The sequence below is a fragment of the Colossoma macropomum genome, unplaced genomic scaffold (genome assembly GCF_904425465.1).
Source record: "Colossoma macropomum unplaced genomic scaffold, Colossoma_macropomum, whole genome shotgun sequence".
Taxonomy (NCBI): Eukaryota; Metazoa; Chordata; class Actinopteri; order Characiformes; family Serrasalmidae; genus Colossoma; species Colossoma macropomum.
In genome coordinates, this window is record NW_023494785.1 from 33496943 (window position 1) to 33637131 (window position 140189).

General features: G+C 39.3%; 3 protein-coding genes across 4 annotated transcripts; all 3 read right to left on the minus strand.

Moving 5' to 3' along the window:
* Positions 1–7162: 7162 nt before the first annotated feature.
* On the minus strand, positions 7163–95981 carry zgc:114120 (uncharacterized protein LOC619267 homolog). Its single transcript, XM_036591579.1, has 19 exons — positions 95821–95981; positions 69902–70155; positions 57654–57677; positions 32016–32211; positions 28041–28357; positions 25173–25927; positions 24954–25037; positions 23625–23665; positions 23445–23468; positions 19003–19163; positions 17529–17704; positions 16830–16960; positions 16575–16722; positions 15431–15663; positions 14870–15105; positions 14325–14613; positions 12572–12714; positions 11465–11650; positions 7163–9291 (listed from the first exon to the last, which is right to left on the minus strand). The coding sequence occupies exons 2-19, from the start codon at positions 70088–70090 to the stop codon at positions 9133–9135; spliced, it is 3492 nt and encodes a 1163-aa protein (XP_036447472.1). The 5' UTR covers positions 70091–70155; positions 95821–95981; the 3' UTR covers positions 7163–9132.
* A 12147-nt stretch (positions 95982–108128) lies between these two features.
* On the minus strand, positions 108129–129095 carry grb7 (growth factor receptor bound protein 7). Its single transcript, XM_036591644.1, has 15 exons — positions 128850–129095; positions 124300–124470; positions 122998–123133; positions 119299–119455; positions 118305–118426; positions 116842–116916; positions 116577–116714; positions 115212–115322; positions 114332–114430; positions 113377–113457; positions 112950–113069; positions 111342–111399; positions 111122–111209; positions 109997–110090; positions 108129–109111 (listed from the first exon to the last, which is right to left on the minus strand). The coding sequence occupies exons 2-15, from the start codon at positions 124455–124457 to the stop codon at positions 108965–108967; spliced, it is 1584 nt and encodes a 527-aa protein (XP_036447537.1). The 5' UTR covers positions 124458–124470; positions 128850–129095; the 3' UTR covers positions 108129–108964.
* A 3291-nt stretch (positions 129096–132386) lies between these two features.
* On the minus strand, positions 132387–137774 carry arf2b (ADP-ribosylation factor 2b). 2 transcript variants are annotated; one of them, XM_036591732.1, is made up of 5 exons: positions 137677–137774; positions 136747–136904; positions 136184–136294; positions 133817–133941; positions 132387–133422 (listed from the first exon to the last, which is right to left on the minus strand). In XM_036591732.1, exons 2-5 carry the CDS (start codon positions 136892–136894, stop codon positions 133261–133263), a joined length of 546 nt encoding a protein of 181 aa, XP_036447625.1. In that variant the 5' UTR covers positions 136895–136904; positions 137677–137774; the 3' UTR covers positions 132387–133260. The 2 variants fall into 2 exon arrangements, with proteins under 2 accessions (XP_036447625.1, XP_036447633.1); XM_036591740.1 differs by having other exon boundaries at positions 136747–136899; positions 137677–137756.
* Positions 137775–140189: the final 2415 nt, after the last annotated feature.

Here is a 140189-nt window from a genome sequence, read left to right on the forward strand (position 1 = left end):
GCACAGTCTATGTACAGTTAAACCTTTTTTTCCCACACTTTAGTGTGTTAGTAGTTTTTTTTCCTCCCATCTTTCACACTTTCATTCAGAGGCCTCTATGTGTGCATTATCAATTGTATATCAACACAGATTAGAATATTTGCTTATTTGTAGAGATCTATGCCGAGAGAACTGTGCTTCAGCGATGTGCTTCTATTGTCTTTGCTGGGCAGCACCAACAAAGCAAAACATTGTTTTCAAAGTGCAATAGTAAAAAGAAGTTTTTTTATTCCAGAAACCACCACTGATAACTTTTTATGGGCAAGCAGAACTGGCTCAGTGGTCATTTACCGTTTTTACTGTTCAATGCACCCATTAAATTGAACCAGTCTGAGTTGGCCAGGGCTACATGTTCTAAAATCCACTTCAGAAAGACTAACCGTAATGACTGAAGTGCTGCACGGTAAATGTCACTTAGCAAATCGCATGTAGTATGTACAACATCTTTACGATTGTCTTAGGACACAATATTGACACACAACTCTGTGTCTACCTTTGTATGTTTACTCCATTGTCTACCTTTGTATGTTTAGCTGAACAGAAATATAATGTCAGCTGAACAGAGTGATGTACACAGTCAACATACAAACTGCAACAAAAGAACTTCTCAGTAACACAATGAATGAAAAAATAATTCTGGGGAAACAGCATCAAATAGCCACAATATGATTGACTTTTACTGTTGATAATTAGTAACAAACTACTGACGTTAATTAAAAAATAGTGTTTAGCATATATTTTATGTAACCAAACAAACGTTATTAGAGAAACCACTTAGATTCTCGCACAATTGGACCCCGTTTAAACCTGGTTGCTTCATCTGACTTGTATCTGGATTTAGGGGTTTCATTGCAAGACACATTATAGACCATTTTCAAAAATGTTCTTCATCCTGATAGATGTTGTTAGAAGTTGGCATATTACATACAAGAAATATCAATGCTATATTATGATTAATACCAACTTTATTAGAGACATCAAAATGTATCTTCCTTTAACATTGGTTGTTGTTCTATATAGAACGCTTTATATCCAAAATTGTTACAAATGGATACACAGAATTTAGGAATGACATTGTTTGATTGTAACCTGACCTTTATTTTCATTAGCTTGGGCTACTTAGTTAAACTCAGAGGAGCTAAACTGAAAGTGCAGAGATGCCTCTGTTTAGTGGTGGTAGTGCAAAGGCTGTTTTTCTCCATGTGCAGAACAGAGGGAGGCAGCGTCACAGTATTAAGAGGGATTTTGGTTGTCGAATGTAGAATTTTAGAGATGGATGCATTTATACTTGTATACCGTCTGGCTAAAATGTATCTCAGACCACCTTATAAAGTGGTTTGAGCGATCCAATTTTAATACATCTTGGGAGCATTTACACCTGCAATTTTAAGTGGATACAATCAATATTCAAGACGCGTGAAACAACAAAGTATAAACGGGGTCTTAGTTTTCAAATTTCAAACACAGTAATCAAATGCACATCTCACTTGGCAGGTGAATGGACTTTTCCAAATGTTTCAGTTTCTCAGACCTTGTCAGTACAATCCTCTCATTCAAAAGTATAAAAATACAAAAGACTCTTAACTGTAGGAAATACTATATTCCATAAACACCTTTTGGTATTAAATAACTATCACAATTGGTCACGGTTACTTTTTATTTTTTTTTATATGGTGCTATGGATCTATATAGCAGAATATAGTGAAGTCTCTTAATAAGTGCTTTACGATTATTACTTTTTCTGCTTTTTTTTTTAAGATTCAACTCATCCATATGACATATGGTTTGGCCACTCTCCACATGAATAACCTTTGTTTACTTTACTGGGAATCAGTACCTGCATATAATTACAGCATTAATGTACCGTATGATGTTATTTTATTGTACATATATTGATACTTACATTGTTACATTTAGCAAAAATCTGACCTTATTTAAACGTACCCTAATGTACTACACATATTGTAAGACATGCAAGCTTGACGTTCAGTATCTTACTCAGGGTCCACTGTGTCCATCATCCTCATGGACTTCTGTCACCTTCAGCCTGGTATAATCACCTAAGATAGGATCAGATCTCAGGGGAGGAGAGAGCGAAGGACAGTGATTGGCTATAAATGATGCCAGCCAACATGCCAGAGGGAGAGAAAGAGAGAGAGACAAAGAGAGGGAGAGGCTGTGACTGGCCACAGAGAGGTAATGGGGCAAAAGGGATATGGAAGTTGGTTGTATTTGTAAAGAGGGTCATGCCTTATCTATTAGACATGTACAGAGTGTGTCAGAATGCAGTGGTCAGCCGTTACTGCCCCAAGTAGGGCAGGCCTGAGGAATGCAAGAACAAGAAGACCCAGCATGATGAAGTCATTTAAGTTCAACTACCTCAGAAAAAGAGCACAACTTGATCTGGACCTTTTCCGTTCTACGGTGCATGTAGAAATATATTCAGAGGTTTCTAATGCATGCCTAAAGGGTCTATAGAGTTTTTTTCCTGACACACTGCCCAAAGAATATGCAACGTAACCCTCTTAGCATTCTGAGGGAAGTATAAAAATGAGCTACGCTGGTGCTGAGCCGTATTTCTGCCTGATGGGTAGTTAAAAACAAACACGTTGTCCTAGTTTGGCCTTTGAATATCAGTCAGGCAAATGGAAGAATGAGGATTAATCAGGAAAAAGTGCAAGCATGAAGCAAGCAAGTCAGGAGAGGCGAGTGAGGAAAAAAAGAAGAAAGAAGCAGAATGTTAATTGGACTTTACTTTAAAGACTGATTTCTCTGATGTGCAATCAGAAACACTTAGAAATGCATTGGGTCAGAGGTTTTCAGCCTAGTCCACACTTTGTTCTAGCTCCCAAACACACCTGAGCCTGGTAATCAAGATGACAGGCTGGAATCATAACCCCTGGAGATAAGGGGTCTATACAGTATGTATAGTACTATGCAAAGGTCTTAGGCACCTAAACACATTTGAACCATTTATTTTGTCAATATGTATGCTTTTGTTTGTAAAAAATTCTTATTTTGACTAGTTGATGTCTTGTGAGCTAGCCTGAAGAACAACGTCTCCTGGATGCTCCTAGCCATCGCACTGATTTGTTAAATTCCTTCACCAGCACACTTTCTTTAACAAAATAAAGCACTGATTATTGGATGATAATTACACGTAATACTGGGCTTCCTTGAGCAGAGGCTTGCAAATGGTTCAAACAGCACAATGACATACATAAAATCACTACTTAGTGTATTAATGTTATTTGCCTTCATTCTAAAATGAGTGTTATTCTGAGTAAATGCTTACTGCACAAATAAATACCTTTTTCATTCTTATTTTGTCAGGTGCCTAAAACTTTTACACAGTACTGAATGTTACAACCCACCCACCCCCCCCCTTTATTTTTACTAATGCATTATAGTAATCACAGATCATGTGGCAGCCCTTCAGTATTTCAGCCAGATCAGCTGTGCTTTTAAGAAGGAAACTTGTGAGTTTATTTTTTTTTTTTGCAACTCGCCCTGTCGTAAAAGCAAACATTAGTTCCTCAGAAGTACCATGACGCTAAGTAAGCATGAGTGAGGCTCTAAACTCCACTATCTGGCATCAGATCAAACTACGGTTTCACCTGTAAAGATCTCATGCTAGCCTGCCCCAGAAACTGTCTAGAGAGAAATTTCTCTGACAGCAACACTCAAAACTGGGTTCACTTGAGGCAAACACTAAGAACAGTCATTTCTCAAGGGAATTTAGGCATCTGCTTTTGGAAATGTCTTGCAAAAAAGCTGCTAAATTCAACACCCAACACTTCTTACATATTCTTTTGATCACTTTTGATATGAAACATTTTTTTTCTACTTTATTCATGTCCACTTCTCCCTCTTTTCTTTTCTTGGCTTATCCACTGAGGAAACTTTTTTAAACTGCTAATCAGTGAAGTGACTTTCCTTCAGACTTAGAATACTTTCTCTTTAACACTATCTGTCTCAGTCTGTCATATCTGCCATAGTTTATGTGAAGATCATAGTGGCAGAATTAAGAGGTAAAGGTGTTTATACAGCCATGTAATCATGAATGCACATATTAGGCAGTATGCTGCAGATAAAAAAAAAAAGAAAAATCAATTTGCAAAGGCCAAAATCCCCATTGCAGGCACATACAGACACTAATCGAGCCCTTCCTGGTGTTTGGGAATTACAAACCATTTGACCTTTCATGAATAAAACATCTCTTTAGCCATTTTATCTCCACAGGCATCTGTTTAACTGCCACAGAGGTTTACACATCAGGCTACTTTCTAAGCCAAAACTGCAGACAGACAGAATGGTCGCCAGACAGCGATCTCGAATTTACTGCAAGGAGTCCTATTGAGCAGCAAGACCAGATAAAGATGCTTTGCTGGGAAGGGGCGGTGCACGGGGCATCCTAGTTTGCCAAATTAGCCTGACCTTTGGCTGAACACAAAGCAGAAGCTGTCTGGTTCTAACAGCTGTCTGACAGATGGGTGGCAACTCTGCCCTGCTGTGGGTCAGTCCATGGTGGTCACAGAACACAGCATAGTGACCAGACTGAATGGCTGGCTGGGTCACTGAGAACTGCCATTCCAAATTAGACAGGGGAAATCTAGATGACAGTTAGCTTCATGCTTGCATGAGGAAATCAGGGCCTTAGTTAGCAATAATAACACCTGTATATTTTTCCAAGCACAGTTTAAGATGGTTGTCACCAATTTGTTTCTCGTGAATGTTAATAATACATCTAATTATTAATGGAGCCCAGAGGAGAGTCAATTAGTCAGTTAAATTAAATTAGTCATTTTGCGTAGCAGGTACATATTTTGACATTAAAGTACGCTGGTATGATTTGTCACTCTAAACTATGCAAAATCTAACAGCAAGATGCAGCAGTGTATAGTCTTCCGAATAACAAAAGAAGAAGAGTTCGACCAATCATAGCGCTGGCTTTACCCCCCGCCACATATCAAACACGGATGACAAATGCTTGATGTCAGTCATTTCAAGAAACTGCAAATCAGCAGCAACATGAACTAGATTTTACCCGTCTCGTTCCCCCTCCTCACTCTGTCTGGCTGGGAGGATGGTGCTTTTAACTCCTTTGCAATGCTGGGGTGGATATGGAAAGTTGAAATTGTGAATAGAGTTAACTTAATGCAGAACTGCCAACGTTGGGTAAATATTTAACGTTACTTAATTTGCAAGCTAGCTTGCTTGTTTGCATATAAGTTAGCAAAGTATCGTTAAGTTATATTGTCCATGTGTCGCAGACTTTTCACAGTACTGCATTCACAATAATTATTGCAGCCAAAGCACAATGAGAGGAGCAGATCATGGCAAGGTAAAAAAAAAGTGAGTGCACATGTCGCAGAAATAACTTTACCTATTAAGTTACTGGGGTGTGTGTGTGTGTGTGTGTGTGTGTGTGTGTGTGTGTGTGTGTGTGCACGTGTGTGCACGTGCATGCCTTATGGAGGCGTTGCGGTAGATGGACAACAACAAATCAGATATTCTATTCTTGTCAATATAACCTCCTGCGGTCTGCTGAACTCTCCATCAAGAGTTCATTTTTCCCAAACTTTTTTTTTTCAATTTTCTGTTGACCGCTGCAGTGGAATAAACAGAACGGGTGCCACACATCTCAAACTCAGTATTATACAACAGTAATAAAAGAGTACAAAGAGCCCTCCTACCTTTTTCCACCTCAAATAAATAAATAATCTAAACTGCTAAAGCTCTCCTCTGATAACCACCCATTCCCATTTTTGCTGGTAATGCTGTCATCATGGCAGTGTTACCGCCATGATGTGTGGAATGGTGTGAATGTGAATGCAGCATTGCAGTTAAAGTAAACATGACATCAGAAGAGGAGGACACAAACAGGGAAAGAGAGAGAGCAGCAGCTGAATAACTGAACTTGATGATATGGCAGTGAGCAGGAAAATGACCATGTGCTAAGCGACGCAGAAGCATGTGAACTACGCATTCTTTTTGTTACACTATTGTGATATGCAAAATATTTACTTTACTAGGGTCAACTTTACTATGTATGTAACTAGTTTGCACAGCTCAGCTAATTCTTACAATCTTCAAAAACTGTGGTGCAGGGTAATGCTGTGTGTACATGCTGGAGTTTACACTGTGTTTACACCATACCTCTTTGCAGAACCAGTGTAAAGCCATGATGGTATGTGACCAATAGTGGCCTGCAGCCATTGTCATGGTGATAACGGCTGCCAAATGTAGAGCTTTGGCGGTCACTTTTATTGATGTTCCTGCTTAAGGTGGAAAAGGTCACGAGGATGCAAGAAATCACTGCCTTTGGGTTCATCCTGTATTATAAGACCACAAGATGAATGATATTTCATTGGCGTCAAAGGACGTTTTTTGGAGCAGTTGGCTACAAATAATCTGCCTCCTTAACTATGCCCCTGCCCTGAACTCTCCAAAAAGAATTCTTAAAAGGTTCTTTTATGGGAGATCTTGTATTCTGAAGAGAACCATTCTATGATAACAATAAGATGTGAAGATTTGTGGAAGACTTGGTAAGACTTGGCAGCGGTGCAGCAGGAAAGCACCATCATTACATCTATCATGGTCCTTGCACTAAGACCCAGAGAATCACTAAGATCCCTAAAAGGTGTGTAACACAATACATTGTGTTTAATGTATTACATGACTTTATATTTTAGGTGATTTTCCAGTGCAGCAAAGATCAGAGCAAGTAAAACGTCCCAGGCGACCTGCTTTTTATAAACTTTAAGAAGTATTTGACTGAAACCAGCCAAATTGGAGAATGGCAGAGAATGCAGTGTGGGCAAGTGCAAACTCTGTCTAGTGACGGATTGTTAATTCACTTCATTTGTTCACTTAAGCTATTGGAAACACTTTTTTGCGACAAATATCTGTGACAAAAGCACTTTGACTTCCCTAATCTAACTGCTAAGCAGAAAGTGATTGGCAGGAGGAGCTCTCTCTTTTGACTTTCCTGTCTGTTTCCAATCAAAGGAGACCACCTAAACAAGCAAATTCACTTCTGCAAGTACAACACATACACATTCAAGATATTTGACATGGGCTTTGCAATTTGGTATTGGATCATATCAACTTGTCTTTTTAGTTATATTCCATAGTGCCTAGCTCCATTCACAGTGCTATCATCCGAACAGAAAACGATTTGGGTGCCTTCATCACATCGCTAATTGAGAGACCCATTCCTGTTCATTCTGAGTGTCAGTTTGTCCTTGGATCAGTTATGGGGGAATAACCAGGCCCTGCGGACTGCAGTGAGCCGGCTAGCTGTGCAGCTCACAGCTAGCTAATGGCCTAAAGATTATTCCTGCAGGAAGGAGAGAAAGAGAGGCCGGCGCAAATGTTAACTGGAGAGAAATGAAACCTCACTGTCTTATCTCTCTCTTCCTCCTTTTCATGTTTTCATTCTCTTACTCCTTCCCTCAGGGCTTCCATGCACCCTCCTACTCTCTCTCTCACTCTCACTCCCCCGTTTCTTTGGGCTGGATTGAGGGAAGAGCCGTGACTCTGCAAAGCTGCCCTCATAGATAAGAGTCACCCAAGAGACTCTGGAGTGCTTCCTCGTTCTGTTTCCCTCTCTAGAGTGCTTTGCCCTTTCATCTCCCCAAGGTCTTCTGCTGTGGTTCTTTAACCAGCCTTGCTTTTTTTCTTTAAATCGAAGCATTTCTTGTGTTCTTTAGTAAGTACCACTTTTTATCGTTTGATCTTTTGATAATTTAATCTCAACAGTGCTTACGTTTTACAGTACAGACTTCATTTTTTGCCTTTTTGTTTTTCTGTCTTAAGGTCTTAAAGACTATCAAAGGTAGCTTTAGGTAAAACACTGCTAGTACTGGGTTGCATGGATTTGTTATTCTTATTTGCCAAAAAACATGGTGCTTTCCCTCTGGTCCTGCTCACCCTCGTCTGCATGCTCAAGGCCCCGAAGGGTGTGACAAATAAGATATGGTCATGGAGCATCTAGGCCTGATGATGCACCTGCAATGAGGACTGAGTGGGTGCAGAGTCACTTTGAGTCATATCCATCCAGCAAAGATATGGGTGAATAGAAGAGTACTGCATTTCTTGTAGAACCAATACAAATCTTAGTTTTGTCTCTATTGCTGCAATAACGCCTTACAGATTTCAGAGCACAATGGAAAGAGCTGTGTGTTTGCAGGAGCCAGAATGGAAGGTGGAACGCAAACAGGGCTTTTTTAGCTGTAGTAACAACAGCAAGATGCCAAACAAGCTTTTGGGGTAATGCACATGTAAATGTCAAGCTGCCGTACTGGACCCAGCCTTGCTGGACTGCAATCAGAGTTAAGCGCAGAAAACGACAAAGAGGCAGTGCATTAAGTGAAGAATGTGGCGCTACCCTCCGCCTTTGAGGAACTGGCAGATATAAGCAGATATGAAGAAGTCTGAGAGCAGCTCCCATGAACTGTGACCATGTGATTACATTAGCATGCAATGCTTCTGTTTTGGAAGAATATGGAGGAAGGAAGAAATTAAATTCCACACTACAAGAGGCAAGACAGCAAACATGAGGCAGGATAGACAGATGGGGCATGTTGAAACCCCCTGCAGAGAGGTAGACATCGCAATGTTGCACGCACCAATGCAGCACACACTCGTGTGTCGCAGCATCTGTGGAGCAGCTGCGATGGTCGCTGGCAGGTTGCTGACTCGAGACGGGTTAGCAACAGGGTCCATACGCAGCAGCTAACAGAACCACTGGTGCACGACTGCTACTAGGACAGGTAATATTTAGCTTCTGGCTTCACAGGTGACACTTATCTGCTACTGAAATAATTACTGCTTAGCTGTCAAACAGACTTAGCTGCTAGCAAACCAGATAGCTAGCTTTATGAGCAATGCTCAGCTGCTGCTGAAATTCAGCCATGAGCTTCACAGGTAATAGTCATCAGCTAGAGCAGCAGTTCTCGCTACGCTGGTAGCGCAGCAGTTAGCGCCAGGCGCCGCTCAGTTCTGGCTCAGGACTGGAGGTTCAGGTCAAGTGGTGATGGACAACGATGGCTAACTGCGGTGGAGGGCAGGGAAGGGGCGCAGCCACTGTTAGAAGTGGAATACCTGCTGCTGGCCCTGCTGGAGTTTGGGGAAGTCCTCACGCTGCTTCCTGTTCTTCCGCTCCAGGCTGCTCTGCTGCAGGTGCTTCAGGCGGGATGCTGCTGACGACGATGCCAGTTTGGCGGACCCAGGAGGGGTACCAGCAGACTGCACAGCGAGAGGGGGCAGAACAAGAGAAGGGTTGGCATTAACAAAATATCATTAAAAAGAGCTGTGTCCTATTTGCCTTGCTGAAAGACAAAGAGCAAAGGTAGCTAGTGGGAAAAACAAAGAGAATCATTAGAAGACGTAAGGTAAGAAAGAGAGAGTATAGGGAAGAGCATGTCGTGTAGATTGACACCCAGCGTGTGTTAAAACTGACACTTGATTCTTTCCCCCCTCTCTCTTCATACATGCTCTTCTGTTATGACAGACACACCGGGGGAGTTCACCATAGCATATTACTGCTTTCTGTGAACAATAGAAAGCACACACTTCATGCGCTGCACGCCCACTCGCAAGCTGTCTAAACAGTTACGCTGGCATTCCTGTAAATTACCCCAGCCAACAAGAAAGCGACGAAAACACTCTTAAACGAACCGCCCAAGCTAAATTAATCCAGACGAGCAATTAAGCAGCAATTTAGCAAACGTTACAGGGCCAATTTCCCAGACCCAGATTAAACCTAAGCCTGGGCTAAAAGGGATTGTTAAAAAAATTGATATTGATAAAAATAAGCCAAGAACTTGCACAAAACTGGCTTTAAAAGTTTAAATCCATGGTCTGAAAAGGACAGCGACACAGGCATTGTGGGACCCACATTATGTGCTAAACAAAAACAATGGAACCTAAAACACGCCCCTTTATAAACGGAGAACTTCGAAGCTGAAGCTTTAGTATTAACAAGAAAACACTCGCTCTGTTAGTTTAGTTAGTTACAGCAGCCTTTACCCACAGTTAATAGTGCTAAGTAAAAGCAATATGCCAGTAGTTCAACAACAAGAGAGAAGTTCTGTTTTGTGCTATAAACAGTCAGTAACAGTTAAAAGTAGCTAATATAAGCTTATGAACATGAGGAATGTAGGCTCATAAATGCAGCAATCACTGTTTTTTTCTGGAAACGAATGGCAAATACTTGTGGCCAACCAGTACAAACATTCAAAATGTAATTTTAGATAAAACTATGAAATTATAGGCTCTTAAAAACAAATCAATTCATGATAAAAAGCCCTTCGCTCTCCAGAAAAAGGAAAAGGGTTAGGTTGTACCCGTTAGAATATTAAAACGTTGTTCGGACCGCTGGTGTAGGTGGCACAAGGGTGTAGCATTGCTGGAACTCCCTCATACCATAAAAATGACATGTTCACCATAAAAAAACAACATAAATAATAGCTGTGTTGTAAAGAGGACACTGAGTCGATGCAGAAAGCAGCAGCAGCCTTGCAATGCTGGTGTTTTGTGTTGGCTAACAGGAGAAGCTCCTGTTCTAAAGACACTGTGCTCATCTGAATCGATTCACTGGCACTGTTTTTGTCGACTTAGTGCCACAGATACAGCTCAGCTACAATAGACTGCCTCATTACAAAGTGTAACTGCACACCAACGAGAGATGGAGAGAAAGTGAGAGAGGAAAACAGGAAGAGTGCAAGATTACAGCTTGAGTTGTAAGAACAGAGCACCAGTTCTCATAGGAATGGAGAAGGAATGGGTGTGGACCCCAGAGTAAGAGAGGCTTGGAGGGTCTAGCTAATGTTACCTCTCTCCACAGAGAGCTGATGGTCCACTGACCCAAACTGGGAGAACTGCTGGTTTGACCAGAGGGTCGTGGGAGAGTGCTGGGCTTGGCAGTGACGGTCACCTTTACTGGTGCACGCTGGAAGTTCTGCCACAAGAGTGTGTATGGATGCGTATGTGGAGAAATTGACATGATTAGTTTGTCTTCTGCTTTGCCACATGTTCTACTGGCATGTCCATTCGGACTAAGTACATGCTGTGAACAAAAGCACTCAAAGTTTCAGCTCCTGCATGAGGCAGTAAAACTCTTAGCACTTTGTCATGCAAAACCAATCACTGCACAGCACTTACATTTTCATGTTGTTCATCTGCAAAGGCCCTTTGGCTCTTTTAGTACTAGCCAAACAGTTTAAAACTTATATATATACACAGTTTATATAATACACAGTAATATATAAAAGTACAGTACTTCATTACAGCATACTTCATAGTATGTTTTCACTGTTATAGCAAATAGTAAAGGTAAGGAAAACCCTTTCTATGACAAAGTGTTTTGACTGGTACTGCTGGTCACATTTACATTCTGCACATTTTCTCCACATTTTACCTCGAGCTCTGCCATGATTTTCTCTTCCTCATCTTCATCCTCTTTCATCCCAGAGGCTGCGATAACTGGTGGCGTGGAGGAGGGGCGGGGCCCATCCGAAGTGGAAGGTCTTCTGAGTTTGATGGGCGGCGTCTGAGACTGTGTCTGTGTGTCTGGTTCCTCACAGTTTTCACTTTTCTCCAGTTTCTGCAGGGAGAGCGCAGGTGTGCGAGTTAGGGGTGAGTGTGTGTGAGGGTTTGTGTAAATGAGTATGTCTGTGAGCATGTTTGTGCATGTGTATTACACTTGTGAAAAAAGAGTGTGAAATAAGCATGTATTTGCTCCTCAGAGGCATATTGGACTGGGCAGGTGTAGCTGCAGATTTTCACTTCAGTAAGGCAAAAGCACACCTGATTCCACTTGTTTAATCAGTTGGTCTCAGTTTTCAAGTTAGCCCTTCATCAGTTGCCAAGTTCTGTATCACTCTTGGTTGTTTTTTTATTTTAGTGGACCACTCTCAAACAATGGAATGTGTAAAAAACCCAGCAACACTGCTGATACACTCATACCAGCACCACACCAAACCAGTACCATACCACTACCATGTCAGTGTCACTGCGGTGTTGACAGTGGTCCACCATTTAAATAATATCTGTTCAACAAGGGTCCAGTGGTCAAATACTGACCAGTGATGAGGCGCCTGAATGGGCGCCCTCTACCCCCAGGTCTCAAAAAAAGTTAATTCGTGCCCTTGCCCTCCTAGCTTGGTAGTACCATGGGAAGACCTAGCTAGCAACAAAATGTGAAAAAAAAAAACCAAAATGTTAATGCTAATGCTAATTTGTGCAGCTACGATCTGTAACCGTACACCTTTATAGTGGACATCTAGCTCATTAAGTGGACACTCAGCAGAAATACAAGGTAGGAGTTTCTAATAAAGTGGACATTTTGAGCATCTTTAGAGTTACACTAACAGTAATATTCAAATAATAAGCAAAGTTCTCATAAAAATACTTAAGTGCCATTCTATATTTTTTGCTAAACAAATAATGGAATAGAAATAAAGGTCTATTTTGAATTATACTTAAACCGTGGGCTCAAATAAAATATACAGACAGTGTTGCTCACTTTCACATTCTTGTTTACGATGATAACTTCTCCGCTGCTGTTGGTTGTGAGTCCGTGGCCTGAAGGGAAACTGCGCCGTGGCGGTGGAGGGGGTGGAGACTTGGACGGCTTCTCCGTTCGATACCGTGGCACTGTCAACTCCCCTGTCATCAGTCAGTCAATCAGACACACGTGCAAAAATAGGCATGCATGCACACACGAGCACACAAAGCTCTCAGCTGGAGTCCATTCAAATCTGCCCACACTCAAACAGAATTGCAGTCTATCACAAAAGGCAGTGCCGCACACAATACAGCAAAATCAATAACACAATCAATGTGAAAGAAGCAATGTGGAGTGCAGGGGCAATTATAAATAGAGCATTTTAAATTGAACTCCATGTGTACTAGATGTTTTTGAGGAGAAAAGTTCAAAGCCCCAAGCATGAGTTACCTAAACAGAACCATGAGACTAGCTCTGAGCATGTTCTGAAGGCCTTTGTTATTCGAGAACCACAATTCTAAGTCGACCCAAGTCAGATCTTTAAATCTTTGAACTGGGAGTCTTGCAAACTTGTCATGAAAACAGTTCTATTCAGTTCAGTATTATTTGTATGGTGCTTTTTACAACACATATTATTCAATTGCTCCTTTCCAGACATGCAGGTTCAGACATCAATAAGAGTCGGTGAGGGAGACTCAGGACTCCCTAAGAGCATAAAGAAGAAACATTGAAAGGAACCAAGACTCAAAAGCTGCGTTCCTAAGTCTAGACTGCAGCTGAGGTAGGCTGCATTTCTCGGCCACTACGTCATAGAAGGCTGTTCCAAAGTAAAGCACTCTTCAAATACAGCCTAGAAACGCATGCTACGTTCTAAGTGATTTCAAGGACGCAACTGATGTATCCTTCCCAGCTTTCGGTTACCCACAGTTCTCTGCATCCGAACAACACAAAGAAAAAAAAAAATAGCATCATGAAAATGACAGAAAACGAAGCCGCTGGGGCAGAGCTTGTTTAAAAACGTTAAAAAAGTTGTTCACATCCTTGAAATTGTCTTCATGACTTTATAAAGTGTAAATCAATTGATTAATTAAAGCATTCGTCCATATATAACGTATTTTAATCAGACGTATTTGTATATATGTAGTTTATCATACTACATAAGCTTGTTGGCATATTAGCTACCATAGCATCAAACACAATGCAACAGGCTCCATTTTCTCTCACCAGTTCCCTCACAAGTTTCACTGTGCAATTGCAAGAGGTGGGACCTTTCTGGTGACGTCACCACACAGCCCCGTTAGGACTGTTCCATTTGTGTAACCAATAGGCTACTAAGCAGGAGGCTTCATAGGACAGTCTTACCAAGGACCCGCCCTACCTCAGCTGCAGCCTAGGCTTTGGAATGCAGCTATAAGGAGAACTCATCTTCCTGTGAGCTGAACCAAATAGCGGGGTTTTCATACAAGCTTAACAATGAAGATTTCTGACCTACATTAAGGCGTTTTTTTTCTTGCATTCTCAGGTCATTTTGGCCTTGTAGTTCATGTGTAAAACTACAGAAGCAAATGTCAGACATCAAACATGTCTTGGCTGATTGACTATATATATAATTTTTTACTAAACTATTCCTTTAAGCAGATCAGATCATCAGATGTATTTAGCTCAATGACATGAATACACTAGAACATGGAAAACCCTCTAATAGCTTATGACTTAAACAGAACTTGCGTGCTCTGTTACTTGTATTGGTTCTGCTGAAGTCTAGTCTTACCTGATTCCCTGCGTGGGGTAGTGTCCTTACTGGCTGGTTTGGGTGGGGTTTTTCCAGGTTGGTGTTCAGGGGTGGAGGAGGGTGTGGAGGATGGCGTGACTGGTTTGGGCAGAGAGGAGAGCTGGGGTTTCGGGGGCACGGCCGGCTTGGTGATCTGCTTGGCAGCGAAGTCCAGATCAGGAATGGCCTTCATTAGCTCCGCCTGGGTCTCCTCCAAGAGACGATTAATGTCCTGGGCACTGAACTGGGTCAAGCTAGCCCGCTTTTCTTCCCAGTCCCGCTCTGCTGCCTAGACACACACAGATAAAGACAGGGTTAATATCCTAAGCTCTCTACAACTCCAAGGTAATATATCTCTGGGTACTTCTGCTTGCACTCTAATTCTCATTTCTGTTCAGACACAGTCCTTAGTCTCAACACCAACCCATTATTAAATCCAAACACAAACATGCATACACACATTTCCCACGCTTGAACACAGAACAAACATTTCCAGAGTGAGCACACATACAGAGCAATAACTAGATAAAAGAGGAATTTGTTACCAGGCGGACTTCTACAGATACTCCTTTGTCCGGTTCTCTGCGTGTGGGCATGTCCTCCAGGCCGCGGCCCTTTGCTGCACTAGCTGAGGTGTTGTCCTGTTCCGGCATGCTGCTGTCCATCGCCGCTGTGCTGGCCAGCCAGCTCCCCAGCGTGGTGGTGCCTACTAAACCGGCAGTGCCACCTAGAGTTGACCCAAGACTGGTGCCCAGAGCACTGGACAGACTAGCAGTGGCCCCTGGAATTAATAAATTTAATTAATGAATCAGTTGAGTCAGTTAATGAATCAGTCTGTCCACACAGCTGCATCCCTTGCAGCTTGTAATCTCTGCTCATTGTGTATCTCTGTATCTAGGCAGCAGCACTGACTCCTGTTTCTGTCAGTGTCTTAGCTTGACGGTATCATTAGACTCTTGCCTGTTTGCACTAGCTTAAGCATAAACCCTTTGGTCACCCTAGATAAGTGTCTCTGCTAAATGCCATATATGTAAATGTAAATGCTTCACTCCATGCATTGTGACCAGCCATTAAAGGGACAGCCCACTGTTGTGCTAGACTTGTACCTATGCTGGCAGTGTTGGTGAGGCTGGGACTAGTCCCCAGGTTGGCACTGGTCGCCAAGGAGGCCGAGAGACTGCCCGTGCCTGATAAAGTGGCTGCTAGGTCAGGCAGGCTGCTGAGAGAGGGACTGGTCAGGATGTCCAAATCGCAGCTCTTCGCAAAGTCAGCATCACTGGAGCTGGACATGGAGCTACTAAAGTCCTCTGGAGTCTTCCACATGCCTTCTGATACCTGCCTGCATGAGTACACATGCAAAGACATACAGATTGGTTTTATTTAAAGGTGTAGTTGTAGGTGTTGGGACAAGTGTATCAGCGATGTTTCTACAGTGTATCGACCAGTGGAGAACCCTCAGGGCTTCAAGACCTTGAGAGAAGAGGCCTAATGATTTCTGGGAGCTAAAAAATGTGTCTGTAAATTTTTAGTTAATTTTCTTAATAGTTTTGGGAGCACTAAAAGCCCATGGATTCACATATTTTATTCACTTTCCTTTCCTGTGATAAATTATATTTTTGAAAAAAGAAAAATATAAAAGGATATCTGTTTGGGACATCTCAAAAGAATCATTATGTAGGGTAAACCACACTTTGTTTTCTCAAGATAATGGTATAATCTTAGTAATATTATTGTACTATCTAAGGAAAACAACGTTTGTTATGACAATGATACTAACAAACAACTTGAGATCTTCAATTTAAATCATAAATACAGAACACATAAAATCAGAAATTAGAATAGAAATCCCAGCTAGCAGAAATTAGCATGATCATAGAGAGTTTTTCCCATTTATAGTCGATCTAAAGGCTTGGCTCAAATTGTCATGGTTCACCACAGGTATTAGCTATGGGCCTGTGTATGTAAGTGTTTTAGAGCTCACAAAATGTGTCTAAATCCAATAAGACACCTGAATATTTTATCATATTATTTTATTTGTTATCTAGGATTTAAATAGAGTCTACTATTTTTACTATTTTTTCATTGAGCTTAAGTTGGTTTCAGCCTCAAAACTTAATGATGTGGTTTGGCTTGGGTTTGGTTCGGACTGAAATCTAGAAATTTCTCCATATTCATGTTCATACCAAAATTTCAGGACTGACTACAGCTGTAGTGTGTGTGTGTGTGTGTGTGTGTGTGTGTGTGCATTACCTTCTCAGCAGTGCAAGTGTATCTGTGATGTTCCTGCAGCGTTTCAGCAGTGCATCCAGCCTCAGAGGCTCCTCCTTCAGAAACTTCACTGCCTCCACTTCCACCCTCAATACCACACGCATCTTACTCTGGAGTGTTGGGAATTGATCTACACACATACACACACACACACACACACAGTATACAGTCAGAAGACTTGACAGTCCTTTCATTTCTGTGTTATGACTGGCTGTGCTCATTACTCTGGTCACTCACTTTTGAGGTCAGTCAGAGTCTCTCCCAGTCTCCTGAGCTCCTGACTCTTCTGTTCTACTTCTTGTTCAGTTACCAGGCGATGATTCAGCCCTGCCCCAGTCTTCATTTCCTCCACTGAACGTTCCAGATCACTGTAATCATGATGAAACACACACGCATGCACATGATAAGCATACCAGTGTCCAGTGGTGTAAGTAGGATTTTATGTACCCCAGTGCAAAAAAAAAATATGCTCCCCCACATAAAAATTCTTTCAATGAATACAAATGATGACAAAGTATCAAACGTGTCTCAAACAAGTTAATGCTTTCAAGACATGCCACTCCACCCACTAACATCTAAAGTTAAACCGTTTTACAAGCACTTCCTCACTTGCACAAGGAAGAGAGGAATCAAAGGAAAATGAGTGGAAAAAACAGGAGTTTTTTTAATAAATTACTAAAAGAAACAGGGTAAGTATTTCTGTTCATGCTTTCAGTATGAGAAGACAACTCAAAGCTGAGAGAGTCTGAAAGGATACGTAGCTGTAAAGAAGCTGAGAAAACGAAATACACAAAAAGAAGTAAATTTTCTTAGAACAATGGAGTCCAGACCTCAACATCACTGAATTTGTTTGGGATTATTTGGTTTGTAACAAGCAGGAAACACATCCAGTGTCTGGCTTTAAATAAAGTGAACTGAGTGTCAATATTAACTCACTGCAGTTGCTGTATAATCAGTTCCTCCTCATTGAGATAGCGCAGTCTCTCCTCCTCCACTAGGAGGCGCTGGCGTTGAAGGGGGTCCTCTTGCGTCCGGGATGCTTCAATTAAGCAAAGACCTAAATCTGCCTCTGTCTGTCTCAGCAACGCATGCACTGAATCCTGATTCTGTAACTGCAAATACATACACACACACACACACACACACACACACACACACACACACACAGGTTTTATTACCATGATTCTGTGCATGAGCTGCAGTATCAGACAGAAGTTTGCTATTCATATAAGGGTTTTTCTTATGTTTATTGCTTCCCTCATTTAAGAATAAAAGTGAAGACATTAAAACTATGAGATAACAACAGAATTTCTACAATCAAAATTTTGGGCTTTTATCAATATTTACACTCACACTACCTCACAACAGCTTACTTGCTTAGCTTAATAAGGATAGATATTCCACAAATCAACTTTAATTGAGGTATAAACAGTAGTTAGGATAGCATAATGATTGTAGTTCAACGTCTACATTAGGCATCAACATGAACTATTTTTATTTATTTATTTATTTTGTATTAGAAACAAGTTTCAAGACATTGTGTCAGATTCTGTATTTTGTGCTATGTTCAAAGGAAATTTTAAAATGTCTGCATTAAGATGTGAACAAAGACTTTCAGAGTGGTCTGATGTACATTGGTACTGGTTGATTTTTGTGCTTATAAGAACCAGGGGTTGTTCTGTCTACACTGTAAATATAACCAAGTAACCAAAATGACCAGTTTTATTTGCAATGAAAGATAACTCACCTTAAACTCCCCTAAAAATCTTCCCCAAAAAAATCGCCCTATAATGTATATCTCCGGATTTTAACAATATATACTTTAAGCAAAAATCTTATCTTAAAACTATAGTAAGTGTCTCAGACTTCAGGTAACATAGTCACAACCATTTCATCTAATCTAGAACTATTATCTAGAACTGAACGTTTCACATCAAACCACTCTGAATGACTTTGTTTAATGATTTAGTTATGCAAAAATTCTGAAAATATCAGTGGAATTCCCCTTTTAAATTCTGTAATTTGTGCTTATATTATTTGCGCTCAGGATGTAGTCTGAGTGAATGTCAGGCTGTCTACTCGATCGTAATTCCAATAGCCTTAGCCACCATTTGTCAGAATGGGACAGTTCACAGCCTCTGTATAAAGACTGCAAACGTTCAGTCAGCAGAGTACAGTGCTGCAGTTTTTGCCCTGCATGTAGTGCTGTCTCTTCATTGGCCAGTCGCATCTGTCAATAAACTACATATTTATCAGACTGTGAGCTGTGTTTTTAAGAAGCTGAGATTATAAATCTTTAGAAATGTCTTTAAGATTATAAAAACAGGCATTTAATCATGAGTCCAAACTTTTGACCACTACAGTAAGTCACACACACTCACCTACTACTGGCGTTTTCTCTCATACATACCTGCAGTTTACGTAACTGCGTCAGCTGCCTCCTCAGCTCGGCTGTGCTGTGCTGCAGTTCACTCAGGTGAAGCTGCATTTGGGAGCGGGACATGTTGATCGGCTGGGACGCTCCAGTGGGAGGAGGTGGCATCAGGGCCAGAGGGGCTGAGGGAGTCGTAGCTGGCAATCAGAGACAAGAATCCAGGTCACATGATGGCAAGGATGAATTCATGCAACTCCAATGTTTTTCCCCTGTCTTTCTATCCAGAGCTATTCCAACACGTCTTATGAAGGGCCATTCAAAACACACACATGACACAGTCATGTGCAAAGGTTTGAACAACTCTAGTCAAATTACATGTTTTGTTGAAAAAATAAGTTAAAACAAGTTTACATTATCCTCTGCAGGGAACTTATTTATGAATTTAATATTTTAGTGTTAAATGTCTATTTATTTACTAAATTTAACAAAAATTGTGTTCTCTGTAGAGGATGTGTACTTTCACACAAGAAAATCAACAAAACAAGTAATTTGACCAGGGACTGCCCAAACTTTTGTCTACTACTGTAAGCAATAATTGGGCATTTTGCTCTGTTGGCATCAAATGCCATAAAATGCTGCTGTCTCTTTCAGTACCAAACTGACTGAAATTACACAGCAGTTAACCGACATCATAACACTATTCTGTAGGGCAGTGTCCATAAGGCAACAAGTGTCACGCTGCTTTCAAGTGCAAGCGGGGTGGTAATTTTCTCAGAAGACTAACCTGTTCACCTCACATGCACATTTGTGTGTGACAAACAGAACGCTGAGGTTGTGAAGTAGGTGTTTTAGTTCATTATTGAGCTGGCATCTATCGGTTTAGCCTATTTTACTGGTGTTTTGAACTCATACGAACTGTGGGTTAACTGCACATGATTAACATTTACTTTACTATCACCATTTAAAATATTTATACAGTTTGTCTGATTGTTTTCCATTGTTTGACGTTCTACTTCTGTCCTCCAACATGATGCAAGCAGCACTAACATCAACTCAGCCTATTCATGCTGCATCAAAAATTTTGTACCGACTTCCTCATCTTCAAATTAAAGGTTTTTTTTATTAGTCATGACAGTTTTTTGGGTGAAATGACATAGCATGTTATAACAACTGACTTCACAGCTTAGTTGTAACACAGTGACATAATGCTGATGATGTGAGAGCTTAAATCTTATAAATGCTAAAATGAAACTCAAACAGAGGTCAGTAGAGTAGCCTAAGTCAATACTCAAACATATTGATGCTTGCATAAAATAATTACACAGGTAAAAGTACCTTCCAAAAACATCTTGAGTACAAAAACAAAAGTAGCAGGTTGAAAAATCTCAAGTACTGAGTAATTTGTAGAACTGCAGTGGCACCTCTTAGTACATCCAGCATTTGTCAGTATAGTATCTGAAGACTGTACAGCTCTATGCTTCTTCAATTTTGGGATTTTGGTCTAAAAAACAATGCTAAAGCTCCAGTTGGAGATGTGACCAATCACAAAGCAGCAGAGATCACCATCTCACCATCAAAAATGACATAAAACACAAAAAAGAATTAGTAACTAAATATGAACGGCTGAAATATAACTGAGTAAAAAGTAGATTCCTTTACTCCTCCAATATACTTGAGTAGAAGTAAAAATATTATGATTTGAAAATACTATGGAGAATAGAAATCCATCAGTATTTCACTTATGTACATGTACTTGAGTAAATGTAACTAGTTACTACCCATGTCTGAACTCAGAAAATGCTCACATTTGTTCTACCAGCCTCACTTGGCTGTTATGTCATATTATCTGCATTATGTCGCTGTGACACACGCTGAACTACAACGTCTATATCATTTCACCCCAGAAAGTGTCATAACAAAAGCTCATGTCAGGAAAAAAACTGACTTGACAGTGATGATAGGAAAACTTAACATCATAGTTAGAATATGCAGCCTTTATGATGAATGACGCCTACTGGAATAAATGTTTATAAATGTTTATGCAGGTCTATGCCAGTTTTCATGAAGGGATTATGTAGGTGTCATGCATTCTTATAAGTAATCACTTACAGTAAAGTGTTATCGCCGACATTGTATCACTTAATGACAACTGACGCCATCTGGTGTACTAATGTGTGGAGACAGCTAACACTAGTATGTCAGTGTTAGGCAGTATAACTAATCACTATTTGTACTAGCATGTAAAACCAGTCCACTAGTCCACTACACAGGTGTACAATCACAGAATGTAACCCACAGTTTAACAACCACACTCTTCCCCATTCATCACTGGTTTCTGACTTGACCAGGATCGGACACACTATAAATCCAAATGTTTGTAGACACCTGCTCACCCAAGTCAAGTCAAGTGGTCTTTATTGTCATTCCACAATATAAATTATATACACTGGAACGAAATGACATTCAATTTTCCTCTGAAATCAAGTGTATAAATGGGAAGTTTGCCTTCCTTTGCTGCAGTAACAGCCTCTTCTGGGAAGGCTTAACATGTGATGCTGGAACATTGCTGTGAGAATTTGAAAACATTTAGTCACAAGCGCATTAGTCAGGTCAGGTAATGATGTTGAATGATTAGTTCTGCATCACCAACTCTCCACTCCAGCTCATCCCAAAGGTATTAGATGGTGCTCCATTACTCCACAGCTCAGGGCTGGGGGTTTTATACCCGAAACCCCAATGCCGATGCTTGCCATTGACCAGAGCATTGGCATATTGGTAGTCTATTGCCAATGCTTTCTATGGCATGGTTCTATCGTATTGCCATGGTAGTGTGTGTGGAGCTGGTATGTAAGTGTATCAGGCTGGTATGAGTGGTCAGAAACTGGAATAGAGGATGGAATAGAGGATGTCTCACACAAATTGTGTATCAGCAGATATAGTCTATTAATGCCTGCATTACACACAAAGCGTATCATGCCTGTTCTATGAGTAGTCCTTCATAAGAAGTACTCTTTTTGTTTGGTGTTATTTCTTGTAAGTTGCCATTTTCAAGATGTCAAGGCCTATACTCGACCCCCCATTTACATCCACATACTTTGGTATTCACCACATCCTCCACACAAAAAAAAAGTGATGCACTTAATTTACTTAATTCAAATGTGTACATCATTTCCACACAAAGAAAAATCACTTGCTTTCAGTTTTCAAAGATACCTCCAAAGTGCAGTCTTAGAAGGTGGTTGCATTTTCTGCTTCTCACAATCCATGTAATCCTCCACATCTCAGATGCCCAGTTTTGGTGTTCTAGAGCAATTATCTTCATATTTTCTATTTTCTTTTCTCAGTAACAGCTTCTTGACAGCTACATATCCATTCAGACTCAGTGTTGAGATGTTTCCTCACAGTGGAAAACACCTGAGGATTGTTTCAGATCTAAAGCAAGAGTAAAGTTAAATTTTCCTATTTCACAAAGATGAAAGCTATAAGTACTGTTTTTCTTACAGTTCTGGTAGTCCACATTATAAATGTGGTAGTATCATTTTTGTTACATTTTTGTGAATTACTTGTGCTTAACGGCCATTTTGACTGAATTATATAAAGGGTGGTACTTTTGCGGTTTACCTACTGTTGTTACATGACATCATATGTCTACTGATGTTATAGCTTACTTTACCTTGCTTTATGGCACTGCAAGTAATTTTGTGCTATTTCAGGCTAGATTTGTGACAGAATCTGATCAGTTTAATTAAATCTTTTCCTCCGATATCCAATCCAGCATTTGCTGTTGATATTGACTCGATCAATACCACAGTATTAGGTTGGGGCCATCTCTACTTGTTTTATAACATTTTATTCATGTGGAAATGATGTTTGATGACATTTGAACCAAGTAAACTGAATACATTGCTTTCTTCAAAGCACTCGTCATCCTCCAGGTAAAAACAGCAACATGGAACTCTACTGTATAAGTTCAATACACAACTTCTACACATGCAACACACATCCAGGTTATCCAAAAGAATCAACTCAACCTGTTAAACACGCTCAGTAATATTTCAAAAAGCTAATATTTAAAACACACAGCTTGCAACGGAGCAATATCCACTGTCGTTATTGCTCTCTTCAGGGAAAAAAGGGCCACAGAACATGCCGCAGAGTCAAACCGCTTTCTAGGGTTCATTCCAGGAATGCAGAGGGGTTACCATGGATACAACAGATACATTCCAGGGTCAGACACACACACGCACACTCAACCCGACACTCTTGCACACACACATACACACAGAAGGATCTTCCAAACTCAGGGATCCATGTTTTTCCCCCCCAAATATCACCAGCATCCACATAGTTTTCAGGGTGGAGGAATCCCTGAAATCATTCCACACGCTGATGAAAGACAGAAGAGATTGGACAACACCTTCACTGGGGAACACCGAAGAGAGAGAGAGACAGAACAACAGAGAGACACGCAGAAATACCTTTTCTTTTTCTAAACCTGCCAGCTGAAACACAAAACATGTCAGTGGTTAAGCGTCCCCATCGTAGGCCAGCGTGTCTCCTTTCAATGAATGCAGGTGATGTGAGGCAGAATGTGAGAGAAGTGTCTCACATACACACACACGCACACACATACACACACACATACGCAGTTTACTCACTCTCAGGAGCTGAGCAGTCGCTCGCTGTTTCAGCCTTGTCACTGTAAAAGAAAGACAGCTTTCTCACACTACAGCCCAGTCTGCGTTTGTTAAAGAAATAGTTCAGTAAAAAAGATAACGTACACTATTTCCCCCCTTTTTATCTCAAATGAAGTTAATCAGTCAAAATATATTTAATATCTGAAATGATTTCATGATTTCTGGGAACTAAAAAAATCCAGGGTCAGAAACTTCATACCTCTTTGTCTTAAAAGGGACCTATTTTCAATGTTTATAATTTTATTTTGGGGGTCTACTAGAATAGATTTACATGCTTCAGTGTGTCAAAAATGTATTTTCGCATATTAGTGCATCTATATTCACCCTCTATCTAAAACGCTAGTAGAGCTCCTATGTCCTAAGCTCCCCATCCTGATGAGCTCAGTGTGCTCGGATTGGTCAGCTTGCCCATTTTGTTCTGATTGGTCAAGGCCCAGAGTGGCTTACTGCTACAAATTCTGCACCTACACCACTGTGGCTATTCTTACAATACATTTGTCCATTTTTCAGTTGACAGTAGCCTATCATATAGTGTCAGAAATCACATAGGCAAGTCTATTTAAGGAGAACTAGAAGAAACCTGATGATTTAGGCATGCAGCTCACACTAATGATAATTACTCGAGTATAAACTTACAATACTCGTTTCTTTCATTGCTTGTAGCTACATTAGCCATGTAGGTTTAGGGCAAAACTAAAAAAAACAAACTTTGGACAACAACATGACTTGGCTGATAAAGGTAAAGGGAGAATGGTGTAAAGTAGATTTTTTTCCTTTAGGTATCTAAGGAACAATGCTGATTGCCTGTGCACGAAATGCTTTTCTTCAACTCTAAATTTTATTATTTAATTCATGCAGAGGCAACTCCACTAATTTCAAGCATTTACGCCTAAGCCTTCAGATCAAAATGTCTTTAAGACAATGTTTAAGTGTGAAAAATGATAAACTTTTGACTGGCACTATATTCATCCATCTTCTTTTTTTTTGCAGAGTCAGAAGCCTGGTGTCACAGCTTTACCAGTGTAAGTCCTAAATGCAAAAATACATGCAGAATATGAAATATTTATATGTACACTGGTGTAGTCCAGGTTTTGCTTACATCTTGCATGTGGCTGGAGTCTTAGAAAGGCTTTTTTATATAATATTTTTATGAGAATGAGGAACTATGCTTTATGGACTGTCATTCCTCTTACATGCCGTTGGGGTCTTAGCAAACTTTATGTGTTAAAAGCATTTAGTAGTGCTTGTATTATTGAATACTTTTCATGAGAAAGTAAAAACGTGGCTTACGGACTGTCAGGGGCCCTGGTTAGAACGCTCTGGACCAGACCGGTCAGGCTGGCTATCTGCTTCTCCATTGCCTCCATTCGCTCCCTGCAAAACAGAGAATACTATAATAATAACAACTATAACAACAATAAAAATAAAAACCTTTTATACATAGAAATCTCACTACACACAAAAAGTATGTCATTTGCCTGTAAAAGTCAAAGCAGAATAACCCCTTACCTGGTCTCCGTTTCATTGCCAGGTAATGGCGTAGTGTATCCTGGCAACCCCACACCTTCAGCTCCAGGTCCTCCTATTACACACATTTGGTCCAGCGGTGGCCCCCCACCCCGGGATTTGGGGCTCTCTACGAACACCGTCCCATCCTTTCTGAATGCCTGCCTGCCTGGCGACCCCCGGCCCGGCTGCGGTCCGTACGGGTCTCTTGCATCCAGCAGCTTCTGTGGCGAGGCCGGGGGCAGCGTGCGGAAGCCAGCAGCAGCATAAGGGTCAGCGTAGAGGGGACCTCCAGGCCTGTAGAGGGCACCCTCCAACTCGCAGTGCAGCGCAGCAGCGGGGTAGGGCCCCAGAGAGCGAGCAGAGCCGCGGCGGTAGGCAAGGGCCTGAGGTGAGTGGACCAACGCATATGGGTCAGCATAGATGGCCTCGTTCTTCAGCAGCACCACACTCTTAGATGACGACGTCAGCTCCTCATCTGGCTTCACATCTCGACGCTCCAGGATGGCACTAGGCGAGGGGCAGAACACGGGCTGCCCGTGAACAGCCTGCCCAGGGACATGGTGCTGGTGCTGGTGCTGGTAGGGGTGAGGCTGGGGGGAAGGCGGAGGGCCTCCAGCGTAGGATGAGGGCCGCCCCCCAGCGTAGGAGAGGCGGGAGTGCGAGCGGGACGGCGAGCCCGAAGGGGATGAGGAGGAAGGGAGGGTGTTCAGACGGCGAGTAGGAGATGACTCCCTCGAGGCATATACCAGCTCTCTCTGGTGTTGGGGGGGGGTTGAAGGAGGGCAGCAGGTTATATGAGTGTAAAAAGGAGGAGAATGAGCGTGAGAGAAACGTGTGGCATTTTAAAATTCTTTCAGTGACTGACACTACATACTGCATAGCCAAGTTAAAGTGTCACAGCGATGTCACACAGCAGGAAATGTGTCAAGAGTTTTCACCCAGGTAGACACCGCGACATTCACACAGAGGAGTAGCAGTAAGTCTTTCTCTCATTCTTTCACTCCTTCTCACTCACTGTCTAGGTGTACATCAGGGGTGCCAAACTTCAGTATGGTGGGTCACAATATGTCAGAATGCAGACTTTAGCATTCTGCCTTATTTAACACCTGAGTCAGCTCATTGGCTAAAGGTGGGTATACACCATATGACTTTAAATATCCTAACAGGTTTAGAAAAAAGTGTCTCTTTGTCTGGACTTGATTGTGCTTTTATGTACACAAGAAGCGTAGTGAAAACACACACTGGGGATGAATATGTAGTTGAGAAATGCAGATATCAGAGTGAGAGCAGGAAAAACAAGTACTATGAACTGACAGCTGTATTGAAATAGTAAAGAGAGTTATTCTTTGCCTGTGTTCAACTAGAAAGTCCTCTCTGTTTGCACTCCCTGAACACATACACTCTGCATTTTTTCTCTCTCTCACTGGCTGTTGCCTGAATCAATCGTTCAGTTTCATCGCTGACCACTCACATTACCCGACTCGTGAACGCTTAGAAACATAAAAACGTTTGAAAATATCAGAAGCCCTCTGATCACTCCAGAGCTCAATCAGAAGGCTAAAGATAATGTTTCCTCTCACACTACCATCCGCACCGTCAATCACTTCCAATCAAGCTCCTGACCAGAAAAAATCGTTCCGGATTGTGAATGTTTTCATTGGAAGGGTTTAATTGGGTTTCAAGTCAGGCTTAGTTAGTAACATGATATTCATGCCTACATTCACCATCCACTTCATCAAAAACACCTACCTTGCAGTTCCACTTACTGGTCACTTTATGAGCTTCACCTACACTACCGTTTAGTATTTATCTACACTAAGAACACATCGTAGTGTACACGATGTGGATTTAATTTAGGGATGCACAATGATCTCAGAATCACATCGGCAGATAATTGCTTCTCAATGATCTGTATCAAACAGATCAATATTCAAAACAGAACCAATATTTATTGCACCTCAGAAGAGCAGAACATTCAGGTGATGCTGGGCTACTGCGCCAAAATGCAAACTGTTTGCCAAAAGGTATTTTAAAATGTTTTACTCAATATTTCAAGCATTCTGTGAACAGAGAAGTTTTTAGATGAGTAATTATCTATTTACATTAATTGTTTGGTTAAGTTTGATTTTCCTGCCTTGAGATTTGAACTCAATTCATTTGAAACTTTCAATTCTAATTGACATGATGAATTCTGGATAGTAATTTTGTTCTGACATTATTCTGGATGTTATACAGCTTTGTCAGTCATTTTAGAAACTTCTAAGGCTCTGTTCATTATTCTGGGCACATTTAACATTTCTTATTTTAATTTACAGCTTCCTAGTGTCCTACTAATGCTTTGACCTGTAAAACTGCACACGTTAGAATCATTTTACACACTTGCCTGCAACCAAATTGCTTTTGTAATATAAAAAACACTGATTCCAAACTTTTAAACAGATACTGTACTTTATAGGTTCACTATATACAGTACTGTGTACAGGTGTGTTTACGGTACTGTGTTTTAGGCACTTAAATTATATTTAAAATGCTATTTTCATGACAGTGTGTTTTTTTGCTCAAAAAACACAAATTTAAGAATAAATACAAAAAACATAAATATAGAAAGTATTAGTTTTATGTATGTCAGTGTGTTCGTTTAACCATTTCCATACCTTTCTCTCCTTGAGGAAGCCCAGTATTAACTGTAGTTATCATATCACAGCACCTGCTTTGGCTAATCAGTACTTCATTAAATTAAATTTACATTAAATGTACTGGTGGTGGAATTGAAGAAATCTATGCTAGCTGGAGGCATTGAGAAGACATCTGGAGCCAAACCTCTATACCTGTAACAGTCAGCACAGTATAAAAAAAATACACACTAACCCGCAGATCTCCGTTGGCAATGTGCCCATGGTGTCCGTGGTGGGGGGTGTTATAGGGCGTGTCCCGAAGCGGAGGCTCACGGCAGTAGATCTTTATGACACAGCGATCCTGAACGTCTCGCGGGTCCTCCAGCTCATAGAAGACGTTGCGTGCCTCGTCCTTGATGAGGATTGCTGTGCTGGGCGAGCGCAGAGCCCCCATAGTCAGCTTCTGCGGGAACATATGCACGATGAGAGCGTGCAGCGTCTCCATGCTGGTGAGCTCATGTGTGATGTGAACACGCCTCGTCTCATCTCCAAACTGCAGGAACAGGACCCCTGCAGACGGAGAGAGGGGGAGAGAGTGAGGGAGAGCGAGAGAGTGAGGGAAAAGGAAAGAGAGAGGGAGGAGGAGGGAGTGTAATGGCAGGGGTCACAATGGGAAGGAGGAGAGAGAAGTAAGAGTTAGAAAACAAGTGTGTTGGGTGTGCATGTCTATGGGAGTATGCATTAGGTGTGTACGCAGTGTGCATACAAAAAAGGAGTTTAAAGTGTGAAGTGATGTGTCGTTGTGTGTGCTTACTTTATGCACTGAGCATGTGTGTGTACCAAGGCCATAGCTATGGGTGGGCCTGGGGACAGGGCCAGCTCTAGCATTTTGGGGCAGAAAGAAGGATTTCTTCAGAGGTCCCTAATCTTGCTATCAGAAGCACTGTAAAATTGGGGGCTAACTAATAACAATGACTACCACAGGCTGTCTAAATTACATACATCTCTAACTGGCTAATTTGTGTATTGCTGAAGATTGGATGCTTGTTTAGAGTTCCAGTAAGTTATAATTAAAATTACAGATAATCTTTTCTAAATTCTTGATCCAGGGCTGTGTCTAATTAGTCAGTATTTCTTGCTCATCCAGATAACTTTAGGCTTAATTCAATCTAACCTAGGTGGCAGTGGCCGCAGTGTTGCTTTTACCATAATAAATGCTTTCTAAATACTTTGGTAATATTATTTCTTCTTCCTTCCTCGGTGACTCCTCCACCTGTGTCATGTGATTGACTGTTTGTCATGAACATCACACTTTAATGTACACACACACACAGATTAATCACAGCTGAATATTTGAATAATAAATAATGTAAATAAAAACAAAATGCCATGATGTGCAAATCATTTAAACCCTATATTTCATTGAAAATATTTCAAAGACAACATATCAAATGTTGAAACTAAGACATTTTATCATTATTTGAAAAATATATGCCCCTTTTCAATTTGATGCCAACAACACGTTCCAAAAATGTTGGGACGGGGGCATGTTTACCACTGTGTTTCATCATCTCTTCTTTTAACAATACTCTGTATAAGTTTGGGAACTGTGAAGACCAACTGCAGTAGTTTTGACAGTGAAATGTTTTCTCGTGCTTGTTTGATACAGGATTTCAGCTGCTCAACAGTTCAGGGTCTCCTTTGTTGTATTTTTCGTTTCATCATGTGCCAAATGTTTTCAGTGGGTGACAGGTCTGGACTGCAGGCATGCTGGTTTAGCTGGTTTAGCAAGGCCTTCCTTGAAAATGATGCTGTCTGGATGGCAGCATATGTTGCCAAAACATGTATCTATTGTTTAGAATTAATGGTCCCTTCACAGATGTGCACGGCAGCCATGCCATGTGCACTAATGCCCCCCCATACCGTCATGAATACTGGCTTTTGAACTGTGCACTGATAACAAGCCGAGTGGTCTTTAACCTAGAGGACACATGTCCATGATTTCCAAAAAGAATTTCAGATGTTGATTTGTTGGACAATAGGAGACTTTTCCACTTCACCTTAGTCCATTTTAAATGAGCTTGGGCCCAGAGAAGGTGGCAGCATTTCTGGGTCCTGTTTATATTTGGTTTCTTCTTTGCGTTTTACAGTTTGAACTTGCATTTGTGGATGCAGCGACAAACTGTTTTCACAGACAGTGGTTTTCAGAAGTGTTTCTAAGCCTGATTTCCACTACAGAATCATGTCTGTTTTTAATGCAGTGCTGTCTGAGGGCCCAAAGATCATGGCCATCAAATACTGGTTTTTGGCTTTGTCCCTTGCATACAGAGATTTATTGTAAATGTACCGTAGATGATAAAAAGCAAAAGTTCTTTGCTATTTTATGTTGAGACACATTATTCCGGAATTGTTGCACTATTTGCTCATGCAGTCTTTCACAGAGTGGTGAACCCCTCCACATCTTTACTTCTGAAAGATCTGGGATGCTTTTTTATACCAAATCATGTTACTGACCTGTTGCCAATTAACCAACATGTGTTTTTTTTAGCATTACACAGCTTTACCAGCCTTTTGTTGCCCCCGTCCCAACTTTTTTGGAACGTGGTGTTGGCATCAAATTCAAAATGGACATATATATGTTTCAACATTTGATATGTTGTCTTTGTACTATTTTCAATGAAATATAGGGTTTAAAAGATTTGCACATCATTGCTTTTTGCTTTTATTTACATTTTTATTCACATTTTCTGAACTTTTTTGGAAATGGGGTTGTAGAATTTAGACAAAATTCTATCTGAACCCAACTATAGGTGGGCAACATTCTGTCTGAACCCAACTGTAGCCTAATGAAATTCCATCTGAACTTGACTGTAGTCAGAGAAAACCCCGGTAGAACTCAACAGTAGCCCATTAAAATTTCATCTGAACGTGACTGCTGCCCAGCACAATTCTGGTGAAACCTGACCATTTTTTCTCCATTTTTCCCCACCAATTAAGCAGTAGCCAATTCCATTAATATAAGCTACCCAACTGGGAGAGTGAAGACTAATACACGCTTCCCCAAAGTCACATAAAACCAGCCACTGCATCTTGTAAAACTGCCTGAATGCAACATCATTGGACTGCTCAACATGTTTAAAGGAGAACATTAACTGTCATTGACTGAGAACTTTAACGGTTGTGTCAGACGCCCACATTTGCTAATGCTGTGCTGAGTTATGGGGAAAGGGAGACCAGTTCCACCCACCTATAGAGAGTGAAGCCAATAATGCTCTCATGGACTCCTGGCCATGAAGAACTGAGGCACTGCCAGCATCAAACCTGCGATGTCCTGACGATAGGGTCCACATCACTCAGTAGCCTCTAACAAATACTGTCTAAACATTACTGTATGCTGATGAAAATCTTGCTAAACCTAAGGCTTGATAAAACTGTGTCTGAAGCCGCCCAAAAGTAGTCTGACAAAACTGCGTCTGAACCGGTCTGTAGCCTCACTGAAGCCTGACAAACCTGTGTCTGAACCTGTGTGTAGCTCGACTAAAGTCCGATAAACTGTGTTTGAACCTGACAGTAGCTTGACAGAGCCCAACTTTACCATAACAAAATTCTGGCTTAACGCAAACCTAGTCTGAGAAACATGTGGTGGAACGTGACTGTAGCCTGGTTTATCTGGTGTAACTGTGAACCGGCCTAAAGCTCTAGAAATTCTGGCAGAACCTGACTGTAGGCTGAAAAAATTCAGTGTAAATTGACAAAATTCTGATGGAACTCTTGGTAGCCCAACAAAATTCTGTCTGAACCTGAGTGTAGTCCATTAAAATTCTGTCTAAACCCAACCTGAATATAACCACTACAAATGGGACACTGAATAAAACTACACGTTATTAATGATAGCACTTATTAAGTTAGACTGCTGTCATGGATCTTTGTACCACCATTGCATCATCATGAATGACTCCAGTGGGTCAGATTAAAAACTGAAGGTGAAAATAATAATAATAATAATAATAATAATAATAATAATCATTAAATAAATAAATAAATAAAATGAACAAAATGCAGGCCCAAATCCATTGAAGGTGAGACACTGTGAGAAACCTGAAAGTGAAATTTGAAACCTACATAACAGATGAGAAATGTCTGACTGCATATGAAGTGTGATAGTGACAGAGTGTGTGTATTTGAATGTGTATGCAGTGTGAGTGTATGTGTGGGAGCTGGGTGATACCAGGTGCTCGGAGTTTGCTCTGGCTGGGAGAGCGTGCGAGTGGGAGACTCTGTCTGAGGCGGTTGGTGCGGCTGAAGCCCAGAGGCAGGTCAGCGTCGGCCATGCTGTCTAAACTCTCCGCTGAGGCGTAGAACGCCCTGCCTCCCACCTGCTCACCCAGAGACTGCTGACCACCACCAGCCCGTGGAGTCCTTGCCTAACGAGAAGGAGAGAAAGGGAGAGTGTCATGGTAAGGCTATAGAGATTTTATCAGAAATCCCTACCTTGTGCAACATTTAAAGTAAAAAAATACATCTGATTAAACATATATTAAGAAACATGGGGTGATTACTGGCAGGATTACATTCAAACATTTAAACATACATGCAAACATTCACCTTTCATCAAAATTTGACATTCTGAATAAAAAATATGTCTTAAGAGTAGCGCAGAGTTTTTCATTTTGGGAAGGGGCTGGGGCTGCTGCCAGCAGAGAAATCTGAAAAAGAATCCCCCTCACAAGCCTAGTTATTCATATGGCTAACTTTGAAATTTCAGAAGGTATTTTATTTGTAAACAAGAGATCTGCAGCGTTTTTCCAAAGATACAAAACGTCTACAAACTGATCTGGAATTCTTATTATTATTATATATATAAAATTCTACTGTCTGACTCACTATGAATCTAACTTTTGTTAATGTGCTGAAGAGAGCTAACATTAAATAAGAATAATGTGCAACAGACCAATAAACATGAAGAGTCTCAAAGTGATAAAGTTTCTTTTTCAGTATATGTGATTTTGTTACTAAAACAATGAGCTCCCACTTTTCTTTTAAAACTCCTAGGACACACTGATTTCTGTGGACTGCCAAAACCACTGAAAACTAAAGGCCCATCTATAAATTACATCGCAAATTGAAGTCTGAGCACAACACTTCAATGTTATAACTTGTATTGGCCTTTTAGTGCATAAAACACAGATGATGATCAGTCAGACTTAGAATCACCTCTACTTATAATCATGATTGATGATGGGTCTCAAAAGATGATGTCCACCGGATAATTAAGTCACCTATTATACATCATTTAGCTTCATAAAACAGTGTGGTTGTTCTGATTGCCTTGGGTTAAGTTAGTCATCTTGTCTTCTTTTTCTTCTGTTTTTATTTAATTATATGACTTTTAAAAAGGCAAGTAATCCAAACGTAATGGAAAAAAAATCAGATTACATTACTTTAATGTAGTAATCTTTTGGATTAGGTTACAGATGGCAGTTTTTAACATGTAATCTGTAATCTGTAACCCCTCCAAACCTGCAGAAACAAAAGACAGTAATCAGATTACTGGTACTTTATAAAAGTACCAGCAGGATTACATTAAAGTCACTTATCACTCATTGTGATTTTTTGGCCTGTGCTTGTCTCTACAAGCTAAATTTGCCTGCTAAATGGTTTTCGTGATTTTCCATGACATTTTTTCCCTTTTTTTCGAGTTTATCGCTTGCACAACACAAGGGGAGCAGAGAGACTCTCATCAAAGAAAACAATCTCATGACAAACAATGTGTTTACTATGGCAGCAATATTAATTTAGGACAGACAGATATAAGTTAAGCTATAATTCTCTTTGTTCATGTCGTAAATTTTAGATTTTTCCCTCAGTTTCTTTCACTGCTGTTCATTCGGGAGTGATGTAGTGTCTGTATGCTTGTTGGAATTGTGTAAATTAGACATTCAAAATTGCGTTAGGATGAAATGCTTTCCCATATTTTGGGGCAATTTCTGAAAGGGCTAAACAGTTTTCTCAGCTAGGTAATCCACATACTTCCTAGGAGTTTGAAGGGTGGGCTACCTTACAGATTACATTTCTTTACACATGTTGTGTATTTTCTCACAACGGAATGTATGTTGTCCTGACCAAACTTGCAAGACAATTACTTAGTATAAATTCCTGCATGGAGACCTGTTGGCCAGACTGGGTTAGCAGACGGACAGCACACATCAAATAAAGACATCTTTTCTGCAAATCCTGCTCTCCTGACTCTCTACATTGGTACAGAAAAGATTTACAACACAGGTAATCAGTAATCTGTACTGGAATACATTTTTACGTAACACTACCTACCCTGCATTCTGGTGTACAGAGATTGTAGCCAATTTGTTGATGCACAATTTGTGCAAGTCATCCTTTAGCTCTTTATCAATGGTCAGTTTCTGACCACAGAAGGTCAGCATAACATTCCTAACCTAGCCACGACACTAATGTGTGTAAAACTCTATCAACACTGTGAAGTCTGATACACTCATACCAGCACTACACACACTACCACACCACTACCACGTCAGTGTCACTGCTGTGCTGAGAAGAGACCACCGTCCACATCATATCTGATCAACAGTGGCCCTGTGGGCAATGATGAATGGGGTTGGAGGGTGGCCGACAGATTGTGCATCAACAGATACAGTCTCTAACAGTATACCTACAGTTGTATGCAAAAGTTTGGGCACCCCTGGCTGAATTACATTTCTTATTGAATTTTAAAGCAAACAGACATAAACTCAACCTGTGCAGCAAACTACTTTAAAATGAAAAATAACATTTTTCTGCAAATGTTAACAACAGTTACTTTACATTTGAGTAAAGAGTGTAGAAAAAATAAGGATTGATGAGTGCCAGACTCATCAATCCTTGTGCTAACACTCAATAACCATTTCAGCCCCCAATTTCCACTGTCTGAAATTTTGCAGGAAATATCTGACACAGGAGTGGTGGTGCTCTGCTCTACTGTGCAGTGTTGCTTGCACAAACATGATCTGCATGGAAGAGTCATCAACCTTGCCTGCTACATCATCACAAATTTCATGTCTGAAGTATGCAAAAGAACATATAGATAAGCCAGAGGAATTCTGAAAATAAGTGCGGACTGATAAAGTAAGGAGGACATAATCACCAAACGTATGTTTGGAGAAAAAGAACAACATTTGATGACAGGAGCGCCTTGCCAACTGTTAGGGATGGAGCTGGATCTATAACACTTTGGGGTCGTGTGGCAGCCAGTGGCACAGAAAACACTGCACAAGTAGATGGAAGAATATATTCCATTAAAAATCATCAAATTCAAATATGAATACTTTCAGTCCAGTCAGTTAAGAAACTAAAGCTGAAAAGAGACTGGCTCCTACAACAGGACAATGATTCAAAACATACCATCAAAATCCACCATGAAAATGCAAACTGAAGTTTTTGCATTGGCCCTCAGTCCCCTGACTTGAACATCAGTGAAAATCTGTGGGCAGATCTTAGACACACTAATGACTCAAGAATATCGGGAAACAGTGGAAGAAAACTCCTAGAACAAGAACAAAAAGACTTCTAGCTGGATCACAAAAAGCATTTACAAGCTGTAATTTCTGCCACAGTACTAAGTACTGATTTAAAAGAGTGTCTACATTGTTGCATATGCCACAATACTATTTTTAAATGTATCTAACAAAAGTAACTGCGCACTAACATTTGCAGAAAAATGTTAATATTTTTTTTGTTATAGTTAAGTTTACTGAATAGGTTGTGTTTACTTCCCTTTACTTTTCACTTAAAAATCAACAAAATATGTCATTTGGCCAGAGTGCCCAGACGTTTGCATACTGTATACAGTTGCCTAATAAGGTAGCTGGAACTAAAAATGACAAGCATGTAATGACAAAGGTAAAAAATAAAAGTGGACATTGAATGTACATACACGTTCACTTTCAGTTCAGAAGGGAAAATACACCAGGGAGCAGCAAGAAAGTTTCCACTTTCACCAATTAGGCCTCAAACAGAGAAACGGTACAGCATAGGTCTGTAATGAGTTGCACTGTAGCAAGTAACAGATGTGCAGGATCCTCCCTGATTTCTGATGGGAAGGTGGAGGACTGTCTTGGGAAAAATTGAGATGTGTGTGTGTGTGTGCATATGTTGGAGTTCCCTCGAGTCAGTGTTGCTGTTAGGTAGTGAAGGGGAACTAATGAGGCTAAAACATACAAAGAACCTCTCTCTCTCTCTCTCTCTCTCTCTCTCTCTCATAACTCCAAATCACCAGGTTTATAAAGCATTCCTCAATATTCATGTAAATGAATGCGACACTCACTGAGACACATAAAACTCTCTCTCATACACACACACACAGACACACACAGCTTCATGCATCTTTATGTTAGCATTGAATTAAAATTACCACAGTCTCTTACACAGCTATAGGCAGCAAGGGAATACATGCAATGACGTTATCAATGACGTTATCAGTAATCAGGATAAAAAAAAAGGTAAATGTATTCCATCACAGTTGCAGTAAAAAGTCATACATAGATAAACTATAACAACAGAGTGAAAAATGTCACGAGTCATGTAGATTTAGAGAGTTCTTAAGCTGGGGAGAAGGGGCAAGGTGGTCCTGCCGCCAGGAGAGAATTCTAAGAAATCGCCCTGCCCAGCAGCAGTTCACGTTTTTATTCAGCCAATGTATAGAAATTTTGGTATTTTATTTTTTCTGATTCAGGAATTTACCTGGATTTTCCAGGTTTTGCAATGTCTCTGTGACAATGCTTCCTAGCTGGCCCCCAAGAGCCCACAAAATGAAATTCTGGCTACACTACTAGACCCTACAACACCAAAAATATTCATTTTAAACACAGGAAAAACATCAGCTACAGATAGTCTGGACACTACACACAGCCACAATCAAAATCAGTTACATCATAGAATCATCTACAGTCCCAATACTGGAAAAAATAACAATTTTTAATATCAACACACTTCCCATCATGGACATCAAAGACAAGCAGAAAGTTTCATACCAACATCTTCAAGTTTATCTGGCTCACTCTGCAATGTGTAGGAGTTTGAGTGTGCATTTTATCCTTTGTCAGACTGTGCAAAACATCAGTAGATGTTCATTCTCAACCTCCCCACATACACTTAGCCTCCGCTTCTTTGATTGGTCCAATGAGTCTGAGTGACCAAAATTCTGGCCAGTCCACAGAAAGGGCAAATGATTGACAGGACAGATGTTCGCAGCTGTGGCCAGATTTAATGGAAATGAGTGGTCCTGGCATACCGTTCCACTGAGAGACTTAATCAGGAGGGTCTACACTACATTCTCACATGAACACACACACACACACACACACACACATTAATATGTCTGTCGCAAGTTTCAAATAAAACATGGTATATCTTTTACAAGCTTCAAATGTCCATCAAATAGAATGTTCATGTGCACTGCTGTTAGCTGTCAGCGTTAACCTACTACTAGAATCCCATAGGGACACAGCAGAAATCAGCATTATTGTGCAAGTGAGTTTTGACATTTATGATGCAAATTGAAGGCCTAAGTCTAAAAATCACAAATAACCACTGCAAAAATATAATGCCTAGTGGACATTACACAGAATTATTCAGACAGGATTAGTTTTTCATGAGGAGGTGGGGTAATGTGAGTTTTTTTTACCAGCATTTCTCAAAAAATTTAGTCCCATCCAAATCCGCCATGTCAGTCATTTTTACACAATGCATCAGTAAAGATTCCAGTGCCTTTTACTCTCTATAAAATGAGCAGTAAAAATAACCTCAGGCTATGATAACTGACTGCAAATTATCTGTAAAAACGCCACAATATTATGTGGAAAAGGAGTCTCTTATGTATGGAGGCACTCGAAGAAGCATATGCTAATGACACAGTGCATTGACTTAAGACATTAAGACAGATGGCTAAACGAAACAACAGCTTAATTAAACATATTAACATGTTTAATACTCTTTTCTCACGTAAAAGCCGTACATAAATTGAGCAGCCACTCCCGTCTCAGTAAATTGTACTGAGATTTCTTATCTCAAGCAAATTGGTTATAATCATTTTAGATGTCCTGTGGTAAACTTGCATTACCCATTTCGCCACTGAAAACTAATCCCGTCCAAATATTACATGACTTAAAAATGTCTGGATCGCTGTACTGGATCGCTTGTGACCTTTTTTTTTGTTCAATATAGCCAGGTGCAAACTACACTTGCAGGCGAGGTTCACATACTACATGATCTTGGAGAGGTCTGTGTAAAAGCAAGCATGATGACAAATTCCCACTGTTGCACAGAAATAAATATGTGAAGCATTTACCACCTGCCAAAGCGCAGCTGTAATTGCCATTTTTGCAATCATTTGTGCAGAAAAAAATAAAAAGGCAATGAAAAAATGTATTTTCAATCATTTTCAAACAAGGAACCATGCTCTTTCCATAACCCTATATCCTTTTCTTCATTTCTTGGGTCCATACTACGGGTACATAATTGAAATTAGCCAAGGTCAGAATCCGCAGATTTTGCTCCAAACCTGTAAGTGGCAATTGACTAGTTTATTGTTTTGATTTTGGTTGAGCCGTGTTGTAGTTTTTTGATGTCAAATAGCAGGTACGTGCACTTGCGCTGTATTTGAATGCCGCTGTTACACCTTTACCAAAATGCATGGCCCATTGTGCTAAACAGCCAGTTACTTCTTATTTTCAATGTAGTACTTTGATTTATGTTATTTAAACACACAACTGATTTTTCATTTAATTTTCATTTATTATTTGCCGTAATGGTGCTAAGCAGCATCATGTGTCAACATTTGCAAGTTTTTTCTCCTGTAACTCCTTCACATTTGTTATTGTTTTGGTTGCTTGTGCCTCACTACCTGAGGGTTTTCTCATGCTCTCACTGGTTGCTGCTCATCGCAACTTCTACTACTTGTCTTAGAAATGCTCACACTACATGATTCATCTGACAATTTCAAACATGCTTGAAAATATCAGGCCATCACACTGTATGAACGGTCATCACGGGCACTACCGGCTCTACCTAATCAGCAACATTAGGGCCCTGCGGCTGCCAGTGAGCCCCCCTAACAACTTCTTTGTTGTTACTGTACTATTATGCTGTCTAAGATGCTCGAGTGAGGAGAAAAAAGCAACTGGTTAATAGCCCCAAACAAGCATCCAGTCATCAGCAATACACACACTAGCCAGATACAAATGTATGCAATTTAGACAGCTTGTTGTGGTTTCTGCTATTAGTTAGCCTTTAATTTCACATACCATCAGCTAGCAAGATAACAGCGCTGAAAAAAAATCCTGGTCCCCCAAAAGGCTAGTGCTGGAGCTGGTCATGGGTGCATGCAGTGAGTGGTGACTGAGCTGGGTGGTTTATCACAGAAAAATGTCTGCATGTGCAAAATTGAAGCTAAAATCATGTAGTGTGCATTCAGCTTCAGCACACAAGGGCTGACTTGACACTTACATCAACAGCAAACGTAAATCTAAAACCTGCTCGTAGCAAGCAGCAGAAACACACACACACACACACTCACAGAGGTTAAAACAGTTTAATGGAGTCAAAGTGAGTGTGTAACTGACTAATTAACTTCATGTTCTAATGATTAATACACTAATTACAGTGACAGTGTCAACATGACAAAGAATACTGATTCAGACACGGGCAGTGTGTGTATATGTGTCTGTGTCTGTGTGTGTGTGTGTGTGTGTGTGTGTCTGTGTGTGTGTGTGTATCAGCATGAAAAGGTGTGATTGCTTTATCAGTGGTGTCATATTTATTATACAGTGATATTCTCTGTCATTTCAGTGGCAGCGAGATTAGCCCACAACAATTTTCTTCTGCTGAAACCTGCCAGTCTGACACATGCGTCTGATCTCAATCTTCTCATTAGAAATCCATCACGTGTAATCTGATCACAACTGGACAGTAAGATGTACAGCCATATAGGCATTCATGTCTATTTAGAATGTGCACCAAACATTTTTGGAGTCAAGGCCCAAGGGGGGAAAATTCAACATTAATGTGAATTAAACTTAATTTAATTTTCATTATACTGCAGACCAGGGCCAGCTCTAGCCATTTGGGGGCCCAAAGCAGCATTCTTTGGGGGCCTCCCACCTTGCTAGATGATGCACTCTAAATTAGAGGCTTAATAACAACAATGACGACCACAAGCTGCCCCAATTATATACAACTGGCTAATTTGGGAATTGCTGATGATTGAATGCTTGTTTGGGGTTCTAATAAGTTACAATTTAAATTACAGATTACCTTCTTAGATCACCAGGGGTCTGTTACACAATGCAGTACTTCTTGCTTATCGAGATAAATTTAAGCTTAGTTCAGTCTATCCCTGTTGGTGGTGGTGAGTGTTGCTTTCTGTACATTTAGATAGTTGGATTTATTTTTGCTTCTTTTAAGACTCCACTTCATGTTTCACATTATTGGCCATTTGATACAAATAAATGTTTTCATTTGCATAAAGATTAACCACAGTCTGAGTATCTAAACCTGGATTAACATCAAAAGTCATTAACCACTGTTGTAAAATTGAAGATTGATTACAAGACACAACAAGTGGTATGACATTAACACCACAGAAAAACAAAACAAAACATACCATTGTCTTTAAAACTGAACTATGTGCGTTTTGGGGATCTGGAGACCTCTCTGGTGGAAATGTGTTATTGCACAGAACGTGAAGAGGAACAATTTGTAACACTGGTTGTGCTTCGGATCCCTTTCCTGTTTGTGAGTTTGCTGAAAGAGTATTCAAAGAGAACTCGATGAAAATTTGGTGAAGGATACATCTTCAAGGATGTAAGTGAATTATCTACTGTTGTCATCATCTAATCAATATAATGTTGATTTTGCATTTGAGACCTAAACATGGAGCCAGATTATAGTGTTGAGTTTTTCCAAAGCAACCAAAAACACTAGCTTTATTTACAAAAAGGGATTTAAACTCCATCCAGTCTGAACCCCAATCAGTGTACATAGCTGTAACATTCTTCATTATGTCACCTAATAACTGTAAGCCTTGGATACAATAACTTGGACACAATAACTAAAGCTTAGTTTAGTGAGTAATTGACTCTGTCCATATTATATTTGGTTGTTATTCAAAATCAGTATGGAATGTGACGCTTTCTTAAAGAGGTTAGTGTTTTATCAGTGGATTTCCAGCACTCTGGTAATGGGTGCATCCAGGACACATCAGTGTTTTTTAAGGGAAAGTCTTTATAGATGCTGGTACTGCACCAAACTCAAGGAGCTCAAGCCAACCAGCAAGCTCTATTCCAGCGACAAGACTGAGCTGAGCCTCACTGAAATGAATCATGAAAAATGGCCAGTTAAACACAATTATTATGGTGACCAAGAGGGCACTAAAGTCTGAATGAAGAAGGGCAGGGGCTTAAGCCCACCCTTGCGGTCTATCTGTGTACGTACATGGTGCACACACAAGTCGCCACAAAACGTGCTGTCAGCCTGTGCTTGTGTACATGTATGGGCTGTTTAGATCATATGGAATGCTAACACAACTTACAAACAAATGGGAAAGGAGAAGAAGAAAGAAGACACACAGTTCCTTTCGTCTCTGCTGTAATGATGCAGCCAATTAAGATGGCCCTTAATTGCTCTTGGGAACACATTGACACTTCAGTGTTCATCCTACAAATGTCATGTGGTCATGTGCGTCACCGACCTCCTCCAAAGGTGGTCTGAATGATCAAATCACAACATGTCTCTAAGGTACACTGGACCCCATTTATACCTGCCCACTTATAATCAGATTACCTTGGACGTATGTTAATATCAGGTGTAAACGTGGCCTCGTGGCAGTGCTGATTCATTGTCAGACTGCTGCTGGCTGCCCTCATCCTCATCAGTAGAAGCGAAAAAGCTATACTGATTTAGGAAGAGAGTGCCTACTCTGAGACGATTTGTGAATGCAAGCTGTGCACTGCAGGATCCTCAGATGAACCGTCTCAGGATAGCAGTTAGAACCCTCTGGTGGTAAAAGAAAAGTTTACACTACAAACCTCCAGAGCTAGGTTTTCTTGAGGCTCCAAGTTCATTAGATATGAGGTCTAGTCCAAGATTTCCTGTTATTCAGAGAGAATCTCATCACTTGCACCAGTGGTTCGCCACCTTAATGAGTTTCAAACGCTAACCTACATTTTTTCGGATCATAACTCAAAAAGGTTGTGACCCCAACCTCTTTACATTTCTCCACTGAAACTCGCGACACCAAACTTCACATTTCTTTAGACTTTTTTCTTTTGGACTTCATAGCACTGGAAGACTTACTCTGGTGTAAAACCACTGATACAGACAATAGTTTTTGATTCAGTCCTTGTGGTTACAAAAAAACAAATGTATTCTGTTTCAGCACCCAAACCCACCTGTAAACCTTTCCTTACTTGGAATACATGAAAAATTTGAGAGCCCCTGATCTATACGTTTCACCATCAAACACAAAGGCAATGAAAATCCTGGATATTATTTTCAAAATAAACCTCCATACAGTTTTTCATGGCATGGTGATAATGACAGACATTTATCTGCATTGCTGTCACAGCCATGGAAATAAACATCACTACGTCTGTGGGCCGTTCTCAGCATAGCAGTGATGCTGAAATGCTCATAGCATGGTAGTGTGTGTTCTGGTATGAGTGTACCGAGTCACAGCAGTGCTGAGGACTTTAATATGGCCTCACTAATAAAAAAAAATTGTGAACGATTGTGGAAAAATTCAAATAACTGATAAAATTGGCTGATATGAGTTTATATTTTAGACTTTAATTTTATATTCCAAAAGCTTTAGTTAAATGACTGTTTAGACTGACATGATTGTTAGTTTTGGGAAGTATTACAAACTGTTCTTGTTTCTTAAACTCAGTACAAGTTTCTTAAACAGTACAAACTTACAAATCCTAAACAATATAAATATTAATTTATTACTTGGCAATTTATTAGTTTGCTGTCACATGCAATGCTTACATGCTTGCAAAACTTACATATGGCGTTTTCTGAAACTTTTGTGCATATTTTCTATTTATTTTCTAAGTTTAACATATTAGGGGTAACATAAAATATTACTTTTGGAAGAAAACTGAGTAGAAATTCAAAAGAAAATGGGCTGTAATGGGCTGTAGTTTAAACCTACAGTTGTATGCAAAAGTTGAAGACCTCTGGTCCGATCACGTTCTGATGATTTTCTTAGTGAAAATAAGTTAACACAACCTCCACAGAGAATTAAATGTGGCATTTTCAATACACAACATACAATATAAAATGTGCCAACTTCTGCACATTTTATTATATTTATATTTTTTTCCTAATATATTAAATTCATTAAATAAACACTAACTCTCCATTAACATGTACAGATGTGTGTTCTCAGTAGAGGACGTGTTAACTTACTGTCACTCAGAAAATCAACATCAAAGCATGAATTTTAACCAGGTTTGGCCAAACTTTTGAATACAACTGTAGTTAAACTGGACTTGACTCCTAAGATTTTGTCCCACTGTAGGGAAACGGTGAGTGTGTGAATCCTGATGATGTCGGAACTGATATTTTTGTCAGTGTGGATAAAACTCTGGGTCATCAGCCAACCAGAATAGCTGTTGGGTTATTGTTTTTATACACCTCAGTGTCACTGCCAGCCCAGAACAGCTCTATGGTCAGAAAATGACCACTGACATATGGCTAGAGGATGAATAACCCAAATTGCAGTCTCTGTACACCAGCAAAGAGGACTTACAAGACAGGGCTTTCTAATGAAGTGGCTAGTGAGTGCATATTGGCTCCATCAACATTACCGCTTTTGCACTGTTTGCTAATTAGCTGCTTCACTTTGATTTTACCAAAAGGACACTCCTTAACCATCAGAGTGGAACTGGCAGCACAGAGCTTGTGGAAACCACTGGAGACTGAAAAGAATCTGAATGCTCATCTCATGTTTGCGAAAAAGCACTTCTGTAGTGCAGGTACATGGTAGATGTTTCTAATAAAGTAGATGGCAAGTCCATTTAAACGCTTTAGAAAATACAGCTTCAACTGAAAATTACTACCAGGTTCTTGCAAATCAGTGTAACGTTATTCAAAAATTTACAACATACCATAAGGTACCATAATGATGAGACTCACATGTCAACTGCCTCAAAGCTGTGTGTCTCTATCACAGTATGACTTACAGGAGCTCACATTCAACAAATTTCATTTCAACACTGAAATATTCCTGTTACAACTAAACCCTGTCATATCTGGCATATAAAGCTTTAACTGGGCCTGATATTTTGGCCTGACCTGCCTTATATTACTAAGTTTTGAGTCCAAACTTGACCAGAGCCCAACAAACTTTTGTGCAGAGTCAACCTGACCTGAAGCACATCAAGATTTGAGTTCACAAGTTCAAGAAAATTTTTTCTGAACTCGAACAGTCACATCATGATCCAAATTGTCAAGTAAAGCCTTGTATTTCTAACGATAGTGTTGGTTCAATTACTGTGTCAGTTACTGACAATAATAGCAGTCATTAGATCATGGATAAAAATAATATAACATGATAAAATAACCAGCTATCCAAAACGAACTTTAAATTCCATCATAATCAATTTATTCCTCATTTTAGTGCTTTCCCAAAATCCAAAAGGTTTTTGTCTGGATAAACGTTCCATCTTTTTGGCCAACATAAAAGTTCTTTTGACTGCACTAAGCAGTCCTCTCCTGTCTTGTGTTACTGTTTTATTTTCCATGCATCCATGTTTTCACAAGTGTATGGTCCTCATGGACCTCGGTGCTAATCTACACTGTAATAAGTAAAAAAAAAACCAAAAAAACAGTAACAGTAGGGGTGCCAGATAAAACCTGTTAATTCACAGAAAAAGTATGTTTTATCAGTGATGGTAAAAATCTGTAAAATTACAGTCATCTAATTTCTTAGAAATACAGCTTTTTACTGTAATTCACTGTAACAACAATTACAACAAATGCAAATGTCTGTGAAATAAAGGTGAGCATTTGTAAGTAAATTTACCTTCTATTTCTGTAAATTAGCAACAGTGTTGTTTAAACACTGCATATTTAAGGATTACTATGTGTGGATTACATACTATGGATGCATTCCATGCATTTAACCTTTTCTTTTCTGGAAAAAAAAGGAAATGCTTAAAGTATTAACCATTACATTTTACAGTACTTTGACACTGATATTATATTTCTGGAACACTGCAGTAACACTTTGGTAGCATGTATGCCCAATAATTGTAAAACTATTTAAAGAACACTGTGATTGTGCTACAAACCTATGCAAGTCAGACTGTAATATTGCAAACGGCAGCCTGGAGTTGTCTGTGAGTGGAGCAGGACTGAATAATTGCACTAAAGCACAAGGACTGAACTGATTTAGCTGAAGCGCATTTAACTCTCATATAGGAAGCCTAAGAGACGGCTGGCCTCAGAGGAAGAGTGTTAATTTAGGATCAGATTCCTTCCGTCTCTGCTGATATTCGTCAATATTTACTAAAAACAGCAAGAATAGAATGCTGAAAAATGAAAAGAGTGGTGCTCTGAGGGCCGTTGAAAATGAGCAACAGGACAGTGATGTCACCACTGAAGCCGTGAGGCTTATGTGCAGAGCTGCAGACAGATTGGCTAATGGCTTGTGCAAAGTGGGTCTCTTTCGCTCTCCCCCCATTTCTCTGTCTGTCTGTCTCTCTCGCGCGCGCTCTTGCTCTCTCGCTCTCTCTCGTTTTACAGAACGGTGAAAAAACAAAAGACTTCAATTACTGTCTGAAACCAGCCCCAGAGCTGGGACTAGCAAACACCGACTGAATGATTGCATCTGTGTGTGCCTGTTTGTCTCCAGTTTGTGTGTTTGTATGTGTGTTTTGCACAAAGGAAAGCGCGGTTTGTACAACACTGAGGAGTGTTTCAGAAAAGAGGTCCAATACTGTGGGTGTGGTTGTGTGTGAGTGTGTCAGGGACAGTGGGTGAGAAATTCTCAGCTCATCAAAGAGACTCTTCTGCTGCTGCGGGGATTATATTACATCAGCCAGAAGGGGGGAGTGGGGGGGTGGGGGGGGGGCGTAGCACGAAAGAATGACCAACTATCCCATTACAGATAAGTCAGAAAAGCGAACGGCTGATGCATCAGAATAATGGTCACTGCACTTACAGGGGAATTCCCACCAATTCTTGAAAATTTCTGCATGAATAAATGGCCATTAGAAATTTGAATTTTAATGCCAAAATCTGAATTCAAATGTGGTCTCATTCATACCATCTGAAATTAAAATGTAAACAAATTAAATTTTAAGGTTTGTCAGAGAGAAATATAAAATCTGAACGGAACTTTACATAAGTTTTATGATGAGGCACAAATGAACTCGAATTGAATTTCTAAAAAGCAGTTTTTCACTTAATTCATCTTTTCAGATTCACTTTCAAAATAACATCTGGATGTCTTGCAGGCAAAAGCCGTTGACCACCAAGTCTCTCTCACCCCCACCCCCACCCTCCCTACCTTGCACCTACATTCACTGGCCATTTCATCAGAAACACTTACATACATCATACAGGTAGACTTGCAATTACTGACTGTAGCCCATCCGTGGCTGCAGTTTATCAAACTTACTCCCTCCTTCCCCTCAGTGGAAAGGGACCACCACAGGAGCACCACTCACTAGACATCATTTAGGTGCTGTTTTGCTCTCAGCTCAGTAAAGACACTGAAATAGTACTGTCCCGACTATATTAGGTACGTCAGTGTTGGTGGAGTTGACAGGCATGGCTTTAGAAGTGTGTACAAAATACACTATGCTTTATTATGCATTATTTCGTATATTATTGGTGTAAAAACTAATTCAGTATACTATTAAAATCAACTTCACAGATATTCCAATTTGAGTTTTTCCAGTTGGTTAAGTGCTTTCTAGGAAATTGGTGGGGTATTATAATACTGTACCCTTCGGATGCCACTGTGTTAACAGATAATGGATGTATCTTTTGCTATTTTTCTGGGCATGCTTCTAAAATGCAAACAAGTTCAGCTGTCCGAGCAGAGTTTCAGGCTAGTTCTGTGCTTTGATGAAATGAAGGTTTATCACATGTTTCTGGATCTTCCATCAACACTGATGATCTGGCTGCTGCCTGGCAAAACTCAACTCATATTTGCATAAAGTTGAGAGAATGAAACCTTTTAATCGCTCTCTCTGCATGCTTTGCACAGGTGCCGCTCCCACAGTCCCCCCACGCACAACTGCTACCTGACTCCATAGAAATGAACAAGAGTAGAGACGAAAATTGCCTCACTTTGCTGTAATGTAAATGCAGCCTAAGAGCTCCCTCACAGAAAGTAATTACACAAAATGGTTACAAATAATGTTCCCTGATGTCTGAGGCATTGTTTTACAATGGTTTTGAGAAGCTTCTGGTCTAAAACATGTAATTTTTATCCATTCATCCATTTGCGGTACATGCAGGGCATGGCAAATATAATCCCCAAAGATTTGCCAGATTCACCACTATTTTACCATTATCAACATTACAGTTTCACTGCCAAATTTGTGTTGCAGACATTGTGACACCTGGTTCCAATCACCAGCACTGTAAAGAAATCTGAATAGGTAAGATGCACTACAATGAACCATTTCACATCATACGTTCCTGAATGACTCTGTTTACATATCAATCACTGAAATATGTATAAAAAAATCAGTCAGTGGTACTCAGCGCAAGACACTGGGTTGCAAGGAAAACATGGGAAACAATTTTCAGGGTGAAATTAAAAGCAAACCATCCTTAGGGTTTGTTGTGGCATGGTGGTGATTAATGCAAATGACTGAACATTTACGTCACCAACAAATCAGTTATATTTTAGATACACATTAGCTGTTCAGCTGTTTGACTTTCACTTTACCAACAGTCCACTCAGCCCTGGAACTGGCAGCTTACAGGCCTATTCACACTAGCTCTGACTTTTGCAGGCAAAAAATTCCACGTCAAGTTATAAAAATGAACGCATGCATATTAATGACATTTTTCACATCAAATCCGAAAGTTACGTACTTCTGCATAACACTTATCTGCAGAGCCAGCTTGAAGTTCTGTATTGTACAGATGCACTACAAGCAGGGCAACCAATCAGAGCTCTGTTGTCTTGTTTGGAATCCAAGCAAATATGCGGATCACAATGGCAGCAGAATGGCTATCTTTCTTCAGCACAAAAGCATATACGACGAGCAACACATTCAGTGTAAAAACACAGAGGTTAAAGAAAACATATGGCAGACTAAAGCTGAAAAGCTGAGTGAGGGTAATGAAGGTGAGACCTTAGTACAGCATAATCATTTTTTGTTTATCTAGGTGTAGACTAAACAATTCATGCCCAGTCTATTTCATAGGCTATTTAAATGGAGTGAACCTAGGGATATACTCAATGTGGGTGCCTTTTAGTTGTAGCACTTTAAAAAGATACTACTACTACTACTCATTCATCCATTTTTGCTTCCTCCTCCATATTCTTCCTGCATTCTGAGAGTGTTGCATCAGACTGGATGTGAAGGTTCTGCTACGTTAAAAATTGCATCTGTCTGAAAATGGCCTATAGCTGATGTCCCTGGAGATACTCAACAAAACTTTGCAAAAAAAAACCACTCAGACAGTTTTGTGGAAAGATTAATCAAAAGTTGAGGAAAGTTAGTCCTGTAGCACAGCAAAAACCACTGCATTCTGCAGAGAGTGAGTGAGAACATCATACCAATGGGCACGTGGCATAGTTTAGGGATTTTTTTTCTTCCTTCAGGCCTAGCTACATGAATCTTCATCAGAGACCATTCAAAAAGACTCATTATTAAGAATAAATGACGGCAGTCCTGAAGCTAAAATGCTGCAGTCATAAAGTAACACAATTCCATGACAACCCACCATGTGCACAGTGACGTTTACACAGATATGTACAGACTACTGTGGTACAATCTGTTCTAGTCATCACCTTTAAAGCAGATGACCTTGCAACCCCTGCTGATGACCGATATGTCTCTGTCTCATCGTTTGATCAAGAGGAAGGCTGTGTCAAAAGGACAGAGCATTTGATTAAAAGGAAAGCCGTGTCAAAGGGAGAAACCTGTGAGATTTGTGTGGTCACCTGGTGTGTCCTCTTGAGACCTTGACTTCAAAACATATTACTATAAACTTTAAAACCACCCCTGTCCTGTGGACCCATTGCCCCAAACTGTTTCACACATTCCCAGCCTCAACACTCCTGATCCATTAATGAAAGGCTTCATAATTAGCTGATGAACAAGATCAGGTGTGCTGCAGCAGGGAAAACATGGAACTATCCAGGGCACAGGATCCACAGGTCTGGAGTTGAGAACTCCTGCTTTAAAGCCCCTGGATACACCTCGTCCTTCAGTTGACTCAGCAAACTCTAAAGCGAGAATAATTACAGATTCTTCTCATTCAATGAACCATCTTTACCAAACACGTCCTTCTGGGAGGCGCTACAGATCTTTAAAAACTTAGACAACCTGTTTCAAGAACAGCTTTTTTCCTACTGCAATAAGGTTACTAAACTCCTTTGAGAAGCCTATATCATTATATTCTGTATGAAAGATTTCCAGACTTTGTATGAACGCACAGATGAAATTACTGTGTAAGTTTCCATGATTCCCTTATACTAAATGTTGTATATTGGATACTGCATTGTATGTTGTTTACTGTACATGTGCTACATTGTATGCTTATGTGTATTTTGCTACAACATGAGTTGACATACATCTTGATGCCCCAGATACAATTACCACTGACACATTGTGTGGCAAACAAATAATCAATCAATATGTTTCAATGTAAAACCTTAGGTCTTGAACTCCCAGCACAAAGCATAGACTCACAGCTTTAATGTCTTTGATTGCCACCCTCTGGACTCCCAGCCACAAACCTTAGACTCCCAATCGCAAGCCTTGGACTCCCAGCCTCAAGCCTTGTATTCCCACACTTCACTCAAACCTCGGACTACTTTGAACTCCCAAAGGTAAACCTGAGACATCCAGCCTCAAGCCTTGGACTACCAGCCTCAAACCTTGGACTACCTTGAACTCCCAAAGTTAAACCTGAGACATTACAGGCCTTGAGGGCCATTCATTTACAGCAGCAGCAAATTACCTGAGGCCTGTGGAAACCAATATAGTAAAGCCAACGTGACCTGCGTCTGTGTATCTTCCAAGCCTCTTTCACTCATTCACCAAAGGGATTCTGTTCAAAATCTGGCAACCCAACTGTTGTCCCCTCTGTACCACAACATCTCTTTGAGCAGATCTCTGAAAAAGAAGGAAAGAGGAAAGATGTCCTGGTGTGTTGGACAAGTATTTCTAGTCCAAATTAAAGGTCGCTTTTCCAAAAAAGCCACAGCAACAATGGAACCACAGTCTTTTCTGGTCATCTGAAAGACTGGAGAACTTTCAGAGTAGCGGTACACTTTTTGTTCCACTTCTGCTGGAACTTCTCTGAAGAACTCAAAAGTACTTTCTCCCATGAGAACTTGGACCTGCAGACGGTAACTGAATTCACCGCACAACTCAAGTGGGACAAGGACTTCCCTCAAGAGCTCCCTGCTCTCCTCTGAGCATGACTGCATCCACCTCTGTCACTGTCTTTCAATTTATTTATGCAACTGGACTTCATGAAATCTGACAACAAAAGTATCCAGTAGTAACAGGTCAAGGTGACTAGACTAGTCCTGTGAGTTTCATAACATAGATGTGAATGATGTGAACTATAAAGGTGTAGGGGCTAGACAATGGTCTCGGACAATAGGTTTCTCTGTTTGAGGTCTAATTGAAAAAAATTAATGCACAGTTTGAACACCCCTGTTTCAAATTATTAAATAGTTGATTTTATAAGTGAAAATAAGTTAACACACCCTCTACAGAGAACACACTTCTGCATATTTTACTGTACAATTTCTACTCAATTTTCTACCACCTATTGCATGATAGCTGCAAGGCTAGGAGGATGAGGGCTAATACATGTTTCCTCTGAGTCATATGAAGCCAGTCACTGCATCTTTTTGAACTGTGTGGTCACTGGACAGCTCAACACCCATTCATTATTGGGCAGTTTCTAACCACAAGACCACTACTAATATTATTTGGGTGGCAGAGAATGACTAACACAACTGAGCAAGGTGGACCTAGAAGGCTGAAGTGACACCAGATCCAACAACTGATCCCCAATGGGAATATTCAAGTCCCTCTAGCATAAATATCAGTAAGATACTAGAAGCCATATTGTTCTTTCTATACGCAAACTATGCAAGCTACGTAGGGCCCCCACCTGCTGAGTAGGGCCCTGCCATGGTGAGAATGATGTCATATATTTTATAGTTATTAGATAAGCTATTTCACATTTCTAAAGAACACAGCGTCCCCCAGTATGCCGACTGGGCACATGTCACAACAATGAGCTGTTATGAGAGTGTTATATTTTTGCCATGAAATGAATGGATGAAATAGCGGCAGATGTGACAAGATGACTTCAGAACAGCATTACCCATCAGGGTGTGACACTGACAGTGAGATAAGACAGATGCAGGTATCCACATGTTGTATTGTTCACATGAGTCACTGGCATGGTCTCTCGTTAAATGTGTGTTTGAAAGAAATGTTTGAAAGTTTTCTGTCACTTGCTTGTCACTGCTAGAGTGACAGGAGGACTTCGCTAGCTGACTTTCTACCACTGGGTCAATCTGAAATGTTTCCAAACTCCCTATGTGGCACATTACGTAGGTAATGAAATTATAGAGTCTACACCACAAATAATACAAAATTTAAAGTGTTTCAGCCATAGAACACCTCATGTTCTGTAAACATATAATGCATTATTTGTGTGTAGACGTCATACTTTCATGAACCTATATAGAGATGTATGGAGTACATTTATTACTAGCTAGCTAAGAGAGTACTGCTGAATGGCTGACAAAGTTAGAAAGTTCACAAGCTAAACTTCACGTTGTGGTAGCTGGTTGTCATCATAAACATTCAGTAAAACTCCAGCAGCACTCCTGTGTCTGATCCACTCATACTAGCGCAACACACACTAACACATCACCACCACGTCAGTGTAACAGCAGTGCTGAGAATGATCCACCACTTAAATGGTGGTCTTGACCTTTGAAAAGCAGGGTAAAGGAGGGCTGACAAAGAGCACCCACATGGTAAGTAGAACTGATAACATGGACAATGAGTGTAGATACAAAGAGATATATTTAATGAAGTAAACGGTCGGTATATGTTTTAAATTTCCATTCAAATTCACCACCAGGTGGGACACTTGCCATTACACAGTGCCAACAGTCATTTTCTGGGCTTCCAGTTCAGGACAGCTATGGCATCACTGAGGTTTGAACCCATGATAAGTTCACATAACAGAAGATACAGATTGTCGCTTTGTTAACCCTCTACTTGATGCTCAATTAACTCAAAATTGTAGGTCAAGCACAAATAAATTCAAATCAGTTCAAGTTAAATTGCAAAGGCTGGACATTTCAGTTTTTGTAATCAAGTATTTTATGTATTGTGACGACTAAGGCAGACTGTATTGGACTAACTAAGATTAACATTTTAAACCAATATTTTTTGCATTCTTATGGTCAACAAATTTAAGTTGGATTTTTTTTACAGTGTGACATCAGTCCTGGTCTTTGCATACCTAGTCCTTCTTCTGTCCTGAAAAAAATGGCAGATTTCAGGCCTTAATGAATATTTATGTTTGCTTCTGATGCAACATTTCTGTAAGACGCCTGGGAGTTTCTTATCTGCGGTATACATTGAGAACTGCTATTCTCCATGAGAACATATTAGAACAAACTGAGGGCGGGTCAGAAGCCTCAAAACTGTAGATTTTTTTAAGCTTCCCATAAAGTAACCTAGCAACCACTTCAAAAAGACAAGCCAAGAAGACAATTAAACCTTCTATGCAGAGCTAAATGAATATTGCAGCACTGTACAGAGTGTGTTTGTGTGGGTCTGGGTCCGTGATGCGTTTCTTCATTAGACACACACTGCATATTCAGCAATTAGAATCTCTCTCTCTCTCAATCTTTCTCTCTCTTGCTCTCTCGCTCTCTCTCTCTTCAACTGTGGAATTATTCATGTGGCGTATTCATTGGGCAAATTAATTGTTCTGCTGCTTTCAGCCCATCAAAATGTGATGATGCGACAAAGGGGGGGGGGTAATTTTCTAATACACATATCCTGTAGTGGGCTGAGGGTGTGTGTGTGTGTGTGTGTGTGTGTGCGGGCATGTGTGTATCAAGCTTGTTGGAGTGTAATGAGTTTTGCTATTCCTGTCTACTCACCTCTTCTGTGTTCCTTCTTTTGTTTGTTATTTCAAATACAGCAGAAGAAGCAGCAGCAGAAAACATGCACCAAAGGCCATATGTAAAGATGGGTAGCACAGCGCTCAGTCAAAAGGACTTTAGTTTTAATTTAAGTAAATGAGCAAAAATGTATATGACAGTATCATAAAATTTTCCTCATAGTTTTATATGTATCACGGCAGTTATGTATTTTCAAATAAATGCATTTTAGATGCTTAAGTAAATATTTTTGTAGGTTATAGTGGAATATTATCCTGGGATGTCCCTTCACTTTCTTACAAGATCCATTTTTAACGACTAAAATAAATCTGAAGTCGTTATATTGTGCAAAAAAGTAGAAACAAAACTGAACAATATATATATATATATAGCCACATTTCCAGAAAAAGTTGGGATGCTGTGCAGAATGTAAATAAAAATAGAATGCAATTTTATTGTTTTTTGATTTTGAATATTGAATTTAATGCCAACAACACATTCCAAAAAAATTGGAATGGGTTCATGTTTACCGCTGTGTTTCATCATCTCTTCTTTTAACAACACTCTGCAAGCATTTGGGAACGGAGGAGCCCAGTTGCTGTAGTTCTGAAAGTGAAATGTTTTCCTGTTCTTGTTTGATATAGGATTTCGGCTGCTCATCAGTTCAGGCTCTCCTTTGTCGTATTTTTCATTTCATACTGCGCCAAATGTTTTCAGTGGTGACAGGTCTGGACTGCAGGCAGGCCAGTTTACGCCCGGACTCTTTTAATACGGAGTCATGCTGCTGTAATACATGAACAATGTAGTCTTACACTGTCCTGCTGAAATAAGCAAGGCCTTCTCTGAAAAAGATGTTGTCTGGATGGCAGCATATGTTGCCAAAACATATATCTGTTGTTTAGCATTAATGGTGCCTTCCCAGATGTGCACGTCAGCCATGCCATGTGCACTAATGCCCCCCAGTATCATAAATACTGGCTTTTGAACTTTGCACTGATAACAAGCTGAGTGGTCTTTAGCCTGGAGGACGCAGTGTCCATTTTTTCCAAAAAGAATTTAAAATTTTGACGGATTACAGGATGCTTTTCCACTTCCCCTCAGTCCATTTTAAATGAGCTCGGGGCCAGAGAAGGATCCAGGGTTTCTGGATCCTGTTTAAATATGGATTTGTCTTTGCGTTTTAGAGTTTTAACTTGAATTTGTAGATGTAGTTATGAACTGTTTTCACAGACAGTGGTTTTCAGAAGTGTTCCTGAGTCCATGCAGTGATTTCCACTACAGAATCATGCCCGGTTTTAATGCAGTGCCATCTGAGGGCCCAAAAATCATTACCAGCAAATACTGGTTTTTGGCCTTGTCCCTTGCATACAGAGATTTGCAGATTCTCTGGATCTTTTAATGTTATTACGTATCATAGATGATGAAAAGCAAAAGTTCCTTGCTATTTTATGTTGAGAAATGTTATTCTTGAATTGTTGCACTATTTGATCATGTAGTTTTTCACAGAGTGGTGAATCTCTCCTCATCTTTACTTCTGAAAGACTCAGCCTCTCTGGAATGCTCTTTTTGTACTCAATCATGTTACTGACCTGTTGCCAATTAACCACCACGTGTTCTTTTAAGCATTACACAACTTTACCAGCCTTTTGTTGCCCCCATCCCAACTTTTTGGGAACGTGTTGTTTGCGTCAAATTCAAAATGGGCATATATTTTTCAAAAAACAATAAAATTTGTACTATTTGTAATAATCTTTGTACTATTTTAAATTAAATATAGGGTTAAAATGATTTGCACAACACTGTATTTTGTTTTTATTTACAACCCCATTTCCAAAAAAGTTGGGACGCTGTGAAAAATGTAAATAAAAACAAAACACAATGATGTGCAAATAATTCAAACCCTATATTTCACTGAAAATGCTTAAAAAAACTGAGGAAAAAAATGAGAAATAGTAGTGTTTTTTGAAAAATCTTTGCTCATTTTAAATTTGATGCCAGCAACACGTTCCCAAAAAGCTGGGACGGGGGCAACAAAAGGCTGGTGAAGATGCCTAATGCTTAAAAAAAACACATGGTGGTTAAATGGCAACAGTTCAGGAACATAATTGGGTATAAAAAGAGCATCCCAGAGAGGCTGAGTCTTTCAGAAGTAAAGATGAGGAGGGGTTCACCACTCTGTGAAAGACTGCATGATCAGATAGTGCAACAAATTAAGAATAACGTTTCTGCAAAATAGCAAAGAATTTTTGCTTTTCATCATCTATGGTACATAATATCAATGTTTTTGATTCTGATTCTGCAGTGGAAAACACAGCAGGGGCTCAGAAAAACTTCTGAAAAACACTGTCTATGAAAACAGTTTGGCGCTGTCACAAATGCTAATTAAAACTCTTAAATGCAAAGAAGAAAGCATATATAAACAGGATCCAAGAATGCTGCCACCTTCTCTGGGCCTGAGCTCATTTAAAATGGACTGAGGGGAAGTGGAAAAGTGTTCTGTGGTCCAACAAATCAACATCTGAAATTCTTTTTGGAAATCATGGACACTGTGTCCTCTGGGCTAAAGACCACTCGGCTTGTTATCAGTGCACAGTTCAAAAGACAGTATTCAAGATGGTATAGGGGTGCCTTAGTGCACATGGCATGGCTGACGTGCACATCAGTGAAGGCACCATTAATGCTGAATGATATATACATGTTTTGGCAACATATGCTGCCATCCAGATGACTTCTTTTTCAAGGAAGGCCTTGATTATTTCAGCAAGACAATGTCAAACCACATTCTGCATGTATTACAACAGCATTGCTTCATATTAAAAGAGTCTGGGTGCTAAACCAGCATGCCTGCAGTCCAGACCTGTCACCCACTGAAAACATTTGGCACACTATAAAATGAAAAATACGACAAAGGAGACCTCGAACCGTTGGGCAGCTAAAATCCTATGTTCACCAAAAATGGGAAAACATTTCACTTTCAGAACTACAGCAGTTGGTCCAACGCTTACAGGGTGTTGTTAAAAGAAGAGGTGATGAAACACAGTAGTAAACATGCCCCCGTCCCAACTTTTTTGGAATGTGTTGTTGGCATCAAATTCAAAATGCGCATATTTTTCGAAAAACAATAACATCTCAGTTTCAACATTTGATTTGTTGTCTTTGTACCATTTTCAATGAAATATAGGGTTTCAATAATTAGCACATCATTGAATTTTTTTTTTATTTACATTTTGCACAATGTCCCAACTTTTTTGGAAATGAGGTTGTAAATTGGCAAAAATGTAGATCATAATAATATATAATTACTTTTTTTTTTTTTTCAAAAAAATACTTCATGTAGTAACAAGTAAACTAACTAGTTTTATTCAACCTAAAGAAATACTTTGCATGAACGATTATTTCAATCGAACTCATTTTTTGAGTTGAATAAACCTAGTTCAACTGCTTGTTACAATATGAAGTCATTTTTTTTAGGTAGATCTGACGAACTATTTTTTACAGTGTATGTAAGTAAGTTAGATGCTTAAGTAAATATTTTTGTAGGTTATAGTAGAATATTATCCCGGGATGTCCCTTCACTTTCTTACAAGATCCTTTTTAACATCAAAAGTAAATCTGAATTAATTTCATTGTGCAAAATAGTAAAAAACAAACCTAAACAACATATAGATAAACCTGTGTCAACATTGCTTTCTAACACTATTCCACAAGTAATAAATGTTGAAATGTTAAAAGAAATCGTTTAAAAAGAAATAAAAGAAAATAAAAAGAAATAAAAAAGCTTTTTGAAAAAAAAGTCTAAAACAATTCTTAAGAAAAAATAAAATTTCTTTTAGGTAAAGGTAAAATAAGAAGGTACAATAAGAAAATAAGTTAAAATATTCAAATAAAGAAATTAACTTGGGAGAAATGGGTAGAGAAATGCACAGTTCTTGGTTTATTTGTTTTTAAACTATGTTTCTGTCATTGACTTGTCGCTTCACTACTCAGACATGTATAATAAAAATAATAAATAGTAATAATAATAGCAATAATAATTTATATAGTACTAAATAGTAAATATAGTATCATTGGTGATAATAATAAATAATAATAGTAAATATAATTAAATATCTGCAAAATATTTTTTTAAGTTGCATTGACTCCAAACCCTGTACTAACTCCTTTTTTTAACTTAAAAACATTAGCTGTAAAAAGGCACAAATCTGCACATTTCCTGTGGAAAAATTCATTTCAGGAACATATTTGGACCTTAAAGACCATGTTGTACTTTTGAGGGCAAATTTATATTGTTTGTATCTTGATGAACAAAACCGTACCAGTACCCATCACTGACACCGACATATTACACACAGAACAACACGCTCACCATACAGACACATAAGAGTATGCACACACACACACACACACACACACACAACATGCAGTTCAAATAGCTGCAGTACTGACCTTAAAACTCCAGTAATGTGGTTGCTAGGGGGCAAAGAGAGAGAGAAAACAAAGAGTAATGAGTTAAACCTTTCCCATCCTTTTAAGCAAATAAGTGTTTTCACCCAGACAACCACGACACTAATGGAGCGAAAGAATGAGTGGAGAAAAGCAAGGAGACAAAAGATGGAATAGAGGGGGAGAAAGAGAGAGGAGGGGCAGTTTTCAATGCATTGTTAAAGGGGAATTCCATGGCTTTTTTACAATTTATGAAGAATTACATCTTTAAGATGTGAACAAAGTCATTGAGAGTGGTTTGAAATAAAATGCTCCATTATAGAGAAACTTACTGACCCAGAATGCTTCACAACGGTGGTGATGGGAACCAAATGTCTACAGACACTAACTCTTAAAGCTAACATACAAAAAGTTTTGAAATGGTTATCAATATGCTACATGATGCCTGAGACACTGTTTTACAATAGTTTTGAGATAAGCTTCTGTTCATGAATGTATTGTTATTTATATATTTTTTTGGATCTATCACCATTTTACCTTGATCAACATTACATATAAAAACTAAGCAGACAACTGTAGCCTGACTGGTTGTTTTGGAAAGCAAATAAAGGGGCACATTTATTAAGAGAGGTGCTAATTACCAACAATCTACCTATTTTGAGAGAAAATTAGATATTGTGACATAAAACATCAGAAATTTAAGAAAATAATTGGTTATTTTGACTTTCTGTTTATTTTCAGTAGCTCGCATTTAAGTTTAATAGTAAATTTTCATGTGAGGTCATGTCAGTGCGTAGAAGTGGGGGCTCACTATTCGCACGGAAGCAGCAATTAAAGAACAACACTATACCATAATAAAGTCAGCTACACCTAATGTACTTTACTATCACCAAAGCAACATAACTAGCACACTTTGACAAGGCTTTGTTTAGGGTACTGGCCTGTCTTATGATGTTAATTCAGTGTGCAGCAATGTTAGCTCTCATATTTTGGCTTCTTAACAGCCTCATAATTTAGAAGATACTTTTCTCTCTGAGAACAAACAATGGCTGCCATGTTAGCACTAAAAATAAGACAAGCTTTTCACAGAGGTTAAACAGTGAACAGTCAGTATTTACTATCAGCCTTAGTAAATCAGAGTAGGTGCTTCATTATAATCTCCTCCTAGTAATCTGCGCTTTGAGAGGCAAACTCTTATAAATGCATAAGCGATTTATGCATAAAAGATCAGCTTCAACCCTAGTGATCTGTTGATGAGTGCTAAGAGGCTATTGTGTTTATTTAGTAAATTGCAACAACCAGCTTTTTAACCCCAAAATAGAACATCGCAAAATGTTCGGAAATCGCCCCCCAAAAAGGGTTTATTTGTGTTGCAAACATTGCGACCAGTTCTTTTTACCACTGTGAAAAAATACAAGTCAGTAAGTGGCACTACAATGCATCTCACAGCAAACCTCAAAGTTTTAACCCTGCAGGGATTTTAAGGCACAAACCTCCCTTTATGAAGTTTTTCATGAGTTTGTACAGGTGCAAATGATCACCTTATAAAAAACAGACAGCCTCCACTGAGTCTTACTCACATACACACAGACAGATGGTGGAGACGGTTGTCTGCTGGACCTTAGCATGAGGGCTAACTGAAATGAGGCAAATGCTGTAACTACCATCCTGCCAACTGTAGGATGAGTCAAGACACAAATACACCCAGAAAAAGAATCAAACAGATCAATACTGTCATAAAGAAAAATCTCCAAACAGTAACTTTACAGAAGGAAAACCTAGAATCTGTTAATGTAAACCAAATTGGCCTTGCTTTGTTGTGAGAAAAGAATTTGATGTAGTATGTAATAGTAAATAGTATGGACACTCCTCTGTCCATATGGTTCACATATGAACATTAAGCTTCAAAAACACGCCTGGTCATGAATTCATTATTTTTTGTGATGTCACAAATACCAGCACATTTACACATATCCACCTATTCAGCCTAGACAAGTTTGGCCCCACCTTGGGAGCCACAGCATTTCATGTCCATTTTATTGAAGTAACATTTCACCATCTTGGCTGTAAATATGTCTCAGCATGTGCTAATATCCTAGTATAGGCTAAAACTATAATATAAACAAAAACACAGACTTACTTTGCTCTACTTTAAGCTTTAGCTCAGCTATAGCTGCTTTTCTCGCATCTTCCAGAGGGAACTTTTCCACAAAGGTACAATAGTTTCTTGTAAAATGCCTCTTAACATTCTTCTTGTTCGAATTTACAAAGCTGAAGTCAGCTTCTCATTTACCAGCTCCTTGTTCGAATTTGAACGATGCGCCAGAATGTAGCTAACTATGTAGCTACCTATGTAGGTAACTGTTGCACCATTTAAGGTGGAATGTGAAAATTCGAACAAGAAGCTGACGAGTAAGAAGCTGACGAGTGAGAAGCTGACGAGTGAGAAGCTGACGAGTGAGAAGCTGACGAGCGAGAAGGTGACTTCAGCTTCATGACTTCGTGTTTGACAGTTTCTCGTTGCAGATTAAACATATGAGCAAACCAGCTGGAGCGCTTATAAACACATTATAAAAGTCAATTAATCTCCAAATTATCGATGTTCATATTAAATCTTTCTCTTTGCTATTTCATTAGCTGCTAGCTAGGCAAGATTGTTCTCTGTGTCACTGTGTGACCAGCAGTCTGCGTGCCAACCTTCAGGGTTAAACAGTGACCAAGCAGTAATACATTAACTCCAGTGTTTAAAATCATTTATCATTAAAACTGTTAGAACAACCAGCAGAGCTTTATTTTACTACAAAGAAGGAGTGTTTTATTTTTACCTAAAAATCTAATTCTGCTGGAGAGCCGCAACAGGGCAGTCAAAGAGCCGCATGTGGCTCTGGAGCTGACCCCTGTTCTAAGGGATAACAGGAAGTTGTAAAATGGTCACACAGAAATTATAATTGTTTTTATACACAAAACATTATAAGTGGGCCTAAAACATAATAAAATAAGCAATAAATGTAAAATATGGGTCATTACAAACTTGGTTTGCTTTCCAAAATGTCTGTTGGAACCTTAGTCATGAAATTTTCACACAGTGTAAAAGGCAGCTGGTTCTCAAACAGTGAAAACATGTTGCATCTTCACTCACACTGAGTGCGAGTTTTGGCATGGCTCCACTAGCCAAGGGTTAAAGGCCGTGAGCAAGAGATTCCTGCGTGGGTGTCTGCTCCCCGGTGGCTGTCCGGCTGAATGCATAATGTGTGTGTGTGTGTATGTGTGTGTCTGTCTGTGTGTGTCTGTGTGTGTGTGCACAGTGTCTGGTGATTATAGTAAATCTAGGGGACATCTGCAGGTCAGAACTCATTCCATCCCTTTATTTTCCTGTTTATATTTCACTCACACACTCATTCCCGCATGCATGAATTCATTCTTTAACTTTTTGGCATCATTTCATCATCCATTCATACACTGGTGCTCTCGAGAGGGTGTCTCCAAAACCAACAACTCTATCCATTAATCCCAATACATGGAGGCCTCCAAAGCAAGCAGTGCAAAAGTTTGGGAACACAGAGAACACATTTCTGCACATTTTAAGTTTATACAACATATTATATGTAATGTTTTATGTTTTCTAGCATGTTAAACTCAGCAAATAAACAGTAAGTGTGCACTAGAAAAATGCCATACTTATGCTTGTTCTCAACCAGGTACACACACAATAAAAGGGGCAACCTTAACATGAATTTACTTGATTTAATTTACAGCGTACTGCATCTAATGACTGAAAATGTTCAAAAAAACAAAAAAAAGAGCTTTTTGATTTAAAGAGAAAAAAGGCTGAAAATCGGCCCTCAACAAAGGGAAGTTCTAAATGAGTCAATGTTTTAAAATGTCATAAAATGGTAAAATGTCTCACTTTCAACATCTGATGTGTTCTATGTTCTATTGTAAATAAAATATGGGTCTATGAGATTTTTACAAATCATTGCATTCTGTCTTTATTTACATTTATTTACATTTTACACGGTGTCCCAACTTTTTTGGAATTGGGGTTGCAGAACCCCATTCTCCAAACACATTCTCCAACAATCTGAAGAACGATTTCACCAAGCAAAGAACCATTTAAGCATGAAATACAGCACTTATGAATCTAAACAGAGCTATTGCCTTTATTAAAGAACCCTTAAAGAACAACCTTTTTAAGTGTGTAGAGAAAGAATTAGGTAGGGTTGGTGGAAAAGACTGATCTATCACTTCATCCAGCAGGTGCAAGTACTTTAATGTTTATCTGAAAACAACACAGTCTCTGACTACAACCATCCCTGAGTTTCCAATGAGGCTCAAACATGCACTGAATCACTCCCTCTGAGTCATTTATGAAATGAAAAGTTGGACTTTTACAGCAGCCTGCATGAGCAAGTTAATCCCAGAACCAGAATTCAAAGACACGCTAAGTAGATGTAACCATTACAACTGGATGAAATAAAGGCCTGTAATGTGCTACTTAGAGAGAAATGTGAAAAAATGACTTAGCGTACCTTTAAAATGAAATAGCGATTGCTAAGAAAAATCAATAGGCTTTCCCTGCTGGGGAGCAACATTTCACTAATGCTTTTTTTTGCTTTAGTGCTTTTATGGTGGGTTTATATGGATTTAGTGGGATGAATTAGAGCCAGAAAGTTAGCTGCTGAATTCAATCATTTGCATCGTAATGCTAAATAAAGAGCCACTAAAAGAGAAAAATTAATCTATTCTCTGACATCATGTTAAAACCCAAATCAGGAAGCACCAACTTGCTGGCCAGTTTCCGTTACTGTGGCAACACAGCCTCTAAAACCAAGGATGCTGGAAGCTCACACTCACTAAAATATATAACATAATGTTTTGGGAATCTGTTTGTAAAGCCAGGGCTAGCACTGAAAAAGCAACCCTAATTAATGATGAACTCTTTAAATGTCTAACAAAAATGTACTACACAAATTTGATCTAGTGCATGAATAAAACAACATATTCCAAAATAAAAGGACTTAACAGCATGCTCTTAGGCATCTGAGAATTAATCATGAAAGCTATGTATCTGAGCAGTAAGTGTTTGTTAAAAAGAAAAGAAAAAACAATAACATTAGAATAGATACAAATGAACAACACACTCTTCTTACCACTGCTAAACCTCTACTCGAGAAAGACCAGTATTTACATTTACCATCCAAGACCTGCTTCAACTAATTAATCCTTCAATAAATGAAATCAGTTGTGCTGCTGATGCAATTTAACAAATCCATGTAATGTGTAAAAACAAAAAAAGTTTCATTGTATTTATGTATATGTATAATTATTCTTATGTTCTATAATGTTTTAATGGCAAAAATACACACTGCTGTGATAAACAATAAGTGCACTATTAATGTACTGTACTGCCAAACTTACTGTAGAGCCTGGACTTGTGTGAAAAAAAGCCCCAGCCCACCTTTTTAACATACCCTCCCCAACTTCGACTCACAACTGGGACGTTACACAAGTGGCCACTCGCGGCACAAGGGGAGGATGGAATTAAGGAGCGGACTTTTTTAATTGGAACATAAATGCTAACCTCTGCTAGGTTAGCTTCAGTGTGCTATTCAGTCAGCCATGCAAACTTTGTAATGGAAATTTTTTTTTGAGAAGTCTGAACATAAAATGTATGAATCATGACTGCTGGAACCACAGGAGTGAGCAGGCATTCGACCCCCTCTTTTCGAAGTATCACTTTTCTATTACGTTCAGGACGCTTCCATCAAAATAAAAACAAATAGGCACAAAAAGACGAAGAGCTATTCAAGACTGGGGGCAGGACATTTCCCAAACACTGAGACCTTTGTTATTTCGTATTTAGTGAAATGAACTTACTGCAATGCATAAACTAATACACCTGGCTACAGTTTATATTACCACACTGTGAAATTCAGTAAATGTTAGTTTCAGTATTTCTTACTGCTGCCCTGCTAAACTAAGATTTGATGGTCTTAAAATTTGTTAGCTAGCAAAGCCTGCTTTCTGAGCAGAACCAGAGATATTATAAGGAGGGCAGTTATTTCCAATCTTATAAACCAGCTTCTATCACTTTGAAAGGAGAGAGAGCTGCAAACCCAATGCCATGTTAACAATTAAAAACAGTATATGAAATAGCTGGTAAAAATCTGACAAAAATCACATAAATAGTTTGTAGCCTTTGGCACAAATGATACAAAAAACAAGTTTTTCATGTTGTTTATAATGAGCTGATTTTTTCATTGAGGGGCGGGACTTGCCCATAACCAAACTGCAAATTAAGCTTTTCAAGCTATTGCATTCATTTTTCAACTAGTGAGCTGTCTCCTCCTCCTTCATAATGTAAGGACTTTGGTGGAACTCCGTGAGCCCAGGGTTCTAAACATACACTAGCATGAATTGTCCTTTGTCTTTTTTTCTAGAACCAATACATTTTACCCCACTACTGTTGGAGATGAGGCACAAGCTAGCAGAGTAATGACGTTGTTTGAGTAGTCATGAATAACAGATGGAGCAGTTTGCTACCAAAAGCCCAGCAAGAACACTGCAAATTGAATATTCTAGGTTATATATTAAGCATTTTAAATATAGCAGTGATATGGCTTAAAAATAGCTTTGTCTGTCATTTTTTGGGGGGTTTGAAAATGGGAATTATGTCAGTTGGCCATGATCTCTGGGCAAGTTCTGCTGCTGTGTTTACTTGGTCTTTCACCCCTCCAATGGCCTGTTAAAAGAAGTACTGAAACAGGCAGAAAGCGTCTGTTCAAAGCTCATGCACCCTAATAGCAGGGGTGAAGAAACCGAGGGCTGAAGTCCAGAACAATTTGGTGATTTCACCTCCCCACCCCTGCCAACAGGCTTGCAAGAGAACCATTATGGGCTTCTCTGTGAGAAAGCTAACATGGCGTATACAGCCTTTGGAGACTTGCAGGACCTTGACATATCCATGACACTCACCAAACCATGATTATTTGACCATTCTTATGGGAGAACAGTAACAGCTGTGCTTGAACAAAGTAAAGAATTTATATGACTTTAGCGTTGGTACAAGCTCCCTACTTTCTAAAGATATTACAAGTTGTTTAAGAGATCTAGAGAACACTGCAAGGAAAGTTTTATTAAACCTGTCCAAGAAAGGGGTCCATGACAATTAAGTACTGAAAGTCAGTCATACAGTACTATGCAAAAACAAAAGCACTATGAGAAAAAACATTTCAAAAGCTATTGATCTGGTCAATAAACATCAATAATCATTTGTTTAACCATTTCCAAACCTCTTCTCATAGCAGTCCGTTATTAATTGCAGGTATCACCCAATACCTGGTTTGTCTAATTACTGCTTCATTACGTTAAATCAAAAGTGCTGGTGATGGATTTGAACAAATCTATGCGATGACTAGAACTTTGTTCTACAAACTACCTCAAAAGATATCAACTTTTTTTTACTGTTTTTGTTTTTAAATGTTGCTACTTTTTACTGTATTTCTGTATATTTGCATATAGTTCAACGATATGTGGTGATTCTACAGGAAAAATACTTACTGCTAAGATAAATGGCTTTAAATAATAAAGACTTTTGCACACTACTGTATATTCACCATCCATTCTAAGAATCATCTACCATGTGCAGCCAAGTGCAGTTCTGTAGCCAAAAAAAAAGGATCGCTGATGAATGACTAAAAAATGGCTAACTGATAAATGTCTGATGAACTGGCTGCTGAGAGTACGGTTGCTGGTCATTCTCAAGGAACAGCCAGTAAGTCAGTTTTTCTGGAACATTCAAAAACATAACATCTTCTTCTTTCTGCTTATCTCAAAATGGGCCAATAGCTCAAAATATGACTGTACCAATAAGCATTTACATAGTCATTATCCAGGAAATAGCATATTGTTCCACCTTCAGCAGGGTTTTGGAAAACTCAGAGTGTCAATGACTTTTAGCTAGAGCTGAATTACTAACCACACAGCCTACTGAACACAAACATTGGGGTATTTTCATTTGAAAGCACTGTGTTATGTAGATGTTATTCTAGATTAGACCCCAGTGGCAAGTTGTCCACTGCAAATGATGCAGGAATCTGTAGAATGAGTAAAGTCAAAGGTGTAACCAAACAACCACAATCAATGGCAAGTTTCAAGCCAACATGAAACCTCCAAAATGATGGAACACGTCTTCAGGCAAAGGCCACAAGTTCTTTAAAAGCTGATGGCTAAGCAAATGCTCCATCCTGCTTAGGATGTATAAAATCCTATTTCAAAGCATTTCTATCAGGATGGAAATGATATCCAGGATAACAGTGCCTCCCAGCTTCAAGGCACAAAAGATCTGTCAAGCATGAAAAGGATGTAAACCTTATGTCATCATCCTCTCAGACACCAAATGTCAACGTTGGAAGACCTACTGAAGGCATTTAACCCTCTATTGCACAGTGTTGCCTCAGGGTAACCAACCCATTTTCCTCACTTTTCACTTTTCAATGACATGATTATTTAATGAAATGGTTAAAAACAAAAGGAAGGAGTTTAAATGAATGAATTAAAAGCTTCCATTTTCTCCTGGGGGTTATTTTGGGCAAGGAGCAGCTTGTAGATGACATAAGCTTTTGCATGTCATACATTTTAGCAGTGTCATCAGCTTTGTTTAGAGAATAAAAGTAATTCTGAATGCTTGAAAATTACTGGATTCTTTTTATGTTTGTGATTACTATTATTTTAGGTTTTAAATGATTTTTGGAATAAGAGAAATCAAAATTTTCCTTCACAATATTGATATGTTAACATGGTTTATTTGTAAACAATACGCATCAGTGCCTGTTTTTCCCTTAAGCATTTTTGCTATTTAAGATTAAAAAAAACCTTTAGTTAAATAATCAGGTTCACGTTATACAAGAAAAGTAATTCAAACATTTTAAACATTATTCTTATAATGTGTGCAATTGAGGGTTAACAGCCAAAACATCCACCATGCAGCTCCACCTGGCTGGTGTACAGTTAGAGACTGTAGCTTATCTGCTGATGCACAGTTTGTTAGTCATACTCTTGCCATGCCTCAGTGGTCAGTTTCTGACCACAGAGCAACTCTTGGCTGAATATTTCTGAATCGCTGATTGTTCTCAACCCAGCAGTGTTACTGAGGTGTTTAAAAAGGCTTAGAAACACTGCTGTGTCTGATGCACTGATCCACACACATTACCACACCTCTGCCACATCAGTGTCACTGCTGGGTTGAGAATGAGCCACCACCCAAATAATATATGGACAGTGTGAATTTGTTTGCCAAGTATCATTTACAAGCAGACACCATTGCTCTCACCGGACACGGGTGATGGAAATTAGAAACTGCGTCCACACTAGTGAAATCACATGATTTTCACATTCACACGAGGAAAATATGCTTAAAAAATAATGAAAGTAATAAATACATTATGTATGAGCTTATTTTGCCCACTCAAATAGCTATAATAAGATGCACTGCTTTTTAAATAAAAAATAAATAAAAAAGACTCAATTTTGAGCAAATAAGACTAATGTGATTAATCTTTGTTAAGTACATGAAATAATAATCATTTTAATTATTTCACAGCCCTACTTTGTTGCCATCTTTATGACTGAATTAGGCTTTTTTAAAACAATTGATGGAATTCCCCTTTAAAAAGTGCTAAAAGGCCCATATCCTACATTTTTCTTGTATTTTATTTCTTACCTTGAGGTTCACTTAGAATATTTGTGTGATTTTATATATTAAAAGCAGTCATGTTTCATTTTATATTACCATTTTCCAGCATCTCTTTATTGCTTAGAATTAAACAGGCTGTTTTTGTAACTGTGCCTTTAAGACTGACATATGTAAATGAGCTCTGTTCTGATTGGCTGTCCTGTATTGTTAGTTAGCTCAATCACTTAGAGCTGAAACACTCCTTAGAACGTCTACTTTAATGGGCGGAGCTAATCTGCTGTAGGCTGAACAGGTGGATATATGGGTTGTGACATCACAGAAACAATGAATTAAAAACAGGCTGTTTTTCTAGCTTAGTTTCCCTGTGTGGATCGTATGTACTGGGAGTGGACGGTAAATTTTGAAACTTTAACAATGTGTAATAACCTTATTTAATCTCAGACTCAAAAAAGCTTTTCCATCTTATGGACCTTTTAAAGTGTGAACTCGCTGCTCCTTGAGGGATGACGTAAGCCCCCAGGCAGGAAAAATCTCTGTGTTCTGAGGAGAAAAAGCATCGGCTGTCAATAAGCACGCATCCATAGAGAGCAGTTAACAGGCACGACTAGCACAGCGTGTACCTGCTGTATTTTAACCACGCACGCTCAACCAAATGCACATCAGAGAGATGTTAGTTGTAGTGAAGGCTCGCTCTGAGCGTGCGTGTGCGTGTGAGGAAGAGGAGGGAGCGATGAATTTGCAGCATGATCTGCATGCCAAGCAGGCTAGTATGCCCACCCATTCCGCTCTCTCTTCCACTGGCATTCCCTCACTCTCTCTCTCTCTCTCTCTCTCTCTCTCTCTCTCTCTGTCCCCCTTATGAGCATGCAAACACACACACGCACATAACATAATTGCTCATCCGTCTGCTTCTTCTCTTTCTCCCTTCCCGCGTGCTCTCTTTCTGCCATCTCTCTCTCTCTCTCTCTCTCACACATATACACAGTCACTGCGGCAGGCTTCTTGGCCACACCTGCTTCCCACCTGCGTGTCCCAAACATGTACAGTTATGACAACACACAAGCGTTCGCTCTAAAGCTATGCAAAAAACCTGGCATGAAAAGGTAGCTGCTGTCCCTCCCCGAATCTCAGTGCTCCTCACCTGGTTAGACGAGCAGCATCCTCCACCTCAACCATATCAACAAGCAGTCAGGTAGACAATCTCTCTCTCGCTCTCTGTTTCTCTCTCTCTCTGTTTGCTCAGTGTAAATTGTCCACGTCTTCATTGATTAATGAACGTACCGTACCATTTCTAATTAATTAGCTCCGCCACCGGCTCGCTCCTCCTCACGCCGGCTCCTTCCACCCCTCCTCTCCTTCTTCTCCTCTTCCTCCTCCTCCTCCTCGTGCTCTCTCTTCCTCCTTCCGTCTCTCCATTTACGGACTGCGGATCACAGAAAATCCCCTCATGCCTCAGGAGCGCTTCTCTCTCTCTGTCTGTCTGTCTGTCTGTCTCTGTCTCTCCCTTCGCTATGGACTCTCCTCTTCACTCCTCTCCTCTCCCTCGTTCTCTCACTCCCTCGCCCTCTCTCCGTCCCTGTTCCTCAGCGGCTCGCGCTTCATGCCAGCTTGCTATATGATATCACTGATCGCCTTATATGGGCTTGGAGTTGTCATGGAAACGGCAGACTCCACCTGACCACCCCCCCACCCCCAACTACCACCACCACCACCACTCCACCTCCGATTCTGGCACTCTTGCTAACAGCGGCTGCAGCAGGGTAAATACGCCGAGCAAACAGCCAGCGAGGGGGGGAACTGGCACCGAGAGATAGATGACGACACCGAAAGAGAAGAGGAGACAGGGACGAGGAGAGAGGTAAAAGAGAGGGAAAAGGGAGAAAACGAGAGCAAGCGAGGTTGAGAGGTTGAGAGGAGAAGTAAAGGTAGAAAAGGAGAGTACCAGAGAGACGGAAAGGGAAGAAGGAGACTGGCTCGATGCAAGGAGAGAGAGAATTTATACAGATATGACAGGAACAAATATAGAAAAAAAGACAAAAAAACAGCAGAAAAGAATAATTAAAAAGAGAAGGAAGGATCACACCTATGATTTTATCGTCACCCCGTATGAGAGAACATGTGCATACATTCACCTTGTATTGCCACTGGGAATCCACATTATATGGTCCATCCACCTCACAGGAGTACAATTACAGACTGCAGTCCATCTGTTGTCACGCTCTACTCTACCCCATTCATCACTGGTCATTTGCCCACAGGACTGCTGATGACCAGGTATTATTTGGGAGGTTGAATATTCTCAACAGACTGATACTGGTATGTTAGCGTATGTAGTGCTTGTACAAGCTTTGTTGCTGGGGTCCGCCACCCAACAATATCCTGCGGTCAGAAACCCATCACTGATGAAAGGCTACAAGGTGGCTAGCACATATAGTGCATTGCAACAGTCTCTAAAGTTGTTTTTGAATAAAGGGGACAATGAGTGTTCAACCAGAACATACCAAGTTCTTTCCACAGTTATTCCACATGAAACACATACATACAAAGGGGAACATACCTGCTGCCGTGAGCAGTTGGTGTTGACGAGTGTGGCAGCGTGTTGGGGCGGGTATTTGCCCCGCTGCCTCTCTGCCTCGCCCTTGTGCAGCTTGGCCAGTGCCTCCATGTCAGGGTTGGAGAAGCGACGTGGGGTGCTGCCCAAAGTGTGGTACTGGCGCTGGTAATCGGCATGCTCCCCCCGCAACATCACAGTGTACCTCCTTTCCTCTCCTCTACACCCCCTTCCTTACTCCTCTTTCCTTCTCAACGAATCTGTGGAGGCAACGATAAAAAATTGTAGGTCAGAAAAACAGCAAAACAGCATGGTTACTGCCCACAGATGTAGTGTTGGTGTCACTGTGTAGTCATATAGTGTTGCCTGTTAGTAGGCCAGATGAGTTGACTGAAAGAGGTCGTCACCTGTAACAGGTCATATGGTTTTGACAATAACAGATCATATGGTGTGGCCTGTAGGAGGTCATAAGGTGCTGCATGTAGTAAGCCATAAGGTGTTGTCTGTAGCATGTCGTACAGTATTGCCTGTAGAAAGTCATACAGTAGGTCATACATTTGGGAACCGTGTTGCCTTTAGCAGGTCATACAGTGTTGCCTGTAGCAGGTTATAAGGTGCTGCCTGAAATAAGTCATACAGTGTTGTCTGTAACAGGTCATACAATGTAACCTATAGTAGGTTAAACAGTTTTTCATGTTGCAAATCATGCAGTGTTGCCTGTAGCAGATCATGTAGTGTTTTGTGTACCAGGTCATATGGTGTTACGTGTAGCAGGTCATATGGTGTTGCCTGTAGTTTGATTGCTAAGGTAAAGCCATCTTAACAACAGCACGACAATTAGGTAAGCATCTGGGCAGGAAATGGGCGAAGACACCTTGATGTTATTGAGATTTAGAGATTTATTTGAGGTGGAAGACAGAGAGAGATAAGAGATCTGGTGAAGGTGTAAATTGTCTGATAATGAGATAAAATCTGAAATTTCCTGGTTGAGCCTCACTGGTTTCACATCAGTGATAAGTGTGTGATAAGTAAGCGTGGTATGAACTTTTGCCGTTGCTGTAATCTAAACTGTGCACATTTGCATGCTGTAGTAAAGTTTTGCTTTGCATGTATAAGACTTGAGGATAAAACAATATGACAGCAAGACATCAACATGTCAGATAACACCAGCTCTGCCCTCTCAAATGCAAGGACTGCAGGCAAACTGACCCTTCCACCTCATAATCCCCCTACTATAGCAGAGACATCAACGGGCATACTTTCTTTTTTTCACTCTCTCCCTGTCCATCAGTCTGTACCCAGCCCTATCTCTAGGACAGTACAGTCGGAAGGATGGTGAGACCATATAAACAACTAAATCTGTTAGACAACATGCTGTAATTTTCATCTGACATCTTTTATTTTTATAAGGCCTGTTTACATCTTGCATTAACATGTTTTTGGTGATTGGATCATGTTCAGATTTCACTTGAACACAAGAAAAGTCAGGTGTAAATACATCCCAGAACGTGCTGTGAGGATCACTCAAATCACATATGGTCAGAGATGGATCTTGACCACATTTAACACAAGTTTAAACAAAATGTGCTTCCGCCATCAGTATGTGTGAGCGGAAATGTGCTGAGCACTGACTAGCTATAGAGAGAAGAAAAAAGGAAATGAAAATGGAAGACATGCGAGGCCGAACCACAAACCAACAGACTTCTTGCTCTCTGGGTCAATGAAAGGGTCCAAACCAAGCTTGTCGACTTATTACAGGAGAAAATATAAACAAAGGTCAAATGGAAATGCCATATGTGTTGGCGTGCTTTTACGCAAGAAAATCGGATCTCATTGTCAAACTGGGGATGCATTTTAGTGACGTGTAAATGGAAACTGGCCAAAGATCTCTCAAAAATAAGATCCAGACATGACGCATGTTAACATGTGGTATAAAGAGAACAAAAGGTATACACAACCATTCTTTTTAAACATGGTCACATATGACCGCAACAGTAAGGTACTGCTCTGACATATTAACAGATACAGTAAACCTCTAACAATGCCTAGCAGATATGGCAACTTATCTGCTTAACTTATGGCAACTAAGAAAAAGATTAAAGAAATCTGATGAACGTAAACACTTTCTGAAACGTCTTTAAGCCTTACACTGCTTAAAAGGACACTAACTTCACATATATCTTGCCATCTTTGCATTTAGCCCATAAAGTCTTGATATCAGAAATTTAATTTGAGCAGTTGCTGTCAAATCAGTTGTTAAAAGTTGACGCATGGTTCATGAAGGATTAGCTTCACAGAAGAACTGTCCATGTTAAAAGTTACTGGGGCACAAAATTGACAAAAATTGACTGCATGTTATTAGCTGAGTGTACAGCCCTGTTGGTTCTTAATTTAGATATATACAGCATTTCTCAGAACCAGACCAAGAGGTTCTCCATTCTAAATGTTATAAACAGCAATAAAATTACATTTTTCACAGACATCTGTGGCCGGGAGGCTCTGGAGGGGTGTGTGGGTGGAACAGCCCACCATTTCCACCCATTGCTCTGTGCGATGTCAGCCAATGCTAGCAACTGTTAGGTAACATCACAGACCTGGCATTTAGCATTCTCCTCCAAGTGCACTGAGCTGTCCATTGACTTTATGTTAGAGGCAGTTCGAAAATATGCAGCGGCTGGCATTACTAGAAATCAAGCGTTTGGGTTCCATGCCAGCAAGCAAATTTATTTCCTTCTTCTTCAGCCTAGCAAATACACACTGCTTCTTGATGTACTGCTTGATGTACTGCTTGATGTACTCCCTAGGACACATCGTAAGCTTCAACTATTTTCATTACACCAGGAAATACAGGACGCTTCGACTCTATTTCATGCTAGAACTTGTTTTTATGTCAATATTTAGTGGAAATATGCACCACACAATTTACATACAGTGGGGTCCAAAAGTCTGAGACCACACTGAAAGTCTATATATAAAAGCTATATTTTTTATTTAAAACTGGACAGAAAGGTTTAGAATCTTAAAAACTTTAAAACAAAAAAAGCTGGAACACTGTGCAAAATGTAAATAAAAACAAAATTCAATGATGTACAAATTTTACATACATTTAAACCCTCTGAGGGCCCAAAGATCACGGCCAGCAAATACTGGTTTTTGGCCTTGTCCCTTGCATACAGAGATTTCTCCAGATTCTTTGAATCTTTTAATGTTACTATGTACCATAGATGATGAGAAGCAAAAGTGCTATTTTATGTTGAGAAACATTATTCTTGAATTGTTGCACTATTTGATTGTGCTGTCTTTCACAGGTGAACCCCTCCTCATCTTTACTTCTGAAAGACTCTCTCTAGGATGCTCTTTTTATACCCAGTCATGTTACTGACCTGTTGCCAATCAACCACCAGGTGTTTTATTTAGCATTACACAACTTCACCAGCCTTTTGTTGCCCCAATCCCAACTTTTTTGGAACATGTTGCTGGCATCAAATTCAAAATGGGCAAATATTTTTCAAAAAACAATAAAATTTCTCAGTTTCAACATTTGATATGTTGTCTTTGTACTATTTTCAATAAAAATATAGGGTTTGAATGATTTGCACATCACTGCATTTTGTTTTAATTTACATTTTTCACAGTGTTTTCTGGAAATGGGGTTGTATTAAATTAGAAAGGAATTCAAAACAGAAGCATTTTCACTAGTGGTCTCACACTTTTGGACCCCACTGTATGTCCCAGGGGTCAGTGAGAATAAGAATAACAATGTACATGCACGTATGGCAATAGTTTTATGTACTCTAGTCTTTGCTCTACTGTCTGTCACAGTCATACGCATGCCCACACAGAAGCATCTATCCATCAATAAGTGCATCATGATACACATACGGAAACAGGCAACTGAGGCACTCACACACTCTCACACAAGTCCACACAGAAATGTAGCATTCAAGCAAAAGCTACCCAGCCCACCCCTCTCCTCATATCTTTGGAGGTACGTAGAGGTAGAGTGTGCTTCAGCTTTGGCACCACATGTGCAGCCCTCTTCTCTGTCTAGGGACATCTAGGGGTCATATGAGGCACAGCAGCAAACTGACTAATTAGTAGGGGTGCGGGGAAAAAACTATTCTTAGATGCATCGCGATGCGGACGTGAACGATTCTGAATCGATTCACAAATGTCAAAAATCAATTTTCTAAATATTTAATTTATAACGTAATGTTGACGGAACGCAAAAGTCAGAACTTGTAAGTGCGGAAGTGCAGCGTCCAGACAGTCTGTGGCGGCACATTACAAAAACACAAGTGGAAGAGCGAGAAATCCGACCGGCTCCCTCTGCATTAAAGCCAAGTTAGATCAGGAGTCACAACACAAATGTTAACATTTTGTCCTTTCAACAAAGTAGTGTAACATTTAATGTCCAGTATGTGTCAGTATGTGTTAATGTCCTAGTAGAGGCTAAACAATATAAACGAGAGCGCAGATTTACTTTGCTGTGCTTTAAGCTTTAGCTCAGCTATAGCTGCTTTCCTCCCATCTCTGCCAGAAAACTTTTCCTCAGAAGTTGATCAGTTAAATGTTTCTCAACGTTCGACTGTTTTACAAGGCTGAAGTCGCTTCTTATTCTCCAGCTTCTTGTTCGAATTTACCCGTTCCAGCTTAAATTCTAACTGAGGCGCCAAATGTAAATGCGGCACCATTTAAGGTGGAATGGGAGAATTCGAACAAGAAGCTGGAGAATAAGAAGCGACTTCAGCCTCGTAAAACAGTCTGTCTCAAATCCCAAACATTATGTCAGCATACAGTTGCTATTGTGTTTTTTTTTTAAATGACTTGTGGGTTTTTTGGCTATTTAATTTCATGCGTGGACTTTATAAATTGTGTCCAATTTGTTGTATACTGTGAGATTTGCAAGGGATCAAATGTGCTATATGTGTTGTGCTAGTTTTTAAGTATGTAATATTGTTAAGCTTAAGCAGTTCATTGCATCTATTAACATTTGTTTAGGCTGATGCTCATCCCAACAACGTGTCCAAAGATGTGTCATCCCCTTTTTCTCTCTCTCTCTCTCTCACGCTTCTTGTACTTGCGTGTGCATGTTAACATGTTTTCCTGCTGTGCCAGACATATTCACAGCACAAGGGCAGACTGGAGACCAGCTTTCGGACTGGCACACTTACATACAAATTAGAGGCTGGTGCCGCATCATTGCAAACAAATGAGAAGTCCTTTATTCGTAACACTGCACAACAAAAGCAACAAATAACCCTGTCAGGAAAGCACTCTCACAGTACAGTTACAGAATACAAATGACAGCCATTTATGAACACAAACCCTAAATGCTAAACATCTTAACCTAATCATGGAAAAAAACCCATCATGAAAGATATTTGCTATGAAACTTTGAAAACCAAACAACATAACATACATTGCCATTTAACAAAGAAAATATTGGATTCCTCCTCTTAAAGCTGATTCATTTATAATGTACTGACAATTCAACTAAATAAATAAAAACATCACACGGTCCACAGAAAGCATCTAGGGTATTAAATCAGTCAGGGTTTAGACCTAGTCTTACACTAAAACGGCTGTATTGGGTTTGATAGTCTTGTACATCTGATATAATACCTGTACTGACTGGGGGTCTAACAATAGAAAATCCAAAATTTGATTTGATACAATATAGTGGCATCTTGATACAACAGCAAAAAATAAGGAACGCCTAAATAAACGCTGGCCAGCCTCTTCATTAAGTACGCCTCCTTGTATCTACATTAATGGTCCATTTTATCAGCTTCACTTACGATATAGATGCACTTTGTAGTTTTACAATTACAGACTGTGGTCAATCTGTTTCTCTATATACTTTGTTAGCCCCATTTCAACCTGTTCTTCAATGGTCAGGATCCATACAGAGCAGGTATTATTTGGGTGGTGGATCATTCTCAGCACTGCAGTAACATGTGGTGGTGATGTGGTGGTGATGTGTGTTGTGCTAGTATGAGTGGATCAGACACAGCAGTGCTGCTGGAGTTTTTAAACACCTCAGTGCCACTGCTGGACTGCTGCACCAGCCAAAAATATCCAGCTAACAGCATCCTGTGACAACTGATGAAGAACTAGAGAATGACCAACACAAACTGTGCAGCAACAGATGAGCTACTGTCTCTGACAGTGGGGGGCCTGAACACTGAAGAACAGCGTGAAAGGGGGCTAACAAAGTATACAGAGATACAGATGGACTACAGTCTGTAATTGTAGAACTGCCAATATGGTAAGTGGAGCTGATACAAAGAACAATTGATGTAGATACAAGAAGGTATACTTAATGAAGTGACTGGTCAGTGTGTGCCTTCACATATTATTGCTTGCATCACGTGTGCAGCATACTCTAAGGGTGTAATGATGCATGTATATTCAGGTTTGATAAAATTTTCTGAGGTCAAGGTTTAATTTAATTTTTGATATTTTGTATGTTAAACATGATTCTAATTCTACACTGTACAGTTTTTGTATAAAACATAAAGGTTATCCAAAAAGGACTTTTTCAACCATAATTTAAATTTTGATATACTGTTTCAAATCTGATTTTCTAATACATACTGAAATTGTTAAACCCTTTAATGTTTAATATTTAATATGTAAGTTGGACAGGGTCCACAAAGGTCTGCCCTTGGCCATGTATTTCTTCCATTTTGAATACTGTTTTTCAGTTTTCCATTATTTTAAAGTATTAAAGAGTGTACTTCATTCTGCACCATTTGGGCTTTGAATGACATGCTTGTTCTTTCTGTCTCACTTGCCAGAGATCGTTTTAACTACTCAAAATAGTACCTGTCAGCATTATCACAGAATTCCCTCCAGTTCCTACAGTGGCCAATCTCTACCACATCTCAAATAACCAATCAGTCATGTCATACATCATAGGGTTTCCTTTCTCTCACTTCCCTGTTTAAATCCCATCCCATCAGACAGGGCCCCTAAAATATCTGACAGAGATTCAGTATGATGAATGTGCTGAAAGCCAAAATGACCAACCATCTAATCTCCTCTGTGTGTGTGTGTGTGTGTGTTTGCGCGTGTGGGTGAAAGAGGGAGATGGATGGCCCTCCCAGTTTCACCACATCTTACAGAGTGCTCTAGTTTGCTGGACATAGATTAAACCTAGCCCTGGCCCGAGAAGTATTTCCTAAGATGAATCAGCATTACAATTTGAATTTCGTTCAGGAGGCTTAACCACGTTCAGAAAATCTGCCCACAGAGAAATAAATCAGGCCCACCGTGATCATCACCACACAAACTACACTAGCAAGACACTCCTGGAACCACTCAGAAGGTGTTTACTCTGGGCTGTGAATGGCAGGGGATTATGGTAGTATGAGTCAGACAGAGGTACCTGAGAGGTGGCCTTGGGGTTTCTGATGGTTTTTGATGAAGATATATATTACAGAAGAGGAAGGAACAGGGAGATAGAGCTTAAAAAACATTTGTGTTTGACTATATGTCAGCAAAAAAAATAAACAACAGCTCATGTGTTGCAGCGGTTTTAAGGGTAAGGTGTGCATAGCATGAAACAGAGCGCTAAAATATACAAGTGTTCAGCAAATCATGTAACTATTATTATTGATAATAACTGCTTTAAATAATTCTTCTGCCACACAATGTAGTGCTATGCTGGCAACGTAGTTCACAGTGGTCAAAGATTATTACAAGTATAGTTACATCACAATGGTGTTTAAAAACTTGGGATGCATCAATACCGATACGGTAACAGCCCGATACCATGGTCATTTATTTGAACTCATATTCGTTTATCACAAAAAATACACCGATACTAACATCCGATACCAGCTGATACCATGTGCAGTAAGCCTAGTGTACACTACCACACTAATGCACAACACACAAGCCGGCAGTGAACGAGGGTCTGCTCGCACAGTGAAGTGTTGCTGACGCCGTGGTAGTCGGACACAAAGTTGTTGGTCATTTTAAACATTCCGCCTTGGTATATTCCCACCAGGACTACAGTGTGTGATTTTTAAAACACACAAATCAATACCACTTCCCGAATATGGGTGGAGCCAGGAAGGCTAGCAAAACGGAGGCAGAAAAGTTGACATGTGCGGTCCTTAAGTCCACATATGCCTCTCTTTGACTGAATAGAACTGCAAGGTACAAATGTTAATACAGTGATTTTTAAAAATGTCTTTGTAAAATAGGCTGTAGAGAGACCGTACTGTCCTACCCAGTACATCACCACCTGCTTTTAGTTTCAGTGTGCAGTGTGGGACAAGTTACAAAGAACATACCAGGCTCAACTGAAATTAAAGAATCACCTGAACTCAGTGTGGTGTATGTCCAAAAGTATGCAGACACCCCCCTCAATGAAGTTTAGTGAATTCAGCTCCTTTAAGGTGCACCCACTGCTGATACAGGCGTACAATTAAGTGACTCTTGTTAGTCCCACAATGGGGAAAATTTCACCTCCGCAATCTAACCCATCCGTGCAGTAAAACACCACATACACACTAGTGAAGACACACACTAGGGGGCAGTGAGCGGTGGGCAGCCCTATCCTCAGCGCCTGGGGAGCAGTTGAGGGTTAGGTGCCTTGCTCAAGGGCACTTCAGTCACATACAGTCGGCTTAGAGGATCGAACCGGCGACCTTCCGGTCACAAGGCTGGTTCCCTAGGCTCCAGCCCACGACTGAATTATAAGCATGTAGTTTGTTTAATCTCTGTAGAAAATCACTGCCAATAGAATGGGAGCAGCCGAGCCTATGGTTGAGTGATCCAGAACTAACCATCCATCAGTACCCGACTTAAGGCTGAATGCAATCAAATCCTCACAGTAATGTTCCAACATCTGGTGTAAAGCCTTCCCAGAAGAGCAGAGGCTCTTACTGTAAAAGGGGACAAACTATCGGTTAATACCCTTCATTTATATAGTACATATAGTATATTTATACTAGAAAATAAAAAGAAAATCCACTTCTGTTAAAACTAATACATTTAAGGACTTTCTTGAAAAAATATTCATTTCTATAAATTAATATTACATTTGAAGGTCATCTGTAAGCTTGTGTGCTCCAGAGTTTGAAACAATAGATTCTCACTCTTAAGTCTTGAGTTTTAAGTAAAAGAATATAAAATGATTTATGATCTGTGGAGTTTCTTAAACCACTGGTCTGAAAAATGTACTCTGTTTCAATGTGCCTGCAATAAACGCATTTCCCGGAAATAGATTACTTGCTTATGCTATTTGAGAATTTAATTTAAAAGACTATCTGCAATGTAGTGTGGCACACATAAAACACTTTACACCCTTTAGCTGGCTCTTCTATAAGTGCTGCACACCATTTTATGGTTTCAGGGAAACAGTACACGCAAACTTGAAGTTTAATCATGAGGCGTAGACTAGCCCTGGGCAATTTCTAAAAATAATTAGTACATCATTAGTCTTTATTGATTATATGTTTATTACATGGTTCTTTAACAACTTAAGGGTTCTTCCTAGAACCCTTACCTTTACATTATGTGGAGGTTCTTTAAACTTTAATAAGGTTCTCCACACTCATATCTCAGTTCTCTATAGAACTGAAATGTTTATTAACGGACCAAAAATGGTTCTTTAATGGCATCACACATTTGGCAGCTTTATTTTTTAGACTGTGATAATCTATTGTTTTAACAGTAAAAGGAATGAAATATATTACATATTATATAGTACATATTATATAGTATAGTATATATAGTATATTATATAGTATTGTAATATTTTCAGCCCTCTGTAGCTTTCTTTGTCAACTGGCAATCTTCGCATTTGAAACACTGTCATAGAGTATGTCACCGACATCACCACCAACATTTGATTACATCACCCCATCACCGAGGCCTGCCGGTTATTCTGAGTGTGTTGAAAGAAGAAAAAGTGTAAGACAAATCAACATGGAAAAGCAAATTTAAAGACGGACGCTTAGATTGGTGGAATGGCCTAAGAGATGGGAAGATGGACGAATGTTTTAGTGAGAGCTTTTCTGGGTTGGCCGTGGTTTTACAGCGTAATGAGAAATGTCCTGACAGCCTTGAGCTGTAAAGGTTCTACCAGCGCTGAAATATGACATCACTCTGAGCAAGGCCATCGCTTAGCCGGAGAGCGGCGCCTGCTAATGACTTCACCATCATAAATCCACAAGACCACTGTACACACATCCTCCTCCGACTACAAGAGGGAGGGAGATGAGGAGAGGAATGATATGGAGAGAGAGAGAGCAAGAGATATTAGGAGAGTGAGCGAGAGGAGAGGAGGAGAAGAGGGCCAGTGGCGACTCTTGACAGGGATGAAGGATTATGAGTGCTGGGTTAATGAATAGGTAAATTTAAAAGAGATTCATCATCACTATGAGAGTTTAATTACGGATGGCTGCTGACTCAGGGCCCACCCGCCAGGCAGAGTATCACTGGATTTGTGTCCAATCTACATTATTGTTCATGAACACTGCTGCAAAATCAACACGGATACATGGAGATAAGGGGTCGAAATCCGCAGATTGCAAAAACTCATCACTGTAATCCATTCTTGAAATGACTGAATGAACATCTGTAGCGTGACTAAATTAAGAGCGTTCACCAATGCTATAGTCAGATTCAGATACAAATCAGCTTTTTATACCTTTACACAGTACATTTTTTCCATTTTTCATTCAGTTTTGGCTTTTGAACTCTATTGTTCAATGCTAATAACATGCAATCATAATATTTCCTACAGCCAGTGGCAGTGCTCTTTAATTACAACAGCAGTAACTAGCCTGTGGAGGTACCTAACTGGAGTTCCCTTTGTCAGTGTTTACTGTAGTGTGACCTGACCCCAATCTAATAGTGCTCTCACAATGAGTTAAAGCAGTACGATGAGTGGAAGGTTACAATGATGATCAGAGGTCAGAAATGAACAAAGGCATAGCTTAAATAGAGTGTCAAAACAGCCATTAAGTACAAGTTAACAATTTTTCAACAGGAAAAAAAAAGCAGCAAACATTTTACAGAAAATTACACTGAATTACACTGAAGCTTCACTATCTAAATGTTATGTTTTTCAGGATTTCGTGTGTTAAAAGCTTTAAGCGCTGTTTAGCTGATGACAGTTTTGGTCCCATTTTCTCTGTATCTTCTATTCATTTTTTTTGATTCTCAGATTTGGCAACTTTTTTCCCCCACTTATTTTCCTTTAATCTTCCCCTTTCTCATGCAATCTTATATCTGATCTCCTCAAAAATTCCACCTATAAAAAGAATAACTTGTATGTAATGGCCATTTTGACTAAAAATGAAACAAATGAAAGGTGGTCCCTGATTTTGTGGACAATTTGGCAAAAATATAATATCATGATACTTCAACACATTTTCACAATATGTAATATAACATGATTTCATTTTTCTGAGGTTTGCCCTGAAGCTGGTATACTGTCCATTGAAAAGCACCGCCAATAGAATGGGATGCTGTGGAGCAGCCACACGTGACCCTAAGCTCACCATGTCAAGGTCACAATGCCAAGTGTTGCTCCATCCAATATCTCTGGCATGAGCTGGAGTGACAGATGTCATCAAGAACTAATCATCTAAGACCTGACCTCACCAATGCTCTTGTAGATGAATGTAATCAAATCTTCCCAGCAATGTTCCAACATTTTTTGAACACATATACTATAATATGAACTTTAAATATTGGTTCAGAGGGAAACATTTTAATTCCTAAAATTCTCAAATTTAATGAATTTAAAACTCTAAGATGAAAATGTGAAATTGTTAAGGTCCTGTTCATAGAACCCCAAAACAATTCAACTCGCTTTTCACTTTCTTGCAGCATAAAAGGAATGATGACAGACGAATGTCGAACTGGGCCATCATTCACAGACACAATATCATAGAGAAGACTCAGTCGTAAAGATGAGATGATGACATAACAGCTCGGGTAATGCCATCCAGGCCAAACACTGTCAAATACATGTGGCATCACAGAGAAAAGACCTGTCATAAATATCAGTCTGTCTGACGATACCTGATCAGAGGCCAGTTGAGTGAGAGAGTGGAATGATTCATAGTAATAATCAAAGAAAACAGTCGTTTAATTGGGATCAAAAGATAACACTCAACTACAAGCAATGTGTGTTTTCAGAAATCTGCAATGTCTTAAAATAGACAGTTTGAGAATAGCTGCTGCCCCAAAGCATCAAATCAATTGGCAGTATTAAAACTTAAAATGTACTCGTTTAAATAAACTGGTCCTCCCTCTCTGCCAGCTTTTGCAAACATCACTTTACATGTTGATGACACTTGCCAGACATTATTCTCACAAGCCAGACTTCTGCCTATTATCAAAGAGTCTGATGCATTTGTTAGCTTACCACACACTTTGACAGGAAAGGGCCATTTAACTGACATTCAAAATAACCAATTACAGACTGCTGATTCTGTCTGACGTGTATGAGTGGGCAATTTTCAATGGAAACAAAGAGCTATGTTCACTAGAAAACACATGAGGATATCAGGCTTACGAGCTTCAAAGAAAACCCCCTGAATACCTTTACGATATAATGTGACACAAACTTTTTTTCAGTCCAGTGATTATACAGTCATATGCAAAAGTTTAAACATCTCCAGTCAAATTACATGTTGATTTTCTAAGTGGAAATAAGTGAACACATCCTCTACAGGGAATGTAAATATGGCATTTCTATGCAAATTTTAGTGAACATTTTCTATTTATTAACGTCAGAACAAACATACAATGTGGAATAATACACAAAATATGTTTTTATTTTTTTTCCAATATGTTCAATTCAGCAAATAAACATTATCTGTGTATTGAAATGTGCAGAAGTGTGTCCTCTGTACGGAATGCGTATTATTTTCACTTAAAAAAATCTGGTAATTTGAACTGGGGCATCCAAAATTTTGCACACAACTACCTAGCTACCTCCGAAAGGCTCAGTCATGGCGTGCCGAGTTGCCAAATGCTTGGAATCAGATTGACAAAACCCGCTGCCCGGAAGGCTACACAGACACTGAGGCCGCAAGACTTTATATCATATATCGTATAAATAAGACATTATATCTGTATTCACAGATTTGTATTTATTGGAACCGTGCAACTGTGAGCATTACTTCAATCAGTTACCACAACACATATCAACAACTGATTAGCTCTTGCCTCATTTTAGTGCATTATGACACATTCTGTTTTATGTAAATTATCAAAAAAAAAAGCCAAATCATTTTGCATGACATCATCGTTCCCATCATGTACATGCTGCTTAAAGTTTCAGCAACCCCAATTTAACATACTTTCACTTTCACGAAGATGAACTTTCACGCCAATGATGTCATGGAAAAAGGGCCACTGATGATGAAGGGGGCGAGAAGACGCAGCTGGTAGAGAGTAAACGGCAAATTGGTCTCTAATTAGCATCAGCAGCAGAACAGCAGGACATGCAGACTTTGTGTTGTGGGCTTTTGGTCTCCCAGTGTTTCAGACGGAAGGAAGACTGCTAAAGCACTGACTATTAGAGATTAGAAACCAAACAAGTAGTTGTTCATACCTGCTATTATCAGATTTTTTCCATTTGTTCAACAACAAACTATGTAATAAAAAGTCCGTGAAATCACAGTGCTGGGAGATAAAGGTATTCCACCAGCAAATTATGAAAGAACAGAAAACACATACAGTGCATCGGACCCCAAGGCTACACACTATTCATCATCCACTCTCTCTCTTCCTCTCTCTCTCTCCCTCAGAGGAGGAAAACATCTCTTTAACCTTTGACCTTGATGACAATCGGCCTGCTAAGGGATCCGATTGGACAGAGGCTGACACTAATGCAATTGTCCCAAGGACACAGCTCAATTACAGGCACGCACAAACATACACACGCTGGTGTATAGTACTGTCTTTATGGGGTTTTCATGCTCTTCTGTATGACTACTTTATTTTCCAAATAAAACCATTTTAGCCACAAACCCTTTATAACCAAAGTAAATCGGAATATTTTTATCGTGCTATAGATGAACTTATGTCAGCAAAAACAGGGCTAAATCTTAATTTCTACAAGGCTAAATTTGGCTTATTTGCCAGCTATTTGTTCAAATTTTCTGCTCCACCTTAAATGTAGCAGAAGTTACATTACGGCAGCTGTACAGGTGCCTAAAAGTAACTGCTATACCATGTAAAGTGGAAAGGGAATGTGAAACAAGAAGTCAACCTCAACTTCATCGAATTAAGTTAAGAATTTGTCTCACATGTGCGTCCCACATACCTGTGCACTCGACTGTCAGACACTGCAGGAATCTGAAAAATATTACAGTCATGATTCAGCATCAAGTGGTCACAGGCTTGTTTTGCACACTGATTTCGTCTGATGCAGCTGATCGATTCACGCAGCTTCTCAGATTGTATGAGAGGAACATGGTGTCTGTCTGGTGTCTATGTTAGGCCAAGGCTAAGACCAAAAGACTGGCTTTTATGTTTGCAACGTGGACTATTTCAGATGCAACGGACTAGACAGCGGGAGGTCATCGAGAGTCTGCTACGTTTTCATTTCAAATGTGATTGAAACATCCCTGACTCCCATAGTTGAGCCACTCAACTAAACAGGCAAATGTTAGTGTGGTTTACACTGTTTGTACATTGCGTTATCTGAGCTTGTTTGTGGCGAATCTTTATAACAGTTATGCCAAAACTCATACCTGAGGAAGAACAGCATACTGGATGAGCCAGTTTACCACCTGCTATCCAGTCTCCTGTACTTTTTCTAATAAAACTTGCAACGGGAAAAGCATTCTTTCTTGTAGATAAATCTGAGGAAGGACAAAGGACCAAATATGCACACAGTATTTCCCCAAAATATACACTACGGCTCATATAAAAGTAAAATAGTGTACACACAATCAGCATGTGTCTGCAAAGTTAATGCGTTAACATAATAAATTATTGATGCCACTACTATCTTTAGTAGTCCAGGCTGAAGTCCAGCTGCTTGCACGCTGTATATTATTATGGTAAAACCCACTATTGCCCTCTCATTCAGAAACACCTTTTTAAGCAATACTTTGGATCCTTTAGCGGACTAGAGTGGACAGCACTCATGGGCAACCCTATAGATGAATCAACAAGCAGCAAAGTAACAAGAGCAACAACAAAATGGAAAGCTACAGTCCCTCTCAAGAGCCTCCACTGTAACACATAAGCTGTATGTACAAGCTGTATGAAGGAGTTGGAGCCACAGATTGTATATATGATAAAAATAGAATTCTTACAAAAGTCAGAGACCACCCTTTCATTTATTTAATTTCTAGTAAAAAGTGGTTATTCTAAGTTATTCATTTTCCAGTTTCAGTTTAAAAAAAGCAGAAAACATATTTAACAGAAAACTACCCAGGAACCACAACAACTAAATCACAATCTCTAATCATTCAGCGTGATTACACTTTGCCTTTATTCAAGCTTCCATGCTCTTTGAGAGACTTGCTTTCAGTTTTTCAAAGAAATCTGCAGAGGTGTTTTTTTTATTTATTTCTTGTGGGGTCGTCATCTAGAATTGCATTCTTCCCAGCCAAACAATGTCCGTGGGGTACTGCATTATGTATTGAAACGTGTTTGTACTGATCAGTATTAATGATGGCTTCAAACAAAAAACAAAAAAAATCACTCCCCAAATTAGCAGTGATCCTCCACTATCAAAATCAAATCAAATCAAATCAAATCAAATCACGTTTATTGTCACACATATTTACACAGGTGGAAAGTGAGTGAAAATCTTAGGTGCGTAGCCCCCTTATAGAATTTAAATACAAATATATATATATATATATATACACATCTAAGAAGAAAAAAAAGAAATATATATACACTATGCTTGACTGATGGATATGGAGATCATAGAGAGCCTTATTTTACTTCGGTGGCACTCATACTGCCTTATTTGACTTCCAAAGATCTGAAAAGTTAGACTCATTAGTCCATAAAACTTTACTCTATATACCAGATGTCCAGTTTTGGTGTTTAAGTCCATTTTTTTTTTTCATTTTTTCATTTTTGTCTATTTCCTTCTCTCAATAATGGCTTCTTTTTTATGAAAAATGTTCCTCTTCCTCTTGACACCTACACATTCTGACAGACTCACAGCATTGAGTAACTGTGAGCCTTCTCATCTAATCTAATCTCATTAAAAATATATCCAGACAAATGAAACTTAACGGTAGTTTTGACTGGAAATTGAATAAAATTAAGGGTTTCTGACTTTTAAACCACATATAATGTGTGCTCAAACACACGTGCACACGCAATCCATTATGCACGTTACTAAATTCATGTGCCTAATTATTTGCTAGGCTGCAGAAGGAGAGCTATTTAAGGGGAAAAATACTGAACACACAAAATGACACACAAAATGAAGAGAAGAGGATGTGAGAAATGTTATGACTTCCTGCAGCTGTCCATCAACCGTTCACAACCAATCAGCTGCCTTCAAATAAAAGAGCGCCACATCAGTCAAGTCATGATAGATATGCTAATGAAGCATGCACTCACTCTAGAAAGAGAATGAAGGTATTGAAAAGATATATAGAGGAGTGTCAGAGCCTCTCTCTCTCGCTCTCTCTCTCTCTCTCTCTGGATTTGGATCCTTGCATCTGGCTGACATCAAAAGAAGGCTGCATGAGGATGAGGAAGTGTGTGTGCGCGCGCATTTTGTGTGTGTTGAGACGTGTTTAAAAATACATCGACGATCCAGAGGCAAGAAAAAGCTTGAGTCTCCGCTATGTCGAAGAGAGAGAGGGAGAGAGATAGAGAGACACAGAAAGACACAGCCTGGCAAAGAACATGACTGAATGAAGGAAAGAAAGAAAGTGAGAGATTATTTGTCATTCTGATGGCGTCTCAGCAATCCCGCAGCTGAACGTTTTGAATTGGGCTGGAGTGAATTGAGCGAGAGAGAGAGAGAGAGAGAGAAGCAGTGGTGACATGGGTACAGTACAGCGCTCATCAGCAGCTGCAGGCGCCTTCAAAAAGAGGAAAAGGAACAGCGCTGATATGAAAATCCATAATCCATGCAGCACAGCGAGAGAAGGAGGGAGAGAGATACAGCGGGGGGGCAGAGATGGTGAGACAGAGAGACAAAAAGACAGAAAGAGACAGAGGGAGGCAGAAAGTATGAAAGAGAGTGAGAGAGCAAGAGAGAGACAGAGACATGGAAGAGAAAGTAAGAGCAAGACAAAGCCAGAGTGAGAGACAGAAGCAGAGAAAGAGAATGAGAGGTAGAGAAAGAGAGAGAGAATGCCTCAGTTCTCCTCTGGGCTGCCGTCGTCGCAGTCAGAAACGCAGGGCCTCGTGGGAGTGGAACGTGTCGTGTTGGATAATAGTCTTGACGAAAGGGAATGTTCAGAGGAAACAAAGTGGAGAAACGCGGCTGTGAGCAGCTCCACTCGCAGTATACACTCATTCACTCACAGCTGAATCATGAGTTCAATCTGAGAGAAAGTAAAAGGTACTGCATCTACAGAGCACCCACCAGAAAGGACACGAGGCTGATGGACAAATGGACAGACAGACAGGTGGACTAAGTGGTAGACACACACAGGCAGGTGCAGGGTAAGAGTAGAAGGAAATGTGTTGGATGGATGCTATGAATGGAAGAACACTATGGATGGATGGATGGATGGATGGATGGATAGATCAGAAAGCAGATGAAACAGAAGGTCAGATCCGCTTATGAGATGACGATATTTATAACATAATGTCTGATAAATGGGATTAGAAATGCTCCAGTGCACTGCTTAAACAGCCACTGCTCAATTAGCTCAGAGTGTGTGTGTGTGTGTGTGTGTGTGTGTGCCTCCTAAGTTATGAAACAGGTCATTAACAGTGTGAAGGTCAAAAAGGGGTCAAGGTGGGCCATAGCTGTCCACAAAAATAGAATTAGAGAATGAGAGAGAGAGACAGAAGAAAATGTATCACATTGGCTGTGTTTACATGCAAAGATTTTTGCCAATCTGATCAAATACATTCTGATTATAGATTCAGACCGATGTGTTTATATGCTCACTCTACTCAACTGATCACGTGAGTCTAGTCAGAGTGAGACGAATTTTCAGCTGGCACTTATGTGTTTTTAATTACTTTAAAATGATGTCAGACTCAGGAAAACTTTACATGCCCTTATTTAAGAAGGGCAAGAGAAAGACATCATGCTCTGAGACACATAAGCTGGATGCCTGTCCCAACGCCGTCTAAAGTTCAAAGCATAAACTTCGTCTCTTCTGCAGACCAGTTTCTGCTCCTGCCATGTTGAACGTTATAAACTTTCACTATGAAGCAAACGCACATGCACAGAACGTACCTAAGCGTTCCGATTGGGAATGTAATAAGGCATTTACACAGCTATTACTCTTCTATTTCACGGATTATTTACGGGGCTACCCACCTTGTTCAATTGGATAAAAATTGTATTTGGAATGGCCTCAACTGGACTAGTCTATTGCGATTGAGGTGTATACATGGATGTATTCTATTCCAATTGAGATATTTAGTATTAGGATTATTAACGTATTATTAGGCCGCATGTAAACGGCTATTGAAAACAGCGTGTATCTCGGCAGAGCTCTTTTTGAATCTTAAGAACACAGAATGTGGGATTCCTCAAGAGTCAATATTGGGACCCCTTTTGTTTTTAAAATATGTTAATGATCTTTATTTGCAAATAATCTATGCTTTATTTTGTTTGATGATGCCATTATTTTTCTATCTGATGAAGATAATCATAAATTAATCTCACCTGTTATACAATATAAATCACTGGTTCAAGGCTAATTATTTCTTCTTCAACATAAAAAAGGCACTGATACATTTTCAGTCTGTTTGTCTGATCAGACATTAACTCAGGTCCTCTATACAAAAATTCTTGGTATAATCACTGATGTTGTGTGAGAAAGAGTATATTTTACCAATTTATTATGAATTCTTATATTTCTTAATATAAAATTATCATAGAACAATGGAGCCCACACTCAGCAATAAACTAAGCAAAGCTGCTAAAATCTTTTTATTACACAGGCGGACATGTTTCGGCTCATGTCGCCCTCAGCGCCATTCAAAATCAGTGCACACACGTGCAGCCTAACATATTCACATGACATATCACATGACCATCCAACTACCATCAACACAGACCAAAGTAAGGAATTACTGAATGAATGAATGAATGAATGAATGAATAAGTAATGAATTGCTTACTTTTGAATTTTAGATTTTGGAGAGCCAACGCACCATTAAGCATGTAAAAAGAGTGTGAGGTGAGGATCCCTCTTTTTACTTAATATAAAATTAGCCAAAATATTGGTGTTTTGAGCAGAATCAAATTCTTCCCACAAAAAATACTTCTTAAATTGTATTATACATTGATTTATCTGTACCTTGCTTACCGTAATATCATTTGGACCAGTACCAACAAAAGCAACATCAGTTGTTTACGTGTACTTCAGAAACTTAAAAAAAAGAATGAAAAATAAATAAAGTGATAGACAGACAAAGAGAGAGAGGGAGAGAAAAAGAGAGACAGACAGAGCGAGCAAGAGAGAGAGTGAGAGAGAGAGAGAGAAGAGGTAGAGACAGACAGACAGACAGACAGAGAGCGAGAGAGAGAGAGAGAGAGAGAGAGAGAGAGAGAGAGAGAGATGGCGCAGGGTTTGCTTTGTTGTGTATTAGCATAAAGCCTGACTCTAGTGAGCAGAATGCCAAATCCCTACGTCTGCTCTGCTGTCGTGTGTGTGTGTGTGTGTGTGTGTGTGTGTGTGTGTGCGCTGCAGGCTGTTGTGTTGCAACTGTACTGTTTTCTGACTTTACTCTATCCTGACTGTGCTGTATTCTGAGTCTACTGTACTTTGATTGTGCTACATTGTATTGTATCTGTGCTGTATTCTGACTGTACTATATTGTATAGTATCTGTGCTGTATTCTGACTGTACTGTATTGTATAGTATCTGCTGTATTCTGGCTGTACTGTATTGTATTGTATCTGTGCTGTATTCTGACTGTACTATATTGTATAGTATCTGTGCTGTATTCTGACTGTGCTGTATTGTATAGTATCTGTGCTGTATTCTGACTGTGCTGTATTGTATCGTATCTGTGCTTCATTCTGACTGTGCTGTATTGTATAGTATCTGTGCTGTATTCTGACTGTGCTGTATTGTATAGTATCTGTGCTGTATTCTGACTGTGCTGTATTGTATCGTATCTGTGCTTCATTCTGACTGTGCTGTATTGTATAGTATCTGTGCTGTATTCTGCCTGTGCTGTATTGTATCGTATCTGTGCTTCATTCTGACTGTGCTGTATTGTATCATATCTGTGCTGTATTCTGACTGTGCTGTATTGTATTGCATCTGTACTGTATTCTGGCTGTACTGTATTGTATTGTATCTGTGCTGTATTCTGACTGTACTATATTGTATAGTATCTGTGCTGTATTCTGACTGTGCTGTATTGTATTGTATCTGTGCTTCATTCTGACTGTGCTGTATTGTATAGTATCTGTGCTGTATTGTATTGTATCTGTGCTTCATTCTGACTGTGTTGTATTGTATTGTATCTGTGCTGTATTCTGACTCTGCTGTATTGTATCTGTACTGTATTCTGGCTGTGCTGTATTGTATTGTATCTGTGCTTCATTCTGACTGTACTATATTGTATAGTACCTGTGCTGTATTCTGGCTGTGCTGTATTGTATTGTATCTGTGCTGTTTTCTGACTGAACTATATTGTATTGTATCTGTGCTGTATTCTGACTATGCTCTATTGTATCTGTGCTGTATTCTGACTGTACTATATTGTATATGTGCTGTATTCTGACTGTTCTGTATTGTATTGTATCTGTGTTTCATTCTGACTGTGCTGTATTGTATTGTATCTGTGCTGTATTCTGCTGTACTATATTGTATTGTATCTGAGCTGTATTCTGACTGTACTATATTGTATGTGTTGTACTCTGACTGTGCTGTATTGTAATGCATCTGTGCCGTGTTCTGACTGTGCTGTATTGTATTGTATCTGTGTTTCATTCTGATTGTGTTGTATTGTACTGTATCTGTGCTGTATTCTGACTGTGCTGTATTGTAATGCATCTGTGCTGTATTCTGACTGTGCTGTATTGTACTGAATCTGTGCTGCATTTTGACTGTGCCTTATTGTATTGTATTTGTGCTGTATTCTGACTGTGCTGTATTCTGACTGTGCACACCCGTACTGTACTCCTGCACTGACAGAACTCTGTGTTTTGTGAGGATGTGGAGGGATGATGGCATGCAGTAATCCACTCCACTGTGGACGCTGTGTGTATATGTGAGTGTGTGTCTCTTCCTAATCCGCGTGGTGTGGAGGGATGCGCAGAAAACGAGCCTGTCTCTCTTCGTCTCTTCTCCTCTATCTGTCTTTTCCACCCCATCTCTCCTGGCACTCGTTCTGCCTCTGACGCTCTCTTCCTCTCTTTCTCTCTCTCTAATGAGCGGTTCTGTGTCTGACTCCTCTACAGAACTTACACTCTCGTATAAGCTCCCGCATGACACAGGAGAAAGAGAGAGAGAGAGAGACACAGAGAGAGAGAGATGGAGAGAGACAGAGTTTGAGAGATGAAATAAATAATGTAAGACAAACGTATAAATAGTTGCTAGTACCCGTTATTTTCATTCTTTGGGGGTGGGGGAGTAAAATGCACAACAGAATAAAGACTTTGAGCAATGACAACCATGAGTACTGCTCCATCGAGCTCTGGTCAGATTGTGTGTGTTTGTATTTAATGTCAAATGTCCCAGGGACAATGGAAAACATGAACAGTGTGCATATATTTGGCTGCTCTCCAAATTCCTTTTCTGTTTTTTCCCAAAACACTGCAGCTTTTCTTAGAAAAAGAGGCAAAATGTGTTCTTTTGGTTTCTGAGGTTAAAGGGAAATTCTGATGATTTTTCAAAGTTTCAGCATACTTCAATGGTTGAGCTGTAATTCAGAGTACATTGTAAGTCATTCAGGGTGGTCTGATGTGAAATGTTCCATTCTAGAGAAACTTACCCAGTCAGAATTGTTCACAGTGGTGGTAATAGGACTCCCTAAAGCTACCTCAACATTACATATAAAACCTCAGATGACGTGTAGGTCCATCACTGTAGGCATCCACCAACACTTTAAAGAAATCCAAGTCGGTAAGTTTCGCTACACTGGACCATTTCACATTAAACCACTCTGAATGACTTTGCTTACATCTCAACAATTGAATTAGGCAGAAATGTTTCACAATCAGCACAATTGCCCCTTAGGGTTAGAGCCGGGTTAAGTAGAGCACAACAACATTACATACAGTAATACAGAATGCAACATTCATGCAGTCATGCAATAGATAGTCATGCAGACCCCACAGAAATTCACAAAAGACAGAAATACCAACTGTCGTGTGTGGGTGTGCATGCAACATAAACATGCCTGAGAGATCTAATCAGAAAGCGCTCTCTCTCTCTGTCGCTCTCTCCCTCTCCCTTTTCCCTTAGGACACCTGAAGCTTCACATCCAGTTTTCTTCTAGAAACTTACATGGCGAGAAGACAGGGTGACAGATGTATGACACAAGGAGTGTCGCTAAGTGTGCACAAACGAACACACATACTCTTGCACGTAAATTACTATCCTTGCGTTTTTTCATAGTGCATGGTTGCGTATAACGAATGGTTGGGTGAAAAATCTAATTGACACAATTTTCCACTTCCACATCACCCAAGACGTTTGGTGTCCAAATTTTGCTTCTTTAGTTTAGCGCTGGAGCTATGAGGATAACATTGCCAACAAACACTAGACCTTAATAGTCACCCAAATCTTTTCTGTAAATACATCCCCAAAACTCAACCAGCATCCAAGTTTTCCTTAAGGTCACACACTTACACTTGTAGATGTGGTTTAGAAGAGAGTATGACCTACTGTGAACTACTAAAAAGAAAAAACTCACTGTGTAGCTGAACGCTGCGATCAGCCAATTTATACAACAATGTTCTGCTGAATTCCACCTTCCCTGCAGAATCTGGCTGCCCTCCACATGAATGCATTTCACACAGGTATACAGACACTAGATTAAATATATGATTCTGTTTTAAATCTTTATTTAGAAATTTTAAGTTGAGCTGTTATTTGTAAAAAGGCAGTTGAATTTCGGTACAACATTTGTCTTAAGTGGCTGCCCTCAGCGTTCGGTTACACAGTGAACTTTTTGTTCATGTTTATAGTTTATATTGTGCTATAAAACACATCAACAAGAATGTGCAACCTTAATGAAAATCTAGATGCAGTCTGAGCAGGCTAAGAGAAGTTCTGAATTTATTGAACAAATTTGGGTGACTACTGATTTCTAGTGTTCATTAGCAACATTAGCCTCGTAGCTCCAGTGCTGAACTAAAGCAGCAAATTTTGGACATGTCTTGGCTGAGTGACTAAATGTAGGATAAAATGGAAAATGTGGACAAGTGAAATATCACCACAATGCCAACAATGGGAACATTCGGCCTCCAGTGACAGTTAAACAGAATCAGCACACACACCGCCGCTAATTGCCACGGAGGTGTTGCAAAACAGCTTTCCAGGGGATGAAGCATATCATTAACAAACAAAAACAGGCTGGAAAACAGGTAAACAAAGCTGCACTGGTGTATTTCAGCTTGTGTGCATTCCACAGCGGTACCAGAAAGATTCAATTAGCTTTATGTCCACAGGATTGAAAAGCACTGGATTGGTTTCTCGGGTGTACGTTGGACTTGAGCTGGACAGTGAAGGTCAGTGGAGAAACAGCTTTGAAATACCATTTTTATAGCATGAGCTTCCTCAAAAACACATGAAGCACCACTGCATCTTCTCAGACTGCCAATAACATTATCACTGGGCAGCTCAACATCCTTGGAGGAGAACACTGCCAGTTTTGTTTTCCATCAGCTAATGACGTATGCAATGGCTAGCATCACACTGAATGAGGGAGAGAAGCAGGGCTATCCTTCTCACTCAGACAGAATCAGGCTATTTATGGACTCCTGCCCATCAACGGGTATCAAACTTGCAATCTCCAAACAATGGGGTTATGGCATTAAGGGGTGTAACAAGCCTTCACTGCTAACTACATCCAGCCAGGTTTCAACACTGCAAATGACGTAGGCATCCTTGGGAAAGTCAATGTAAAATTGTAACAGGGTCAATAGATTCCTATGCAATCATTTGGTCCCAATGAAACCATTTGATCCTAGTGACACCACCAGATCCCTATGCCTCATTTGGTCCCAAAGGAACCATTTGATCCAAGTCACACCACCAGATCCCTATGCCATTATTTGGTCTCTATGAAACCATTTGATCCCAATGACATGACCTGATTTCTGTGCCATCATTTGATTAGCACTTGATCCCAGTGACATCACTTGGTGCATAAGCCATCATGCAGTCCTAATGGCACTAATTGATCCGAGTGACTCCACCTGATCCCCACACCATAATTTGGCCTCAACTGATCACTGTGCCATCATTTGGTTCCACTGGCAGCCTGTGATCACAACAGCACTATCTGAAGGGTAACCCTATGCCACTATATTACGAACACCCTTCCACCCTCTCTGTCCAATTCAGCTGCAGTCCACCAGCTCTGAGCGATTCAATGCGTAGATAACTTTTGACGTTATTATTGCAATTATGTCCTTATCGAAGGAAGCTCGCTTCTCATTTGCGTCCTCCCTCCCCTTCTTCCTCTTCTCTGCCCATCAAACCCACCATGCCTTCATTGAAAAGCCAGACTACTTTATCTTATTTCAGGCCTCTCTCTCATGTTCCAATAACTTCCACTCTATATCCCCCTAATTCCCTTGTCAGCTGTAACATTCCAATCACCTCTCTACTTTGCTTTTCTCCATCCTATCTTCGGCCCCACAGTCATTTCATCTGTCCATTCTTGTGCCCCAGTCGTGGGGTAAACAGCATGTTCCTGCACCCCTGGAATAGTGTCAGGGTTTAAGTGTCAAACTCATGGACACAGTAGCTCACTGCTGAGATCAGAGAAGGTCATTAGATTCTGCAGCCTTCTGGTCCAGCCCACCAAGCCACTTTTGCTCCACTCTGAATCCAAAGCTATTTCAAAATCTTAGCCCTCTCTATCTTGTCATTATTATTTGTCATATATTATTATTAATATTATCTTCACCTCTTCTCAACTGCATCAACCCATCCTGTCCATCCTGCTTTTCCCCATTTCTCTTCTCTTTTATAATAGGTCTGCTCTCCTTTTTCCTATTCGTCTCTCTTCTCCCTATCTCCTCAAATATCGCTCCATCACCTCTTTGATGTTCGTCTGCAGAGCAATTACTGCCTGCCAGCCCTCTTATCCTACTTTCTCTCCAGCTCTCTCTCTCTCCGTCTCACTACATATCCTTCATACACATATCTACTGCACACATTCAGATCATATTCAGGATCCATTAGGGTGCATTAAAGCCCATAGTAGCCATATATCATCTTCCCAGCAAGTACAGTATCCATTCATTGCTCTGTCTCTCTCTCCCTCTCTTTCTTTCCGCATGCCATAGCATACAATAGCTTATGAATACTAATTGTATTTGAACCTAACTGGGTTTCCATCTCTGAGCCAAGCAGACACGGTGGAGAACGAAACCGTCTCAGAGTGTTTCAGAGCCAAGCACTTACACAAACACATAGAACATACAGATACTGGCCAAAGCAGCGCTAGAAGTCACCCTCTTTACGCTGATCTGAGAACAGTTTGGCAGTTTTCCATGCAACATCTAAGACCAGCAAACATAGGAATTAAGTTCCATATTCTACCGGGATGTGTGGTAGCACTGCACCACTACGTACCCGCAACGACCCGAAGCCGCTTCTCTGTTTTCTCTTCTCTCCTTTTATCCAAGCGCCCAGTTTGCTCTCCTCTCCCTCATGCAGCCGCCTTCTCTCCTTTCATCTCTTCATCCCTCTCTCTCGCCCTGTCCCTCTCCCTCTCTTCCTCCATCTGTCCCTCAGATCCGTCTGCCTCTCTCTCTCTCTCTCTCTCTCTCTCTCTCTCTCTCTCTCTGAGGAAAAACGGTGAGCACCAGTCGTCTGCTGGTCAGCGTATGTGTGTGTGTGCGTGTGTCAGCACGTCAAACACATGCTGGTGCAGGGTTTTAGCTCCGCATGGCACAGCCAGACCTCATCTGATATTCATGCAGACCCCACAAACCACCCCCCCCCACACACACACACACACACATACACACTCTTCTCTTAAAGTTACAGCAACCTCAATTCAGCACACACAGCCTAGGGAAGAAGGAGTAAACCAGTCAGTAAAAAAAGAGGTGGGGGGGTAGCTGATGAGAAATTTGCAGCAGATTAGCTAGACTGGCAGGACAGAAAGACTTTACAGAGATGAACAGCTTGATGAAGTACAGTAGAGGAAATGGATTAAGTGCATGGATGGTAACAGTTCAGTTATGGCTCCATTAGAAATGAACAATTCCATGGAATGTAAAGATTTAAAAATGAGATACATTTTTAACAAGTTTTTTTTAGTCTATCATCAAGCAAGCCATTTACTCTCATTAAATCAACTAATTAGGAAGCAATTAGGTGGTAAGTGCGGCCCTAAATTGTGTGTGTCACATGTTTGTTTGGCATTCTGGCTGTGTTTTTAAAGAACAAATATTGCCTATTAGTAATACATGCATGGTTTATGACTACCGGTCAAATACAAGTTTTGTTGATTTTGTAAGTGAAAATAAGGTAACATCTTCTACAGAGAACAAAAAGTAATGTGGCATTTGTTCTGCAAATTTTAGTGCACAGTTTCCGTTTTTTTTTAATCATGTTTTTAATGTTCAAAATAAAACAAAATTTTTCATGTTCATTTTTCATGTCATGTTTTATTTGTCTCCAATATGTTAAATTCAGAGGATGTGTTGACTTATTGTATGAGTAGCAGAGGCTGCCTCTTCAGATGAGCTGATGAGCCAACACTACAGCTAACCGGCACAACATTTCTGAACCTACCTAGAGTAATTAGCCTAGTTAGCTGAAAAGCCACAGCAGAGCCGGCTGGATAACCTCTGGCCTTCTCAGTCACATCCTTGAAAAGACACTCACATTAAGGCACACACATACAAATACAGGCACGTTTTGCAGTCCCATTAAAACATAAAATCGCTAAATTGTTAGCCTGTATATCTTCTCCATATTCCCGTGATGAAACGCAATGAATAACTGAAAAGTGCTGAACACAACCCGGGCACATCCCTACCCTGAATGCACACTAAACACACTCTTTTCCAGATACTGATGTTCCATCACACTGTTTTGGAAATATTGGGAAAGAATGCTAACATCACACACCAGCAACTGCATGTCCAATAAACATATAATACATGTTCCTGCAACTGTTGTCTTAAGGAGTGCTTCTGCACTTTTTATACAGTTGGAAATACAGTAGGTTAGAGTCCACTTGAACAGAATCCTAAAACCACAAGTGTCTACTTTGGGACAGGCCAGAACACTCACTGTCCACTTTGTGAGGTTCACCAACTTCATAGGTCTACGACAGATAGTAGCCCATACTGCTGATGCACAATTTATCAGCCACCTTCTTCACCAGTCAGTTTCTGACCACAGGACCGCTGCTGATCATATATTGTTTGGGTGGTGGATTATTCTCAACAGCGACACTGACATAGTAGTGGTATGGCAGTGCGTGTGGTGCTGGTATGAGTGTAACAGACACAGTGTTGTAGCTTGAGTTTTTACACACTTGATGAGGACTAACAAAAACTGTGCATCAACAGATGGGTTTAATACACCCACAAGGTGGAGCTACCAGGTAGGGATTTCTAAAAAGTGACCAATGAATGAATGTATATCATTATAAAACATCATCTGTGTACAGCAGCAAAACAAAAACAATAATTCATACCCATAACGATCACATTACTGACCCACTGTCTAAACTCACCAAAACAGTAAAGCGCACAAACTCACAAACTAATTGGATCTGAACACTAGACTCATTATCTGGCCTGGGAGAAATAACTCAGATAGGTAGATCAGTCAGACCGTATTACTACTGTACCCGAAACTCAATCTGCTCAGAAGGTCACGAATGACCCACGTGGTGCTTCCTCAGAGCCGGGTGATATTTCACCTGGACGATAGAGTAAGGAATACGGTTAAATGTGACCTCAGGAATGGAACACATATAAAATCAAATGTAGGCCTTCAGCTGGCACAGCTCGTCTATACTGTTTGGGTGTCTTGAAATGTGTGTCCAAGCTGGATGAAGTAAATCTAGGCTTGTGCTATTGTGAGATAAATATGCACAAATTAATCTTAAATATATAGTTAAAATATGGAGTAGTCTGCTTGTTCACTAACAGTTCATGTACAGTACTGTGTAAAAGTCAGATATTTCCCTTTCTTCATTAAATCCTGTCAAAACTTTTTTTATTGTCAGATAAATATAGATATTTAACAGAAAACTATACAGTAGTTTCAATTAGTAAATACAGTATCTCATTTCTCAGCATTTAGGTGTCCAACCTTTGGCTTTATTACAGCTTTCATTCTTTTCAGGAGACTTGCTGTTAGTTTCACGAAGACATTTTCATTTTTACATCTATCTCAAATACTGATTCTGGGCTTGTTTGGGGGAGGGGCTCATTATTGCTGCTTTGCTTTCATACACAAGAATTCCATCCAAACCGTGGATCAATTGCGCAATTTCATAGGTCACTTTTCTGCGTAAAGGTTCGCAAACTGGTAGGCACTTAATCTGTTTGCTGCTTTCTGTTATTTCCTTGGATACAATCACTCAAGCAGCGAAGTGCTTTTTGTCCACAACAATCCTTTTCCCTCCATCACTACACTTGAAAAGGGAAGTATTGGTATTGGTATGTCAAAGCAGTCACATTACCAAATGAACCAATCACACAACCCCTCACTTGACCAAACGTACCTAACTCACAGAACAAGCGGTCCTTGGTAATGAAAAAAGCACTAGCTCAGGGGTCAGCAACACGCGGCTCGGGAGCTGCATGCGGCTTTCTTACTGCCCTGTTGCTGCTCCACAGCAGAATAGACTTTTAGGTAAAAATAAAATTATCCTCCTTTACAGTAAAATAAAGCTCTGCTGATCGTTCTAAAACAATTTTAACAATAAATGGTCTTAAAAACTGGAGTTAATGTATAACTCGCTAATTCACGCTTTAACCCTGAAAGTTGGCGCACAGACTGCTGGTCACATAGCAACACAGAAAAGCCTCGTCTAGCTAATAGCCAACAAAAAGACAAAGAGAAAGATTTAAGACGAACATCGATAATTTGGAGACAAATGGACTTATTTGCATTTATTAGCACTCAGCTGGTTTCCTGATACACTAAAAACGCTAACACTAAAAAGGCTTCTCGTTCGCCAGTTTCTTGCTCAAATTTTTTTCTTCTTTCCTTCTTAAATGGTGCAGCAGTTACATTCTGACATGCCACAGGCGCCATTTAAGGTAGAACGTGAAAATTCGAACAAGAAGCTGGCGAGTGATAAGCTAACTTAAGCCCTGTAAAAAGTCTAACATTGAGAGACATTTTCAAGAAAATATTCCACTTTTGAGGAAAAGTTTCCTGCTGGAGATGTGAGAAAAGCAGCTATAGCTGAGGTAAAGCTTAAAGCAGAGCAAAGTAAGTCTGTGTTATCATTTATATTATATATTTTTAGCCTTTACTAGTGCATTAGCACATACTGAGACATCTTTACAGCCAAGATGGTGAAACGGACATGAAATGTTGCTCCCAAGGTGGTTTGATTTTTATTGAAAGGACAAAATGGATCCATGGCCGGGAGTCCAAGACAGCACAATTGGCTGAAAAAAAGGACAAAATGGGACAAAAAAAAGGACAAAATGGCTCTTCTTAACATCTGGGTTGCCGACCCCTGCTCTAGTGTGAAAATTTCCTCACTGATGTTGAGGTCTGGACTCTGGGTTGGCCAGTCCATTCCACAGATGAAAGCATTAAATCTGACGGTGACAGTTATGGTGGTCTTCCAGGTCTTGCATAGTTGTTAGGAGTCCCATTCTATCTACAGCTTTAAATCAGTTTTTGAACTCCAGTTTTGAAAATGTATTTTTATAAAACCATATTCCGTTGTTCCAACAACCCCTTCCTTACACAAGTGGATTATCTTATAACTAATTAATCAGAAATATCTCCTGAAAAATGAATAATTACTAGTTAATTAATGGCCATTTTGACTGGAAATTAAACTAATGAAGGGTGGTCTCTGACTTTTGCACAGTACTGTAGTTGTAGCCTGCTGTACCTGCAGTAGCCTGTAGGAATGTGTTTGGCTGTGTGTCTGACCTGTACTAGCAGCGACACTCCCTACTTCCCACTGACACATAATACAAGACAGTGAGAGAGCGAGAGCAAAAGAGAGAGAGAGAGACAGAAAGAGAGAGGGAGAGACAGAGAGAGGGAGAGAGAGAGAGAGGAAGCGAGTGTGGGGGTAGTGTTTTGGTGACAGATCACATAGCTTCACAGGCCTAATAAAATGTGACCTCTAAAATTTTTCGCTGGTTCTCGCTTGTTTACAAGCATTAAGATCTCCAAAAATCTGACTCTTTTGTTCCATGTGGCAGATTTACATGCATACACATTTGTCCCAAGAAAACATAACGGCTTTGCAAATACAGCAATAGAACTGTGGGGTTTTATGTGTGCAACAACAATAGTGCAGTCACGTGTGCAACGTTTCGTCTTTAATAAATCATATATCATAAATGTATAATGAGGAAGGCTGACCGGATGAGTAACTCGGGTAAGTTGTGCTGTTCAGGACAAAATAAAAACTGCATTCGCAAAGCAGAGCCAACACACACTGACCAAAACATCATAAACCTCACAACCAGCAATGCACTAATGATCAGACGTCATTAAGCCATAATGATCAAATATCATCCATGATGGCTTTTCCACTCCATATTATGCTAACAAATATAATAACTGGCTTACTATCCTGCCCTACCTCGTCACTTTCATTCTCTTATCACTTTTCAACCCTTTACGATTCACTGAAGGCTTCATATACGCATCACTCATAGTACCCCATTCAATTTTAATATATCACCAACTCACTAATAATGAGACCCCATTAGAGTCACACAAATCACTTTCGAGGTTTCTTTACCTGAACAGCTGACCTGCTCAAAAGTAAAGAGTACCCTCTCCATGGAGACATTGTCAAGGAGACCTGACAGCTGGAATGTCCGAAAGCTTACGCTGACCGAGGCGAGCACGTGTCTGAAGGTATTGAGGCAAAGAGGTGAAAACTCTCATTTTTCTGGCATGATGAAGTAGCTTGAACGACAGGCAGAAAGAGACAAAGTAAAAAAAATCAGACCTTTTCCTGAGTATACAGTACCGTGCTTAAGTCAGAGACCACACCTCATTTATTAATTTACAGTAAAACTACACAAGTACACAATATTCATATTTCTGCATCAAGGAAAAGGTAAGCAGAAAATACATACATACATATATTATCTAAACCGCTTATCCTTCTGGGTCGCAGTGGGGTGCTGAAGCCTATCCCAGCTGTCATTGGGCGGAAGGCAGGATACACCCTGGACAGGTCGCCAGTCCATCGCAGGGCAGGAAAGTAGAAAATGTATATTTAAAATAAAACTGTACAAATGTCTCAACTACTAAAAATATCATCACATTTTTCAGTATTTAGTTGTCCACACTTTGTCTTTGTTACAGCTTCCATTCTTTTCAGGAGACTTGCTTTTGGTTTTTCAAAGAAATCTGCAGGGATATTTTTCCACACCTCCAAAGTTCAGTCTTGGGAGTTGGTTGCACTTTCTGTTTCTCATGATCCAATTAATTCCAAAAAAAATCAGTGATGTTGAGGTCTGGACTCTGGGGTGGTCAGTCCATTGTTCTGAGAACGCCAACAGCTTCTTTGCTAATTTTCTCTTTTAATCATTTTTTGAACTCCACCTTAAGGAAACTTCTGTTTTTCTACTTATTTTCCTTTGGTTTTCCACTTCTTTATGCAAGCAGATTATCTTGTATCTACTCTTTTCAGAAATATCTCCTGAAAAATTAATAACTTGTACTTTAACAGCTGTTTAGACTGCTACAGTAACACAACAAACCAATCTTTACAGCAGTGGTTGTCAGAAAATCATCTCTGAATGTACAACATGCCAAACTGTGAGGTGGATGGGCTACAACAGCAGAAGACCACACTGGGTTCCACTCCTGTTAGCCAACTTACAACAGGAATCTAAGGGGGTTTTCACACTTGGGCCGTTTCAGCGTCTGAAGTGGACTCAGACCGCTGAGTCATTGTTTCTTTTGCATATGTGAACACGCCAAACAAACTCAGACCTCTCGAGTTGGTCTCAGTTCAGTTCGTTTGTAGTTCGTTTTGTGGTTCGATTAATTTGTGCATTGTGAAAACAAAATGGCCCCAGTCCACTTCAGCTTTGCTTTATGGTGAAGACCTCGATGCTCGCAGTACACACAGCCACAGTCTTCAGCACTTCAGCAGGTAAACAGACCAAGAATCATTTATACGGTTCTACTCAGGATAAAGTCTGTCCGTGATCTACAGCAGCGCTGACTTATTAAAGCGATCAGATGCGAGAGCTCGCGTGATTATACCGTGTTAAAAGCTCAAGCTGGGCACGCAGCGCAGTTTTCAGCTGCTTTCACACTGAACGCTGAATGAATGAAAACTCGCCGGGTGGAGCTTCAGTGAGGAGCACAGCCGAACACGGAGCCCACCACGGCAGACCCGCAGGGCCGTGTTTCCAATTTTGCGTGATGCACTTCGGCCAGTCGTTTCAGTGCGGCCATTAGGAGAGCAGCAGGCGGGTCTGGCGGTTCTTCTCGTCACCTGATGGCTCGGATTTATCAGAGAACGCGGCCCACTTGGCGAGCACTGTGCTCACCGTGAGTGCTGTGAAAGGGATCTGAGTTCTACTGGAGTGGTGGTCTGAACAAGAAGTGGACCAGAAAGAAGACTGAGTCCTCTTTATAGTTCACTTACATTGTGAACACAAAAAGAACTGAGGTCACTTGCAGTTGGTTCCCTTCCAGGTTCACTTTAACAGAACTTGGTTTGGTTCTTTTAAAACGAACTACATGTGAAAACACTGTCAGGCTACAGTGGAAACTCAGCCAAACTGGACAGCTGAAGATGAAGCATGAATCCATGGACCCAACCTGCCTTGTGTCAACAGCTGAAGCTGGTGGTGGTGTAATGGTGTAGTGAATGCTCTCTTGGCACACACTGGGCTACCCAATATAAAATAAACATCATTTCAATGCTTCAGCTTATTTAAGCATTACTGCTGACCCTGTAAATGCCTTTTTGGCCATTTTTCTCTTCTTCTCCATTTTGTCTTCAAAAAGTTACTTCCAGCATGATCTTAAAACAAAGTACAAGTAACTGCACACTGGTCCCATGAACATGACACAGGCTCTGTGTTCTTCTCCTATTGAGACAGATGTCCAGTAAAGAACACCTGAAAGTGCTCAAATAGCTCTATAGGGCAGAGAAACATGATCTCTAGCATAACACACAGGGCTGCAAAAAATAAATTGCTGTTGCAGTTTGCACAGACAGTAGATGGAGGCGCAAAAAACAAGAGTGCTACCAGCACCTCCTTGTGGAGAACTTTAAGCCTGCTACACATGAGTGAGTGTGAGGCATAAAGTAATTTGTTCATTATAAGCCTAAACTTCCCTCTTTCCTTTTACTTAATGTAATTTTAATAAAATGTTTAAGTATTTGGTATATTTCTTTATAAAAAAAAAAAGTAAAAAGTCATTTAATTACTGCTTGTGTTTGTGATATTTTTACGCCCACTATCTCACAGATAAAAATCAGAAAAGCTGAAAATGGGGAAAAAATCAAATGGAATTTGGGAAAGTATAAGACAGACTTCATAGAACATACAGCAAACAACCTGAGAAATGAAAGAAGGCGAAGCAGTTTAGATACTGAAGGAAATAAACTTAAGTCTGAACCTGAGCACAGAATGTGCCAGAGCAAAGTCAGCTATTTGAAATACTTTTAAAAGAAGAAAAAAGAAAGAAACACAAGTGGGAAAAGATACAGAAAAAGTCTATGCAGTTGGCTGAGGAAAGCTACTGCAGTTGACAATAGAGAAATTACTCCTGTGAAAAAAAAGTGCAGCTGAGAAGCGGCCAGCAAAATCACCAACCTGCAGAGCACAGAAGCTACTGAACACAGAAGACTTCAACTGCACAATTATACAGACTGCACTGTTCAGCAAAGAATGCAAATAACAGGCTCTCCTGTCTACTGATAATGCAACATACTTTTGAGAGAAGGTGACTGGTTGAATGGTGCTTCATGCAGCTTAATAGCTCATCAAAGGACTAAAAAGATCTGAAAGTATTAGATTAGCGAACTCGCTATTTACATGCAATCAAGATGAATAAAACTGAGGCCCACTCAATGCAAATAAGCACTAGTAAGACTTGGCAAATCATCTAGAGAGAAGACCACTGGATGAGTAGTGATGTCATTAGGTCACAGGCTTGATCTAGTTTACAGGTTAAGTTAATTAATTCCAATAATGATGCTCACCAAAACAACAGTGGTGGAAAATGTATCTAAAAGCCATATCTAAGTAAAGGTACTGCACCAGAAAAATACAGTACAGGCTGTCATCCATTCAAATACTGCTTGAAAAAGCCAAAAATATCGGTTTTAGATGTAGTTATCAAAACTACTGCACATTATAATTGTATGTAATTATATATTTAACCATATTTAGAATTTAAATCTTTTATTTTAATAAGCAAAGTAGCAAGAGCTTCACTTTAAAACTATAGAAGTGAATGTCAGACAGATAATTCTAGAATCAATAGAAATATGAACATGTATGAAATAAGAATAATTAACAATAAGTAGGTAATGAATAAAAATGACTGGACCACATTAGCTATGTAACTGTGTAGCTAAGTAACTCAAATTCTAAAGTATATAAGCGCTTGATTTGGGACACAGCAAATCATGGGAATCCCTATGGCTCATCAAAACCTGCTAGACACTGATCTAGAGGTTAATAAACACAGCTGTGGTGCTCCCTAGCATTACTACGGTGTCCCTAAGGTGACATGGGGATGATTTTTAATAAGGTGTGGGCACTAATTATTATACTGAGGACACAAGTTAAGTTTCTCATAACTGGCTTCAATAGCAATTCGTGGCCACGCCATGTCACCTTAGGGGGCCGTACATTACTGATAAAGCACCAACCTCAATTTTCTTTGTTATAGGAATAATTCAGTAAATGAGTTTGCACGCTAGAAACCCCCCAAAGTATCCATCCTAAAGCAACTGTCTTTACATTTCAGATTTTCTTCCACCTTCAAGATGCATCATCAGAAGTGTATGTAAGCCCATTCCCGCCACTTAAAATTAAAAGATCCAGCATCTAATTATTATTATTTTGTTATTAAGAGAATTGCTATGCCATTATTTTGAGAGACTTAGTCATTATGTTTGGAATACTGTCTCATTATTTTGAGATATTAAATCAGTATCTCAAAATAACGATTTAGTATCTCAAAAATGAATAGATCAAATGAACATCTCATTAATTTTAGATACTAAGTCATTGTTTTGAAATACTATCTAATGAGAAAGAATCTCAAAATAACAAGCTTGTATCTCACAATAATGGGATAGCATTTGAAAACAATGACTTTAGTATCTCCAAATAATGAAACAGTGATTGATTAAAAATTTAAAAAAAAAAAACGTGCTGGATTTTATTTAAGTGGCAGGAATGGGCTTCCATAGTAGGGAGTTTTCCTTGTCTTTAAATCAGGAAATCTGGCCTTAGACTGACATGGCACTAGAGGTGAGCAGGCGTGTTTACAACAGATGTATTCACAGATTTTTTTTCCTAAATTTTATTTTGGCCGGAGTATCTATTTAAGTGTGTGGTAAGTTTAGCTAGATAGTTAGCTAAAATCAATACCCAACATTAGCGGTGTTAAGTAACGTTAAATGTAGGCCAAGAAAATTGTTAGCTAGCTAGCTAACTGGTAACGTTATAGCAGAGGGACCTCAGGTTGCTTCTTCAGGTCGGGCGGTGGTTTTAAAGGACAGACTGTCAGATGAAGATACACAGCATTTCCCGGTACAGACCCGGTTCATACCAGCAAATCTTGACATTTCCTCCTCGCGCGGCTGTGAATGACCGGGGTCAGTTCTGCAGTGGTCGTTTCATCCATTTTTCTCTGCAAGCGGCATAGGTGCAGTAAAAGCGCAGCGGCCTTCAAACGGATCGGTTTCCGAGCTAAGATGTTCTGAGTTCTCTGCGCGCAGACAGACAGCGGGTCTTCTCGCGTGATTAGTGGGACTCACCCTAAGTTAAAATTTCCAGCCAATCTAAATACTCAAGTAAAGTGAAAATCTCAAATCATGTAAAGGGGAAATCCACTGATTACTTACTTACATATGCATATTTAATAATAAATAGATGTAAACAAAGTCATATATATTCAGAGGAACCAGACGTCGGAAGTGTTTGAAGGGGAATTTCATCAGTCTTTGAAAATTTCTACAAAATTAAATTTTTGAACCGTGCTTGGATGTGAAATCCAGCGTTCCAGACAAACTTACCGATTCATAATTATTCACAAACGTGGTGATAGGAACCAGATGTCTGAGGATTTTAATGCCTCTAAAAGCTACACCACAGAAAGTTTTCACATAAAATGGTTAAATATATGCTGCCTGATGCTAGAGACATTGTTTTGTGCTAGTTTTGAGAAGAGTTTGGCCTAAAATGTAGTTTTACACGGCTATTCAGGGCAGACAGGTGCATGCAGGGTGTTATAAGGCAAAATAGTCCCCAAAAAAACCTTATTTTTCAGATTAACCACTATTTTACCATCACTAACATTACATATAAAAACTCAGAAGGCATGTGTAGGTATACTGGTCGTTTTAGATAGTAAATAAAATGTCTATATTTGCGCTGTAGACATCACAACCCCTGGTTCCTATCACCACCACTGTAAAGAAAAAATACATGAACCACTTCACAAAACCCTGAAAGAGCTTGTTTACATCTCAACAATAGAATTATGTAATTATGCAGAAAAATGGAAAAATCTGCTTAATTCCCTTTTAAATGCAGTAAAGAATTTCTGCTTCTACTTTGCCCAATAAAAAGCAATACAGAAAAGGACTATTCTTAAACAGTGTTGCATACATACTGTTTAATACTGTCAAAAAAGTACTATATTGTGATATTTAATCTTTAATCCTGCTGCGAGGGAATACAACAGAAAGCAAACAAAAATATTTTTTGCTGTCTCTGTGGTTTTGGGAGGTGGTTGTGTATCTGTGCATCAAAATACCCAAACTTACAGAAGCCCTAAAGAGCCATGGATTGTGTTGTTTTTTTTTACTCTGTTTTTCTGTGATGGTTATTTTTGTTGTTTTCTTGAGATCTAATGATGTTTGTCATTGTCACAGCAAATGTTTTTTCCTTGAGATCTCAAGTTATTTATATTATCCCAACATAACAGACATTGTATTATCAAGATAACATTCATTATATTGTGATAATGGTATAAATGTCTTAAAAGTCTCAAGAAAACATTTGTTGTGTCATGGTGATATGAATAACTCAAGATCTTGAGAAAACAAATTAAAATAACTCATCACAAAAAACAGAGTAAAAGTTTCATTTTTTGGGTTTTTAACCCAAAACATCATGTAAGCCATCCTGTAGCTCTTCATCAATGGTCAGTTTCTGACCACAGAGCTGCTCATGGCTGGATATTTTTGGGTGAAGACTTACTCACAACCTAGCAATGACTCTGACGTGTAAAAACTGCCTGATACACGACCACACAGATTACCAAACCACTATATACATCAGTGTCTCTGCTGTGCTGAGAATGACCCACCACCCAAATAATATCAGCAGTGGTCTTGTGGTCAGAAAGTGACCAGTAATAAATGGGGTAGAGGCTGACTGACAAATTGTGCATCAGTAGGTGGCCTTCAGTCTGTAACTGTACACTATACTAGCAAGTGGAAGTACAATAAGAGTGTTTACAATGAAGTGGACAGTAAATGTGTATGTAAGAGAATACAGTGAAATTTAATCAACAACATTACATAAGAGAAAAAAAAACAAAACCAAGTGACACTGGAAGACTGACTTAAATACCTGCCTGCAGATTAAGATGGTAAAACACATTTTTATAAAATAAATGCAGCAAAAATGTAAACTATTCATAGGAGTCTACAGTTACAATAGACAATTCAACATTCATAAATATTACCTTTTAAAGAGAAAAGCTTTTTTCTTCTCTGATATCTAAAACATTGTGCAAAATTCTTCACTCAACGCTTGCTTCAACTCTGTGGGCCCACTGCTTCCCGACTACAGTCCTGCAATCCACAGTTTGCCCTGTTCTAACATCTGATTCAGCTCCAGAGGGACCTGATCTTTAGTTAATGATGTGACTGAGGTGCAGCAAAAGCATAAAACTGTGCAGCAGGAAGAACTACACAGAGCTGGAGCTGGAAATACGATCTCTATTTACACAATTAGAGCAGTGGTCACCAACCCTCTTCCTGGAGATCTATCTTTGTGGCATATTTTAGTTCTAAGTGACCACTGCATTAGAGCATCACCTAGTGGTCAGAAAGTGAACAGAAACTTGCCTGAAGAGTCTGCAAACTGAAAATGATCAGAACAAGTGTGAAAAAAACATTGTTAGGTTTTGTAGCTCAGGAGATTCAGCTGTTTACCATAGCTTTTATTACAGCTGTGGAAAATAAACGGATAAAACTTGTTTAAAATTGACCGCACCTCTGGGGCAGGGACGTAGAACAGTCTGCACACAGTAGTTTGGAATTTTAAGTGTATAATGCTTAATTGCACAAAGGGCACAGTTTGAAGGGTCAGGGTCAGAGAGCGATGCGTATGCAGGGGTGTTTGAGACACACTGGAAGGATTCCTCGGTTAATCTGATGAAACTCCACCAGCTGCAGCAGATCCATAAAAAGAGTGACGCCATCGTCCATTGTGTAGTACTGTCTGCCGCCCTCCTCACACTGTAGAGAGAGAGAGAGAGAGAGTGTCAGGGATGGAAAGAGATAACAAAACCATTTTAACCTCCGCTTGAAGGCACTACAGCCAAAATGAAAAATTTCACCATATGCTATGTCTTTTGTAAAGATGCCTATTCAGATCCTACAGTGGTGCAAGAGTAGAGCGAGATATTCTGGTTTAAAAGCTAGAAAACCTCCCTGATGATGTGTTTTGAAGGTAGGAGGAACTTTTGAGTTTTTTCAAATGATAATGTTTTTCTTTCTCCTTATGTATATTTGTGAGGAAAGCATCTTCTTTTTCATTGGCTTTAGTTATTCACATTGACATTCAATTTAACATGTCTTCATATAGTGCTCTTTAAAACACTTCACATTGCCAAGTCCTAAATGAGCAAGCCTGAGGTTGACAGTGGAAGGAAAAACTCCCTAAGAGGAAGAGGAAGAAACCTTGACTCAAAAGGGGAACTCCTCGTCCTCTGGTCGACACCAAACAATTTTACAACCAGAGCAATAAAGAATAGGGAGAGAAAAGAAGTGGGCTTGTCATTGAACAGAGATATTCAGATTAACCAATAATAGTGTTATTAGTGTTGGAAGCCTGTCAGAGTAACAAATGAGAAATAGATCTATGAAGACCAGTGACCTTACAGTCATTACTGTCACTACTGCAGTCTATAGATCTACATAAACCAGTGTTCACTACATTATTAATTCTCTTTTCATTTTTGTTCTGATTTGTCAGTGAAAGCACCCGGACTGCTTTGCTGCCTTTTGGACATTTTCTGTCTGTGGTATTCAACTGTACACTACAGACGTGGCAGATAGAGATTAGTATGAAAATCACTGGAGTATTCCTTTAACAGTGTCTGTTTCACAGATTGAACTCACAGGAATGAGGAGGTAGTGCTTGGTCTTTAATTTATGACACAGAGACAACACGAAACACTGCGCATGCATCTGGCTGTCCCGAATCAAAAACATCCTGCAGAGAGAGAGAGAGAGAGAGAAAGAGAGAGATTCACATACATATTAAAATCACAGAGCTACATGCATTGCTGTAAAATTCTTTTTCATAAGTTTTTTTTTATATTTTATACGCATGTTTTACAGCTTTACAAAACATTGAAAGTTTCCTCCTGCTGTACCCCCTTTAAGACACAGCCCCCATATGAGACACAGAATCAGACTAAACATGAACATAGGTTAGACACAAAAAAGAGGTGATTGCTTAACTGAAGAGGTTTTTAAGTGCAGTTATTGCCTCTCTTCACATCTGAAGAGTAGCATGTTCTGCTTGATTATCCCTACTTCTAGATAAATATTATGAAGAAGAAATTGTAGCCATCTGCTGCTGTCATGCTAACTAACCAAAGTTTTTGGCTTTCTTTCTTTTTTTGGATACACAAACAATAATGTCTAGCTGAGTACTTACAAATAAATCTGAATGATTTAATTGATTTTAAATAGATTTTTAGTAACACTTGAACCAACTGAAGTAATCAAATGACATGTTTTGTTAATTGAGTGAAAATAAATAAGCTAACAAATCCTCTACAGGGAACAAACTTAAATTTACCATATGTTTTTCAGCAAATTTCTGTGCATAGTTTCTATTTATTTATGTATTTATTTATTTATTTTTTTTTGCTAAGTTTAACATTTTGGAAAAAATAAAACATAAAATACATATGTGCCATAACTTTTGCACAAGCCTTGTTCTGTTTTATTTTTTCCAGCATGTTAAATTCAGCAAATAAACAGTAATCATGCATTTAAAATGGGCAGAACTGTGTTCTCTGTAGAGGATGTGTTAACTTATTTTCACTTATAAAATCAACAAAACATGTAATTTGATCAGGGGCGCCCAAACTTTTGCATTGGACTGCAAGAGCATTGTCCAAAGGAAGGTGGACATTGCTTATGGTAGACGTTAACTAAGCCCAGAATCACTGTACATTGCTGTAAAGTTCTGTATGTTGACCACCAGGGGACGGGGTTAAAGGTCATTCTTACCCATCCACCTGACCCTGCTCCTCCAAAAGCCTCTCAGCTTCAGACCGGGATACGCCACCATGGAACCAAGGCTGAATCTGATGCACAGCTACAGACAAAAATAAAAGACAAACACAATAGTAATTATACTGCATGCACTTAGAACTCTTTGGGCCTATATGTGGGAACTGGCTGAAAGCTGTAGTGCAGCACTGTAGTGTGAACGGCTTGTGAGACTCACCAGTAGGTCGTGATCCCTGACTGTTGCTTGGTAGGCTGTAGCGTAGCGCCTCTCTCTTCTGTAAAAAACATAAAAATGTCTCTGAAACTGTTCACAAATACTATCCACTTTATTAGAAACCCCTACCTTTTACCTCCACCCACTGACCACCTTATAGCTACCTACCTTTTAGCTGCACTATACAGATGTACAGTTACAGACTGTAGCTTATCTCTTGCTGCACAACTCATGAGCCACCCTCTACCTCAGGGGTGCACAACTGTTTCATCAATAAATTAAATGCCTGCCTGTATTTCAGCTAACAATTCAGCAAAAAGATATAGCCTTATATATGTTGTCATCATTATTTTATTTATTGACATTTCATTTTATTTTCATAATATTAAAATACATGTTTTGTTACCAGAAGTACTACAAAAATTTAATTTAAAAGAAAAAGAGGCTAAAAATTAAAAGTTGTATAAAAGTGTGTGTCCTATGTTTATGTGTCCTAAGTGTGTGTCCTATGTTTAGAGTTAGACAACCTCCAGGCAGGCCAAATCAAATGTTCTTGTGGGTCAATGTTTGCTCAAAGGCCCAACTTTGGGCAACACTGCTCTACCCCAATTGATCACTGGTCAGTTTCTGCCCACAGAACTGCTTTTACCTTACATTATTTGAAAAGTTCTCACCACAACAGTGACTTCATGGTAGTGTGTATGTTGCAGGTACAAGTGTATGTGTATGCACCACTGTATATATACACAGTTCTATACAAAAGTCAGAGACCCCCTCCATTAATTTAATTTCCAGTCAAACCAGGCATTAAGTACAAGTTATTTGTTTTTCAGGAGATATTTCTGAGGAGATTAGATGTAAGATAATCTAGTTGCACAAGGAAGGGAAAAGTCAAATGAAAACAAAGTGAAAAATTGGAGTTTCCAAGAACTGGAGTTCTTGAAAGAAACAGAGGAAATGGAACTACTAACAATTGTGCAAGACTCCGCAGACCACCAAAACTGTCACTATCAGATAAACAGCAAAAGCTTTCATCTTTGATAGAAAGTCAGGCTCCATTCTTTCTTCAGATGTGAAAAAGTCCACAGGTGTTTTAGTCCATCCTTTCACTGTGAGAAGACAACTCAACACTATGAATCTGAAAAGTTGTGTATCTATCAAGAATCTGTTACTGAGAAAAGGAAATCTGTAGCTGCTGGTGTTCTCAGAACAATGGACCAACCACCCCAGAGTCCAGACCTTAACATCACTGAATGTGTTTGGGATTACTTGGATCCTGAGAAGCTGAAAATGCAACCAACTTCTAAGACTGAACTTTGGAGGTGTGGAAAAATCTCCCTGCACAGTTCTCTGAAAAACTGAAAGCAAGTCTCCTGAAAAGAATGGAAGCTGTTATAAAGGCAAAGAGTAAACACACTAAATACTGAATTTTTTGATATTTAGTTACTGAAATGTCTGTGTAATTTTGCATTGAATATTTTTTACTGATGTTGAAAAATGAAAACCTTGTATCTAATGACCGTTTTGACTGGACATACAACCAAATGAAGCAGAAGATGGTCTTACGGAAGACCATCAGTAAGATACAAGTACACAAGCACACACACTCACCCTCCAATTGTAGCCTTCCTCCTGTTCTGCACTCTGAGCCTCTTGAGGGTTCAGGATGACTCGTCCTCCACTCTTCCCTGAGAAATCCATTGCTACCATTGACTCCTCACCCTCCTTCCACTGTAAGCCCAGACGAATAAATCAGAAACAGACGAGTGGAAGAGGAGACAGAATTTTAAAAGGCTGACCAAACCCGTGAACGGGAAAAATATTGCGAAAAGAGAAAACGGCACGGTTGTCAACATGTCAGATCTGTGGAGGATAACTGTTAAGAGTGTGAAGTTTTGCAGCAAACATTTGTGCCTGTTTCCAAATATTGGGTGTCCCACCCCAAAGCAGGGTGGGAAATGTTGCTGTTCCTTGGTGATTTGTTGTGGTGGGATTTGTATTTAGAATCTGTGCTTGCGCTGCTTGTGTATGTGTGTACCTTGGTGTCTTTTCGTGGAGGGATCTGTAGTTTGGGACTTGTCTGTGATAACAGGTAATTACACTGAAGCTGCTTCCCATACTGAAACACAAACGCACACACAGAGTCACGAAACAGATAGTTAAAAACTATCTACACCAAGGGTACTGAATCCTGCTCCCATGGAGGTCTGGGTACCCCTGATCTATGCTCACTTTATTAGAAACTCCTACATTGTGGATCCACCTTGCTGGTGTTAGAGGGTGTAGCCCATCTGTTGGTGTACAGTTTATCTTAGCCATAAACTGTCCTTTCATCAGCAGTCAGTTGACCGACCGCAGAGCATCTCTTGGATGGATATTTTTGGGTGGTGGCCACTTTCAGCCTAGCGGTGACACTGACACTGATGGCTCTTTAGATCAATGTTGGATCCCAACTGGCAATGTATTATTTTTATTAAGATAAACCAAATGTGTAGATGTTATGAGGCTGTAGCTGAAAATCACAGAGCCCCCACCTAGATCTGCCTGAAACATCCTGGCATCATAAGTACCAAATTCACGACAATGTTTTTTTAAATTTGTTTTTGGCTTTTTGAAAAAGACATACTCAACTGCATCTTTTCACCGCAACTAGAGTCTTAAATTAAAACACTGGCTGAAACAACAGCTGCTAATAGAGGGCAGAGAAAAAGAAGGTGGAGCTTGGCAGAAAGCCATTGATTGGCCATCATCTTAAAAAGGCAGCTTAATGAATGTCCTGTCCCCATTTGACTCAGTGGACCTATGATTAGTCAGGCCCACCCAGGCATACCTATGGCTACAACCTGGCTATAAGTCAGAAGGAGCTTATAAAGTAGAGGTACAAGGTAGGTGTTTTCAATAAAGTGGACAGTGAGTTTACGGCAATATTTTTTCAACATTACATAAGAGAAAGGATAAAACCAGGTGACACTGCTACAATGTTGTGTCTTTACCTTGAACACTCTGAAGGCCGTAATCCAGCAGGTTCTGCACTGTTCATTTTCTGCACACAGCAGCTTAAGATCCTGAGAACGAAATCTGTCTCTACAAGACTGAAACACAGACAAAACAAAACACATGAAGACAAGTACAATAGCCCCAAAACGTATTTGGACAATTTAACCAACCACATTGCACTAAGGGAGGTGGAAAAGTGAAAGTCTGGAGCTGTTTTTTCTTGCAATGATGTTGTGCTAACTTAAACATGATTTTTAGTATTGTACATGAGGTTTGAGACACAGCCACAGAGTGCACCTGCTCCACAATTGGAAACCCTTACCCATTGGGTGTGACATGATCACTGGACAATGGGAGCTGGACTTCAGTCTGACTAACCAGAGACGCATTGCCAATATTGTCAGGTTATAATCCAGATACTAGTCACATGAATCAACCAGGTGCAAACAGGGTCAAAGTCTAGGGTTGTTTTTCTTACAATGGTGTCAGTGAGCTTGCGTTCACTGATGGGGTCATGAACTCAGAAGTGTACAAAGGCATTTCAGATGCAAACCTGCAGAAGTCTGCAGAAGAAATGATAGCACAAAAAGCACAAATGATAGCAATCTGAAACACACCAGTCGCCTTTTGAAAGGTCCTGGAATGGTCTGTTTAAAATAAATGTGGTTTGATATGTTGCTTTCTAACACAGTGAACATTTTGAAAATATGGCAAAAATGTACAAATATTTTTGAGACCAAGTAACATATCTTGGAGAAATATGCAAATGAAGATGAAAGGTGTTGAACATAAACACTGTAGGTTTGGCACTATCAGTCTGTTTATCTGTTTGGATATCATATTGAATCAATGTTACTGGTGACATAAATACGTTACCTTGATGCAAAAGGTGTGCACTTTAGGAGAGCTGTAGAGTTTTCGACTGTTGCACACTGTATACACACTGAGATCCTCCAGATCAGCTACACACTGAAGATGCCGAGGTTCCTAAACACACATATACACATATGTACAGAGTTGTATGCAAATGTTTGCACCCCCAGTCAAATTACATTTTCTAAGTGAAAATATGTTAAAACAAAGGGTTGCCAAGTTTGGGATTTTCCCAGCAATTACGATCAGGCGTTTTTGAAAATGCAGTCACGGTTGAAAAATTTCACAGTCTGTGGTGTTTTGGACTACTTTTGAAATGTGCCATAGCCACCAAAAAGGTTTACTGCAGACAGTAGAAAATGACAATGCATTGTCTAATGAGTGTATATTCATCTTGGTCTTAAATAGCTGGAAACTTAAAGACAGTAAGGATTTATCTTCACAGCAAGAGTGTTTTTGGCGTTGGTTAAAGGAAAACAGTTTTGGTCCCTGACTTCTTACTGCACTCCAGCTATTGCATGGATTGTTAAATTCCTTCAGCAGCCCACCTGATTTAATTTAATAAAGCTACTAGGGCTGAATCTCAAGTGACTCCCTACTGTGAAATTTTGGCTTCTTCACACAATTAGTGCAGTATATATTCGGTATGTAGCTGTGTGCATGTGACTGAATCCTACATGGCTCTTTGTTTGGGTGCAGCGATTCTGGGGGCCTGGGCAAAAAAATCAGGAATGGGGCCCTCTGGATGTACATTTTTAAATCAGTAATGCAGCTGTCTACACTGCAAGTGAAATCATCTTAAATTCTGTCATTATAGCCAATACTTCTCATTTTGGCATTGCTGTAAAAATAATATAAGATTATTTAATATATTTCTAGATGTTTTATTAATGGAAATTATCTTACTATATTGGAATTATCTTACTATAATTTGGCATGAAGTAATGAAGAAGTAATGAATGATGAGATTGCTTTTTTTTCCAGGAAGTAATAAGTAATGTAATCTCGTTGTAGTTTGAGAAGCTAGTGTAGTTTTTGCTTTCCTCCCTCTTTTTGCATTTCTTTGCTACACTAGTGTAAATTTATTAGATTTTCCCTCTAAAAACACAGAAAATCAGACATTACAAATACTGAAAATAATTGTTGTTTTTAAAAATACAGATACAGTTTAGAATAGATTATGTGACAACAATACATACCTTATATCAAATTTGTATTTTCATGGGGCCCTTGGCTCATGAGGCCCCTGGCCCATGTGAGCCCTAGGCAGCTGCCTACCTTTGCCAAAGGCAAAGACCACCCCAGTGAAACAGTGTGTGTGTATGTGTGTGTGTGTGTGTGTGTGTGTGTGTGTTTATGTTTTCAGACCTTAGATGACCCCTTGCTGGAACAGTAGAGTCCAGATCGTCGTAAAATGAAGTAAAGTTTTTTCCAGGACTTCTTCCCTGCTTCTCTAACATGTAGATAGCCCTGAATTTCTGGACATGAACCGCACTTCAGCATACTCTACACACACACAGACAAATACAAAAAGTGAGAATGAGCTAAAATGACAGGCACACACAAACAGTCAACCTAGTGCTTAGAAAAGGGACATTATGTGTGTTATTAAACATGTTTTCTAAATACCAACCTGGATGAGCTGAGACGAGCTGATATCCGCCTTGGCATCAGTGCTGTCCGAGATCATGTTCTCTGGGAAATATTGCTGCATAAATGAAACAAGGAAATTGTTACAAAAGTGGCCACATACACATTAGGCATTGTGTAGGCCAGTAATTTGTTAGTGAATAGGTCAGAGACAAATAAAATATGCACAATTTTCCCCTTATATCAAACATAATCAATCAGCCAAGACATGCTTGGTGTCTGAAGTAGCTATGAGGCTTATGTAGCTAAGAATAATGGAAACTTATACCCCACAAAGCAAAGTCACTACATTATGGACAAAGATTACTGAAAAAGGAAGAATTGTATCCTTTAAATGGTATTGTATGATGGATCATGCATAGCCTCTTTTTTTGCAGAATCTTCAAACCAACTCATATAATTTTAATCTACATAATGAATCAAATTTCTTGGAACTATTTTATCAGAACACTGTTGGCTGACTGTATACAAAATGTATATATACAGTGTGGCCCAAAAAAATTGACATCATTTCGTAGTCTAATAACATAGCCAATTCTCCCTCAAATGATCTCAAATTTTAACAAACTACATCCCTCTGAATTTCTTGTTTGAATTTTGATAAATAAATCTTGTATTGTTCAACAAGCCTATTTAATTTTGTTTGCCTAGGACATGAAGTTACTCAGATATTCACATCTCAAATGATGTAATTTTTTTTGGACACCCTCTGTGTGTGTGTGTATATGTATATATATATATATATATATATATATATATATATATATATATATATATATATATATATAATGAAAATCCAGTTTGCTTCCAGTTTTGTAAATATACTTATCTCTGCTGAAATATTTTCCATGAAAGTTACTGAAGAAAAAATTCAATTGCAGGACTCCAAAATGGAAGAAACTGTATTTTTGTGACCAGGGACATGAACAACTTAAAACAATTTAAAAAGGTCCATTTTGATTTCAGTTTGGCTTTTAATGGTCTGTAACTCAGTGTAGAAGCTCTGTGACAAAACAGCTTTTTTTCTGATCAAATTCTTGATGAAATTTGGAAAAACCCCAGTATAGATCAAATAGATGTGTAGCTTATGTAATGGTGTCTATGGCATAGTTTTGGTTTATAAGGTTCGGCATGGCTGAACTCATCCAAACCCCTTCCCCCTTCACACAGACGGATTGACAGGAGCATGGAGATTAAGAGGAGGTGACAGGCTGTCACGTTACATGAGAGCACTGAAATAACTGAAACGACTGCCTATTTGGAAGTACAGTAAAGTGTGAAAGTGCTCAAGGTTATTCAGAATGAGCGTGTTATTCTGAAGTGAGAGACAGAGAATGCATTTATAGTGACTGTAACAGTAATGATGAAAGCAGATATTTTTATCTGTGGTTCCATGTGGTGAAAGGTTATTAATACCAACAACAAGAGGAGCATCTCTGTTCATACCGCTGGTTTTTTGAAGAACTCGTACTTGGCGTAGTTTTTGCGAAAGAGCAGTTTGGTGTCGCCACCTTGTGGCCAGGAGGACTGCACCTGCACCAGCACTTCATGGTCCTCCAGGCAGCGTTCTAAAACAAAACAATGAGCCCCATGAGCACATAAACACACAAACGAAAACACACACATATATATATATATATATATATATATATATATATATATATATATTTTAAATTGTGTAATTCACAACTTAGGATCACTGACTTCTCAGAGTGTGATGCGTTCAGCAAAAAGTGACTGTCAGAGACTGACCAGTGATTAAGGACTAGAAGGTGACTAATACAACAGTGTATTCCCTGCTGGAAAAATCAGTACATACCAGCATAAGTTCCAGGTTTATGCTGGTTTATACCGGTCTAGTGCAGGGTTAGAGTATCTAGAACGTACACAGAGTATCTAAAACGCAACATATGCTAGTTTTGCTGGCGAACGACATTTTAGTTTACGTTGCCGCTGACCAGCAGACCAGCATCCAAAACACAACATATGCACTGTATACCTCTGGCATTAACATGTGTCCTGGAGGACCGATCATAAGTGGACAGCAGAAGGTGAAGGTGTAAACTGTACACCGGCAAGGTGGAGCTAGGTAGGGGTTTCTAATGAAGTGGCCAGTGAGCACTGAAAGCCCAGTATAAGCATAATACAACTGATTATAAATTAGCCAGATACAGTATAATCTATAATACAGCAAAAATATTCTGTGTAAACCAGGAAATTTCATCTAATCTGGCCAAATCTATCCCTATAGATTAAACCAGTTTCTCCAACATAAATATACTCTAGGTCAGTTTTTTCTGCACAGCGATTAAGGGTAGTCCTGGACTACACATAAAAATACAGGGTATGGGCCCTTTGAAACCCTTCATTTGCAGCAGACACGCAGACGTCCAGACACTTTAAGACACAGTATTGCAGAAACAGTGCAATCCAGACTTACCCAGTCCTAGTGCAGGGTGCTGCTCAATTAGAGCCCAGTTCTCTTGGTCTGTGCAATGAGCTGCCTGCACCAGAATATGACACACGTCCCGCACCGTTGCCCCCGACGATACCAGCACTGAACGACTGTGAGTGTCCTCTCCAAACACTCTCACCACCTACACGCAAACAAACAAAGCTACGTAAAGAACATGATCTGAATTGAGTTCTTACTGTGATCACATACACTTACTCAGAAATGATTACAGTACGTACACTCACAGTGCAGTATATTACAGTAGTATCATGAAGCTTAAAGGCATAGCAACATGAGGCTTCTTTTAAATAGTGATAGAAAATACAGTAACAGACTTTAAGCTGCTCCACACACTGATACAATTTAACTAGAAAGAACATACATGAATGACAACTACTCTGGGGGGGCAGATTTTAAAGGGGAATTCCAACGATTTTTCAACCTTTCTGCATAATTCAATATTTTAGATGTAAATAAACTAATTTAGACTGCTTTGATGTGGAATGGCTCATTGTGGAGAAAGGTACAAACTCAGATTTCTTTACAGTGGTGGTGATAGGTATTGCCATTCTATTTATTATGCAAAACTACCAGTGAATCTATACGTCTTCTGAGCTTTTACAGTTTAAGTGATGTTGATAATGGTAAAATACGATTTCTTTGGAACGTGTTGTCTTATATCATTAAAGGATTTTTGAAAATATACAGTCCAATATATTTTAGGCCAAAATCCTATCTTAAAACTATTGTAACTCAATGTCTCAGGCATCAGGCATTGCATTCATAACCAACTTCTGAACTTTTTTGTAACGTAGCTATCACAGGCATTAAATGCTTCAGACGTCTGATTCCTGTTACCACCACTGCGAATAATTCTGACTCATTAAGTTTCTCTATATTAGAGCATTTCATATCAAATCACTCTAGATTTAATTACACAGAAAACAGTGGAATTCAGTGAGTTAAAGGAGACTGAGCTAAAGTCTCTGAATGTATCACTGACAGCAGCCAGGAATTGGTCAACATGACTTCTGAAGACACTCAAGAATCACACAAAATCACAAGCTCAACTTCCGTCTGACACTCTTCACCTCGCTTTTTTCTGTCCTCTTTGTGACGTAGATTTATGAGAGACAGAAATGCCTCAATCTCATTTCTTTTGTTTGTCATTGTGTAACAAGAATTATGAGCACAAAAAGGACAGAGAGATGGGTGGATGGGAGGGAATCTTTTTGCTGTCTTGAGTCTTTCAGTGAGATGATTATTTAATAATGGCACTTAATACATGTTTTGTGGACTTTCTTGTGGAACACAATGACAAAAGCGTCTTATATATATTCTCTGTGCATGATTGTTCATCATTACTGGGGTAATTTAGGATAAATACGTTTCACTTACAGTGATACATATGCTATTTTTAAAAAGCAGCCTTTTTAGTTTATCTTTTCTTGAGATTTTTTAATTGCTTTTGTACATGCACACACTGTATGTGTCCAAAGGTATGCGGAAACTCCACCTAATTAGTGAACTCAGTGACTTTAAGGTGCACCCACTGCTGACACAGGTGTTCAGCTGCACACACAGCTTGTATAATCTCCATAAAAATTTCTAATGCATGGCTAACACAATGGGATGCTCTCGAGCAGCTGCACATGAGCCTAAGCTCACCATGACCAATGGCAAGCATCAGCTACAGGGTTTAAAGCCCCCGCAACGTAGGCTGTGGAGTGATGGAGGTCCATCTGATACCTCTGGGATGACCTGGCGTGGCAGTTGTGGTAGTCCTCTTCCCAGAAGAATAGCAGCTGTTACTGCAGCACAAGGGGACAAACCCCCTATTAATGTCCTTGGTTTCAGAACAAAAACTTAAATGAGCAGGTGTCTACATAACCTTTGGACAATATGTTTTGCTGAACTACAATTCCTTGTTTAGTATAAGAAAATATTTATTTTTAATTACTATAATAAAACTACTTTTATTATAAGAAGATTATTGATTAAGTTCTACTATAATAAATCTCATTGTATTGTTATAATAAGTTATTTAGGAGTTACTATTAAAATAAAAACAAGTTTATTATTATAAAAGCAATTGTTTTACAAATGATTTTACATTCATAAGAAATTCTAATAATACCTTTGCTCTTACAATAATGTTTACTTTATTATAATAAAAATATTTTATCATTACAGTTTTTATATTCTTATAAGAAAATGACAATTATAATAAAATTATGTGCTGAATTGTAATAAACTATTATAAAGTGAATAAATATAATATTATTATAAAAACATTTCTATTATAATAATATACTTCTGTATATTAAATACAAATTTTAATTTAGTGAAATGTCATAAAATGTAATACAATTATTTCCTTTTCTATCGTAAAACCTTTTTTTGTGATATTACTTTTGAAAGTACATTTTTATTTCCTACTTTACTGTTATATTCTGTTCTCTTATGCTTGTTCTTTATTTGTTCTTTCTTTGTAAAGTATGTTAATCTGCATTTCAATATTTAAAAGCTGCTATATGAATAAGCTGTTGTTGTTGTTGCTGCTGTTTTTGTTTGAGAGAGAGAAAGAGAAAGACAGACAGAAAGAAGCTCCCCTGTTCAAACTAGATGAACTAGTATTCCTGAGCTGTCAATCAAACACTCTCAGACACATAGAGAGACAATAACTCAAAACACACATGCCTCCGTACACACTTACTCACACACTGAAACGTAACCAGTTCCTCCGGCTGAGTGAACTGTGTGCGTGTGTCTGAGTGACATCTTTCGTGCGATATGAAGGTCGCATTTATATTTAATGCCATGCTGGGTGTGTTTGAGTGTGTGTAGAGAAGTAGCGCAGAAAAACAATGCCCTCAGGGGTGTGTCATGTGTGTGTGTGTGTGTGTGTGCGTGTGTGTGTGTGTGTGTGTGTGTGATTGGAACAGTTTGTTTTGCCCAAAGTCTGACCTGGCACAGTCTCCTTATTGTGCCTACTGTCGACTTTTATTACCGTGGGCAACCGCCGTTCACCTAGACCACAGACTGTTTATGTATGTATGGCTGCATGTATGTGTGTATTTCCCTTGCAGCTACACGATAAGGTCACCTCTAAACTGTACCAAACATCACTGGAGCCATTTGCTTTTAAATTAGCCTACAATCATGAATTTATCAACATAAAATAGTTTACTTTAGTCACAGTTTGTTGATGGATCGCATTCAGAGAGATTTTCTTATGAGATACTGAAAACAGAAGCAAAAGAACATTTTAACAACTTAAGGATCTGAATTTTACCTAGATCATTTCCAAAGCACAGTAAATCATTTCCAAAGCACTGAACATCTCTTGGCATTCAGTGGGGTCAGACATACACGAATAATGCACATCTCATTTATGATTTTTACTTTACATTACATTGTAGATAAATATTAAGCCACATTCAAACAGAAATTTATAAATCTATAGGGTTGTATATGTCTCATGTAGCAAGACTTTCTTTCCTTCTTTCTGTCTATCTATCTATCTGTCTATCTAGCTAGCTAGCTAGCTAGCAAAATGTCTGTACTGTCTCTAAACGTACTTGCTGGACAGTGAGGACACTTCTTACAGTAATTTGAGGGTCTAAAGCTGTGAATGCCATTAACGGCATCTCATTAATTTAGATAAAGGCAAGGTCCACTTACATGAGTGTCTTCCTCAGAGGTTCTGGCATTTCCCACTAGGGAGCCAACCCGAACTGGGGAGTGGGAGGGACTGCAGAGTTCAGGGAAGGGATTAGGTATGGAGGGCATAGATGAAGGTCTGAGTTCTCCTTTAGAGCTGTAAAAAAAGAAAAATGATGTTCAACAATAACAATTACTTAGTTAAATACACAAATACCCAGAGACTGGGGGACCCTACACTTTTAGAAATAAAGGTACTGTGCAGTTACATTTTTCATTCATCAAGGTACAAACAATGTAAACATGCCCTCATAGGTACAACAGTGGTTTTAAGGCCCAGTTGAATAAGTTTTTTCCAGGTGAAAAGTACGTATTTGGTACAGTTATGTTCCCTGACTAAAGGTACTGAGATGTACCCTTGAGGGTACCATCCCAGTGACAAGAGGGATACCACCCCAGTGACAAGAGGGGTACCGCCCCAGTGACAGTTTTGTACTTTTATTTCTGAGAGTGTAGAGTTAAAGGAATGCTTGAGCCAAAAATCTAACTAACGATTTTCCCCTTACCACAAATATAGTTAATTAGCCAAGACATGTTGCTAGCTGGAAGCTACAAACCAGAGCTAGTTTAAGGGGAGCCAGGCCAGTTCGTATCTCTCCCATTATATAAAAAATATGACTGCAAAATGCCATAAAGGCGCCCATAAACAAGTCCTTGATAAATGGTGTGAAGCTTCTTACACTGTAAACATGTTTTGGGCAGTAGGATGCTAACAACACTGCTATTGAGTTCTGACTGGTTGGCGAGCTGATCAGCTCATTGGCTGAATACAGTGGTTCATACTCACTGATGTCATGAATAAGTCAGAAAGTGTTAGAAAGTCCTATGACTGACGTGCAAACTTAGCTTAGAAATATAACAGTGGTGTTGAAGTATTTTATGCTGTTCTCCATCTAAATATGATTTATCATTTTCAGACTATGATTTTGTTCAATATCCATTTAGACTCACTTGGGAATGTCCTCTAGCATCTTGGAAGGCATTTTCGAGTGGCCGTTCTCTTCACTACACATTCTCTAATATAAACTTCCATGACTTGTCAGCTACATTCACCTCATAGCTCCAGTACAAAACTAAAGAGGAACATATCGGACACCAGACACGTCTTGGCTGATTTAGGCTATGGTGGAACTTGACCAAACTCTTGCTTTAAGGTTCTATGAAATGAAGGTTGAACAAAGACAAAAATGTTGACCTTTGACATTAATGTACTTATAATAAAGAAAACTTGTAATAAAGAAAAAAGGGCAGGAGGAGAAGTACTTGAGGCTGTTCCTGATGGCCAGGGGCCGTGATCGTGGTGTGAATTGATGCATGGACATCAGGGCACTCTTGGCTGGAGACACTCTTGGCTCGTCTCTGACAATCGTCTCAGCCACAGTGTCCTTGAAAACCTCCGTCCAGCGGCGGTCCACCTGCATCGCTCTACAGGCTCTACAGCGAGAGAAAGAGAGAGAGAGAGAGAGATCAAGAGAGGGGAAATGAGGCTAAATCTTTGTTCATGAGACTGCATCTGATATTGATCAGCCATGATTAAAGGGTGCTCATTCCAACTGATTTGCACATATTGAAAAGAATAATTCAGTACTGCTTTTTAGGATACGGATTAGAAAAGGAGAAGCTAGTGCTGTTATTCTCAAACATATTCTAGTGACACTAAAACCAGCAGTTTAGCTCCACCTATTCACAAAGAAGTTATAAAGAGTGTTTCATCCAGTGCTGCCAATCAGAACAAAGATCACTTAGATATATTAGTCTTAAAAGCACAGAAACAAAAACAGTCTGTTTAACTGTAAGGGATAAAGAGAGGTTTAAAAAAAATCATTAGCACAAAAAAATGTAGCACAAAAAATGTAGAATATGGGCCCTTAATAAATTGCAAGCAGGTCTGGTTCCAGAACAAAATCACTGAAGATGTATCAGAAATAAATGGACTAGAAAGGTGTGTTTGTCTACGATAGTAAGCTTACTTGATATGTTAGATTAATTTCCTTAATGTTAGCAAACATCCAATATGCTAACAACAGATGATGCTAACTGCAGTGCAATACACTGTCACTGTGTAGGTTAATTAGTCTTTATACTACCCAACCGGAGCTGTTCTACGTACCTAAACAGTTATGGCATACTACGGCCCTGGTCTTAGGAAGGAGTTAAGTCAAAATGTATTTTTCCCATAGCTTAACTGAGGGTGCAAAATTCCAACAAATCATCTGGTGCAGATGTGCCAAGGCTTTGCAGTGCCACTAATTCTATTTTGGTGTTAAAAAGTGCCTGTTGTGCTTTACTAATTAGGTGCAATGCCCCTTAATACCAATTATAAGATCAACAGGGTGCTCACTGCTCTTATTGTATATACATTTATAGGTGTTTCCTTCTTAAAGCCCAAAAATACTGCTTGAAACAGAAAGTTAAAATAATTACTTTTTTTCATCTTCATTTTCTGTTGTAACATTTCAAAAGAATGTTTTATTTTCTTAAATACTTTGAAGAGTCATTTTTCAAGCTAGCCATTATTTTGACCTCGGTCTAAATCTTGAGAAAATAAGTAATTTTTCCACCTAGTGAGTCACAATTTGAACCTGAAATAGATGGAAACCTGGCGAAAATGGTTTTTCATGCAAAATGCACACAAGCAAAACATGTGGTTATATTGTGCTGGTCATCTGTTAATTGTGAAGTTGCGGTTATGGTCATTTTCATTGAAGTTTTTAGTACACACGCCGCTAAACTGGATACCGGCGAGGTATAACAAAAGACTGTCCGAAATCGGCACTTCTCTTAGTAAATCTGACCTTTCGATGCAATGCAGCCCAATCACTTAGCATAATGTTTCTTCTGTTTCCTTGAAAAGTTCAGCCAAAGTTAATCCTTCAGATCTAGAGTTTTATACTTCAGATCAAAGATCAAAACAAGAAAAACAGACTCTCTGCCAAGAACAACAGCCGAGTGTGTCTGGTGTCACACCTTGCCGGAGCGTTTGTCATTAATCCCACACGGTTACGCTACGGAAAATCACACAAGCCAATCAGACAGACCAATCAGGCCAGGCGACTGAGCAGCACACCAGGAAACTGGCACACACACAGTCATGCATCAACAAGTTATCTCACAAACACACAAACACACTCAGACAGACGTCGACACAGACTGTAACAACTGACTGACACATTGCCAGAAGGAAGAGAAAAACAATTCTAATATCCTCATCAGTCTCGTCTCATTAGTCACAGTTACAGATGGTACAATATCATGTTTTCCTTTCCAATACCGATACTGAAACCTTGAGTATTGGCTGAAAATATGAATATTTTCTTTAAAAGCTACAAAGCTTTAAAATGAGCATTTTTTTATTGAATTGCTTTACTTAAGATGAATATCTAAAAGCAGACTATTATGCTCTCAACTACTCAAACACTCTACTAGCCCAGAGAAAGAAATACACAGCTACCAACACCACATCACACAGCGTAGGTGTGTGCTATTTCAGGGCAGATTTGGTACAGGACTGGATCACATTCATTCTTTCTTTCCCCTCTGATATCCAATCTAGAATTTTCTGCTGATATCGGCCACGGTACTGACACCCATCATGCCTCTAATCATAGTGGATAAAATGAGAATTCAATTCCAATTATTTAAAAAATTCTAAAAAATTATTAAATATTTAAGATTTAATCAAAGTCCTTCAGAGTGATTTGATTTGAAATGTCCTTTACTAAGGAAACTTTGCACTTCAGAACTGTTCACAGTGATGGTGGTAGGAACCATGGGGTTGTAATGTCTACACCACAAATATAGCCATTTTAATTACTATCCAAAACCACCAGTTAGCTTATGTCTATGTTTTGATGGTTTCAAAGCTGAAAAAATGTTTTCTTTGGGGAATATTTTGGCTGCATGTACATCTCCACCATGAATGGATTTGAAGAGGTTTTAGGCCCAAACCTTATAGCAAACAGCAAATCTATAGCAAATCTACCCTATTATAAATGTATAAATGTAATTACATGTAATAGCGTTCTGTGATGTAGCTTTTTAGAGATGTCTGGTTCATATAACCACCACTGTGAACAATGATTTTTGCTCAGGTTTTGAAAAATCAGTTTAAGTCCCTTTTAATTGGAGAACCACGTCTGATCAAACGGCCTTTTCTAAATCAACACCAGATTAATTAATTTTAATTTTAAATTCATTTTAGTTGTTTAGTCATTGCTTGCACAGTTATAATATAATATAATTAATATAATCATAATATAATGAATTAACTTTAAAAAGTGGCCTTAAAATTTTGAGTTCATTGAAACTCCAGTAGTAGATTAATGTAAAGGTTACCTCACTGAAATATTGAGGTGGCATAAAAAAGAAAAATGCCACAAAAGGCAGCTTTTTTTCAACAATGTATAAGATTGATAGGTGACTTTGTATAGGCACAAAAGCCTGATCATGTACATCCACTACTCAGGGAGGCTCAAAGGAGGATGAATTCTCCTTTTGAGTCTCGGGTTCCTCTCAGTGTTTCTTCCTCATGCTCTCAAGAAGTTTTCCTGTACTCAGCTTATTTATTGGGGCTTGTATTCCTGGAAAGCTCATCTGGGGCGATGCATGTTGTGAAGCGCTCTTTAGAAATACAATTGAATGGCACTGTTTGCCAGGATCTGCAGCCAATTCATTCTTCATAGAGGTCAGAAGGTTGTCAGCATAGGCCTCCCAGACAAACTGGATGGAAGTACTTTTCACAGTTCCACAGGATGATGTCATTTTGTCAATAAGGTAAACAGAAAGTGCAAGACTCATAAAGCCATTGTCCTGGAACAAGACTGATACTGGCATGCCTGTAACAATGAAGGGTAACTACAGGTGCTGCTCAGTAGCAGAAAACAATCAGCCAACATGAAAGAGGTGATTGTTCAGGTGTGTATGAACTCAGCTAAGAGGATATCTTGAAAAACACTAAATTTAAAAAACCTCAATACTATATGGCAGCAGAGGAAGTTTTTCATGGACCTAATGAATGAGAGCTGAGACTGAAGTTATATTCCTGTAGGTATTAAAAATGATAAAAAGGTTCATCTCTAATCTCTTAATAACACACTAAATCCACCAGTAGTGGCGCACTGAAAAAAAAAAAAACTATGACAATTATTTTATTTAGTGTTTCACATACTCACTAGAATTTTGTAATGAAAAATAATGCTGCTGTTTTGAAAAACTCTTGTCTTAATTGTTTTTTGCTTACATTGAAAACTCCAGTTAACCAATGAATCAAAAATACTTAAAAAAAATTGTGACAAACGTCCATTACAAGTTAAGAATGTTTTTTGCTTCTCCTAAAAAAACTGGAGATATGAGATTTTGTTCTGACAGTGATGATACAAAAACATATTGTTCTATACTGTGATGTAATTTATCATGCTAAAATACTGTCATATTGCACACCCCTACTGACAGGTCAGAAATTTACACCTGTAATAGTTTCAAAAGCCTTCAAAGGTACCAACATACAAACTCAAATGGCCACAAGAGTATTCTGAGGATTCTGTTGGCTTCATGAAGAACCATGAAAAACTCCTAGCATATCTGTGAAAGAGGCACAGAAATCTAAAGCAATAACATTTTATTCAGACTAAGTCTATAAAGGGCTTCAAACAAACCACCACAAAGCTCTGCCCAAGCTCTTTCACAATAATGACCTGAACCTGAACCTGTAACTGAAAAACCTCTCACAGTACCCAACTGTAGGCCTGATTAGTTACATTTTGAGGCTAAAATGAAATGAAAGGTGGCAGGTTTCCAGTGTAAAGTGAACGTACCGTGAGTGCTCAGGGTGTCCTGTGTGGCATTCCCACTGCTGGCGTGAGGAAGATCCTGTTGGTTGTGTGTGATTTCACTGGTTTCGCTTGCTGAGGGCACGCCTTGCCTGTAGGGGCGTGACGAGAGTGTCAGCAGGTGAACTGGTGAGGTGTTCAATCACTGGATGTCGTCACTCGGAAATCAAAAGGTGAGTAAGCAATAGGAGGGGGCGCCTGGAAAAAAACAGCCTACAAAACAAAGGGCGAATTCAGGTTGAGTGGGACATCAAGAAAAGTGGGACACTTGAGTGAAGGTGTGCCTGTGCTGCTTTTTTCAGCTACTGACAGTACTCTGCTGTTCATGTGAATATGAAAATATGTTGTTTAGATGTTATTGTTTAAATGTTGAATATGAATACGTTACTACCATTCTGCTGCACATGTTTAATATTAAACATTACATTACACTTTTTTGCTGTTTCGTTGTTGGACACTGAATGTTGGACTTTCTCTCTCGTTTCTCAGGAAAAAACCATCCAAAAATGTCCAAGCCTATTTGTTTTTACTCCAGACAAGACAAGGAAGCAACAGTTGAACATCAAACTTCAAAATGTTCTCCTTTAAAACATTTGCTGAAAAGAACGGGCCAGTAACAGATCGCAGGTTCTTCAGTCACTCAGGGACTGTCAGTCATTTAAATATTGTCCACAAAATAGACAATCTGAACAATGTTGTTAGTTCTATTTATTGCAAATTTACATAAAAGAAGACCATACAACATCACTTGTAAAAAGATTGGTCCCTGCCAGGCGCAGTTTTACAAAATTTCCACTTGGTGAATTTTAATGAGTATTTATTTAGGACATAGCTTATATTCTGTCCTTGTTAAGAAATGTTCGGTTTGTAGACTCAAATCAAGTCAAATACAACAAAATGTCTATTTCTTACAATTTAATAAATATTAAAAATGCCTATTGTGTCATGGCTATTAAATATTTCATTTTAATTTTAGATATATTTTCATTAGCCAATTTGATTTACAGGCAAAATATCAGAATGACTTCCTGCAATTTTAGTATGTTTTTCAGTTTCTCAAAGTATCAACCAGTTTAATTTTAACAAATTTTAGGGCTTTTCTCTATTGCAGGGGTGCTCAATCCTGGTCCTGGAAATCTAAACTGCAGAGTTCAGCTTCAGCCCTTATCTAACACGTCTGATCCAGGTATGAAGGCCCTCAGGGCATCTGTGCCAGGTGTGTTGGATCTGAATTCTCCTGTATCACCTGTACATATAGAGACATACAATCTCTTGTTGTAAAGAGATTAAATAAAGAATTTTCAGGACATCACTGTTTTTCAGCTACTATACATTATTGAGCTGTCTATTAGACATACAGACATAGTAAAGAGAATGTCTGCCTCAAAGCACACAACTTCCAGTTTTCCTGATTGTTCACTGGGTAGATGATGAATAACTCTGTACATTTTTCACTGTGTGACATACGTCTAGTATGTCTAGACAGAAATAAAATCAGCCGTAGTAGAAAGAGGACCTCACTAATACCCAACATGTTTGTGACCCTTTGGAATTGCATTTCTACATGAATATTGCCTAAAATACTTCACATTCATTTACCATTAATGATGTTACCTCAGTGTAATAGCAACCAAACGGTGTTGCTGTAGTCAAATCACATTTCCATAGTCAACAAATTTCCTCCATTCCTTCTGATTTGCTAGCGAAAGACATCTGATGTTTTGTACAAGCAACCTCTGAAAAACTAGTCTGCAGGTTTCACACAACACTACCTGCAGACAACACTACCACTATATATATATATATATATATATATATATATATATATATATATATATATATATATGGATATCAAAGGTCAGGCTGTTTGCAGACTAAGTAATGCAGACTAAGTAATGACATTGTACTGTATTTTAAATGGAGTACAAAACTATATATTGACAGCATTTCTGTAACAGTACTGTCATCAATAGTATCTTTTCTAAACATTATGTATATGCACATATTAGTAAATGAGTTAAAACAGCAGTTTTAAAATTATAGTTAAACCACATCTTAAATACATTTTGAACAGTCAGTTATACACAGCTAGATAACTAGTTAGCATTAGCTAGCTAGGCCAATGTTAAAAAAAATTGATGCTGATACTGTTCATTTTATTATTAACTCAACAGAAGAAGCAGCATAACCGTAAAACTCATTTAAAGTATCATACTGGCTTAAACACTCTACACTCCCATGCAAAAAAAAGGGGGCCAAGCCCAAAATGGCAAAACTAAGCTTTTAACGGTCTTAATAACAAATCTTTAGCAAGGATTGAACGCTCAGCAAAAGTAATTTAGTATGTGAAAGCTTTTCCCTTCGCCCATTTTTTACATTTTTGCACAGGAGTGTATATCAATGTAGAAACTACTGAAAAACTTTGCAGTGTAGATTACGACACAGGCATTTATAGCCCAGCCGCCACTTTCCCTACATTTGTAACCTTGTCCTGGAATCCTACAGCACTGCACACTTTGGTGTTTTCCTGCTTGAACACACACGACTCATCAGTCCATTACCAAGCTGCTCCTGAGGGTAAAATGAGCATGTTTGCATTGGGAAACTGGACGACACTAACACAATCACTTACAGGAAACTACTGGAGACTGTAAAGAACAATGGAACAAAACTACTGAAATCTACCAGAATAACATGTTATCTACATCAGTTTATCAGTGCTAGAATCAGCTGAAGACGAGTTGACCTGACCCAGAGATCATGACAATAACACAAACTGAAACAAAAGAGCACTGAAGAAATGTTTTGGTCAAGTTTATCTCCCGTTAGTCTTTTACATCAAGCACAGATGTAACAGACTCAGGCCTTTAATGATTTATCTTGATTATAGGCACTGTGATAAAATATAATTCTGACTGCTTATGCCGTCAAAGGACTCTTCACTGTTGAGTCTTTGGTTTTACAACCTCAGCAGACTCAACTCCAGTTCCACTGCTTTACCAGAAGAAAAAAGAATTCTAAAGATTCCTCTAAATTTCAGCATAATTTAGTCATTGAGAAACAAAATGATTCAGAGTGGTTTGATGTGAGATGGGTTATTGCAAAGAAACTTACCTAAAGCAGATTTCTTTACAATGATAGAGGCCTCCTTTATAACACATTATGTGTACAAATCTAAGTTTTCTGAAAGTGTATGTAGGTCGACCAAGTTTTCAACCTGCTGCACAAATGTTTAGAGTTGCAGAAAAACTCATCCCAAAACTAGTGAAAACACCATAATAGGCATCAGGTGACATTCATAATTCATGTAACAATTTTCTGTGAGGTAGCTTTTAGAGGCACTAAATGCCACAGATGTGGAACAATTGAGTTGATAAGTTCCTCTAGAAAGTTGCATTTCAATCAAACCACTCTGAGTAACTTTGTTTACATCTTAGTGATTTAATTATACAATCTTGAAAAACTGGAATTCTACTTTCAGGAACACATACACAATCTAGAAATGAGCATGAAGGAAACGTGTCATGTTTTGGAGTTTTTAATTCAAATCAAATCCAACAGTTTGTGGAGGGGCTGGGGGGAATGTAGAGTGATCTGAGATTGGGCTTGAGGGCTGTGCCACCACTGGGGAAAGGTAGTGTAGTCAAGAACCCACATTTGGAGTCACATCTCTATTCCCACACCCTCACGCATTCAAAAAAGATACTCCTTAAGTGTAAACCAGGGGTGGGAGGCATTAAAGGCATGATTTTCAAATGATGCAAAGAACAAAGAAGGATGAATAATGATCTTCCGAACCTGATACAGGTTACAATGCCATTTTTCCTTCACACCAGGTTTGGTTTTTTAATTTACTAAAAGTGCACTCGTGGGAAAATGCATGGCCTTTGCACTCCACATGCCCATAATGCCAGTGGCAGATTTAGGTTATTGCCTAGAACAGACCATGCTTAGAAACCTTCATAGTTCACGATCCTTCACGAAAACCATCAGGAAAAGGGGGAGGAAAAAGGAGAGAATGCATGTGCAGAAACTGAAACTTGAGAGCCACTTTACAGTTTTGACAGGTGATTTTGAAGGAAAGCTGTGTATAAGGCACACCAGGGTCATCCCAAATCCAAACAAAGACAGACAGAGGCTTTCTTATATCTACATACAATACACTCTTGCTTACATACATACTTCAAGTAAACATACACTCAAAATCATTCAGAACACACATCCACACACACACATACATACACACACACACAGAGACAGCAGAGCCTAAATTCTTGGGGAAGAGAGGGGTGGGTGGAAACGTAAAGAGATCAGTCAAGGTTAGGCTAACGCTGCATCCATGTGTGTCTTTCTGACTCATACAAAAGGTCATACATTTGAAGATTGGTGGAATGGCTCATTTCTGGTTTTTGAGCTGGTTGGAGAGCCAGTCAAGCCCCTCATAGAGGCCATCGCCGCTGGTGGCACACGTAGCCTGAATGTACCAGTTGCGATGACGCAGTGCATGAAGGCCCAGTTTATCCGTGATCTCAGCTGCATTCATTGCGTTGGGTAGGTCCTGGAGGGACAACCAGGCATGAGAGAAATGTTTCACACATTGTACATTTGGTGGTTGATATAGCTCTCCACATAGCAGATCAAGGCAAGTGGTCTTTGTCATTCCTCAATATAACTTGTATACATTGGACAAGACTGAGGATTCAATTTCCTCCCTAAGCCATTACATCAGGCTATACCAAAAAGAGCCCCTGGGAAAGGCTTCTAATGCTGCAGTCGCCCACCTCTGTGACAAGCTTAAATTTTAAGTCGCTCTGGATAAGAGTGTCTGCTAACTGCCATAAATGTAATGTAAATGTAAAAGTAATTTGTTCTAGCCAGCTGAAATACTTTCCTACTTCTAATAATAAACAAGGAAGATACACGTTTCTTATCTGGGAAGATGTAATCCTGACCTGTTTGTTTGCAAAAACAAGGAGAACAGCATCGCGCAGCTCGTCTTCCGCCAACATTCTCGTCAACTCCTCCCTTGCTTCATTCACTCGTTCCCTGTCGTTGCTGTCCACTACAAAGATCAGGCCTAAGACATAAACATGCAACATACATAAGGTTTTAAATTTAAAAAATCCCTTCCTCATTGTTGTTGAATATCAGTCAATTCAGAAAGAATTGTAATGGAACACTTTAAAAAACAAACACTGCTATATTTTTCTCCAAGTGAGCTGAAACTAGCTAAAAGTTGTAAAAAAACTAGCTTTTAGCTGTTAGTATAATTTTTGTCATGCTACATTTCTTACATAAAGTATTACAATCACTCAGTAGTTTTCAATCAGTGGTGGAAATCTTTAGGTGACCTAAAAACACATCATCAGTGTACCAAGTTTTCATGGAAGTAGTAAAAAGATGCACATGCACCACTGCTAAGTCAACCAACTCAAAATGTTTTTCTTAAATTAATCTGTAATGTCAACTAGAAAAATGACAAAGATTCTTAGCATGTGACTTTCTCTCTAACTACTGTTCAACGTAATAAAACAACCTTTGATAAAGAAAAGCAGGCAGCATGACATTTCACACATATTTCACTTATCACAACATATTTTCTCTAAACCACCCAGATTTTTTGGATCAAAGCAGGGGTGCATCATATGGCAAAATTATAGCATCACAATACTTTCAGACATTTTCACAATACACGATAATCCTTACAATATTTTGTTTTTCTGAGGTTTGATAAACTTTAAGAACTGCTATCCACATACAAAAAACGACTGGCAACCCATTTACAAATGCACTCTGGGCAGATATCAGCAAAAAAACTCAACTGTATTCAACAGGGGACCGCCTTGTGACCGGAAGGTTAACGGTTCAATCACCTGAGCTGAAAGGACATGACTGAAGTGCCCTTGAGCAAGGCACCTAACCCCCAACTACTCCCCGGGCGCTGGGGATAAGGCTGCCCACCGCCCTGGGCAAGTGTGCTACCTGCCCCCTAGTGTGTGTGCATTGTGGGTGTGTATGTAGGTGTTTCACTGCACCGATGAGTTAAATGCAGAGGTGAATTTCCCTGTTGTGCGATTAATAAAGGGTAACTTAACTGCGTGCAAACTTTATATAGATCAACACCATTCTATGTTAACACTCCCCTGCCATCAGTTCTTAGAGATGGGACAGCACACCACAGGTATAATTGGGACAACAAAACTTTGGGTGACCTGTATGAAGAGAGTGTGCTCATGTCCACTGAATAACTGCAGCATAAATTCCTCCTTCCTGCCAAACATTTTTTAAAATACCTGCAGGGGCAGCAAGGTGGCCAACTACTGACGTTTTTCTCTCTTCCTCAAGATTTCACGATAAAAAACAAGCAGGATTCTAGGGGCTTTGTCTCTTATGTTTACGGAAAGCTATCTGAATTTCTAGGAGATGCTGCCTCTACCGTTAAATTAAAATGGGAAAAGGACTTGGAGTGCATAACTGAAGACAATGTGTGGGGGAAAATTTGTGAAAATGCAGTTCAAGTTCATTCAGTTTAGTATCATTCCTCGGATATATTTATTTCCTGAAAGTTTATATCAAATGAACAATAATTGCTCAATACATTGTCCCAGATGTAAAGTGGGGATTGGAACTTTGTTACATATGCTGTGGTCTTGTCCTGACCTAGAGCGATACTGAAAGGCAGTTTTACATATTATTTTAGAAATCACCAAAGTGAATACACAACTATTCCCAAGACTTACCTTGCTAGGAGATGAATATGTGTTATAAGAACAAATAAGGGTAACCTTAGATTTATTAAAATAGCACTCCTCGCTGCCAAAAAATGTATTACTATTCAGTGGAAATCCTCTGAACCCCGTAGCCTTTCTATGTGGATAAAAGAAGTCTCTTCCTAAATCCTTCTAGAGAAAATACTATTTAATTTAAAAGACAAAACCCAATCTGTTTGAGAAATTTTCTTCTATACTAATGCAGGACAACACATCTATGTGCCATGTGACATCCTCAATTAGGTAACTGTTTTGAATTATATTTCCTGCTTTATGTGATTGATTTACTTGTATACTAAACCTGTTTTTTTTTCTTCTGCAAGCACTGCTGGGGTATGATTGAAGGATGGTGTGGGATTTATGTGGGTGATGTGGTTGAAGTTTGAATTGAATTCAAATGGTCTCAAACTGGTAATTCCTGAAATATTTACATTCAGCCAGTTACTGCAAACAGGAAGAAAGAAGGAAACAGGCTATGATAAGCGAGTCAAAGCTAAGTGAACTTTGTGCTCTGTAGGAAAGTAGATTTTATGTGCTGGCCGCTCCTACCTTGCGTGTTCTGGAAGTAGTGCCTCCACAGTGGTCTGATTTTGTCCTGACCACCAACATCCCATACTGTAAAACTGATATTCTTGTACTCTACCGTCTCAACATTAAAACCTGTAGATTAAACACATACACAATTCTTAAACTCCTGTGTTAACATCTCTAGTGCACACAGTCAAACAGGGTTCACATAATCTACATTTAAACTGCCCAAAAACATACAAGGCGATTTACAAATACTCATACAAATACCTGTTTTTCTACAAATGCACTTCCTCCATTCACACACACACACATACACTACACTTTACATCCACTCTAACACACACACACCCAAGATAAGGTCAAGATGAAGACAAAGGGACACAGTGCACTGTACAGGCCAAGGGCAAAAAACAGAGACAGCAAGAAGAGTGTGCGAGGGTGTGTCTCTGACTGAGAAAAAGAGAGACAGAGAGAGAGATAGAGAGAGACAGCGAGAGAGAGAGACAGAGACAGAGAGAAACAGAGAGAGAGAGATGTAAGGGGTCTGAGAAAAAAAAATCAAAGCCAGTTTGTGCACACACCAATTGTTGGTATCGTGGTGACGATCTCTCCCAGTTTGAGTTTGTATAAAATGGTGGTCTTCCCAGCAGCATCCAATCCCACCATTAGAATCCTCATCTCCTTCTTCCCAAACAAACTTTTAAAGAGATTAGCAAAGACATTCCCCATCCTCTCTACTCTGAGGAAGCATATGAGAGAGAACGAGAGAGAGAACGAGAGAGAAAAAGAGTTCACACCTTTAAGCTACAATACATTCATTTACTTATTGACTGATATAAACTTGTAAACTGACTGGGCCTTAATGCAGTCTCTGCTCTTGTAGGATATTACCACTTAAACTGGAATTTAACGACTACGCAAAAGTACTAACTCATTAAACGTTTCACGCCGAGGCCAACTGGCTACGTAGATAACAAATTAATGTCCATTATTATAATGTATTACCGAAGTTATGCCACCTTCAACGAACAAGTGGTTTTGTCACATTTAAACGTTTTCTCTCATATTGTGACTGACGAAAAGTAAGTTAACTAAGCTAGCTAACTCTAGCTAACACTAAAAACTACTGGGACAGCAGCTTCAAACTGGAACTTCTAGCTAACAGTTAGCTCGCTAGCTAACTGAACCCCTAACGTGAACGAGTTTACTTACTTTTAACATGACATTTAAAAATATATTTAAGATTCACTCTTGTTCTTGTAACAGGGTTTGTTAAAGTGGGATATAAGTAACAAAAAGCTGTTTTCATGTTTTCAGCTAGCGTTCCCACATTAGCTTTAGCAGCTAACTAAATAAGCTAAAGCCAAGGCTTGAGCTAACTTGAGTGTTCCAACATACTTGGAGTGAAGTAAAAGTTGTAAAAAAAACAGTTACACTTACAGTACCAGTTAACCTACTTTACACTCCCTATAAACACAGGTTAAAGTATATTTGATTATCTAAAAATTCACCTCGTCAGCGGAGTTTCTGGAGACTTCTCTATCACCGTTGTCACGTCAAAATGGCTTTGTCAGGCCCCGCCCACCCCGACGACCCACCCTATCACGGCGGTGGAAGTCGTCCTACGGTCCGCCCCTTGACAAACACGCCGAACAGGAAAGAGGTCCGCATAAAGTACACGCCTTGTAACTCAAAGAAAGCCGTCCGCTTCTCACACTTAAAGGGAAATTCTGCCGATTGGTTTTAAATTTCTGCGCAATTCAGTTGTTGAGATGTAAACAAAGTAATTCAAAGTGGTTTGATGTGAAATGATTCACTGTACAGAAACCTCTCGATTTAGATTTTCTTTGCAGTGGTGGTGATAGGAACCAGGGGTCACAATGTCAACAACACAAATGTAGACATTTTGTTTACTGTGTAAAGCCTCCAGTGAACTTATACGTGTCTATGTTTTTATATGTAATGTTAATGATGGTGAAGTGGAAAAAATCAGTGGAAACTCATCTCAGAAGAAGAAACTCAGGAATTCCCTTTTAAACTCTGCAGACCACCACTGTTAGCAACTGAAGGGTTTCTTTCCAAAGCACATTAAAGACCACTGTCCTAACTTTTCTTTTTTCTTAATGATCTGCGTTTTTAGGAGGGAACTTTGCACATATAAGAAATATCAGTGCCATATTATGATTAAAGCCACCTTTATCATTTAAATATAAATACACTGATTGGCCATTTAATTAAGTACACTTCCTTAAATTTACACTTAACTTTCATTTTATCAGCTACACTTACCATATAGGTGCACTTTGTAGTTCTACAATTACATACTTCAGCCCATCTGTTTCTCTGCTCACTGTATGATCCTGTTCCTTAGTGCTCAGGACCCCTACAAGACCACCTCAGCGCATTATTTGAGTGGTGGATTATTCTCAACACTGTAGTGACACTGACATGGTGGTAGCATGTTAGTGTGTGTTGCGCTGGTACAAGTAGATCAGACAGCAGTGCTGCTTGGAGGAACAGCTATATATACTTTTCATACTTTTATTCACTTTTTTTTGGCAATAAAAATGTGTTTATTACATATTTTCTACAAGACCAATAAAGAACACAGCATATGTGAGTATATCTACCAAATTTACAGTTCTGAATATTTAATGGTGCAGCATGTATACAGACATTTTGTGATCATACTAAATTTAGTTATTGGTCACAATGTACTACTGATAATACTGTAAGAAAAATGTGCTAAACTTAGTAATTAGTCAAGAGTTATTTAGAAATGTTGCTACATACATGAGAGCCCCATTTCATTTTAAACCATACCAAGTTGGTCTGAACTATTAGGCATAAAATGAGCAAAACGTTGTTGCTGCTAGAGACTCACTCCATTGGTTTCTGTTGATTTCAGTGCATTCGCAGGAATTATGAATGCTCGCTTATATTAAACCTAAAAGCTTGTTGTGAGGACGAGGGGTGGGTGGATCAGCACTGAAATATCGATACTTCTGATCCTGTTATTTCTTTTTGAGAATTGATCTTCACATGACAATATCAATATTAGGTGTTTTCTTTATGAATGTGTATGATAGGTGCTACTTTTCCTTCAGCTCCTCTCCTGCTTCTCACACACACAGACACATGAGACTCTACTTGCTCTACAATGGCAGATCATTTGGAGTTCACTCTCAGTTTATCTACACTAATGCATAGAAAGGCTTTCATATACAATTTTTAATGTCCACTTTTTTACTGTAGAAATCACAAAGAATTCCTCTTCTTAAAAGTATCGGTATGGTATTGTGATATTTGCCTTGGCATTACTTGGTATCGGATAGGAAAAAAAATGCCCATCCCTGGTGAGGACTTCCACACAAACACCCAGATCTACCCCTTTAGAGATCACACACGCTCTCATCCTGTAATGCACATATATTACATTGAACATGGGAAAAGGCAAACAAAAAAACCTGGATTAAAGTGAGTTCTCCAAATCTGCAAAAGGTCTGTTGTGTGTTTCAGTCATCCAGTCACTGTGTAGTAATAGTAAACTGAGATGACTGGACTTGATAAAATTTTTAAAATCCCCTACATGTCTTCAAGATTTCAACTAATGTCCTGTCACAAAAGATTTGTTGTCATAGAACCACTTTTGGTTCCCTAAAGAACTATGCTTGAAAAAGAGATCTGTGAGGATGAAGTACCTTTTAAAGGTGTAAAGAACCTTTATTAAGTTCTACGCCATTATAAGGCATATTGCTAGAATCTTTACATTATGTGGATGCTCTATAAACTTTAAAAAGTTCTTCACACTCACACATGGTTCCGCTCATTGAAAGGTTTCTTTAGGGAACCAAAAATGATTCTTTTCTGGCATCACACAAAGAACCCCTTTTGGCAGTTTTGTTTTAAGAGTATTCTGTTGCACAATTTTGCAGAACCCTGTAGAATCAATGCTACAGAATGGACACACCTAATAAAAGACACCGCTGATTTCACCATTGATGAAATAAACATTCTTGATGCA

Excerpts from the sequence above, each read along its gene's own strand:
- zgc:114120 (XM_036591579.1), bottom strand. The coding sequence starts at position 70,090 with ATGTTGCGGGGGGAGCATGCCGATTACCAGCGCCAGTACCACACTTTG. Across the intron at positions 15,664-16,574 it reads ACACTTGCACTGCTGAGAAG|GCAGGTATCAGAAGGCATGT; the intron begins GTAATGCACACA and ends GTACTCATGCAG. Across the intron at positions 12,715-14,324 it reads TACCCCACGCAGGGAATCAG|GGGAGTTGACAGTGCCACGG; the intron begins GTAAGACTAGAC and ends GACTGATGACAG.
- arf2b (XM_036591732.1), bottom strand. The coding sequence starts at position 136,894 with ATGGGGAATGTCTTTGCTAATCTCTTTAAAAGTTTGTTTGGGAAGAAG. Across the intron at positions 136,295-136,746 it reads CACCACGATACCAACAATTG|GTTTTAATGTTGAGACGGTA; the intron begins GTGTGTGCACAA and ends TTTAATCTACAG. Across the intron at positions 133,423-133,816 it reads TTGTTTTTGCAAACAAACAG|GACCTACCCAACGCAATGAA; the intron begins GTCAGGATTACA and ends TTGTCCCTCCAG.
- grb7 (XM_036591644.1), bottom strand. The coding sequence starts at position 124,457 with ATGCAGGTGGACCGCCGCTGGACGGAGGTTTTCAAGGACACTGTGGCT. Across the intron at positions 123,134-124,299 it reads GCCATCAGGAACAGCCTCAA|CTCTAAAGGAGAACTCAGAC; the intron begins GTACTTCTCCTC and ends CTTTTTTTACAG. Across the intron at positions 111,400-112,949 it reads AGGAAGGCTACAATTGGAGG|AAGAGAGAGGCGCTACGCTA; the intron begins GTGAGTGTGTGT and ends TGTTTTTTACAG.